At 38.9% G+C, this 110,460-nt stretch overlaps 1 protein-coding gene across 1 annotated transcript; it reads left to right on the top strand.

The window, feature by feature from the left end:
* The first annotated feature begins 11,314 nt into the window (after positions 1 to 11,314).
* Positions 11,315 to 69,199, top strand: GABRA2 (gamma-aminobutyric acid type A receptor subunit alpha2). The gene is made up of 10 exons (XM_075091569.1): positions 11,315 to 11,332; positions 12,000 to 12,088; positions 14,616 to 14,731; positions 38,752 to 38,819; positions 49,340 to 49,560; positions 51,471 to 51,553; positions 54,510 to 54,653; positions 55,456 to 55,608; positions 63,621 to 63,823; positions 67,375 to 69,199. Exons 2-10 carry the CDS (start codon positions 12,018 to 12,020, stop codon positions 67,681 to 67,683), a joined length of 1,368 nt encoding a protein of 455 aa, XP_074947670.1. The 5' UTR covers positions 11,315 to 11,332; positions 12,000 to 12,017; the 3' UTR covers positions 67,684 to 69,199.
* The last annotated feature ends 41,261 nt before the right edge of the window (positions 69,200 to 110,460 follow it).

A 110,460-nucleotide genomic window follows, 5' to 3' on the forward strand; every position in this document is an offset into this window, starting at 1 on the left:
GCTTTGTCAGATGGTCGCATTGTAGGAAAACTGTAAATGTTAAATCCAGCTTTAATATAGCAAAGCAACAGTACCCAGCCCATCTAGTAAAGAAGCTTTTACAATGGATTAATTAATTCTGTCCCTCTTCCACCTCTGTAAAACTGATTTCAGCTAAAAAGCATTTGTGTTCTACATTTTCTTCTTTCAATGACATACAGTTCTATGTCCAGGTATCTCCGAACCTCCGGTTTCTACTTTTAGCCTTAGATATCAAAGTTCCTAATTGAATTTGTGAGATAATTTTCTTTCCTTATTATGGTCTTCCATTAACCTTTCTAATTTCTCTGAGATTTATTATCTATTCTTTGCTTGCCAGTGGCTGGAATATATTTGCCATTTGCACTTGAAAGATCTGGGTACAGTAAGAGGGGTATGGATTTTAATCACATTAATTCTTAAATGACTTTGCTAACCTTTTTCATTAATTTTTCACTTTCTTGACCCCTTTTGGGATGGAGATGAACAATGCATATCTGCTTAATCAAAATCAGGCCTAATCAATCACAGTTTTGTAGAGTGTGTATATATATAAATATATATATAAATCATGTCTCATTGATGGAAAAAGAATAAATTTGAGGGAGTAGCATTTAAAATAAATTACAGTGATGTTGTAGGACCAGTAATTCTTACTATACAGTAAAATTATAGTTAGATGCTATATTATTAAAAATATTGTTTTAAAAATACTTTGGCACTTCCATAAAAATCTCCATACTTGATCTTCACCCATGCATACATTTTTATGAAACTTGAGAAACCCCACTTACTTCTGATTTATGTAAGTACTTATTTTACCCTTCTGAGGCATTCAGAATGTATACTTTTAGAAAACATACAACTGTGATAAATCCATATTCAGCATTAAGGGGAAAATCCTAAGCTTATTAAACAAGGGAATGTGCTGTACTCTGTTCCCTGTGTCTTCTGGAAGAAGGTAGAGCTTGTCTCCACCAGCTAACAAATCTTAAAAAAAAAAAATCACTCTACATTTACAAGCTCTAGAGTAGATATGGTAAACTTTTAGCATAATAAAAATGCTTACCCAACATATGTTAATATTATATCTTTTCCTTAACCATAACCAGCTGGCAAAGTGAAGTTGCTTGGAAAAGGGCAGGTTTCATGTGTATGTATGAGATGGTATCAATACACATTATTTGTTCTACCAAATGACAATTGTCTGCAAAGACAGTTCTGTCCAAGAACTGGACAGAGGTGCAGAGGTGGTATTTAAATACTTGTGCAATAGAAATTATCAGTGTTGGCAGACTGACATTCATCAAAACTGTCTGTATCTTATGATAAAATGTGCTCCTCAGTTTTGTTCTGTGTTTATTATAATCTAATAGCTATCATTAATTAGCATTTATTTTTCTTTTACCACTAAGCAATAGTGCTGAAACATGCAAGATGTATAGAGGGAAAGCACTTTATTCTGTTGCTGCCTAAAGCTTTCCCAGTCAATGCTCTCTTTCAGTAGACGATATTGTTGGAGATGATGAAAGAGGGATTTCCAGTCAATACTTTCAAAGTTTAAATGAAGAATGAGAAACATGTCCTAAAATAGCACACACCCAGGAAAGGGAGATCTCTGTTCAAACTGCTGCTTCATTCCCTTCTGTGTACCAACTGTTGTGTTTGTCCCTCTCACAGCCTCCTCTTGCAGCTGTTCCTCTTTGCTACAAACCCTCTAATTTCTTGGCTACATCTACTCAGGATCTGTGGCTACCCACTCCTTTTGTCCTTCAGTGGCAATATATATTTTCCATATTGGCCTTTTGAGACACTTTAACACAGCTTCATTTCTCTCTTTGCCCCGCTTTCTTCAGCCGTCATTATAGTAGGCACAACAAGACAAGTCTCTACTTCCTTCTGCAATGCAAGTAGCCCCACCGTTTCAATGGCCCTTTTGGATACATGTTCCAAGTTTTAATTCCTCCTTCCCAAACACCAGTTTAAAAACTGATTCTTATTATTCCCAGCAGTCACCCAAGCATATTATACAGACGTACCAAAGCTTTATTTCTCCTGCAAGAAACTTCCTGCTGTGTCCTAGGCTCACATTCACTTTAAGGTGCCACTTTACTTCAGTGATTCAGAACCATCTTTCTTCTCTGATTAATGAACACCTAATTCAGCAACACTATAAAAGGAGCTACTACAGACATGGGACACGGTGTACACTGAAGACCCAGCCACAGTGGAGCAGCCATCGGGCACACCACCTAAGGGGAACTCGGCATGCCTGGGCCCCTGCACACGTTCCTTTGACAATCTTACTGCATCCATGGCCCTATTCATAGTGCAGTACTAGTGGTCGCCGTTTCCTGAGTAGACTTTGAGGAGCTTAAGGAATCTTGCCCTTCTACAAATACAAGAGCTCTTTCTTTCTCTTTCCTATCACTTTGCACATACAGATTTATTCCTGTTCCTCTTGCCTTTGATGTTTCATGCCTTCTGAAAAGAATATAGTCATTCACAAGGTCTTAACTACTCAAGGCCATAAATGCTGCATTTTAAACTGTTACCCTTGAAGTCTTTGAACTACCTCCAATTCAACATTCATTTTCCTGGGTTACTTGCCTTGAGTTAATTAGTTCTCTGTACTGTCTGCCCACATCTTTGATTTGTTTTAGAGGTTTCCTTACTTGCACAGAAAAAGATTTCTTCTTTCTGCATGTGAGTGAAGTGAAATAATGGTCTTCAGTATTCTGCAAGATTATTAATTCAGGAAGTTGAAAATCATATTGTCATTCTCTATGGGGAAACCTATTATTATATCACCATTAAATACTGATTAAATATACATTGTCCTTGTATAAATATATTATGCTAATAGTCCTTCCATGATCTTATAATACTTCAGGATTATTCCAAAACCAATAGATGTAGAAAATCCCATTTTTTTAAATTGATAGTGTAGTAATTTTCCTCTACACAGTCCATCAGATAACAGGTATAGGAGAGAGATTGTGGAGCGTAGGCCAAACTTTGGATTCACAGTACATTTCATAAAAACTGTATGAGCATCATAAAGTTTTTAGGAGGACTCATCTTGATACAGCTAGTATAATCTGCAGACAAACCTGAATTAATAGCACTTAAAACCATGGCAAGCTGAAGTTGCCTCCCATCATGTGTTCACACTCACCCTGCCATCTCAAAAGTGCCAATTTTATTGAGCAACTTTTGTAACACATACTGCCAAATTCTACACTGTTAACAGAATCTGAGCTACTTTAAAACTTCCTCACATTTCTCTGTATCCCCCAAATAACTGCAGTACAGGGATGCTCTCACTCAAGCATAACTTTATTCAAATATGGCACGGGTATTTGGAATAATGTGATAGTCCCTGCCACGCTTCTGTGAAAGATAGCCGAAGCACTCACCTTCAAATCAGCCTCTGAGGTGATAAGATTCTTGGAAAGAATTATGGGCCCTGTAGAAGTCAAGAGCATTGATTTCCATGTGACTGGGATTTTCACACCACAGCTGGGTTTGCCGGATGACTGGAATGCAGTGATACATAAGAATTTGAGGACATGTAGTTAACAATGTGCAACTGGATGCATGTGATTAATATTTTAAAAAGAGACATTGGGCATTTATGAGAGAGTTGAAGTACAAAACATATAAAACCATGAAAATTGCTAGCAAGCAGAGATTATTTAAAGAATGTGTGGGAATAGTATCCAGGATCACCTTACATTTACTCTTTCATATTCAGCCAAATAAAAGCATATTGTGTCATTTGAGGAGAGTTACACGGCCTTACAAGTACTGTTCATGCATGTTGAGACATATGTTTTCAGCACTGTTGGTGTATTAGTGAAATACAAAATTCTTCATTGCAAGAATATTTTTTGCAGTTTCTTTTAAGTGATGGAACATCGAAGACTCATTTTCCATTTAAAATAATGTGCACAAAATGAAATTAAAAGTGTTGAATAACATTTAACTTTGCAATATTCATTTTTCCAAAATATTCTTGATGTAACAGAGGAGCAACTTGAAGCCTGTGATTCCTTTCTTAAGATGGAACAGGCTGGTAGAAAATGCAGGAAGCAGAGAAGAAAATCACCCTAAAGAAGGAAGACAGTTGGGTAAGAGAGACATATTTAAAGAAAACATTTTTTATGGTCTGTTTGGATAGCTCAATCCACTTGAGTGTTAGGGGTTTGTTTTGTTTGTTTGGGTGTGGGGTTTTTTTCGTACAGCATAAGAATGAATTTGTGGAAACACTGTGTTTATACGTGAATTAAAGACAGACTTGCTGCTGTGCAGAAAAAATGCATTTAATATCCCACATTTCCTGAAGGTGCTCGTGAGGGCCTGGATTAAGTGACACAAAACCAGGGAAACAAGCTGTTCTCTGCAATCCAAACTACTCCAGTGAAAATATGTAAAAGCTACAAGTGTGCCAAATTGGGCTGCAGGTACATCTCTAACAGAGTTGTATAAACAGTGCAGAGACTACTTTACATATTTTCTTCAGTTTTTTGCATGTAGGCTGTTCATGTTTTTTGGCAGACTGATCTCTTAGTTGAATACTTATTATAATGCAGTCTTTAGGCTCAGAGCAATAGAAAGGTACTTATGCAAACAGAGATCCCTGCTAGTCCTTTAAAATTTCAAAAATTAAATAAAACTCCATTCAGCTACAATTTTTTTCCTTGAAGAGGAACTGTATTTGGGAATTGTAACAGCCATATACACTTCTCTGTGGAAGTAATCCTGCTGGGCAAATACATAATTCAAAAACCCCACAAATAGTCAAGGATATGATGACATAGGGTTCCTGTTAAACCATTGCCTGTAATAAATGGGAAGCAAATGAGCGAGTGGGAATTCTGTGAAGAGTATGGAGTTGGAAGCTAGAGTTATGTCACTTGACAAATTAGATTAAAAAAGACTTTTTTTCTGTGTCTCTCCAGTCTCTTGCATCCCAGATCACCGCCCCTCTGCCTCTGGTGTTTGTGAGAACAGGTTCAGGCTTTTAGGGAGAGCTAGCACTGGGAAGGATCTTGCTCTGGCTAATGGGTATGTTTGTGACTTCTGGCCATGCTCATGCCTGCTTTTTGATACAGCAGCAATTTGGGTTTAGCTAAAAGCTTCCTTCATGAGATGCAGTACTGCATTCCCCAGGAAGGGGGGAAGGAGCTGCTGGAGCCTTCACTGTGCCCCACAGCATCTCTCAGGGCTTTGCAGCAAGAAAAGGGGACTTGCAATGCAAGAGATCAGGCCTCTGATGCCAGATGATGCAGTAAGAAAACTGCATGGAGTGCCACCAGGGAAGAGGGGAGAGCCTGTTGCCATGTTCCCAAAATGTGGCATGCAACTTTGTCCACCCATGCCAGGGACTGGCCAGGCTGAGGTGAGGACCTGTCCTGGTTCTTAGACAGCAGGGACCATTAGCAGGAGCTCAGAGCACAAAGCCAGGTACCGCAGAATCAATTAGAAAGGACATAACAAGTTCACTCTTCTCAAATTATCTTGGTGGTGTTTAATAACCTCTTGCTCTGGGCACCCCTTTTTGTGTGGCAGATTTGTATAGCACTGTCCAGAGCTTTTGGGTAACACAGCTCTTACTTTGTAGACAGCAGCATAATATTTCGCTAGCAGCTGCTCAGTTGCTCTCTCGTGTCAAGCAGTTGCTACCCAGATGCTCGCAAGTACAATACTGTGTTGACACAAACTATCTGCCATGTGAACTATTTATATATTCTCACTATGTTAGTGAGATATGAGGACAGCTCTGTTTTTCCTTAAAAATCCCTTTGCACTTACAGGCAGTTTTGACTCAGTGTTGTGGAAATGAATATTAAAATGCAGCCTAGTTTTCTCCGCCTTTACAGCATGGAGGGCTACTGCAGACTCGCATGTGAAAGAGAAAGCATGCTTTGGATTCACTTAGTGAGTCACCTTTATTTCACTGGTGATTCATTGCTTGAAAGGAGAGGAAAGCAAAACATGCCTGTTTACACCAACTGTCCTCCCTTTATCTGGTTATTTATTTATTTTAGCCTAGGGCATCCTCAAAGCAATGGAATGTGGCTGGACTGACAGCTGCTGAAGTCTGACGCTTTTTCTTGGGCCCTGGGCTGTGCCTGGCACCTGCATATGTAAAGATGAAATGGAGAACCTTCAGTCACATAGAGATGTCTTGCGGTGATGCATGGAAGAGTGGGGGAAGGATTCATACTGCCAGGTGCGTGCTAGGAGCATTCTGGATTTGTGCATCCTTGGTTACTTCAGCCTCCTCCAGCAGGGCTGGCTGAGAATCCATCTAACCAGCTTCTTGGGAGCTGGGGTGGTTCTCACCTGCCCAGCTAGGGAGCTTCCTGATCTCTCCATCTGTTGGCGCAGCAAGGGGCAATTTAGGAAACTGCAATACACGGAGCAGGTACTGAAATCTAGAAGTTTGTTTATGCAAACAGCTTTACTATGATTTAATTGTCATCCTGCATTATGTGTCATCTGCAATGTGCAGAAAAGCTAAATTCTTCTTTTAAATGTATAAAAATACTATAATGGCAATTACTTAACCCAGATATGTTTATAAATAGCCCAGTGTTTTTGCAAATGTGAGCAAACTGTCACAGGCTATGGCTACATCCATAAGCAATTATGTGGTTTATGTTTTTTTCTAACAAACATGGGACATAGCACAACCCTCTTCCTCCTAAATCTTACTACCTAGTCTCCATCGACAAAGAAGCTACATTTGTGTCGACTCTGTAGGGAGCAACGTGATTTTTTTGTTGTTCTTGTTGAATCTAGGCAAGACATTTCTTGTTAGAACTGTCTTTGGATTATTTGTTGTTAGTGATAGAAGAACACCTTTGCATGTGTTTTAGCTAACATTAGTCACAGACAGGAGGAAACTCTTTGAAGTCCCAGGAGGCAGAATCATTTTTAAAATGCAGATTTTTTGCCACCCAAGATAAGGTAATCTTGGATCAACAGCAAAAGCTTTCCTGACTTGGAGCAGTTATTGGACAGACTGCTAAATGAATTCTGGCCATTCTTTTAAGCAGCACTGAAATTAGGGCAAGGGCTGAAATTTTTTACCAGGACTTCAGAAAAGCATCCTTTTTCTTTTCAAGTTCAAAATTTCAATGCCCTCTTAGCAGGAATAATAATTAAAAAAAAAAAGCCTGTGATTTTTTCTGCTTAAAACCTGTCACTGCCAAAACTGCCAATTCCAGCAGTTTTCAGGCAATCTGAAGGTCTGTATTGTGCTTTTTGTTCCAGAGTACTTGTGCTTGTTCACAAAAGACAGTGCCTTTTAAACCAGTTTGTCTAGAAAATTCATCCCCCGGTAACCCCTTTGTCTGTCGTGCTACCTTCCATTTAACTTTCCACTTGTTATTACTCTTTTATGCTACTGACTCTCCAAAAGCAGAATTTAGCTAATTAATTAAATATTTTAGACATACAAATATCACTGCTCAGCTGTATCATCTGCCTACAGACTGCATTATGGTGGTGGAAAAAGACACGCAGGAGCACATCCTCTCAGAAGTCGTCTGAGGCCTTGAGGCTTAGGCAAGTCCATTGGTCACTGATAAATCTGTGTGTACTGAACATCATTCAGGATGGTCAATATTAGCTAGTGAAGAGGGGAAATGAGGCCTCTGCAGACTCCATTGACGAATGATTCCTGGTATTTCCAGACTGCAAAGTCACCACATGGCAATTTTGTGGGCAACACAAGGTGGCAGAAGTCTAGCGTCTCTCCTTTCTTTGTATTCCTGGGAAAAAGGCTGATCATAACTGGCCCCTATGTCTGTAAAATTTCCTCTGAAAATCACTCTCATTGTAGCAATAGAAGAGCATTTGTCTGTGAACTTCAAAATATATTCAAACAAAATGAACCTCAAAGTGGTTCCATGTTGTCATGTTGATTTTTAGAAATGCTGAATATTTCTATCCCTCTAATAAACAAACTCTACTTGCCCCAAGCTGGACACCTGGAACACGAAGCACCACAAATCTGTGTTGCTTTACATGAAAAACAGCTTCAGAGTCCAAGCAATACTTGAATGAACAGCTGAAAGATAAAATAGACTGTATTTGTACAAGTAACACAAGTTGTAAAGACATTTATGGAATTATTTAACTTATATTTGCATTTCCTGCATCCTGCCTTGTCTACACAGAGCAAAGGTCTTGTTTTGCTGTAAACTTACTTTTAGCCTGCTGCGATATGTGAGCTCCCCATAGATATGAAAACAGGAATTTGCAGCTGAAGAGAACTATAGTTCTTTATAAAAAAGATCTCCCCATTCCTCTCACTCAAACCAAGAGCTATGAGCCAGTTCTGTTTATCTGAGCTTCCCTGTCCCAGCCGGTGCGTGTGTTGCATTGTCCGCTGCTGCTTGCCTTACGTTTGACCCATTCAGACCAATGGCATGGCTACCCACCTCCTCGGGCACTTGCATCAGGACTCAGGAGAGTCTCACAAACCCAGGTGATATGTTGGATGCTGCACGTGACTCAGAGCTGGCTGAAATTCAATAACGAATGACAGCATTCAGAAACACTCTGCAAATAATAACGCAGAAGGGAAGAGAGAGTTCCCTATTGAGTATGCAGCTGAGGGGGCTCAAGTGTGCTGTTTCTAACCAACAAGAGCTAACACACTTAGCGCTTGTGAGCCATGCATGCACGTAGCACAACAAAACAATCAAACCCCAGCTATACCACACTTGCCTCCTCAAGTGCCTTCCAGTTCATCAGCAGCGTTGGTTATAAGGGTGTGGGACTATCACAGAGAAGGTTCTCTCTGATAGTAATTATGTTGCCTCTGGTCTCTCACACCCTGCCTCAGTAATACGTACCCAGCTTCCCTTGGGATGCCCCATCAGGCTGTCCGACTTGTCTGAGAATGGGAATGAGGAGGTATTTTCAAGTTTCTGATACTTTTAAGGTATGTAGTTTATCTGAAGTGTGACTTCAATGCATGAAGCTATGGTAAAGCTCAGAGAACATCACAGCTAATAATTGTGATTAGAGCCTAAAACTCAGCACATTTTTCTGGGGAAAGGCTTTGAGCACAAGCTCATTATAAATACGTACCTACCCCATGTGGCTTTTGAAGAATGACAATATGCTATCACAGCAACAAGGAGCCACTGTGACTGCTTTCCTTAACAAATGTGTTTTTCTATGTTTTGATGCAACTTGCATACAAAGATTAGATTCTAGTTTAGGCATTATGGTTACTTGAAGTGTTTTTTTGGGAAGGAATGCTGTGAGTACCTGTGGAAAAAAAATTATTCTGCTTCTATTATGTAATGAATTTCACATAAGAATAAATCACGAAGGCTCTTCACTTTTAATTATTTTTTTCCTGCATATTGATATTTGTGAAGTTGCCTTTTCTTAGGGACGAGTAGATAAAACTAGTTTTCTTTACTGTGAAGGTTGATCCTGCCTTTAGTATGAGTTATTAATTCCTAGTACTTGGGGACTTACAGGCCAATCCAAAGAAGACTTTAGACTGACCATAGACGCTTGACTGATCAGACAAAGAAGAATTGTGAGCAGAGCCCATTTCACATCTGGACAGGGAAAGATGAGGGCCTTGTACCTTAGACAGGGGCAGACGGCTGCTGAATGAGCGTTCTTCGTGTTTCAGTTTTTGCACTTGAGTTCTTATCTGTATAATTTCTGACAGTTTGGGCTGTCATTCTGTAAAATGGCATTTAAATGTTATTTAAAAACAAAGAAATCCAGCTTGTTCCCTCTTTCTTCCCAGTCTTACTGCAAGTTATGAAATATCTCAAAGTTGGAAGTAACAGATTGTCTTGACAGCCCAAGCACTTTGCATCCTTTTGTCTCTCATGCTCTGCTGTGGAGTCATTAAGCCACTGGAGGAGAAGGAAAACAAGGGGACCTCCAGTTGCAAGCAGCAACACTTAGGGAGCAGCCTGACAAAGGAAAAACAGCAGAAAGGAAAGTAGGTAAAAGAATCCTCCAATTTTCGTAGTTAATTCTTTAGTTAACTGAATAATTTCCCCCCCCCCCCCCCCATGTCTGTGCGTGCAACTTCACATGTTCATTTTGGAACCAGTATGATTCAGAAGCAAACTTCAACAAAACAACTTCATGCAAAAAGCAATAAGCAGGTAGGCCAGTGATGTTAAGAGAATAACTGAGACCTGTGTTTTCTGCAATTAACGGATTGAAAGGAAGGGAGTTGGATGGAGATTCGTTAAGGGAAAAAAAAAAAAAAGCTGCAGTGTTACGGCTGGTGTTATTTAATTATTTCCGAGGTAACAATGCGAAATGAGGGTACACTAAATATAAACCCTTAATTGTCAAGCCTGTCCTGATCTACTTGTGCTGGACAACCTAAAATCAATGGGAATGAATCCTAGCAGCGGTCCAGTTACTACCAAGGAAGGACTGGGCATAAGAAAGGAGGGCAACGTGCTTGAGAAGACAATGCAACAGAAAGTAACGCAATCCGAGCAAAAACCGGAAGGTTTGTTTTCTTGGCTGCCTGCATCCCGAGCTCACTTTAAATGCCAGACTTTTCTTCTCTCTGCATTTCAATTAGACTGTGCCAATGGGCAAGTGGGGAAAGGAATATTAATGAGACAGCCTCAGAGCGAGGGTGGGACGCGGGTGCTGGCGATTATTCCCCCAGCCGACCGAAAAGGGCGCAGGGTGGCTGTTTGGGTCATGACCTATCAAACACGTACTTAACGAGAGGTGATTAAAAGGTCGGGAAGGGCCGCGGAAAACGCGGTGTATCGCTCTGGGGACTGCTTTTCCCCCTGGCGTATCGCCCGCGCACCGGCGAAGTTGCCGCGCCCGCCCGCCCCGCGCAGGCTGTAAGGCCCGGGAGCCCCGCCGGCGGGAGCCGCCGTTGCGCCGGGGTGACTTGCATCTTCCCCGCGCCGCCCCGGGAGGGGTCACACCGGGGGGTAGGGGAGAGACACCCTCGCCGTGACAGACGGGCCCCCCCCCGCCTCCGCGCCGCGCCTCGCCTCGCCTCGCCTCGCCCGGCGGGGCAGCCCCGCGCTCGCGCTGCCCGCCGCACCCCGCCCGCCTCCGCGCACCGGCACGCGCCCGCGCTGCCCGCCGCCCCCCGCGCGCCCAGGCACGCGCGCGCGCCCGCCCGCCGCTCGGCAGCCGCTCCGTCCCGGCCGCGCTCGCCGCCGCCGCCGCCTCCTGCCCCGCTGGCCGCCGGCGCCCGCCCTTCCCCTCCCCCACCCCACACACCCCCCCCCCCCCCCCCCCCCCGCCCCGGCCGCCCGCCCGCTGCTCCCAGGTAGGGTCCCCGGGGGTCCCCGCCCGCCGCCCCGCAAGCGAGCGCCGGCCGGCGGCGTGGCCCCTAGCGGCCGCGGCGCGTCCCCCCACGGCCGCGGGCAGCGCCGGCCCGGGGCAGGGCTCTGCCGCGGTCCGCAACTTGTCGCCCTGCGGGGGGCTGCCCCCCCCCGCCCCGCGCGGCGGCGGCGGCTGTCAAACGTGCTGGGCGCTCGGCGGCGGCTGGGGGCGGCTCGCCCGCGGTCCCCGCACCGAGCCCCTGCGAATGGCATGACTCCCCCCCCCCCCCCCTCCCCGCCGCCCGCCCCCCCCCGGCTGCGGTGTGCCGTAGTGAGGCGAGGAATGGTTAAACCCCGATCTTTTTATACGTACGGCTTTTATTTTTTTGTTCCTTTTCGTCTTGGGGCTTTCAGCTTACGGAAGGGGAAAGCATCTGATGCGTCTGCTCACATGCCACTTTTGATCATACGTTGCCTCTTCGCACAGAGCAGGATCGTTGAGAAAGATGGAGATACAATAAGTTGCTAGTAGTGAAAAGTGCTGCAGAAATCCGGTGGTTTCCTTTCTCCACTGAAGTGACATATTTTTTTTCCTCGGGTTAAGTTGAAAGCACTGCTTGGCGGAGACTGACTGTAGCTGAGAGTGGGTTTGTGTTTTTCTTGCACGGTTAGGTTTTGCAAGGAGCAGCGATGAAGAGGAAGCTGGCACTCTCCGAGATGCAGTTGGTTCTTCTCGTTTTATTGGTGTGGCTACCAACAAGGTGAGAGGATGTTTAATTTTCTTGTTCAGCACAGACATGTATGTTATGATCTGCTAAGGGTAAGCTTGCGTGAGAGGTTTTCAAAGTGTAGTATGTAGTAATGTAATAAAAAAAAATAATCTTAGCTGTTTGAATGCAGTATTACATAGTTTCCACAGCAAACGCAGTAGAAGGTAGTCTAGGGACCAGATAAACCTAATCTCTTGTCCTTAAACAGTTTGTGAATTGATGCTTTATTGCACCATTGAAAAAAAAATCCTTTAAATGTCTTAAAGATTTATTGGAGTTACTGTACCACTGTGATGGTTACTGTACCGAACCATACAGAGCAGTTAAGATGGAGAAATAGATTATCATGAAGTCAAATAGCAAATCACGGTCTCTAAAATAATGCTCACATATTTTTTAACACGGGCATACCTCTTTTGGGTTTTTTTTTGGTCAACATAACAGAATTCAAAATGATACTTAAGCTTTAAACCTCTAGGTGGAGATAGCATACAACTTCACAATCACATATAATAAAACAATAGCCTCATTTATTAATCAACTTTTCTTATGTTGTTTAAAGTTCTCCATTTCCAAAGTGATAACATAAGAGGAAGTAATTTTAATCATGTAATAGTTTTGCGTTGCCCACAGTCCCTAAACATGCAGTTAATTGTAGTTTGTAACTTCAGTTTACTTGCTCTGGTTCTGACTGCAGTAGGTCTTGTCTTAATGTGGTGAGGGTCGTAAGCCAAACAATGCAAGTTTCCTGTGATTTAAAAAGTCTGCGTTTATTTTTGTCTATTTCCCAGTGAACAAAATATTTCCTGAAACTATGTTTCTTATTTCACTTCATGCCTAACTACGGTGCAGTATTAGTTGAGTCACAGTGGGCCAGATCCTGCAAACCCTACTCGAGTGAGTAATCTCACTGACGTCAGAGAGACTACATGCATAATTACGGAGTTTATGCCTGAGTAAAGTTTGCAGGATATGACCTTAATTTGATATAATTGTATGATCTAATTTATAGTGGTATCTTGAGTTCAAAAAACTGTTCTGTCTCGAAGCTTAAAAAATAGCAGAGACTTAGAGTACAGAAATACATTTTTAACATAAAAAATGAGCCATCCAGTCATTAAGATTAAGAAAAAACGCACATCAGTAAAATCACACATGATATTTTGGTATGTTCTTTATAAGTTACCCAATTTAGGTTGGGTCTATGGTGTATGTGATAGAAAGCAGACTGCAATGATTTACATTTAAATACTTCCTCCATGCTGTTGAATTGGGGACCAACATAAGGCCCTGTCTTTAATCATTTTATAGCTTGCTTTAGAGAAAATGTCACCCAAACCTACTTTTGGTTTGAAGGAGGAAGAGAACACGCTTATTTTTGTGGCATTCAGAATGCCTTGCACAGTTCATTTAGAGATGATAAATGCTCAAACATACCGGGTTAAAAATTTAGATGGGTGAAAAAGGTATAAATGATAAGGTGTGTAGCTTGCAATGCTTTACTTCCTTGATACTAATATGCTGGTATTAAGTAGGTAGACTGATGAGCTCATGCATTTCACATGCATGGTGCTTAAAATTGTTGGCACAGTAACATTTGCATGTGTAAGGCTTTCTGCATGGGAGCATGACCCTAGTACACAAACCCTTTGGTCTGGGTGTCGAGGTCCGGGAGGGCTGTCAGCACCACAGCTGGCTGGGCAGCAGATTCATGTTCCAGCCCCTGGTGTTTTCCACAGAGATATGACCCATAAAGACTGTAACATCTCTATCGGGGAAGTTTGAAACAATCGACGATCTATAGATTCTTCTTGACACTTCATTTATGATTTTTTCCTATCCAACTTTTATAAGGTTCGCCTGTGCCTAGTGGAACGTGAAATAGTGCTTTTTATAACAAAACATCATTTTAGAAACATGAAGGCTATCCACAGCTATCCTGCATCTTGCTAGTCAGCATGGTTGTTCCCACCCACCAAATACTGACATCAGAGGACTCCCTGAGCATGATCACTGGAGTTTTCCCTCATGTTAGTTCTTCTGGTCATGTACGTTACATGACCATTGGGTGGAAGCATATCCACAGGATTTATCCAGAGATAGAGTGTACTTAGATGAGGACAGATAGGACAGAGCTGGAAAGAGGCAATTTTGTGTGTGGGAACCCAGGTTATCAGTCCGGGAGTGACATGCCTGAGGCCTGGGAAGCTCTTTTAGGCTTTTGCACCTGCATAGCCAAATGCGTTAGTGGAGCTTGAAGTAGCACTCACGGTGATGCAACGTGGACTAGAGGTAGAGGCTACTGGAAAATGACTTCCTGGAAATTTTAAATAGTATACCATTGACTGTTATGTTTCTGAACACGTTCTATATAAATTGTGTATTCATATACTCCCAACTACACCCTTCCTGTTAGAGGGCAGCAAGTTAAATATTCAAGGCCAGCCTGCAAAAACTGCATGTTGAGTGTACATTAAAACATATCTAGCACTTTCTAAAATGTAAAATGTCCATTTAGATCAGTGCTGGCTGACTCCCTGGAAGATGAAGCTAAGAATAACATCACCATCTTTACAAGAATTCTAGACAGACTTCTGGATGGTTATGATAATCGTCTCAGACCTGGATTAGGAGGTAATAAAAACAATTAAAGATTGATTTTAAAAAATCAGTTTTAATGTTCAGATTTTATGCAGTGATATTCTTCCTTCAGGGTTTTTCTTTTTCCTAACAACTGGTATGTATCTTGATAAATTATTTATAACTCCATATTCACCCAGCTGAATCATTTGAAGTTTGAGGAAGATAACATCTATGAATGGAAAGGAGGCACTTTCACACATTTATCTTAAGTAAAAAGAAAAAGAAATCTGGTGATTTAACATAGTAAAACAGAATGAGAACAAAAATAACATCTAAAGCTGTTATTCCAGTTGGGGAATTTTAGTCGAGCAAGGAATGCAGGCTTGATTCCCTGCAATGCGATGAGTGTATGTTTTCAGAAATCTGCACAAGTGTTTTGTGTGGTGTGTGTAAAATCCATGGTTTAGATTCATTCCTTGTCCCAGTAAATTCAATGGGAATGTTGCATTTTTAATTTCCTTGGAATTAGGGTTTCATTAGTAATTAGCATTTTATTTCTGGGTACCTTGCCTGTATTTGGGCATTTAAAAAAAAGAAAAAAAGAAAAAAGGGAATATTGGAGGACACTGCACTCTTGTGCCATGACTGTCAGTATTTTTTCCAAATGTCAGTCCACATTTTCATTTTAAAGCTGTATGCCAGCTCATGTAAGTATATAAGCAAGAAATTAAAATAATTCGCTTGGTGTGGGAAGTGTTACAGTTCAAAAAAAGTCTCTGTGGTACGGGGAGGGGCAGAATATCTTGGTTTTGATAATATTTTATCTAATCTTATTGTTCATCTGCTATTTATACTATCCAACAAATATTTATGTATTGGACATAACACTGTTAGTATTATTATTATTCTTCATAACAGGTTTGGTAATTGTAATTTTCAACCTGGGGACTGTTTCAGCTTGGCAAAACTAATTCTAGTGCCAAATCCCTGGGAGCCATTCTTGTTCCTGTTGATTTTAGTCAGATCAGGCCCAAAGCTAGAGACCTGCTCTAACTTCCATGGAAATTACTCTAACAACTCCATTTGATCAAACTAGGAATTAAAGCTCTCAGTTTTTAGCCAACACTCTTCCATCCTGACCTGTGGCTCTGCTGCTGTTCTGGTCCTGGAGAATCCTGGCTTGCATATGACACAGCATAAAGTGGGAGCTGGCGCTGGCTGGAAACAGCTCTCTCATTATACATTAACCTTAACTTAGGATATCTTTTCATTTCCATTTCTGTCCTCTGTACAGGGGAGACTTGTGAAATATTTTATATTTAAGGACTTTTTAGTTTAGGTGAACCATAAAATGAGACATACAGCGCTGTTGATGTGAGAATGTATATAGTGATGTTTTACATGGAGATTTGATTTCTTTGCAAAATACTCAGATCTAAGAATGTAGGCATAGTATAGACACACAGTGCCTTGCAGGTGACTTGCAGAAAGATTTCATATTGCAAAGCTCGTGTTTAATTGGCAGGGGTTTTAAAATCATATTTTTCTTAGAAAAATAATGGAAAATTCTTTTCCTGTTTACAAAAAGGAATGTGTCATTTAATGAGAGCAGTCTGCAGTTCCTATGCATAATCATGTATTCTTTTTAATTTTAAAATTCATATTGTTGAAAACATGAATTTTAAATATTATTTTTCTAATGGATTTTTATTTTAGACTTTCTGTTAAATCTGCTTCAAAATACCTCCCTCTTTTTCTTTGTCAAGCCTCCTAGGTAATTAAAATATACTTTGGGAGCATAAAAATTAAAGAATTAACATCTTTTTGATATTGGCATACATGGCAATCAAACCATGCAGAACATGTGTGAAATGAAACTGTGTCATGCATATTAAACCATGATGATTCATGATACATTAATCTTAATCTGCAAGAATACTTTTCTTGTGGATGGACAGATTCCTGTAGTTTAAACGAGTGCTTGTAAAAGGCAGTTGTGATAAGCCATGATAGGAAATATACCAAACAATGCTTTTGTACATAATGCTTAGTAATTATGGAGTTTCATATTTCAGGGATTTTGTAGCACTTTATTCCTTTTTCTCTATTAACCTGTATTCTGAAAATAAAAATGGAATCATTCATCTTTTTTTCAAACACTGTGTGCCTAGTGAGTCCTGATAGTTTCTAAAAGTGTTTTTGCATAGATTACTGCATTTTGACCATGCCACGTGTCATTAATTTAATATACTTAGTCTCAGTTCTGTTCCACTTACATTTATATGAATCTGAAATAATTCGGTTGAAACCAGTAGAGCATTTACTTTTGCATAGCAGCTTGCGTTATCCTGCTATACTACTATGACTGAGATCACAATCTGGCCGAACACGTGCTACAACAGAAATAGTCCAGGGTCTGAGATGGATTCTTTTAAAGTCTTCTGAAAGCTAGAGTTGTTCACCAGCCCTCCTTCACCTGTTGTGAAAGACATTTTCAGAGATGTCTTACCGCAAAAATTCAGCTCATTGTAAAGATTATTAGTCGCAAAAATGTTTTTAGTAATGAAAAACATCAGCTTAACACTGGCATTTTAGCTAGTTATTGACCAACAAAATGGAAACATACAGGCTCCTTCAAAGACTGTATATAAATTCAGCTAAGTAATTGCCTGTTTGGGAATTCATTCTTGAATTTAGGGATAGATTTATAATTAATTTTACTGGGAGACTTGGTGTGAGTACTTACAGTATGTGACTTGATGCTTTACTGATACATCAATACACTTCAGAACTGAGTACTATTTTCTATAGGCTGTTAAGGCAGCTTTAAGTTTTACTGGTGATGCAGCTCTGTTGTAATAAGAGGTTTTGGCTGTTGGCTATTGGCTGCCCTAGCAGCTGGGATCCTTGAATAGTGAGTGTATGAACACTACAGTGATGAAATAGCCTGCAAAACGGGTGTGGGCAGGGAAAAGAAGACACTGCACTGTCCCCTGAAGCCAGAGACATCTCATGACTTAGATAATACCCTGACCTGCTGTGTTGATATGGGTAGGCATGAGGGTATTCAAGGGGAGATAATTTTTTCTCTGAACTCATTTTATGCTAAGCACAAGATTGCAGCCGAAACACTCTTGACTGCACTTTCAGTTCTGACATGAACTATTTTACCCAGACATTCCATGCTATTTCTGTTTAGACATCAACTTAAATGACAAGTTTGGTTTCAAAAAAATTCCCTGTCATTAGCACTAATTCGTATGAAATACAGCCATGCAAATGACAAGTGATAAAAAGTTTTAGGATTTTCTTCAGAATCACGAAGGTATTTTCTTCTGTTTATTTGCTGTAATGTTTGCAAGACACTTAGGGTAGCACTTTTCCATAAATCCTTTGATTTATATATGATGAGCATATAGAAGAAGAAATCCACAAAAAAATGGACACTAAAACTAAGCAAGGGACCAAAAGAGAATTTAGATCTTCGAATAATGATACTGTTGAAGCTGAGACACAGCTGCATTCAAATCTAGAAGTGACTGAATTATGTCTGCTCTGTCTGCCTTCCTCTGCCCCATGGACAGACGTAATTAAAGAAAAAAGGGACATAGATTAAGGCAATCCCCTCTTGTAATATGTTGATGTTCTTGTGTATTAGGTGTATCAGCAAAAACCTATTTTTAAAATGGTAGCTTCTTTTAAAAATGAAAAAGAGAATGGAAGGGAGGAGGAATGGAGATGGTGCTGGGATTTTGATATCATGTTGGATACTGCAGTAGTCATACCATCTCCATAAGTTACTCAGCCTGCTTTGCTTTCTCACGTTGGAAGTTGGTGATTTCCAGCAGCTATAGAACTTCTGTCAGTTCTACTTCCCAAAATTTATAAAATTGAACTTATATAATTGAACACAAGACTTAGAAAATATAACTTTTAAATCTTAAATAAAACTGCAAAGGGAAGTTGGAAGGACAGAGGACTGGACTTCATAGCCTGAAGACCAGATTTTCAACTGCCATATTGACATCAAAAAGAGCTATGCAAATTTATACAGTTTGAGGATCTTTTCACAAATTGTAGTCAGTCTCACCAGCTTCAGGAGTGGCGTTCTCATTGTAAAGCGAGAGGTGAATGTTGGTTATTAAAAAAACTGAGGAAGATCAGACTGTAGGTAGGTGAAAACTAAATGCCACTGTGGTTCCATTTTGAAGGATCCATCTCTGCTGCAAGACTTTCAGATGTTTTGATTGCTGTAAACAAGAATCTCCATTGCATTTCATTTGTAGATGTACCAAAACCGTTTTTTTGTCACAACATTTTGTAAATAAATTGAGCAGGAAGACCAAAGAGAACTGAGGATTATTGCTGATTATTGCTATGAGGGAGATGGTGAGCAGCGAGCAGTTGTGGGGTATGATCATTCATCTTTGCAGCACTGGATGTATCGTTGCATAGAACTAGTGTAGTACCACAGAGTATCAGACTCTGTGATTAAAACTTGTATGATGTGCTCACCAATATGAGCTGAAAGGGAAAAAACATTTTTTCACAAGAAACTCTCTTTCGTCCCTCCCAGATCAGGAGAGATATATATGTATATATGTATACGTATATATGTATATGTACGTGTGTGTGTGTTCATCAAATAGTTTCATGTCTTCAGTTGCCAGGAAACAAAGCCATGCTCATATCGTGATAATCTGGAATATGTTACACTTAGGGCAGTATATTTATATAGCTCTGTGATTCAGAATTTTTAATCAGCTTTAGAAGAGTTTGTAGCTGTAGCAGTCCTCTGGCTGGGCATTCAAAATTTAGCAGTGTTTGTCTGCCTCATCATGCTTAATGCACATTCAGAGTATCCTAAAAGAAGATCCTTCAACTATTTTTGCTGCAGAACACTACAGGAAAACATTCACTACTGATTTTAAAGGAAAAAGTAGAGTTCCCCATCTCACTTCTGGTTGTGTCCTTAGTCCTTATTTGCTCCAGTTTCATCTTTTGGAAATGCCAGTGCTGCTGCAGAGCAATTCAGAGCATCACTTGCATTTTCTGAAAGCCCGCTATCAATGTAGTTATGCCAGGATACAAAGGCATAAGCTACTCTATGCTCTTTCTTGGGCATACCTGGAAGGGTCACATGGAATCTGGCCATAATAGTGCTTCCCGAGGAGTCAGTGAGAAACTCAGATTAATTTTTATTGGCAAGAAGCATTCCTTGTAAAAAATGGAAAAGCAATAGAGAGGAGGATATGAAAATCTCGTTTAACTAGTTATCCAGGGCATGCAGATGGTGCTAAAATCCAAGAACAGAACTAACTCAGTAGCTATAAGCATTCTAGAGAATGAATCATTAGCAAAGTAGAAGGATAAAAACCCTCAGAAACTGTTATGATATTGAAGAACAAACCAGCAAAAATGATGTAGGATAGCGGCTGAGGAGCTAAACAAAGCTTATTTATTTATTTATTTGTTTATTCAAAGTGTGTGGATAAACCAACACACTGTTAATGTTACAACTGTGCAGAGCATTGCCATCGGGGCAAGTGTTGCACTGTGCAAAGTGGGAAAACGCTGTGCTTCAGAACAGTTAACAAAAATCTAGGTACTTTACAGTAAAATTTATATGCCTATAAAGGAGCTCATCTGAGAGGATCTCCCAGTTCACTGAACATGTATATTCACTACTTTTTTTTTTTTGTTTTTCTGGCAAAACATCAGCATTTGCTTCTAATGCTAGAAATACTGCTGATGACACCAAGGCTGAATTAAGACTTTGCTTACTTTTATCTCAGCTACAAGGAAGACATGAAAGCAGATACTGCAGATTTCTGTGGAGCTCATTGGAGCTCATTGTAAATCAGACTGACGGGATGGTTTAATTTTTCAGCCAGATTTGATGGGCTAAGACAAACATCGCCTTTTTTCAGCAATACATTTTTTTCTGGGTTATTTAGAAACTGGCTGAAAAGCAGTGGCCTTGCTGATATCCAAGGTATTATACTGTTGACTGCTTCCCACTAAGGCCTCTTATCATGTTACATAAATCTTTCAAGGAGTTTGCTATCTGTAATATAGAGCTGCTTCTCACTCAGGCTGACTACTTTTAATAGCCAAGTACCAAAGGATCGCAGTGTTACAATTCCAAAATTTTTATTACCCATATGAAATGATATGATTTGTGTAATGCCACCTGAATTGGAAATATAATTATTATTTAAATAATCTAACTCTGAAACGTTTTCAGAAATATTTAAGTGCATTAGAAATTCATGCAGGATATCTTTGGGGGATTTTAATGGATTTCATGGATTTTTTAGTAGTGGATTTTAACAAAGGAAAAGGAGAATTTAAAATGTAGACATCAAGGGCTCTGTTGCTTACAATGAAAAAAGGTTAGTCATTCTGTAGCAACAAGGACACATTTTGTAATACAAAATTAATAGTATTCTGGGTTACAATAAAAGACGTACCTATAAACAGTATCAGGGAAATCCTTTAATGCTTACTGCTATGATGTAGCCATGGAGTACTCAGTTTCATATATTCTTTGTATAGCAGACACACAGAAAGTTATGTTTCAAATATTTTCTTTAATAAGGTACACCAAAAAAGGAGTGCTAAGTAAAGAATGTAAGAAGGAAGCTATAGAGAGCTCTTATTCAATTGCATAATCACCTGAAGGTATTAAGACAGTTTTGGTGAAGAACTATTAAACCAGCAGTGAATAAAAGCATTGACACTCTGAATTTTTGGGTTTAGATATATAGGACACAGACAATATTTGGAAGACACTGCCCTTCACAGAGCTGGAAAAATGGACCTCAGGAGTATGTTTGATTTAAGGAAAAATGATAGTTACATCATACTGTGATATGAGTAGGCATCATTGTTTTAGTGATGTTGATTTCTGCTCATGTGACAGCGACCAATATTTAAGCAAATAGACATGCATAACTTTTTTTCAAGACAATTTTTTGGCAAGTTTTGACAATTTATTTTCAATGGAAACTAAAAACTTGGGATTAAATGGACATGCAGAACTCCTTCAGCCTCTTTGTGTAGACAAGGTTGTGTTTTTTTAACCTTAGTTCTTCCGGCCTCTAACGGCAAATATATATTTAAGTATATTTCTTTTATTTTAGCACCCCATAAATGAAAACTGCCATGAGACACACCTCTTACTGTGTATTTATATTCTGCACAGCACAACAGGCTTCTACTCCATTCAAGGACTGATTGTGGTGAAGGTGATGTAAGAATACTATCTTTATTTGTGAGACATAATTTTAAATTATTTAAAAAATGAAGAAATACTACTTTTTTTCCCTCTCCTTATCTTTACTTGGCAAGCTCATAACTATTAGGCCAATGATGGTGATTTTCAACAGAGTCGCAGTGGTAATGGTTGCTCAGAGAAGTGGTGAAGTCTCCATCTTTGTGGAGACACTCAAAATTTGACAGAATATAACCTGGACAACCTGATCTGTCTTCAGAGTTCGTTCTGCTTTGGATCTTCCAAAAGTGCTTTTTAAATGGAATTATTCTAAGATTCTGTGACTTACAACCAGCAAGACATTGAAATAATGGCTGAAGTTTTCTTAACTGGAAACTGTGAAATAATTAAATTTAGAGTGTCAGTTCTGAAAGATATAGCTGAATAAAAATACCTTTGTAGATCAAAGTTTTAGACTGCCTATGGATGGTAGAGTGCACAGTGTTGTACAACTCTTGATCTTATTATTAATAAACAATCCACTGAGATGAATAGAAGATTTGGGGTAGACGGGAGAGGTCTGGGAAAATGGACATATCCTTTTCTGTGTTCTTTGCCTTGGATTTTCTAACATTCAGCAGAAGCTGAGACTTGACTAATAGACTAAAAGTGAGTCTAGCCACTTTTTTCCCACGATCGTCATAACCTGGAGCCTTGAAAAGGGTTAAATACGGGAAAAGACAGTATTTTAAAGGAGAGACATTGTATTTCATTGAATCAGTTTACTTTGTCATGATTAGATGGGCAGCGTACAGGGAACTGAAAAGCTGTAGAACACTACATATCCTAGAGCTCAACACCTCCTCAGGAAGCACCCAGGAACCTCTAAACCCTGCCCTTCTGAAGTGTCCTGACAGAGATCTTCTTTTTTCCTTCTGGTTTCATAGTTGCCTTTTCCCTTTCATACATTCTTCTAGAAAATGCCCGGCTCTATTCTTTGACCAAAATTCCATTAATTTATTTCACTCCATCTAAATACAGCTGTTGCCAAGTCCAGCCCAGACATGCCATGTAGATGCAGCTGTGTAATTTTGCTTTTTTTTTGTTTTTGGTGATATGAAACCCAGACTTGCCTTACCCTCCTCCCAGGTAGACTGGCTTACATCCAGCTGCCTGAAAGATTTCATATCTAAGGAAAATGGATTGGGGAGGTTGAAATGATGCGAAGGCAGACTCCTGGGTCGGTAGAAAACAAAGATTCTTCTCTGCCTGCATATTGTATAGCCTTCTTTTTGTGCAGTACAATTTTCTTGGTGGTGTTGAGTGGTCTGAGATAGACCTGTTGCTTCTGGTAATATTCCTGACTACATATTCCTGCTTCTCTTTTCTTGGAGTGCCACCATTTCTTGACCATTTTTAACAATAACCTTTTCAATGCACAATCTAGTGCATCCAATTTTTAGAATTAGTAGTGTGTAGGGAGAAAGGTATTTCATCAACAAGGATCATGCAGAAGGACATTGTAATTGCCTCTGCATCTGCTTTGTTTTTTACAGTATTTGGTCTGTATTAATTGTTGGTATTAGTAGTGGCTCCTATCAGTATCTAACAGTAGCTTCTAAAGACTCCAAGAAAAAGATAAGTAGGACATAATACTGTTTTTCAGCAACGTAGCAGTAGGGTAGTTCAAGCCAAGGTGAAAACACACTATAAGCAAGGAACAGGGGAAAGGGCAGGAGAGCAGGGCAAAAGAGAAGAAAGTGAAGGAGGGAGATAAAATGGTGATACTAAACATTGGCCAGTTCTAAACATCTGCCACATTAAGACAGCTGAATGATAGTTTTTTCAAATACCCTTTGGAAACTTGAAAGTAGAATAACGTAAACAGTTTTATCATTATGGTGTATGCATGTATTTAAATTTCTGACATTAATGTTTTTCAACAATGAGTCATCTGTCTCAAAAAGTAGCTATAGACAATATATCAGATAACGTTTTGTGTTGCTGTACAATTCACCAGCCTGCTAAATTAAAACATCAGCAGATTTTGAATTAACGCCGTCAAAATTCTAATAAATTTTAATGATAAGAATCAAAGCACTTTAGTATGCCAAGATTAATCTTTAAACACATTTTTATGTCTGTTTTTTCAGATTAATGCTCAAATTAAATTAATCACAAGCTAAAGGGATTTTTGTTTACCACTGTCATCCTAATAATAGTTTGCTTTATAATGCAGATTATGTCAGCACTAGTTTTCTGAAATTGTCTGTACATCAGGAAGGTATGATTCTGCTAACCTTCTGGAAGTGGTGTTGCTATTTGGGAACCATTTGTGCGATTACTTTGTAGCACATGGCTTTGATTTACGTTCCATAATTTCTTGCCATATGTTGAGGGCTATTTAATAATTAGAGCAGTTAACTCTGTGAAAGCAGTGTAAATCAATTTCCCTCTTACCTGGGATTATTGTGCACGTCAGAGGACGTGAAACATTTTAGTAAAGTTGTGTAGCTGTAGTCAGAGATTGGATTTAGTTGCATCTGACCAAATTACATTTATTTTTTTATGTCCATACATACATATTTAGTCCTGCACATGCTTTTTTTTTTTTGGTTGAACCAGTACAGATGATGCATCCTATTGTGCAGTTTGTTTGGGAAAAACATGGCTGCCCCATGTTCTGTCTGCTTAATCTGTGTTTTTTACAAACTGTAAGTTAAGTATCTTGTAATCTTGTAGTGTTATGACTAACAGAGTTGATTGCAATCCAGATTTGGTGCCATGGACCATTGGCCTGCACTGTGTTCTGACACATGTAGTTCAATAAGAATCAGTGAAAAACTGATGTACGCTGTAAAGCCTACAGGTCCGTTACATGTATTTGGTGGCTTTTCTCACAGCAGTGACACTGCAGATATATCAGAGAACTCTGACTACTTTGCAAAAGGGCTGACTTTTATATCTGAGTAAATACAAAAGGTACATGAGGGTGAAGAAACTGGGAGGTATGATCCACCATTGGTAATGGAACAGATCCATGTCTTCAAGCCACAGAACGGTGCTCTGTTTTACAGGTCACATAACTTCTGACACAGATTTGACCGGAATGGAGAGGTTTGTACAGAAGATATATTCCACCTGGAAAGATGACTTCTAAATAAGCTGGTTTTTGAAGCTGCTATTTTTTTTCTTGAAGTGTTTCTAGACTCCTTGCATTTGTGATCGTTCATGGGACTGTAGTTTTCTGGAGTTACCTATCTGCCTTTAACACCTTCTTCTGATTTAATTTTAAAAATTGCATCCTCTTGATCCCTTAAATACCTGAATGTCAGTAAAGTAATATATCTTCTGACAGAAAGATTGCCCTTTCGTTAGGAGTTCTTCTCTTTGTTGGTCTCCGTTGCTTGGTGCCAATTCTCTCATCCAAGAGAGGTACTTGTGTTCCAACAAATTCCTTGCGTTTTCTTTCTTGTGTTCATTCTCAGTTGTCCTAAGACAGTAGGTTCTTCAGACCACTTCTGTCAGGAGCTGGGAGTTATTAGGGACATCCTTTTCCATTCCCGCAAGTGTATGAGCCTTTCAGCACATCACCAGAGAGCAGAAAGGGAATGGAGGGCGAAGGAGAGTCTGTATTTATCTTTAAGAATTTAGAGGTGGGTTGAAGGGACAATTCCTGCCCTGAATACACCAGCCTAATGTTCTTGATATTTCCTTCTGACTGACAGTCTAAAGGCTGCTGTAGCTGCCTTTTTATTCTCATTATTCGAAGTAATTTATATTTTTCACAATTTATAGGCTCACTGAATGAGGAATGAATTCCCTCTGGATGAGAAGAGGCTGAGGAGCGGTTGTAGTGTATAGTGTAGTGGAGTATATAAATGAGGAGAAACAGAAGTTCGAGCCTTAGATTCGGTACTGTGTTGATAAAACCCCTCTGCCATCCTGAGGGCAGGCCTTGGCATTTCACAGACTGTCCTTATCAGTGTCAATAGTGTTAATTTTACCAAACAGTGAACTTCTTTCTCCTGGATCTTTAAATGTGAGCTTGGTACTGCGTTGCCTCATGCAGTTTCTAAACAAAAGGGGAGATATTTCCTCCTGGAAAAATAAATAAGTAAATGCAGATGAGAAGGGAGAAATATAAATGCCTGTTGTTTGAGATAAGGGAATGGTCACATCCTTAATAATCCCTTTCCATCTGCTGGGTGCTAAAATCTGTCTGAGATTTCCTTATTTTTTTACCAGGCATTTTGTCTTTAGTTGACCATAAAAAAACCTGAACATATACTCTTGTTTGCTACCGCACAATATGCAATTTTTAAAATAACCAATTGTTTTAAAATAATAATAATCTGTAGTAGACGCTGTCTGCATTTTTACAAAGCCATAGTATCTGCTTAGAAGGATATTCACTTTAAGAAACTGGATTCTAATTAGACTTGTATTAGGCATTGTTTCAAAGAAAAAAAACACTTGTATTTTCTGCCTGTAAAAAAAACACTGTTAATTTAATTTTAAAGGCAGATTCTTGTCCCAAATATATAGCCTTTCCACATATAGAAGCCTGATGGGTTCTGAAAGTCCCAAGGACAGTCAGAGGGGAATTCTCTTGTCAACAAGCAACCTTAAAGGACAAATTTGAGGCTGCTTAATCCAAGCTCTGGGAGTATCCTGGGGATATGTTTTGGAGGAGATTCTGGGAAACACTGCTATCTGTAAATTACCTTGGAGACATTCAAGTGAGTCAGCCGTGGGACTTTAGAGTGCTACAGCACAGTTCTTGTAGGCACATTAACACGGCCTTAATTTAAGACCTTTTTTTTTTGTTGTTATTAACTAGATAACAGAAGACTAACTGACAACTCTGTAACATGTTAAAATGGGATTTAAAAAAAGATTGTCCCATTGTTGTCCATGTTATTATTTTATACTCATTTGTAGGGGTAATTGTTTGGTTTAAGTATTAATGTGATCTTCTGTTGGGTCAAGCCACTAACTTTTTTGTCAGGACTCCTGTTTAGCAAGAAGCTTATATCCATGACCATTCCACGAGTTGTCCTGCCGAACACACACGAAAAATGTTAAGAAAAAAAAGAGGCAGCTTGGTAGCCAGACTGTTTTGTGCTGTGTCTCAAAACCCATACCTCGATTTCTCCTTCCCCTGCATTTCAGGAACCATGGGGATCAGGGAAGTGTAAAGAAAAGGTGTGCCTACCTATTCTTATGGACCCTGGGTATTTAGGGTGTTAACATACACACAACCTCCAGCTGATTTTAGTAAGTCCATGCTAGCTTTTTTGAGAATATTAGAGTAGTCTGGATAAACATTAATTTCCTATACTTCATAGTTATTTCACCTGGCTTAAAATAGGAACTGCTGGCTTGTTGATAGAAGGATTAGAATGCTGTCTAGTTTTTTTGACAGTGTGTCACATTCTTATGAAATGCTATTACAGCATTCTGTACAGCATTACCTATTAAAAATATATTCTAGGCTTCTGCTGCAAAAAATGCATTAAGAGTGCCCACTAATACACAGCTGTATTAAATAAAGGCACTACCTTTTACTACCATTGATTCTTGTCATGCCTGAATGCAAAGTACAAGGCTAGCAAAAGAGAAAAAATAAACAAAGCTCAATTTTTAATGTCTCTACAATCCAGGGCTACAGTAATCAGGCACTATACACAGACAGTAAAATTGATCTGTCTGAAAGGATCATCATTTTCAATACTTAAGTCTGTTGATCTCTAGAGGAGCTCCATCAGCCTTTGGGACTTTGGAACATGTGAATTTCATACTTTGCTGTGTTAGCAGCGAGCCTTGGGAAGATGCGAACTCTGGTGACAATGAGTGCCACAATAAAAGCAAGACTGTTCTTCCCAGAGCTTCATCCTGGTTTCTCTCAGCTCCAGGGTGCCAACCTGCTTCTTGGCATGGCTGACCACAGAGACAGGCATTCTCCTAAGGCTTCCTCTGAAGTTGGCCATCACCAGGGGAAGGCTTTTTCACTGTCTTCAGTGGGCTCTGGCATGCTACCCAAATCTTCATTAAATAATTAACAAGGGTAATGAGCACTGTGACAGTGTCTGTTTTAGCTTAGAAAAAGTAGGGTGTAGCCAAAGGGTGAGATACTGTATGTGTTACTTATGCGTTATCACAGTCCCTTGGTCACTCCAGTGTGAGTTCTGCAGCCATTTCACACATCCTTGATGCAGAATGACTTCGACCTCTGATGTTCTTTCAGAGAATTATGAGAATTTGGGGGTTTTTTAATGTTTGGAATGTGGGAAGTACTGAAGGAGAGCTGCCTTTCATAACCTGTACTTTCAATGGCAAGTTAACATGCTACCAACTTAAGCCAAAGTAGCTCCTGAAATGTAACCTGGAGAAAATCTAGGCTGAGTAATCTTGGTTAGAAAAGCACCTGGGCCTGTATAAGAGGAGGTGAACAAGCAAATAAGGTAGCAACTAAAATCAAGTGAGTCAGGAAACACTGTGCAATAAGGGCATATCTTAAGAAGCCCAGACTCAGCCACTTCATGACTGTAAAGAGAAACTTGAAACTGCTGCTCTTTTAAAATGATCCTGCTGTTATGGGGAGATGTGTTTTGGAGTACAGGAGGGTCTGGCAGAGTAAGTGTATCAAATGGGATGATTTATAAAATGCTGTGACTTGGAATAAAGCACAGAGATTAAACCTGAAATTAGCCTAGAAGGGTAATGCAGCAGAATTTGATAGGGTGTTCCATGACTCTAAGTACGGAGGTCATAAAAATAATAAAAAAAAAAAAGAGGGAGAAAGACTTCTGAATATAAGTTTCTAAAATCTGAAATAATTTTGGGAATTGTTCTGCCTTACCTGCATGTTATGGTTTCCTTTCTAATAGCACAAGCCTCTAAGCAGAGTAGATGGAAATACGGTTGCATGGGAATAATAACTTTGCCATCCCTACTTGTGTGATGACACCGATTCAGGTTGGTCCAAATAATTACTGCTCTGCTTTATCAAAGTCTGCTCCCTTCCATTTCCAGACTTGGTTGAGTGGTCTTGTTCTCTTTGTCTTCCTCTGTCTCATTCTTTAGACAGTGTTGGGGGAGTCTGGTTCATTTTAGCTTTGTCATGCTCATCCAGTTGATCTAAACAATGCAGTAGTTGCATTTGTTACTCAGCCTGGTAATTATATACTTTGCATCTTGATGGAGTCTGTAGTGTCTAAAGGGATAAGGTTTAGTGCTGATGTTTTAGTTTTCATTTGAATGCCATGTAGTTTTGGTTTGCTGCCAAATGTGTTGTGTGTTAGCTAAGTTCATTTTACTTCAACCTTTTAAGTAACCCATCTCAGTAAGATCACATTTCTTCCAGCCAAACTCAACTATGTTTTCACTTTCATGTTTCTGTTGAACATTTTGTGCAACTTTAACTAAAAATGACTCACATTTGTTGTTTATTTTAGTCCTGAATGCTTTTTAAATTATTTTCCCTTTCTTCTTGGTGTGTGAGGATGTAATGAAAAGGGAACGAAGAGATTCGGTGGATTTCATGGTAGTCTGGCCTTATGGGAACAGATTTCATATTACCTATGTGTTTAGATTGCCCTTCCCAATTACTTCATTCACTCCTCCTTGTTCCTATTTTCAACACTTTGTTTATCCTTTTGTTAATTGTACCATAGCAAGACTACTATTTATAATTACTTGGTTGTCTCAAGCATCCATGTTGTATTAATGTCTTTACAACGAACCTGTAAATCGGAGGAATACTTTGTTTAAAAGGGAGGAAAAAAATCGAGAAGATGTCTAGATCTTTAGTTGCTGTCTTAAATCACTTGGCAGTTGATACCTCTGAGATTGTCAAAATGTTGCTCAAGGTGCCAAAAGTCTATGAAGTCCAACAGTAATGACCAAGAGTATCTACATTTCTTCTTTTCCCCGTGCAAAGAACCAATTAAGTTGTGCACTTCTGGCTTGCTTCGGACTCTCTTTCACGTTTAAGTACTGACAGGATTCAAGCTAAACACTGGTTGGTTGGTTGGCCTGATGTGATATGGGCTGCACCAGTTTGTACAGTAGCCTTCTCATCAGGGGTGAAGCACATTCCAGCTTAAACATCTTATTTATTCTCTACCTGATTTGGAAAAAGGATCTGTATCCATGCCTCCCACTTCCCATCTCTGTTACCTAGACACAGGGCTTTTGATAGTTCTGGGAGAGTGGTTTCTTCCACTGGAGATGTTTTACTTCGTATAAAATATCCACGTATGTGTCACAACATGGACTGAGACCTGTGTTTTGTACTGCTGGACTGTGGAGCCATTCACAGTCTTTGGCCAGCCAGCCCCATACAGACTGAGGGCTTCGGTTGAGCAGTGCCTACATCTCCTGGACCCCATGTATAGTGGAATTCATTGCTTCAAACAGCAAGGTCTCCTTTGGGGAACACGGGGAAAGCTAGGCATGTTGGCACACCTCAGAAATGGTGTGGGCATAGCTTTAACTGTCTGCAAAAGCAGTTGATAAAGTCAATAAACTGAGTGGGTTCTGTCAAGCTAACTAATTACAAGATGATGAAGAGAGGCATGCAGCTTAAGCCTTTTCTTACCAACACAGGTGAAACATCCAAGTGGGTGGGAAAACATTACCAGTCTCCATCTGTTCACAGTGGTGTGCCCCCTCTAGAGCTCCTGCCATTCCTCCTTTCCTGGAAAGAGCCATGAGAGTAGCTGACAGCCCCACATGGAAACTTGTGTGAGAGAGAGAGCACCTCTTGTCAAGTGCATGCTTGGATTTAAAGCAGGGACATGAACTCATGTTACTGTGTTTCAGGGTCTGTCTTGACCACAAAGGTGAATTTTCTAAAATGCTTCCTCAGTCTTTGGAAGGAATTGTTCTACTTTGTATAAATAATTAGATATTGAGCAGAGACTTCAACTTATGTCTGCTACATCCCATGAGTACTGCTAGGCTGTGGAATCACTCTTGCTTGTTTTCTTGCTTTCTCTCTCAAAGTCTTTCTGGCCCAGTAAATTTGTAATTATTTATAGTTTGAAGAACTCGTTGGGACTTGGTTGAGAGCCAGTTCTTTAAGCTGTTTGGCAGCATCAGGATATTTTTGCCTTAAGGTAGAAATATAAGCAGCCAGGGAATTTTAGGTACTGACAATGTTAGACAGGAATTTGGGACTAAAGGGGATTCAGACAAATATAAGTGCAAAATTTAGTCATTATGATCTGGACCACAGAGACATTCAGATTAACTTTTATTGATTTAAGTGGAAACTTGGAGCTTAAATCACTTTGTGGAGCTCGTCCAATATACTTAAAGAGATAATTGGGCACCAAAAACAATCTTTAGCCCTACCCTTGAGTGACTTTCTCAAACTAGTAGAGGAAGCCTACATTAAGGTTAAAACTGCACCTCAAATGTCACTGTGTCCAAGGCTCTTCATTCATAGGATCCTTTGGAAATGTGTTTAATTTTTTTACCTGAAGTAACCAGGTTTGCAAATTAAAGGTCTCTTGGTAGAGAGAGAGCAAAGAAAAAGTAGTAAAGGTAATGTTTGTGTATGTGATCTGCACTCTCTTCTTCTTTTTGAGTGAGAATTAAACCCCAAATTATCTTAGTAACATGTAAATGTATCACTGAATAATAATATAATAGTATATGTAATAATTCACTTTTAAATTTTCTGTCTGCTAGCTGGAAACAGTGCTCTTACAATTTGCACGAATCTTTTTTACATACAGGACAAATCTGAGTAATTACCCAAATGCGGAGATATATCACACTATTTGAGTTGCGGATATACCTACATTTCATTCTGTGCACATTTTGTGGGTAACCTACACCTAAAAAAGACATTAGCTGGGCTAAAATCATATCTGAAAATGTTTTCTCAAGTCATATTTTTTGCTACAGAGGAAAAGGATGTTGACAGTTAAGCTAAACATTTTTTTCCAGGTTAATGTGTGGTTTTTTTAATGGTCAATAAGTCTCACTCATCTCTAAAGATACACCTACTTTTAACTGAAGTTTTGTATTACAGTAAATTCTCCCTCAAGTTCATATTTTCCTGCTATTTCAGACCAGCTATATTCCATTTCAGAATAATAAATACTACTTTTCCGAAATAAAAAAATCCAGTTCAAGAATGGGCTTACACACAGGACCAGGTATTCAGTTAGTCTAAATGACATAATGCTATTTATTTCAAGAGTACAGTATTGCTTTTCAGGGTTGCCCAACTTTGTGAGTTCTGTGTATGCCTTTGGAGGGTCTCTGATAGTCTATTTAGTATATGATATAATGTCTTAATAGATACAAGCTCTTTAGAGGGAAATCAGTTGGGGTCTGTTAGCCTACTGGCTTTCAGTTCCTGTATCTTTCCCCAGAATATTTTCTCCAGAATATATTCTTGTTTCAGTCAACATCATGAGAAATCAAGTACACACCCGATTCATGTCTCATTTACACCAAAGTGAATCAGGAGAGCAACTGTTGACAGTAACAGTTACAGGTATTACTAGATCTTACCGGTAAGCTTACTCTACACTCTACATATGCTTCATTAAAGATGGAGATTTGAAAGAGAAGTTTATTTATTGCTCATGTTTAGAAATTGTCTTGCTGATAGATCGAGGATAGAGTGAGGCTATTGGAAGTGAAGCACTGATGACAAGGAGGGAAGTGAATTTGTTTCTTCTCACAGTTGGCTTCAGTTTACAAATTGGAAGTGTATTTATGTAGGCACATGTGGTTTTGAAACTGTTGTAATTTAACAGTGGGTAATGAATGAAGATGATGAGTAGCTAGATAGATAAAATTGTCACATAAAGCACCAAAACCAAATATAAAGAAGAACTGGTAGTACAGTATTTTGAAATATCTGCATTCCTATGGATTTTGAGGCTCTTGTGGCTCCAGGTTGCATGACCTCTTCTGACCCCCATTCACTGCCAGCCAGAGAGTGTCTTGAGCTGTCAACAGACACGCTAAGGAGCTTGTCAGATAAGGGCAGCATGTTGAGTGGGAACAGTGTTTGATGGATTAAGACCCTGGCTGTTTCACCTGTGCAATCCCTGACTTGTATTGTGAATGACAATTTCAAAGCCTTTGGGCAACATTGCCAAGCATGCCCTTGGAGACCATATTACAATGTCAGAACAATGTCAATTCCACTTAAATAATTTTTATAGCAAAATAATTAAAGTAACATCAAGTTTTTGACAGCATTTCCACAAAAACTCAGAAATCCTCAGTTAAGGATCCCACAGCACTACAACTTGACCTCTTTTTATATTTTTTGTTGACATAATTAAAGAGCAGTATTTTATTTTCACATTTTTTTGCATGCTGTGGCTGCCCTTCACTTACAGCCTTGCAGTGTTCTCCTGGGAACTATTTACTCTACATTTAGAATAATGTTTGTAAGAAATTATTTCAGCCTATGCATTAGAACTGTGTATGTATATTTTAAAAGCTCTGTCCCACCAAGAATGCTTTGGTTTTGGACTACCTCAAACAGACTGGCTTTTATTTTAGCTGCCCAAACCCTGGATTTACAATATTCTTGAGTGAAAATTCAAATAATTAAAAAAAAAAAAAGTCCAACCCAATGTACTAGTGTATTTTCTTGTGAAGATAGCCTTGACACATTGATGGATAATATAGCCAGCTTCATGCAGATTAACACCTGGAACCTTGCTGATGGTCCACTCTGAAGACTTTGCAATGATCCTTTCTTCTCTTCTTTCAAACATACCTAGAACGAGCCATGCATGTTTTGTCCCTATTCCCTGAAAGAAAGGATTGTAGGTTATTTTGGTGAGAGGAGAGAAGGAATAAGCAAAACACAGATCCTTCTCAAGTTTGAGAAATATTCGTAACATTTATTTCAAGAAAGATAATTCTGCCTCAGAGTTCTCCAGGAAAGGGAGAGCTCTCAGGTGTGCCCAACCCTGCATGTCTAGCTACCCCACGTCACAGACGCTGGAACCCCATGTACCCCTTCAGAGATGCAGGCAGCTGAGAAGGGACATTTGAAAGAAAGCAGAGAAGTTTTGAAAACTGCCTGGCAGGCAGCAGTCCAAAGGAACTCATTCAAAATTGAATTGCCTCTGTGAAAATTTCCAATTTTGACAAACTGGTAAATGCTGATGAGGAACCTTTTCATCTGACTTTTCTGACCATCTCCATTACTCAACCTGTGATTGATTTAGACTTCAGCCACTGCAAATTTTCTGCCAAGCAGCCTACTTCAGCTGAGCCAGCTCTTCTACTGGGGAACAAGTCAGCAAGACTTCAGACCATCAGAAACGGTATCCCAGCAGCAGAAGAGCTGGCATAAGGGAATGGACAAAGGCACTGGTACCAACTCTAACTAAGCTCTGAACTCCTTTTCTAATTTTTGATGATTCAATGATGTTGACATTTTCCAGTGTGGATACTTACTGTTGGACAGCTGAAGACAGATTTGTAAACACCTGTACGTACGCTTCATTTAATCCTTCTGCCTCATCTTCCCAAGTGCAGAAAAAAGAAGATAATAAAATTATTCTCTCCAGAGAGAAGTTATTATAGTTAATGTTTGTAAAATCCTAAATGTAGTTAAAGCACACAGAAAACCTTCCAGCTAAGGGTAGATAAGGCTCTGTAAAACTTCTGCAGTTTGGTATATTTATTGCTTTTTCTTACTTTTTCTATTTTTGTAGTATTGATATCATGACAGTTCAAGTAAGGAAAGGGAATCAGAAGAAATCAGTGCTTGAGAACCATTTGAAATATGATCGTAATAGTTGTTGCTTTTACTGCTTCCATAGGATGTGTTTTCCTTCCTGTCTTTATTCTTAACTTTCTTGACTCTTTTTGTTGTCAGTTTTCCTTTGGCTTCCATCTGCTAAGCTAAGTCAGATAAGGCTTCTCTATTAACATTTATGACCAAGGCAAGTTAGAAACAATGTTATAATAGCATTTGCTGAATTTCAGAGCACTTCATGTGATGATGGCATCTACATGTCATATTCTTTGCCCAAAATTTCTTTCCTCTAAAAGAAGCATCAGAAATAGAAACTATATCCTTACTCTTTCCTGTTCCTGTTTCTTTGTATAACTTTCAAAGGCAGTGATTCAGAATAACTTAAGAGTTCACAAGTATAAATGAGTCAGCCACCCCTTCTTCCAACAGAGGGTTCTTTAAAAACTAGACACTTTTTCAGAAGCGCTAGGTCTCCATTGATTTAAGCACTTTTGAAAATCAGGGCTTTTAGTTATGTGTTTACATATCAATTGAAGAAAAAGATTTTATAATTCTAGCAGAAAAAACTTGTCCTTAATTTTTCTTTTGACACTCTAGATTTGTACACGAACACATGTTGCATTGAACATTTTTTAGCTGAGTACATTCTTTTGGCTTTTCCACAAGCACTGATGATCCAGAACTGTTTAAATCTCCAGTGGGCTAAGTGTCATGACTTGTGCTGTTCTTGACAGAACGTGAGTTATAAAAAGCCTGTAACTGAGGTGCCTGCTGGATGAATTCTGGTTAGAGAGTCTGTCTGAAACTGTTGTTTGTGCCTCTGGACTGTTTTCAGTAAGTTACTAGCAGGGCAAAGTGGTATGTTTTAAGACAGACTTTATTTGATGAACATGTATTTTTTCAAAGCAATAACTACAATATTTACTGTAAAAAATGAGGATTCATTTTTTTCTTTTCATAGACACTGATTCTGAAACCCTGTGTTCAAATTTGTAATTCAGAGGAATCTTTATTGTAACATTAGCAGACACAAGGCTCAGGCTGCTAACAGTAACAGATGGTAACAGGAATAATTCAAGACATTACGTTTCAGCTTCTTTTGTCTTTAAGGACCAGCTTCCTTGTATGCAGGGTATGAACAGAAACTTATAAAATACACAGAATTTTGAGAGACAATAGGAGGCAGAAATAAAAATCTGCCAGTTCCTCTTTTATGTGCTTTCCTCTTTCTTTTTTCCTGTCTTCCTTTGTTCTGTTTTCTTATCCTTCCTTTTCCCTCAGCCTTCTCATCTGTAACTTTTCAGCTTCCCTTGCCCCTTTCATACCGTGTTTCAAGACATTCTACCTACTCCCTTCACTGTCTGCCGTGGCGCAGCTCTCACCCAAGGAGGAGCCTGGTGGACTGCCTGCCATCAGGATGAACCCTCACTTCGGGGGAGAGCAGCTGGTTCTGTTGAAACTCACTGCTGTCACCGTTGCCTGGAGCTATGCTGGTTTAAGGCAGTTTTGCCAAAAAAGAAATAAAGTTGCACAATTAAGTTGCATCCATTCCCATTCCTGAGGCTATCAGGGATGAATTTGCCCCAGGACTTTTTACATACATTGAAGTGCTTACCTTAATGATGACAACCTGAAATGAAGCTCTTGCAGCTGAGGATCTGTGGATAGTAAGTCTCTTCTTCCTCCCATCCATTCCCCATCCACTCCCCGAGTTTTGATCCTTCACTCCCAGGATCTGAAATGATTTGAAGTGAGTAATGCACATCAACAAGGGGAATCTACAGACTGTTGTAATAGCATTCTATGACATGTTGTGGTCAATTTGTTTGTTCTCAGCTCTGTCTTCTCTGTTCATGTCTGATAGGAGGATGGATCCAGAAGTATATAGAAATAATATGATAGAATATGAGACTTTTTTAATTAATATGCAGGCAAGCCTGAAGATTCCATGTCCTGTAGTTTACTATACGCAAATTGTTAAGTCATTCCCATCTGTCAGGTAATATATCAGATGCAAACGACTGGTAGCAATAGGGTGACGTTACAGGAGGACCATGCTTCCAACCATTTGGTGGGGGATGTGTGTGCAGGTTAAGATTTGCCAAATGACTTTGTTGCCTGTAATTGGGTTCCTTCAGATTATACCAGTATAATTGATAGTAGCCTTGGTTTTCTGCTGTCGGGATACCTGATTGTCAGTCATATTTTTATAACATTAGTGTTTTTAATAGAATTGTAATTAAGACTTTGTGTTGTCATTATAGTACAGGCCAAATTTCACAATACAGGCCAAATTTCACTTAGTCCCTGCAGCACTATTTTACCCCCTGAAGGGTGGCTCTCTTGTCACTTTTCCGTTTTGTCTCAGTCTGTGCCAGATAACCATTTGGAGAGTATAATCTTTTTTTCTGGAAAGTCTCCCACAGGCAACATGCAGTCACTAGCCTTCTGAACTGTACCTGTGGTTTCTGTATGATATTTCAGCCAGACCCATACTTTATCCTTGTTGAATGCTAAGAACAGTGCAGACTCATCACCTCTTGTTGTCCACTGACTTAAAATCAGTTTGTAAGAAGTTTGGAGTAGAAATCAACTCAGCTTGTGTACAGATGCTGCATATGGGATTAGAGAAGTCTCTGTCACACAGATAGACATCTCTCAGGACGTGCAGAGGAAGTGTGCTTTTGAGCTTTCAGAGTGAATCATAATGAGAGTCAGCCTTTATTTATTTGCTTAAAAAGCAGAGACGATCCTGGAAAGAGAATTCCTTTGGGTAGGAAAGGCTTTACAAAGTCCTGTATTCTAATAAGCACATGTCTAGTATTCAGCTGGAAAAGGAAATTCAAGTTTCCTTAAAGATGAGAGTGCAGAAATGTGCCTCCCCCGTGCTCCAGAAGTTTTCTGGAAGTACTGTATCACCACATATCTGCATTGGGTGCAGCTACATCCCTTTGAAAATACACTGCTGCCTATGCAGCCGCTCACAGAAGAGTCTTGCCTTTGCCTGATGGCTGGTATGGTACCTGCAGTCATGGGTGAGCACTGTTCATTTCTCCCAATAGAGGGCAGTGATTATACTGTTGACCTCGCAATTAAAAGTAAAAACTGCCTATGCCACATATTTGTCAAAAGGTAGCTTTTAGGAATACAGAAACAATTGACTATCCATATTAAATGGTGATTAAATATAGAAATCATAATATAACAGCAGGATCACTCATGTAGCAGGCAGCTGTATTATTTTTAGGAATGGGAAATTCTGGGGTGGGCCAAATTGCAGCTAGCTGTATTCAAATTTTTCTTTTCCGGCCAGCAACTGGCTTTAAGGCAGAGTGTTGACTGCCTTGAATGCAGACAGTAGTTGGCAACTGCTGTAAGACATTTCCTCCAAGTGTGTACTATCCCTCTTAGTGAATATTGTTCCATTTTGAGGCTAATTGAAAACTATAGATAGAAAACTCAGCTATTATTTTTCCCTGCAGTACAATATTTAATATTCTGATTTCATGGCTGTCTGACTACAATGATTAAGAAGAACATTTTCTTATAGTATTTACAGTGCCACAACTATGTATCAGGAGCATTGTGTATCAAGGGAAGGAACTATTATATTAAAATATGTGCCACTTAAAACCATACCCAATTAAAAAGTAGAATGCTGTTGAGTGTTACATTTGGTGTAGTCAATAATTGCTTTGTAAGCTTTTTCTTGCCTTTGGCTTTGAAAAAGTTGTTCAGGGTGAAGAAAACAGCCTTGAACTAGAAAGGCTTTAATAGGAATGATCTGCAACAACAGAGATAACACCTCTGCAACAAAGGCATTTTATGTTTAGAACTGTACTACCATGTTAAGTCCAAGACAGTGTGGTTATTTTTGCTATTGGAGAAATGAAAAACACGTGTGTAGTTGCTGATGGTTGTATAGTCCTTTAACTGAAACAAACTACTCAGTGGGACAAACTCTCGTCTGATAACCTGTGTTAAGTGGGGTAGAGACCCCCAGTTTCTACAACAGGACGCTGGTTAGGAGAAGTAAATAAGGACAGAAAGAGGTACTATAAATTTAAAATGTTTGCTTGTTTTTTCTTTTTATATCAGATAGTATTACCGAAGTCTTCACTAACATCTACGTGACCAGTTTTGGACCTGTTTCAGATACTGATATGGTGAGTTTCTGAATCTTTTGCATATATGGTAAATGATGTAAGATATATACTATTAATTTCCTTTAAACATGTATTCTGCTTCTACTTATCGTGGACAAATTGGGAATACTGTCACTGAAGTCAGGAAGTGCCAAATCCCAGTAGCTTGGAAGTTGGGCCATCAGCGCTGATGTGTTTTTCCACAGATCTGTCCTTCATAATTCGCACTATTTGGTAACCATTTAAAGGAAGTCAGTGACATTAAAAAGAAAGAAACTGTCATAATATTGCTCTAGATTACAGTTTTTCATGAAAACAGCAATGGAAAAGACTGAGGCAAGGGCTCCTTTGTAGGCCTATTACAGATCATGCATAGATTAGGCAGAATGTGTGACACTGGGGAGAAAGATCTTCATGGATATAACATCTTTAAAAGGAAAGAAGGGAAAAACAATCTGAAAGTTACTTTAGATGCCCTTGCCATTCCTGCTAGAAATTATTTCCTGCATGAAATTATTTTTGAAGTGTTTTGAACATTCATGATTATATATGAGACATATAAAATGCTACCTATGTATATCTACAGGTGTTAAAAATTGACTATTTTTAAAAACAGGCAATATTAACTTTTTCTCTGAGAAGTTTCAGGTTATGCATCATACAAAACAGGAAGCATCTTGATGTTACAAGCCAGGCTGCAACAAAACTAAATATTTCATGGTATGGTGTACATTTTAAAAGTTATTTTCTCACTGACTAATAGGTAGTCGTAGCTTTGGAGAATATATACTGTTTTTGGGGGGTTTGTTTCTTGTGATAGTTTCAGTTTTCAAGCTTTGTTTCAGTCATGATTAATACATTACTGAGGCTTCACAGGAAAAGTAATTTCAGAGGAAAACTAGACATTTATTTCCTTTTTGTCACTGTAAATGTTACTGATTTTCTTGAGGTGTTTTTCCTAATGATGTTAAGTTTCTGAAATGATTCTTATTTTATTACTAATTATAAAGAACAAGTATCCACAGCTATACGCAAAGTTAATATGAACATCTTGACCTTGTTAGTCTAGTATCTCATGACTTCACAGTGTTTGCATTTACAGTATTCCTGTGAAATGGGCAGATGATATTAACCCAATTTTAAAGATGTGGTACTGAGGCACAAGGAGACTTATCAAGGCTGTGCAAGTCATCTGTACTTAAATGCAAATTTAATGAAAAGCTTCTTGAATCTAATCCCTATCTGCTTCAGGAAACTCTTTTGACATCAGTGTGTAAATGTGTGGTGAACTCTGGGTGTCCATTTGTACAGTGAGATATGACGGCACAGTAAGGGGTCAGGTCATTCGATGCTGCAGCTCTGTGCAGAGGTGTTAATCCAGTCAGAACAGCAGCTGTTACTGTAATGGGTAGGTCTATCTGCAGATAAGTAGATGGGTAAGTAAGAGCAGTTTCATACTTACTACTTCAAGTTTCAGGGTTAATTTAGCTTGTTCAGTTGGTAATTATAAAATAATTTTGAAACGTATGAGCAGTCAATTAGAAAATTTCAACATGTGAGTTTTGAAATAATAGCTTCTGAAGTATCACATAGTCTGTTGAACATGAAGGTGACATTAGAGTTTTTACCATGACTACTCTTTCATTTAGGTATTGCATTACTGAATTGATAATGTAAACTACTATACAGAGGGTTTACTGATATTTTTTTCTGTAAATGTTGGAAGCTCTGGAAAATTCTCATTTTATAAGCTTCCTCCGTAAAAGACTTCATTGGAAGAATAAGTTTGACACTTGCCCATATCCTCCTAAAACTCCAGTCGATCCCAAACTGAATCTCAGATCTTTTCAGGAAGGTTGGGTCCCAGCCCCTGACGTCCTCTGCTTTCACAGTGTGAGTGGTGAGGCCCCTCAGTCACATCAGGTTTTTAGGCTGGACACTGCTATTGCCAAAACTCTCATAGTCATTGCTGCCAGCAGGATTCCTTCCCCTGGGATTTTTCATAGCACCAAAAGTCAGCAGATATATGACTACACCTCTTTGCGTTATCTGTTTGCCAGTTTGGGTTTTTTTCCCTTGATTAGCATCTTGTGAAGAATAACAGTGTTTAGCAGAAAAGCCTGTTGAAAATGGAAAGGGGACTCGCTGCCATGGGAGATGATTAATATGTGTTTATAGTATGGGAGAGGGAGGTGGCACACTGAAGATGATGGGTGGATCAGAGCTAAGGACACAGTGTTGATTAACAAAGTTGACGAAATGTCGTTCTAACCTTCGTTGTTGTGGAATTGATAGCAATTTGTGAGGTTTCTGTTTTCCTAAGTATAGGAGTTCCCATTAATGATAATATTGTGTGCAATCTGTGACAGTATGATTGCTAGAATGTAGGTTTTTATTCATATTTCCTGTATTTTTCCAGTGTCACAATTTTGCCAAAACATAATTAAGTCCAGGGGAATTTGATCTTTGACTGATTTTAGGCTAGCTGAAGTTGTCATTGATAAATTTAGGAGGTAAAAGCTGAGGCTGAGATTTTTCTCCAAGTGTGTAAAGAGTCAAAAACTTTTGATCCTTGTTGTGGATTAACATTTTGTCTAAGTTAAAAAGATGCTACTCTCTGTTCTGCCCAAAAGTGTCAGCTACAAAATCTGTTGACTCTTGGTGAGAATTCTTGCAAACTGTGCTTCACAGGAACCATTGTGACTAAAATATTGGTGTATCTACATAAGCTGTGTCATAAAAATGCTATTGTATGTCAACCACAGTATTTAATGTCGAAGGAAATGCCGATATGCAACAGGAATTTTCAACTTCATTTTGCAAACTAATGAGAACCAAAGAAGGCAAACCAAAACATGGGACTGAACAGATTTTACTTTCACTGTTCTGTCTTTTTAAGCTGTTATTTCTCTGAAATATTTAAGTTCAGTACTATGCCTTACAGGCTTCCAACCAGATCGGTGATACAAATTTATTTTGACATTAGCCTGAGAGAAGAAAAGCTGCATTGTTTAGAAAAACAAAGAAACCAAAAATTGAACAGAACAATTGAAAAACAAAGCATATGTGAATTTTCTAAAGAGTTACAAGGCTAAATTATGATTAAAGAGGCTAATTAAAACATTTGTAATTTGATTAAAATATTTAATATTTGAAAATTCTGAGGAGAAAGATAATTTTGGTTGAATTACGATTTGTAGGATAACAAAATGGAAATAATTTAATTTAAACATTAAAACTGATTATCTGTTTTTTCAAAATTAATTATTTGAAGTCTGGTAGATTGATGTATCTTTTTAAATATATATGCTGCTAACTCTGATTTTAGCACTGCAGGCAAGGTACTTTTACAGCTTTCTCAGACTTACTTTCTTTCCAGGCTCTTCTGACACTTTGGCTTCTAAAATTTTGCAGATTGCCATAAGTGCTGATGTCTTTGGTAGAAAAAAAAAAAAAAAGAGAAACGTATTTACTCCTCAAGCAATAGTTATTGTATGTAAGAGCATATAGGCACTGAGAGCCTTTATATGAGGTCTGCTGTGAAGAAAGCTTTGCCAGGATTTTGGCAAATTTTGCCTCAGAGCAGTATTTCTAATTGTCACTGGGAACAGTCTTTCGTGCTTTCCTACAACACACAGTTAAAAGATGGTGGGACCTGAATCCGTTTTGCTTTAATATTAAAACCAACAAACTTTCTGGAAGTTCTGTGTTTCATCTTTCAACCTTAGCTTTTCATTGTCTTTGGGGAGTTTTGTTTACTGTGGTTACATTTTTGTTTTTCCATATTTATTGGTACACAGCACTTTTTCCTAGTTTCTTGATGATAAAGCTCTATTTTTTCACACTAGAATCAAAAAACATGAACATTTCTCTGTAGAGATGGTCATACTCAGCTAGTTCATCAATACACACACTTCCATCATGTCAGTTTTCAATTAAACATTCAAGAAGTGTTTCTGATTTTTCAAAAATAGCCAGAACAGAAATTTTTAATGAAGGCTGAAGGTCAAATCCAGAAATGACTGAAAGGATTGTTAGAGCATCTCTTACTACAACTGAGGATGGTTCTTTAGAGAGAGTGGCTGAACTAGGAATTGCATTTTTTCTTTTTTTTGTCCAATTTTTGTATTTCCTCATTCCATTTTTTTTTTTCCAGATTTTGCTTTTTTCTATGAAACTTACTTTTTAAATGTTTGAAAGACTAATTATTAGCTATGGTTCCTTAACTGGAGACAAGCTTTGCAGGGGTTGTATGATATGTAAGTCAGGACAGAATAAGGGAATGCACCAAGATGATTTTTTTCACAAAGAATAAAAAAAAACACTGCAATTATTTTACTGGAACTTTTATTTTAACTCAGTATCAGAAGACTAAAGAGTAAAAGGCAAACGGAAATGATAAATACACTTTGCTTTCTTGGGTGTTGGGGAGCATCTAGGTTGTCTCTTTATCATTGATATGTTTCTGAAAAGTCAATAAATTGGTTGCTCTATTCCCTTTTATTATAGGCTCAGGCCATTGCCTTTGCAGGGTACATCCGTAGGCTGAAATTTTAAGGAGGCTATCTCACATGATTTCTTGCAGAATTCCTGTCCTTTTATTCTGTTGGGAAGGCTTGTTCCCCTGTGCAGCATCCTGCCAAGTGGATCAATATTGGAGATTGATTTGTCAGAGGCTGTGTCCAAGCCTTTCCCTGACATTAGCTCTCAGTGTTCCTCTTGCCTGGATTCCTGTCCCTGACATCAGGCATCCATTGTGTTTCAGGGTTGCTCTTTCTCCATGACTGAATAAAAAAGGGTAATGAGAAGTGTTTGTATTTTCAGTGACAGCAGTGTGAATAATATCCTTTAGTCTCTTTTCTAAGTAATCCCTTATTCGTATCTTTCACATTTCTCTTTTATCCCTCCTCAGTGCTTATTTTAGACTCAGCGCTCATTCTACATCAGGTCTATGGAAAGAAAGAGAGAGAAAATAATTCAGAGAAGGTCCTTTTCATAAATGGATATGAATAGGAAGACAGTCTCTTGCCTAGACACTATCATTCAAGCTGGTTAAACACATTTTTTCCAGATTTTTTTCAAATACTTCATGTTTAGATTAAATGCTTAGACAAAAATGACTGAAGTTGGCAGATGAAGCAGAAATAAAAGGCTTGAAATGGGTTCTTCAAATAAAGGAAAATCATGCTACAGTTCCCTAGAAATATACCACATATTCTTTATAGTGTTAAAGGTCATATATATCTGGTAGACATTACTTCTGTATTTAAAAATGAATATATGTTCCTTTGAAATGAAGCGATGGGTTAGTGCTTAAGTGTTTAACAGGATTGTTAAGGGTTTTGATAAAAAATAACCAACAGTGCGGTTTCAAACCACAACCCTCCTTCATAAGGGAGTTTATTCAGAATATTTTCAAGCATTCTGTTCACCAGTGTATGAGATCTGCACCTCCCAAAGACCTGAAAGGAATTTCTGGCTGTCTGCTATTTCCTTCTGTGTTCCGTGTTTTGTACACATCAGAAGGTGTTTTGGAAAAGGACAAGTGGACTCAGTTTATACATCTCTGCAGTGAGATTTGATGTTGGATACACAGCTAGTGAAGTACTTTTACAGAGCCTGAGTAGTCAGTGTTTGTGATTGAGGGGTTTTGGGAGAGGAGAATTGCATCCTGAACTCTTTCAGTCCTGATATTGTTATACAGTTGTTTGGGGTTTTTTTTTTGGAGAAGAGGTAAGTAGAAAGTGAGATGGAGATGGCTGAAACATTGGTTGTCCAACCTGGTAGACAGGCCTAGGTAAAGCCAAGCCATAGAACGGTGTACTGAACTTTGAGGCTTTGCAGACTGTTATAGTGTGTTAGCCCTGGTGTATGCCATTTGCACCGTGCCTAAGTCTATCCCACAGAGAATTAAATGACCTAGACAATGAACTAATAATCCAATCCTCCCACTGTAAAGCTCATTTCAGCATTCACTCAAATGCTGAAGTTTGGTAAATTAATTTGCGGAAGTTCCATTACAAACTTGCACTCTTCAATCCCACAAATATCAGATTATAGCAAGAATGCATATACTGGGCAGATTACTTTGCTTTGAGTAATTGCATTTTTTTGAGTCTGCTGTCTAAAACTCTTTCTTGGTTTTCTTGGAAGTGGTTTTGATACTTAGTTGCATACTAGCCATGTTAGTATTCAACAGTACTAGTTGCATACTAATATTGTTAATGTTTTTAAGCTAAACTGAAAGAAAAATTACACATTGCCTTAAGGTAGATATGACACAAAGAATGTGCTTTTTAAGAACTAAAATTAAGAAATTATACTAATGTAAAAAGAAATACCAATATGAAGTCACTATATTAGCTAGGTGAGATTTACGTCCATGAATCTTATGTGTTTATCTTGTCAATCTATCAACCACAGTATTTCTGACTGTCTGTAAGGAATCAATAAAAAGATGTGTGTGCCATTTTCCCTTTCCTTATTTTTAATTTTTTTGTGTTTGCCTTTTTAAAGTTTATATTTTAGAATATTGAAAATTTGCTTTCATAGTTATATATGTGTGTCAGTTAACGGCTTTAACAATGGTCAAGAAAAAGCCAAACTTTCTTTAGAGAATTGACTGAGAAAAATTTTTACAAGTAGGGAAGGAGCAACTCTGGCCTGAACTATTCACTAAACAAAATGCTGTGTTCCAGAGGGTGATTAATAAAATGTTCAGTCTGCTCCACAACAATACCGCTTGCTAATGGACACTCACAATTTTTGAGATGTTTGGAACACTTCCATCTTTACTCCAGATGCAAAGACTGCCAAAATCTGCCAACCATTAGCTGAGAGGATGAGAGTACATTTTTTTGTTGTTTGAACTTTCCCCATACAAATCTGGTATTAGCAAAAAAGACGACTGTCATGTAGGGAGGAGGGATTGCTTATACTCAGGTCAGTTAAAGCTTCTCCCAGAAATACTAATGTCTTTTTTTACTGTGCATACTGTTATACACAACTTCATATTAAAAGAATGAAATTCCTTCACCATTTTATTTTTCTGACCATTGAACTGGCAGAGGCTCAAGTGCTTCTTAACGCTATAGAATCTCATCATCTGTACCTAAAATTTCATGTAAGCTGGTATAATACATATTTGAAAGATTATGTTTAATTGTACAATGTTAGGGTCCAGCTGTGAAAGCACCATTTCATAGACAAATCAGTAGGAAGCATTTGCTTGTCTAGAAATGATCACAGGAGTCCTTTGTAGTCCCAGAAGTACGCTCTTGCGATTTTGTGGAGATTCTGCACTATATACTGGAGAGTGGTTTGGTAATGTCCAGAGACAGCACAGCTTTTTTCATATAGGAGAATACCTGCAGATTGTATGAAATAAGTATCAGGTATTAATTTGAATCTTTTTTTCTAGATCCCAGATTTGCATTTCTAACAGAATGTTAGTCCTGCTTGGAAAGTAAACAGCATTTACCAAAGTGGTACTTACATAGAATAGGAAATAGTTACAAAATCTTTATGTAGCATCTTTGATAAATGCTGCCTTTTTATCACATTAAATATATTCAACATACTTTAATAGTTTCCTGTTTTTTCATTTGTTTTGTATGGTAATCATCATAGGGATATTCATGATCATAAGTAGAATAAATTTGGCTCAGGAGGGAACATGGGATCAGCGGATATAGTACTCAGATGCAAAAGGCATGGGTTGTATTTTGCTTTTCATGATCACTCTGTAAATATGCTTGGACAAGCTAATTTCATCTCTGTGCCTTGGTTTCCCTTCATACAAAATTGAGATCCCAATACTTCTTTTAAAAAATTCACTGAGGTCTATAGAAAGATAAGTTATTTAAGAACTATGTGAGATTTTATTGCTATTGTGGTAAATGGAAGGAGGTGTTCATGATCATTCACACCAAACCTTGGTTTGTTCCATGTTTCCATCTTCTAAATGGGATGTTCTACAAATAAAGATTTCCAGCGTGGATTAGAGGGAGAGGTTAGAATTACCTGTGGATCAGTCAGAGATTTATCAGTGGGATCTTTCAAGGCTGCAGCTCAGATTCCCTCCTGCTTATTTTGCTTCCTAAGCAGTTGCCATGCATCAGATGTGGATTTTTGAAATGTTGTTGTTTTGATTTAGTGGCATTTCATGTCTGCTTTTTCTTCTATTTTATATCTCTTGTAATTCCTTTTATATATGTTGGAAGACAGTGAAGAAGCAGGACCTTTGCAATTCTTTATTGATGGAAACATTACAAAAACTTAAGATTTATATTCTAATCATTTATGTGGAGGGATATTTGTCAAAGGAACCTGTAGGACTTACCACTCCCATTGAATTTTAGTGGGATTTCAAAGTCTTACTCCCTCAGGCTCTTCTTTCCGCTTCTTTATACCTCAAACATCAATCTTATCATACATAGCAATGATTTATTAGCAAAGCCCCTCAGACAGAAACCACAAGGAGGCTTTTAGGGCAATTGTTTTCCTTGAACTACCTGGTATTTCTAGCTAGATTTTATATATTCCCCCTGCTTCTATCACAATATTCCTGCTGCTGCTGATCCTCCATGATTTTATGTGTTTTGTGACTTCTTCTGGTCAACAACTGAGCGGACAGATAACTTGGAATTTGTAAATGGGATTTTAAGTCACAGAATATTTAGCAAATAAAACAGCATATAAATCAGCAAATAAGACAGGACAATTGAGTGTGATCTATCATAGAGAAATGGGCAAATTACTTGTCATGAGGCCATGTCTCTGGCAGTGTGAGAGACAGTAAAAGATCAAGTATAATGTCAAAGAAATACATGTTTTAGAGTGCATAATTTTGTATTTCACATATATTTTTACTAAAATATTATTAGAGATAACAGCAGCTGGCATTAAAGAAACCCAAGCAAATTAATTTTCAGTGTACTGTAGTGTTAGTTTTATTTAATATTTGTTTGAATAACTATGATTTTAATTAGAAAAATGACAAAATTGTATTGTAGTAATGTAAGACCTCCTGATAATGCTAAAAACTGCAGTTGTGGTTTTTGTCAGGTTAGTTTATAAATACCTTGTTACATCGTTCCAAAAAGATCTCCCCAGGCACCTTTCACAGTTCCTAATGACAACTGCTTTCTCTCCTGCCCCTGCCATACTCCTTCAGGTAACAGAATTCTCTTTCCTTTATTCCACATGATCATCTTAGCCTTTGGCCCTGACTTGGAAAAGGTCCTCACAGCTCCTTGGCTCACAGACCAAAGGAGCTGAAAAGGGCTGTTGCTTCTTGCTGTCTACTCAGCACTCCTTTTTTACCACTGTATGACTGACTGAGAAAAAACTTAAGCCTTGTTAATCCACACACAAGGGAGCCAGCAGAAAGTGATGGGGGCTGATAAGTTCCTTGAAATCACTTTCATATTGAAATCATTTGAATATTTTATATTAGTTGAATTTTATCAGGACTTGTCCATTCAAAGATAATTTACTCGAAATTGGTTTACGTTAACTATAGCATTTGCAGAGCAATTGCAATAGTACAGACTGTTGTAACATAATAATATTTTGAAATCATGGGTCCATTTCGCACCTGTTCAACAAAACTGAAATTGCACCAAGGTAGCATTTGCCAATACACAGAATACAATTTGCTTCCAACAAAGTTTTTAAGCTCTTCCATTTCCAATTCATATGCTGCGCTCACAGCAGCAAACCACTAAATCTATTTACAGATCCAATTTGAAGTTAGTGATGAATTTACATTATGAATGTTTAATCAGTGTCTTCTTTGTTTGTTTGTTTAGAACAGCAACAAAACCCAGCAGATGGGATACCCAGCACTGGGTGACACAGGCATCTGGTGTAGGCCATCGGTGTTTTCACTTGCGTCTTTTTCTCCAGACTGTACTTCCTTCCCAAGATTAGGTATCAGACTAAAGTTCAGCAGACAGGGTCTGTCACCTGTTAATCGTCAGCTATTGTTCCCTACCTATGTACTTTTGTTAATAAAATCCATGCCACTACAGAGCCTCACTTTCCCCTTTGGAAGGATCTGCCTTATATCAGTCTGCCTGGATATACTGTACCCTTCCTGGGTAGCCTTGTTTCCTTCCTTCCAGTCCCAGCCATTCTCTGTGCTCCCGAAATGCTGGGTTACTATCCTTCAGGTGCCTCTGCTGGAGGAAGTATTGAATATCCTCTATGTATTTTTTTCTTACTTCTTAATGTAAAATAGCTGTGTTTATTGAAATTATCCTTGTAACGCATACTATGTGTATCAGGTACAGAAATCTAAATATAGGAAGGGTTTGATAACAAACAACAGGTAGCAATCATGAAGGAGAATGTCATACTCTTAATAAATTGATTTCCTGTTTATTATTATCAGTATTTTACAATTCTGTGCAATGATTGTTCTCCCTTGACAATTTTACCGAGGGAATTTTTACAACCAGAGCTTTCCTAGTTTGGCCCTCAAAAAGCAGATCAATGTTTCATTGTGTCACAAAAAGCGTATCTTTATTCCATTGCAGGAATACACAATAGATGTTTTCTTCCGTCAGCGGTGGAAGGATGAGAGATTAAAGTTTAAGGGCCCAATGAACATTCTTCGATTGAACAACTTAATGGCCAGCAAAATCTGGACCCCAGATACATTTTTTCACAATGGGAAGAAGTCAGTGGCTCATAACATGACAATGCCAAACAAGCTTCTACGAATCCAAGATGATGGGACTCTCTTATACACCATGAGGTAAGTCTTGTCATCTGTTCTCTACTCAAGCTATTTCTCAATGTGACTTTTCCAGATAAGGTTCCAGGAGGACTATCCTTTGTTTCATTCTGTCCCAGCAGAAAGAAAGCTAGGAAAACATATGTTTTGTTTCCAGCTCTGTTACAAGTCTGTTGGCTGATTATGAGTTAGATCGGTTTTCCTACATGTTCCTCAGTTTTCATACCTCTGTAATGTATTAAAAGACACTGACCACCTGCATAAAGCGCTTTAAGATCTTCAGATGGTAATCACTGTGTAAGAATTATTAAGAATACTCAGTGTTTACCTGCTCCATCTTAGAACGATTAAAATAGTATATGACTTTTGCCTGTTACTGCACCTATTCTACTGATCGTGTGAGCCCTTAAGCAAATTTATTATTAAGATCAGCAGCAATAAAAAAATAAAGAGGAAGAAGAAAGGGTTAATAAGGCCTCAAATTCTTTCCGGCAAGAACTACAGGGAAAATATGTCTTATTCTATAATAACAGTTTCTTTATATCTAATTACAATATTTTGCTTAGATTTTTAATTTTTCCATCCTGTGGATGATTAGCAGCTAAGATAAACATTTAGCTGGTAAATGTATTAAATTTGCTTAGAAAATAATATTTTTGCTTAGGCTCAAATCAATATTTAAGCTTGTATCTGTATAAACTGACTGGAATTGTCTCCCTCCAGAAGGTGTTATAATCATGTGCTATAAATAATAAGAAATACTATTTGAAACCATTCTGAAGAATTTTTTCTTAAAAACATAAGATGGGCCATGTCAGATAGAATTAACTAGAGCATTTGCATGACTTGTAAGTATGTTGCTTCTGAGGGTATGAGGTTAATGTGTAAACTTTTCATTGTCTAGATTTTAAACAACCATTTTTATCTGTGTCTATTTAAAATGATAGTGTGATTTATATCAGAGGCTCATGCAGTTCTTTCCTTTGCTGTCAGCTGTTTGCTGATTTTTCTCTCTCTCTGCCCCTTGACCTCAGAAAAACTTCCCTCAGGAGTGGGGGAATAGAAATATGGAATATTTTTTGGGGGGGGTGGGAGAACATAGTGGGGAATACAATGACTACGACCCACTGGGAGTACAGGAGGAGGTAGCTGGTGTTTTTAGGCTCAATGAAGAGGAACGAAGACATCCAGAAAAAAATCTCTACCCCGAGGTGACTTACTGGATAGGAAGGAGAAACAGATTTATTGTTTTTTAAGTTAAAAATAATGGGAAAGAAAAGTCTGTCTAAAATTTTCTTCAAACTGGTTTAAATTATTTTGTATTGTATTAATCCCCATCTTTGATACTGGGATAGCTGGCTTTTTTTTTTTCCCCACAAAAACAGTAAAAGTAAATGTATTGTTAAAATACTGTCATGCTTATACATAAATAAAAATAATAATCACAAGTAACATGGAGAATAAGTGGCGGCAGTCTTCTGAAAGAACACAAATGGGATTTTTCTACATCGTCCATTAAAACTGTAAAATAAGAAAATTCAGAAAACACAGTCCTTTGGCAAATTAACTGTATTTTATGTGCTTTTGTAATGAGTCTTTGAGAGCTGTATAATCACACATGTACCTCAGAATATTATGAGAAGAAAATGACTGTTCTTAACAACCTGCAGTTACATAATTTATATTTTCATTTAAATGGCCTTTCCTCATAGTTTCGAGGTCAGCTCTTTCAGGTTTTTGATGTGATAAGTCAGTGCCTTCCAAAGGAACACATAAAAGGAAAGAAGCAAGAGCTGATTTAAATTTTAATTAGTTTAATATAACATTTCAGTTTCACCTCCTAAATCAGCATGAACTCTGTTCATTTCTGTGGAACTGATTTTCTTGTCCTGCTAACTGACTTAAATGCACAGCGGTCTTTTGCCTTTTAGGCTTACAGTCCAAGCTGAATGTCCAATGCACTTGGAGGACTTCCCTATGGATGCTCACTCATGCCCGCTGAAATTTGGCAGCTGTAAGTATATAATGAGAAGTCTAGCCTTTGATTTGATTAGTGAATATCTAACATTGCTCTGCATCGCTTTGTTTCAGTAAGTTGTTACATGAGAGGTTTAAAACACAAGATGGTACTTTTAAAAATATTTGTAACCTGACACACTGAAATCTCATTTCTCTATTCAGTGTTGTGTCCTCTAATGTATTTTAAAGCTTTCTTGACTCCGGTTAACAATAAACACTATGCACCTAATTCAGCACTGCACTCATCTACTTTTACTCCAGCGTGCAAACTGTACCAATGAATGCAGACCTGGGAGCACGTAGCCTGTGTAGTATTAATGAAGATTAGATTTAAAACTTCAAAGAATGTTTGTTTTCATTTATTGAAATATTTATTTTCTCTTTATTGTTAGTGATACTTGTTTTTACATTCATAGTCAATGGAGGCAACAACAAATGGCTTCTTGTGATAAAAAATTTTACTCATTGGTGTATCTGCATGTTATAGACAGGTGGACGTTGATCTCACTAGTATTAACAGCAGCATAACTTCATTTACCTATATTACAGCCTTTCTTATTCTTCTTTCCGAATTAGGTTCACATTATATACATTTCCTGCATTTTGTACACTAGAACGTTTTATTATCCTGCAGCCTGATCTCTGTGAGACCCAGGAAAGGGGATTTTTTCTTTAAGAAACTGGTTAATACCTTTAAATTCTGGCTAGTTTTACACTAATTGCAGCCACCACAAGTCACAAAACAGGTGATATGCTGCCACTAAGGACATCATTAATCAGATGAACATTGTCATAGCACTGTGAACACTCTCCATAACCCTGACATACCCCTTTTCCTTGGAGTTTGGAGTAAATTAAACCAAGCCTGTGTTTCTGATGATGTTTCCACACTACAGGGAAATCTTAGCTATGGAGATAAAAGCTCATTAGAATTAATCATATTTGTATCATAGAGCCTTTTTTGCCCCCAAAATATTACATTTGTAATACATAATACAGCTTAACTAACTAACACCAGAGGTGTTAGCCAAAATCGGCTACTGACTAATAATATTTACATATACGTGTGCAGCAAGGTGTGCTTGATTTGTAAGGTGTGGGAGGAAAAAAGACTCATATGTAGCCTCAAAACATCTTAAAAAGCCCTGTAATAATGAAACTGATACTCAGGCCAAGAGGGTACTTCATAGTATGACTTCATTTGCATTCCTAAATTGGAAACCCTTCTGACTAAGTATATTAGACTTTGTGTAAACCGTTTCTTATTTTTTCTTTTTTCCTCTTGATTGTTTGGTCGGGGTCTTTTGTTTAATTTCTTTGTTCTCTGTCCATGGTGTCTGGTTTTCTAGTAAACAGGAGAATTCAATGTGCGTTTAGAAAATGTGATTTTAGAAAAGCTGTCTTTCATTTCCCCTGTAGTCACCTGTAGTCCAGCCTGTTGGCACATCCAGGGAACTCTTATTTCTGTTCGTTTTGAATGGCTTCACACTCATTTTATTTCTTTACCTAGAATTTATTTCTAGATTATGGTGCATTTTTCAGCTTATTTTCTGGGATAGAATTTGAATGATGAATAGTGATTAAAATAATCAGGAACCCTGAGGATTTTGGTTGAGCTGAGGCAAGTCTGCCAGTGGTATATATTTGTCACAGCACTTCGTATGCTGCTAATCTTACATTACTATGAGGATCATTGGCCTGTATTAATGTCTCAGGGTCTTTTTCTATATATACGAGAAAAGCCAAACAATGCATTGAAGAATCTGTAGCTTAATAGATTGCCTCTCTTCATCCTTATCAAAAAGTTGAGCCAACAGTGGCAAGGATGGGGACAAATCAGCAGTTGGCAATACTGCTGGTTTTCATTAAAGCAGAGGCCTTCTTATGGAAAGCTGGAAAGATGAAAGGGAAGTATCAAAAATCTCTACATGCTGCCCACATGCTAGACCTTTTTAGTTGTGCAGTTTATGGCTAGTTGCATGAAGAAGCTTCTTTCTGGGCCTCCAAAGATTTCTCAAGTGAAAAAGTTTGCAGCCCAACAGAAATGTTGCTTTTATTTTTCATTTCACTATGGTTATAGTGTAAGACTTAAAACGTACTCGTCTCAATCAGTCAAAATGAACACACAATTTCCTCCATCAGTGGCTTACCCCTTTCCTTTCATACTCCATTTGTTGGTAGAGTATTAGCCTGGAAAAACTTGCAGGACATACACTCAATTTTTTTTTTGTTTGTTTCTTACTTACTGGAGAGGCATTAATGCTATTTAAAATGCAGTGTTGATTTGCTTTCAGTCTAGTTTATTTTGACAGACCCTAGGCTAAATGTATGTTCAATCATGAATGCGCTGAGAACGCAGCCTGCTTAATGTCAGTGCGTCCCACAAAAAATGCCCAGGAGTAAAATTTAAGAGGGTAGGCAGGGCAAGGCACAGAGCTACTACAGGTTTGTTAAGGGCATTGTCACTGAACCTGGCTTCCCATATTTGGGTATGAATTTCAGCTAATAATGAAATGCTTGTGATGCACTCCCAAAGTGGAGAGTGGGGACAAGAAAATCAGAGAAATTTAAGAATGAATTTTCAAAAATGCGTGTCCTGAATTTTCCAAATTGTTGTTCTTTTATTCTGGTTTACCATGAGGTTTAGGATATATTTAATATCTAATCTCTGACAAGTTTTTTAACAGGGTAGAAGTGATGTCGTTTGTAATTTAATAGCAATAAATTGTGATTAATAAGATCACAAATGAATGCCCGGTTCCAATGCTGCAATAGGCATTTACCCTATAGTAAAGCTATTTTAAATGGCCAAACCTATTTTTTACCATATGACTTTGTTTTTGGGGTGGGGTGTTTTTTTGAAAAATAAGTAGCTCTTCTAATTCTGTGAGTTTTGATGGCAGATGTTTAATTTAAATTGCTGACAAAATATTTTATCTTATTTCCCACAGATGCATACACAACTTCAGAAGTGACATACATTTGGACTTACAATGCTTCAGATTCAGTGCAGGTGGCACCAGATGGCTCAAGACTGAATCAGTATGATCTTTTAGGCCAAACAATTGGAAAAGAGACAGTTAAATCAAGTACAGGTTAGTAAAAGATATTTTAAAGAAAAAGGAGCTGACTCTGCTGTGAAGAACATAGCAGTGCTGGTGGTGTTAGAAGGCTGCTGAAAAAACCTGTTGCAAAATGTGGGATATTAGGCATAGTCTATTAATACATGGTGCAAGTAACACATAGCAGCACTCTACTGGCTCTTTCAAGTTAATAAGTAACTGGTGATAGCAGAGGTGAACTGGTCCCCAGTGACTGTATTTTAATGCTTTCTGGAGCTCAGTCTTGAATCCTAAAGTTTGTAATGCAAGACTGGGGTAATTGTTTAATTTCATATGATAAATGACAGTTTTTGTCTCCTAAATGGTGAAGCATGCAGGTTTCAGCCATTTTTTCTTCCATCATGTGTTTTGGCACTAAGCGTTGGGTTCTTCTGCCAGACTCTAGGCTGTGTTCCTACGTGTGCCAGGCTGTGATGGACCCCATGATTGCCTTCTGACTGTAGATTAAATTCTCAGGGTGCCTTTGTGTGACGGCGCACAGTGGCTTATGTGCAGAAGCCTGCAGGACTGAAGTTCTTGTTAGGCCATACAAGAGTTCCTCTAAGTTCCTGAATACTGGTCTTTCCTGGAGCTCAGTGGGAATAAGATGTAATTATACTCAAAAACTTTCTTACATTCTGTAGGATGCTTTCTACAACAAAATACATTCTGTGCAATTTAACCGTAGCACATTTGGTTCACATAAATGTACCAAACTTTCTTTTATCAGAGAAGTGGACTTTCTTAAGATGATAACCTTTTGTTTCATTGTATTTTGTTTGTTTGTGGCACCCAGGTGAATACACAGTAATGACAGCTCATTTTCATTTGAAGAGAAAAATTGGTTATTTTGTCATCCAGACTTACCTTCCCTGTATCATGACTGTCATTCTCTCTCAAGTGTCATTCTGGCTGAACAGAGAATCTGTGCCTGCCAGGACAGTCTTTGGTGAGTATGTTGTATAGCATTAGCTTTGTTTGCAACAGCTGAAGCTGTTAGGAAGAATTTCTGAAGTCTGCTTGGTAAAGGCCTTTTTCATGCAAGTTTGTATGTTTGTAGAATGTGATACTATTTCTAGTCCAAACAGCTTTCAACTGCAGGTTACAGATATCCTGAGAATCCCAAAGTTTTTGGAAATTAGCACGTTCAGGAGAACTGTCCATATATCCTTGACTCTTTTAAAAGGAAAAAGTTTTCACAGAATGGAAAAAGTTTATATTGTTTCTATTTAAAAAGTAAATTTAGATTATTTTCTGAAATGTCTTACCTACCTTAATATTATCCAAATATATTGGTACTTGGTAGATAAGCACATTTCTAAATATATTTGTAAATCAAGCAAATTAAATTTGAGTTTGCTGAATTATTTGAATGTGTTAAACTTTGCAAGCAGCAGTTCTTTAAAAGAAACCCTATTCTAGGGGCCTGGGCAAAACTTTCTCACTAATTCAAATTGGAGTGTACTATTAGGCAGCGAACAGCTTCAGCAGTGCAAAATAATGGTGTTTCTCTTACAATAAGGTTTTGCTCTCTTATTAAGGCAAAGTAACAAATGTCTTTCTTATTTGCATAACTTAAAGTTCTTTTGATTTGTTTGCTTTTAAAGAAATAGAGACTAGCACAACAAAAAGAAAGCACTGTCTGTGTGGAATCAGCCATCAGAAATGCTGCATAAAATTGTATGATTAGTCATCAGTAAACACCATGCACTCTTCAGAAAAATAGGCCAAACTCAAATGCATATTAAGTATGATGCACAGCAAAGCACTTACTGTCTCTCCTTGTAGAAAAAATGCCACACAAAGGATCATGAAGATTGCAGGTTTGAATATGAGCCTTACTGAAATCAGATGAAAAGGGTCAGTGGTTTTAGTGGGACCTGAAATCTACCATGTTTTCCCAGGCAGTTATCAGGCAGATTTTTTTTGTTCTTTCTTCAAAATCTTCTGTGAATTTGTTAATTTCTGCTTATCAAAATGCACATTCCTGTTTTCCAGCCTTGCAAATACACTGTCAACTCTTTCTATATCTCTGTCTTTGCCCTTTTCTGTACCCCCTCTTATATATTTAGGACAGTGTAACTGGTTTATCCAAAAAAAAGTCTCACACCCTTTCTTCCTAAAATGCACTTACTGTGTCATTGGTAACAAGGCACTACATCAGTAACCAGGCACGAGGATAATTTTCCTGGAGTGTTGTCCTTTCCTGCATACCTCTTTCTTGTTCTTGATTTATGTTTTGTTTCATTTATGTTTGTGGTTTTTTTTAAAATAAGTAATATCTGCATGGCAACCTGCTGCTTTACTCTCCTGAGGGTTTAGCATAATATGGATAATGAACAGTGTCCTGTTTCAAAATGCCTTGAGGGAACTGGGTAGGATGGCTGCAAGAACAGAACCACACCATCCAGTGACAAAATCTAAAATCTGTTTACTAAGCACAATGGGTATATCAAGGAGATAGCAATTTCTATGCTAGTATTTTATTTCTACCCCACAGACATGCACCTTACGCACCAGTCAGGGCTCTGTTCCCTCCAGGCCAGCTTAGAGTGGCACCCTGAACCCAGAGGAACAAGACATGTCCAGGCTCTGTCTGATGGAGCAGCCTAGCCCCTGCATGCAGCCTTTGTGTCTCAGGCTTAGCCTTCTGCATTGGGTTGGCTGTACCTTGAGGAGCTATTTCTTAACATTCTTTTACACTCTAGATGAGATTGTCAGCATAAGCTGCCGATAGTCTCTCTAATCGTGTAGCCCCACGTGAATCTCCCTGTCTTTATACCTCCTGGCAGCAGTTGTCACTGGGATTTCTGATACCCTCTGCCTAAATGTGTTACAAAAATGTGAAGTTAGCCACAGCTTCTTAATAATGTTCAGCTTCTTGCTGTTTTCTGCTCATACTGAATTAATCTTGACAGTTAGAGCTGGGCAGGTACACTCAAGGTCTCATTTGGGTGGTACTTTCAGGTAGACTCCACCCAGTGACACATGAAGCCTAGCTACTTCCGGCAGGGAATATAAAAATTGCAGGAGATTTTCCATTTTTATTGATCATACTTAATTTTCAGTTTTTATATGGAGTAGTCACTTGCTAGATACCCAGCTTTGCATGGTATAATAAATGTATCAATATTAAAATTATTAAGTAGAAAGTATTCGTTTTGATAAAGTGTTTTTCAGAATCAATGAGAAATTTATTTCAAGTACCTTCTTGAGAGCTACCAAATCCTAGAAAGGACGAACTACTGGAATACTGTTCCTTTCAAAGAAACATAACTCCCAGTTATTCAAAGCAGTACTTCGCACTTACTACTTCATGTTTGAAAGTTACTGTTCTTTCCTCTATCTATTCTCTCACAATGCAGTTTCAACTTCTAGGTTAACATTAAGGACTTGGTATAATAAGGCTTCCTTTATAGTTGAGCTCTTTAATCCCTTTCCTTTATGGCATCTATTTAACATTGTTGACCTAAGCTATCCCAAATGAATTATGGCCTAATGTTATATTGTTTCAACTTTGCTTTAAATTATTGGAAGAGGAAAATTTTATCATCATTAATTAAATAAGTCTTGAATGTGTTTTCTCTTGCAGATAAATTTGAAAAGCATTTGATTGCATTTTTAACGAAAGGGAATAAGCCTGGTTCATAATGCCTTCATTTAGTGCAAGATTACAATCTGTTTCATTTAGTAATGTGTTTATTGTTACGCATTTAGTGTCAACAATATTAGCAAAACTAATCTTGTGCAGCTTATTGAATTCTAGCTTCATTTTTAATGGGTCATAGCATTTAGAAACATCATGTATTTGAGTAGCAGCATTAGATGCAGGTGACAGAAAAATCAGAAATTAGTGATACACTTACCTATGTGTTTTAACTCACACAGTGTAGCAATGAGAATGTTAAAATGAATGTAGTTAGATATATATTCTTTGATACCCAAAGTAGGCAAGAACAAAAATTAATAGTCGTATTATTTTTTAATACATTGTCCAAGATGCAGAATTTTAAATTCACATAGTTATGCTCTCTTGTCAGGACTCTGGTCTCTCTAATAATTTTATTCTTATGCTGCATTCCTATCCATGTGTTTTGTTTGTTCTTGGTTTATCTTTTCTGAACCTATATTAATTCATGTACACTTTGAAGCAAAAAGCCATTTAGACCTGAAATAGACTTTTAAAGTCTTTCCTTACAGAAAGGGGAACCTAAGAGAAGTTCAGCTTTGTCCTCTGGTTATATTTACATGGGAATTGAATAATGTAGACCCTTCCTTTTGAACAATTCTGTATCTACAAAGTACCTTTGCCCATTTTGTTAAAAAAAAATCTCAACTGGCTCTATTTACTTCTCCTTTCACATGCCGCAGATTATCTTTTGTGCCTTTAGAGATGTCCCACCACTCAGAACTTTCAGTTTATAACTTCTTAATTGGGAATTTCTGCTACTTGTAGACATAACACTCTAGTGGTAGGCGGTGGGAAAGCATACCTGGACAACTGTAGTCCTTAGAGACTGATCTGGCTGCAAAAGAACTAATATGGCTTCTCAGCTCAGTGGTGTGCCAAACCACCAGCTCATGGGCCAACAGTGGCATAAAGACATGCGACTTTTACTGGAGCTGGGGTAAATAGCACTTGCCGTTCAGCTTTGGGCATTAGCTTAGCTGTTGATTGATGGAGAGCTCTGTTCCATTGCTCAGTGTTGGTACAGTGAAGCAACATGAGCACCGACTTCACAATATGTATATGTAGCTTGACCAGCTGACCGAATGCAACTTTTCTGGAAATAGATTATGTTATGGTCCTTGGCGTACCATGCCATTTAAAAAGGGTTCTGGCTTTTTGTGTTGTTCTTTTAGTGAAAAGGGTATACAGAACACTTGAGCTATTTTCTAAAATCTTTCTCTCAATGGTTCAGACTTATTTCCTGGTGTCTAAGCAGAATCAATGTACACTCCTTCCTTATGGTATTGTTAAGTAATACATATACATTTCATAAGTAAGAGAGAAACAGTATGGTGTGTAGCCAAATGTTATGCTATAATACTTTAAAATTTCACTATCTCCAGAATTTTTAAAACTTTTGTTTAGACCTCCAACCATTTACTCTTGGAGTGATAAAATGAAGTAGCAATCTTTATTCTGTAAAAGGGACAACACTCTGTTCTTTCTGCTATGTTATTTGTGTTTATAAATCTATTCAGGTTTTGGACCAGGTTGAGTAATCTAATTACCTAACAACATTTGCTATTACTGTTAAGAAAGAGAGAGTGAAATACAAGAGCAATGGAATCCAATTCCTAATTAAAAAATAAAAGTAAATTATCAATCCTTTTGCGATATGTTCTTTAAATGCTATGTGTGTCTTTCCAAAGTGCTGTGATGAAAAAATAAAATTCTGAGAGGAGTAGCATGACATTGTAAGAAATAGAACACCTTTTAAGCATTTTGTACGAATTATTTGCAAAGCTGAAGTACCTCTTTTATTACAGAAATGTCCTTTGGTAACTCATTATTTAGGCCTTTTACTTGCATTTTCAAAGGAGATGTCCACATTCTAACATGAGAAGGCTAGAACATGATTTAGTTGATTAAAATCTATTCAAATTAGAAAAATCAGGTGATACACAAGAGGTGAAATTAAGCGTCCAAAAGAACTTGTCCCTGTCAAGGAGTAGCCTGACTTTTGCACACAAATACGGGCATAAACTAGTCATCATGACAGATTTTAACTTTAATATTTATGTGCTAGCTCCTCCAGTTTCCACCATATGTTTTTAGTTAGGCATTTCTAGTTTTTCAGTTTACCTCTTCTGCTCTTGTGTGGCAGTGCCCAATACTGTCGAGTGACAGAAATTGTTTGCCCAAAGGTGGCTGTCTAACTTTAAGCACATCTTGGATGGTATCCATCTGTCCTGGAATCCAAAATATGACAGAGCTGTTATTTTCCTCATATATAAGTTTAGTGCCAATGAAAAGTGTTGAATTTACAGCCCTGGAGATAGATATCCTCTCTCCAGTGAGCAGATACCATTTCAAAAGCAGCACCATAAAAAGAAATCCCAAGCAATCAAATAGCTCCAGTCTTGGCCTGAATGGATAAACCTGTAGTGATAGAAGATATTTAGCTTTTATAGGCATGCACTGCTGAGAACAAAAGTTGTAATGATGTTGGGGTATATCTACTGTCAAGTATTAAATACTTGGTCCTCTTCAGAGAAATGTCAACAGTTTATTTTCTGGATCCTTTTTAAAGACAAACTGATGACTGCTCATGGTCTCTCACAAGGTGATACCTGTCCATGTCCCTCTGGTACTCATTCAGTGTCACATCTGCTGGGTGCTTGGCTATAGGAGATCTTGACCTGTATATAAACTGTGGTCCTTCTACATCATACTGAGATATTATGCAGTCTTTACATAGCCTGTTAAATTAATTACGCTGTTCAGAGTAGTATATGATTTAGGGGAGAGGGTTGTTTTCCTCTATGTTTTGTCTACCTCGTTGTAGGGCAACAATCTACTCACTGTTTCTAATACCAGTTTTAGTTCACTAGTGTTATAAATTAGATAATGAGGAATGTTTTTGATCTGGTCAGTGTATGGGTTTTATGGGGTTTTAGCTTAAATCTTTGAGAAATTGTGTTTTGTTTTACAAGTTGACCATATTCCTCCACGTTAATAATTTTTCAGTCCTCCCAGGTTTAGCAGCAACAGGGAGGCAGGTTATTTCCATTCAGTTCTTTTTCATAAAGAAGACTTGACAATACTGATTTTTCAAATTAACTATAACGTGCAAAATCATCTGTCTTTTGACTGAAGAAGAATAGCAAGTATAAAAATATTAGAGGCTCCTAAACTGACAGCTATCGCAAATAAAAAAAAAAAATTTAAATTTTTCTGTCCGATTTTTTCCCACTCAATTCAGGTTAAATGACTATGGTAGCTTGAACATCACTGAATTTATAGAGTGAAGGAATAAATGAAAGTGCATTGGCAATTGTCTGACAATGTGCTCTTTGATTAGCATTTGGGTCACAAAGTGGTGTGGCTTGCTGAACTTTTTAGAGAAATTGTCAACTCGTAGCAAGATACAAGATGTAAATTCATGGCGTTTTAATTGAGACTAGAAAAGGTCAGCAGTTAATCTTAAATTAGATTTCTGAAGAAGCCAATGGGGCTTCCAGAGGATTAGTTTATTCTAAAAGGTAGGACTTGAACAGAACAGTACCTTAGCAACTGTATATATTTACATGTGGATAAGGTCACCTTATCTGAGAAACAATCACTTTACTGATACTTCTGTATAATTAAAATTATTTATCTGTGGCTCAGGACTGGTGTTAAAATTTGCATATGATAACTTTAAATGTAAGATAGACGGCCTTTTCCCTGAGGTGCTGAAAATAATTAAGCCATATGTTGTATGGGTGTTAGGAGAGAATATGTTCTTAACAAAATATATTGTCTACACATTTTCACACAATGTATTATGATAGCTGCTTCTTTTTCGTCGTATACACTAGTAGATCCCAACAGTGTCACAGCTAATTCCAGACCAAATCCACTTCTTTAATTTATGGAGGCTGAAAAACAGCAATTAGAGAATTATGTTTGCTAAGGTGTCTGCATAGTGTGTGACTCAGCAGGATGTTTCTGTGCCTTGTTTTCCCTGCTGCACAGACCTTTGGAAGCATAGCAAGGGAGAGGAGTGCTGAGGCTGAGTCTACTTAGCACCCTCAGAGAGGGAGATTCTTTACAGGAGGGATGGAAATTGCAAAGCCTAAAGGTGTCTGAGTAGGTATATAAATGCTGCCTTTCTTCCCTCTCACACGGTGGTTGAAAATGCTTCTCCTGTAGCAGATGGAAAATTTGAGCTAGGTCGATCCTGCAGAACCCAGGTGGCAGATTGCTGACAGTGGAGGACCTGCCCTAGGGAGAATGACTACTTTCTCTTGGGAATCCTCTTACAATAATTTTATGAGTGCGTAGTTGTTGAAGCTGTGATGTGCTGTTACTAATATTTCTGCCATGGATCATCTTTGCCTGTCATAATGGGGTATAGGTTTGCAGATCTGTGCTAAGTATATCACTTTGTGTTGCTTTTCACTCTGGAGACGTATTTAATGGTGTGACACAAAGGGTATAGTTTAGTTTGTCTAAGTGTGATTCAGCCTGAGGTGGGAGAACTGATTTACTGAAGGAATGGAGGTTGTGTTTGAGGCTGTGGGTTTCTGCTTGCTAAAACTGATTCAGAAAAATGTTCTTCTCTTCCTTTCCTACCATGTATCTTTTTTCTGATTTTTTTGGAGTATAATTCCTAGCTTCCTACTGGGTCTTCATTATGCACAGAGTACTGTAAAGTGCTTTTAACAACTGCCACAGTGAAAGAAGAATCTTCCTGGATCATCAAGTCTTGTTTTCTGCCACATAATACACAGTTATAATAATCTGGCATTCCAAGTCAATATGCTGTTCTAGACAAAATCCATGTTACCTGAATGAAAACTTAACCTGTTTGTGTTCAACTGTGTCACCAGATGGTTAGTGAGACAGCTATTGGAAAAAAAATTCATTATTTCTAATAACAAAGGTCAGTGTGGTACTGTCAATAAAGATCGGTGCCAGATATGCAGCCACTGCGGTAAAGCCAACCAACATTAACGTATTAATCATTATTACTCTAATGCTGCAAAATATTATGATTCCATTAAGGAGTACTTAATTTTGTCCCTCACCAGTCCTGATAGCTAAAAAATCCACCAAAACCCCAAAATTATCTATCTCCTGTAAGTAAAATCTTCAGCTGAATAAAAAAAGGGAAGTTTAGACAACAAAATAAGCAAATTTTCCATAGTGTGCCACAAACACACCATAATAATTTTTGGTTTGTGTTTTTGTTAACATTCAAAATCCAAGTAAAATTGTTGATGTTCTGTTGTTTTGTCCCCTTGCAGGAGTAACAACTGTGTTGACAATGACAACACTGAGCATCAGTGCTCGAAATTCACTCCCCAAAGTAGCATATGCAACAGCTATGGATTGGTTTATTGCTGTTTGTTACGCATTTGTATTCTCTGCATTAATTGAATTTGCAACTGTAAATTATTTCACAAAACGAGGATGGGCCTGGGATGGAAAAAGTGTGGTGAATGATAAGGTAAGTCCTAAGGAAATAACGCTATTTCCAGTCAATTCCACTAAAACAGCTGTAATATATTGTTTTGATATAATTGGCTATATATATATAAAAAGGTGATGCTTTAAATCAAAACAATGTAGATGTATTTTTGTCCTGAACAAAAATATATATGCCCTGATGTAGCTAATTTCGCTTGGTCTCAATAATCCAGATTTAATTATCAAGCACATTTTTTTTTAATGTTGGGAACTGTCTAATTTGTTTCTTGACCCTCAGATACAACTGTTTAACTAGTTACTCAGAAAATTTAATCCAGATTTTATTGGTTGATCGCTTTTTTATTATTTAATCCAATTGAGTTGGAAATAAGAAAAATATTTCAGAAAGATATGTGTATATTAATTTTCCTGGTGACTAAGGATCAGAAAAACACTGAATGCCCGTATATGTAAAAAATATTAGTAACAAAATCTAGAAGTTTTGAACATTTTCAGTATTCTGGAACTTACCCCTAATGATATATAGACATTAATTTTTAAACTAATTTAAATAGCAGTTGCACGAAATTCTGAGTACTTCTTCACCTATGATGTACTGATGCTCTGAGAGCACAGAAACACAGTGAAGCCTTAGTTTTCTGGTACTGAGAGTAGTGTAGGTGTGGTAGCATGAAGAAATTTTAACCTGATAGAATTTATTTTGTGAACAGAATGAACTGGTGCTACGCCTAAATTTGTGTCAAGCTTTGCAGTTTATAATTATAATAACACAGGATAAATGTTAAAGCTGACTTGTTGTTTTGACTTAGTATACTATAGGATTTTGTCTTACCCAAGTCGCTGATTCTGTCAATGGAAAAAGATTTCTCCTGACAAATAATACTCTGATTTCTGTGGTTCTCCTTAAAATAGGATAGAATATTATTTACTTCCTAGATGATAATAGTAGACATGAAGCAAAGTTCAATTAACTGATGGTTTCTCAGCACGTTGATTGCATAAAGCACAATGCATAAAGAAGCAAAAGGTCAGTTAATGGTGAAGGAGAATTAGAGGAATTGAATACACTGTTTATAATTCCCTGTGGCTTCTGGAAGGGCATGAACTATCCATAGCTTCAGGATCTGTTCCCTCATGCTAGAAGTAGATACCGAATTACTACAAGTTTATCAACATGTCATGAGTGAAGCTTTTCAGACTGGCATGTTGCCCTGGCATTGTAATAATGGAGGGAGCCCTTATAAACTCTCTGATCATCCTTTGGCTGTTCTTTTAAATTAATATAACCGTGTTGTCTCATGATCTTAGGAGTGGCAGCTGTTTAACAGCTGGGTAGTATTCCTTCCCTAGGAATGACAAAATTAGCTATTCCATTTTAAGATTTATATACCATTCACATGTCCAGTCCTCTATTTAATTCAAACTGACTTAAGAAAAAGCTAAACTTCTAACATATTCATTGTTGCTCACACAAAAATATCATTCATCTTTATGCTGCAGGTCTCATTAATGGTATTATGGATACCTTTTAAAACACACTAAGTGTGTCTGAAAGGAAAGAATTATAGATCAATTAAAGTGTTCCTTTCATTATTTGATTTGGTAATTTGCTCTTATTTTTGCTGAGTGCGTCTGTGCACCTAAAGCCAGGCTTACTCTTCTCCAAATAATGAGAAATACATTTCCTCAGCGACAGTCATCTGCGTTCACATTTTATGGAAATTCCCATCTAAGTGCTGCCAACGTGGACTTTGTCTCATAGGAAAGAAGGTGCAGGGACAAGCAACATATTTGATCAGCCCTTTTTCACACTCCAGTCAATAAGGAACAATGCTGATTCCTACCTGATTCCAGTTTTTCTTTTTATGTGACACCATCTCCTGAGACAAAGTATTTGGGGCACAACATCTAACTATGAAAATCTTACCAAGATGTGTAGATGGCCATGGTAAATATCAAATTGGTCCTAATTTAAAACCAGAATTGGAAATTGCATAGATGCCTCCCAGTGGAAGCAAAAACTTGGAATGCACCTGTATGAGAAATGTCAGAATTCCCTCACTTGTGCCACTTCCATTAGATCAAATTTAACTCCCCTGCTCCAAGCAGGGTCAGCTGGGGATGGTTGCTCAGGGTCACGTCCAGACGGTTTTTTAATATCTCCGAGGACAGAGACTCCACAACCACTCTGGACAATCTGTTGCAGTGCTCAGTCACGCTCACAGTATAACAGGTTTTTTTGTATGTTTAAGTGGAATATTCTGTATTTCAATTTGTGCCCATTGCCTCTTGTTTTTCCATTGGATATCACTGAGAGGAGTCTGGTCTGGTTGTCTTTACTGTCTCCCACCAGATATTTATGTACATTGATAAGACTTCCTCCTGAGCCTTCTATTCTCCAGGCTTAACAGCCCCAGTTCTCTCAGCCTTTCATATCTCACATGCTTCAGGCCTTAAATAATCTTGGTGGTCCTTTGCTGGGCTTGCTCTATTATATCCATGTCTCTCTTGAACTGGGGAGCCCAGAACTGGATGTGTCTCGCTAGGGCTGAATCAAAGGGAACGATCACCTCTCTGTCTGCCTGCTGGCCGTGCTCTTTGTAATGCAGACCAGGAGGCTGTTGGCCTTTGTTGCTGTGAGGACACATTGCTGGCTTGTGTTGAGCTTGGGGCACCAGGATCCCCTGGCCTTTTTCTGCAAAGCTGCTTTCCAGCCCATTAGCCCCAACCTGTACTGGTGCATGGAGTTATTCCTACCCAGGTGCAGGATTTGAATTTCCCTTTGCTGAACTTCATTAAATTCTTGTCATTCTATACCACTTATCTTCTGCTATTTTTTTTAGGTTCTAATTCCCACTTTCATCACTGTTATGCATTCTTTAAACAAGAATTTCTGAAAGACAGAAATAATCCTTGGGCTAGTTCTCAGCTTACTTCTGCAACTACCAGGCTGGAATCCTTCTTTCTCTTAATTGCCATCTCTTTCTGACTTCTGTGTGTATGTATATGTAAACAAAACAATAAACATTTCTCCAGAATCTCTTAAAAATGTAGACCATTTCTGAAATTCCTTTATTTATCGGTGGTATGTTATGAGATGTTCAAATAATAGTGATGCTAGATTTATGTGCGAAAGATGACCTGATTTTCATTTTATTACAATGCCGGGTAATCTTTTTTTCCCAGTCCACCCATTCACTCCTTCTAGTTGTCTTAACAGACAACTAGTAAAAAGCCAGATACAAAGCAGCTAAAGACCAAATCTTTTCCAGTTATCCTTACAATTGCAGTAACAGACCCTTCCTCGTATAACTTCAGTAGGGCATTTGATGGTGCGAGAGTCCATGTTTTTAGAGCATTCTTATGTTACCTGTACCTTCTTTTCGGATAGACTAGAAGTGTCCAACCTGTGATTCTGTGATATTTGAGTTTATCAGTATGTATTCCTGGTATTTATTTTAACATACTCACGCATACTTGTTTGTTTCTTTTACATTTGAAATTATGTTTTGTTAAGTCTATTCTGGAAAATACACATTAAATATTTAACTTCATGCTGTCTTCCAATAGAAAAAAGAAAAAGCGTCTGTCATTAAGAAAAACAATGCCTATGCAGTGGCTGTTGCCAACTATGCTCCAAATATTACCAAGGACTCAGTGCTACCAACCATCTCCAAGAGCGCTACAACTGCAGAACCCAACAAGGCAAAACCAGAAGCGAAGCCACAGGAAGCAAAGAAGACATTCAACAGTGTTAGCAAAATTGACAGAATGTCTAGAATAGTGTTTCCCGTCTTATTTGGTACTTTTAATTTAGTGTATTGGGCTACATATTTAAACAGGGAGCCTGTCTTACTTGGCTTTGCGCCATCAACCTAAAAGCTGAAATGCACTGAGGACTTAAAGCATCATTCTAATCAGATAGGTTGTTCGCTATGTACAGTACGACTAATAACTGCTAATCTGTGAACCATTATGTACAGAGTGTATATAGATGTCTTATCTGTGTATCTCCAAAGGAGGGACACAGTGTTAATTCATGGGTCTGTAAACAGATAGCACCCATGGCAAACATAGCCAGCTCTTTAAAAGTTATACCCAGGGGAGTTCTGTTAAACTAGGATTCAAATATACAGAATTATATTCTCTCCATACAATAAAATAAAGATATGATCCTACATAATTATTTAGGAACAGTATTTTTTTAATTTAAAGTTAAAATATTTTTCTATAAAGTAACTAATTCTACTTTAATGAAAGAAACTGTCATTTAAAAAAGTGATTTTTTTAAAAAGGTGTAATTGTTTCATAAAATAGCAGTACCCATGTACATAACAGAGTATGGAGGTCGTACAGTTCTACTGTTCACATTCTGGATACTAGGTAGGCTGAAGAGGTAGTAAAGGCTACTATATGGCAAAACCCCTGAGTTTCTTACTTCTGTCCTGTTTGAAGTTGTTAATAAACTCTTTTAATTGATTTCAGAGAAAAGCAAGTGTTAATCAAATTTCCGGTATCAACCAACTTCCACTAGTGAACTACTGAAGTGAAATTCTTTTCACTGTTTTATTTATTTGATGTTGCTAAGACAGATTCTCTGGATTTTTTTTCTTTTTTATTTTGGTCTTAATTGGATTATTAGATTAGATTCATGAAAGCACTCAGAAATTTTTCAGGGTTAAGTATATCAGTAATGTAATACACTCTTTTTCCTTGCTTAATGTTTTCCTAAAACCTGCCATTAAAATATTTACCTGTGTTTGTCCCAGAAAGCATGGTTTTCATGGGAAACAAGAACCATTTAAGTTCAGGAAATTGTCCATATAATAAAAATTACTGCTGCTTTTGTAAATTGCAAGTTTACATTTCGCTGACATAACTTTACAACAACTTTGTATACTAGAAATGGTTTTGCTAAGATTTGAATGTTATTTTTTTAATAAAAGGTCATGCATCATCAGTAGGTATCAACTGTATTTCATATACACAAATATAACTAAATTGGAGCTGCCATTTGCAATTTTATATGAACATTTAATACTGATCAGGAAAACTGTTTTTCATCTGAGCCTTTGCAAAGATTCTTTATGCCCCTAAAGGCCTGGTAAGTCATGACATAAGTAATAATTGTGTACTGTATTTAGATTTTAGTATACTTGGCCAATCAAAAATATTTTGATTCACACATACATTAGCAGTTATTAGTTGACCTTTAAAAAAAGATACACCTTTATGATGATGTCTTCGAGTAGAGACATATGTAGTCGTATAGTGTCATTTATTGCAGTTTTGTACAGTACTTGAGTATAGTGCATAAAATAGATATGTTCAGAGTTTAACAAAGTTGTACAAATATTTCTAAAATCAAATAAAAGAGTATCTTAAGACATGGAAATGTGCTAAAAACAACAAAGAGAAACACTGCTTTCATTTGCTGTTTTATTTTCTTGCTTTTTCTTTGCTTTTAATGTGATTCTGTTTTGTACTTTATGTGACAGTATAGATGCCAAGGTCACAAATGCATATTATGAATAGAATTAATAGTTAAGACAGAGTTGACATCAGTAAAATAAAGATGTTTCGTAAGTTATAAATGAAAGGGAGAAGCATGGACAAGGTGTGTATCCCTTGAAGTCCCTCTAATTAAGCCGTCAGATTAAACCTTTCTCATCAACAGTAGTTAAAAAATGAGCACTTTACTTAGAACATTAAAATAAAAATATCCTTATTTTTCATATATATTTATATATAAATTATAGATCTTCCATGTAACATGGAGATGTGTGCAATAGTGTGATTATGAGCATAAGGCTGGAAGGCAAGCAATAACAAAAAGGTTTTTTCATGGTATAATTATACATTTTTAAAATGTTTCATTTGTAAATTATAAATTATCCCTTTAACGTCACATTGTCCAGGTATGAATAAATATATAAATATGTGCATATGTACAAATAATTGTAAATATTAGAACTGTAGAAAAATCCCTTCACTTTTAACTCTGTTTTTGGCAAAGGGCTCTGACTGTATAGTTTAATGGAGGCCCATGCTAAACTGCTCTTGAACTTGAGCAGCTTGATTATGTTTTCTGTAGTGGAGGTCTCCTTCCTGTGACCTAGAGGGAGTTCTTACCTTCTGTTCGTATCAGCAAGACCTAGGGACTCTCCAAACCTCACTGGACTGGGCGATGAGAAACAGAGGTTTGTGCTTCACCCTTGGCCATATCCCAGGTACTCCAGACCCTTCACAATGTTTAAACAATGTTGGGTATTGCTTCATGCATGACACTGTGTAGTCAGACCCCTCCCCACTACAAACATGCGTGTGCTCAAAGGCATGTTGGATTAACTGATAAGGAAGGATTTTTGCATCCTTACCCAAGAATGGGACCCCTCAAAGGTTTTTAACAGTACGAGTCTTCTCCAACAAGACTTCTTCTCTGGAAGATAACGTGTGTAATGCAGAGCTGCACACAAAAAGGGTATCTTCAGTTTGCACATGAAGCCTGATGCTGTCTCGTGTTAGTCAGCTCTGCTGCTACTGCTTATATTGGGTACAATTATTTTTTCATTCACTGACCATTTTCTCTACACTTGTGTTACGCTTAGTCAGACAAAAAACCAGGTGTTTATCACATGCTAAAGATACATTTATAACATGCTAATATAGAAAAATAGGCATACTCTATAAATTCACTCATTGAAAAATAATCCATTTTAAATATCCACATGCAGTGGATTATTTTGGCATCCAGCTTTCAGCTGGTTCCTGGCAAATGAATGTCTGGCGTGTGACATTTTACCAGAATGAATCTGGCAAATTCAGCTTTTGGCAATCAGTAAATCAGGAATACTGTGGGCGTCAGCAAGGCTTTTGAGTGCGTACACCCCAGAGAAGTTTCACTTTTACATTTAGTTCAGTTGGTCTGTGTTACAGCAAACTCTTTCTGTGGGAGGAAGGAGTCTGCTTTATTGTTTCACTGCTGAAACATTTATAGTGAGTAAACTGACTGCACATAAGTTGCAAATTTGTAAGACTAACAACTAGATACGTGAATTTGAATGTAAAGATTTAAGTGAACGTGAGCATTGTGCAAGGAGCACCGGAATACAAGACTTAGGTTTTCTTTCCATTTAGCAGCATAGAATCTGTATCTGGGATTTTAAAGCTGGTCTCATAAATTTATGTGCCAAACACCTAGAAGTTTCATTTATTTTGAGTAAAACTTGCTGGTCTTAAAGTGGGGGGAGAGAGCATGAGTGAACAAACACAAGTCAAAGACTTGCACGTGGAATCTACCAGTGAAATTTTTGGTTGACATGCTAATCTAATTTGTTTTTTCCTTTCTTCTTGGGTCAGGGTGTTATGTTTTATTTGGCTTAAACAATGAATACAATAAATACAATGATAGAACACTGTGGTAAACTTGGATAATTATGAACCATTGTATATGAAATAGGTTTCCAGTGTAGTACTGGGGCACACACTTCTGGATGCATGTGGTCAGTAATTTAACAGTAATTTATAAATCAGCATGAAGAATATAGAGATCAGCAGGGTTTATCAGCCAGAATTGTCTGCTGGAGACTTCTTAACGGATTGCTTTTAAAAGAGTGGCTTCCAAACTTCTCAAGTACATTGTAGCCAATTAAATTACCTTCACCTTCCATATCTGGGTTAATTCAACTTGTAACTGCTGCATTGTTGAGCATCTTTAAAAACAAATACTACGGTCGATGTACTGAGATATGATCTTTAGCTTGGGACACTACTCATACCACTGAACATTATGCTAAACTAAGGCGCTAGTCTGCCTGTACAGTCACAGGAGAGAGCATGAAAGAGCTTCACTAGACACCAAACAGGAGCCTTAATGAATCACCATCCCTTCCCGGTGATTACAGATAATACATGGGGGGGTGAGACTTTTCAGATGTGGGGTGACCATAAACTGTCTGCATGAAAGCAAGCAGAAGCACTGGGAGGAGGTAGGGATGTATGGGTGAGGAAAGGGGGAAAGAAAAGCAGCAAATGGGTCTGTTACTCTGTTGGTGGATTGTGAGATGACTGAGGAAGAGGCCGTTGAGGGAGGTAATGTGTATTTTTGTTTCAGCCTAAGTTCTGAGGTTTCATTACCAAATGTGAGTTGTGGGAGAGTAACTTTCAGAGCATATGAAATTGAAATACTTGTATAATTCTGCTGAACTTGAGGGACATTAGTTGTGCCTTTGAAACAGAGAGGCTTCTGCCTACTGCTTTGTGAAAACCATGCAATGTTCTGTGCTTCCTGCTGTATGGGGCATCTAGGGCAGAGGGGCAAAAGAAGCTTCAGGAAAAGTAGAACTTTGTTAATTCTAAGGTTGTTTTTTTTTCTTAGGAGGTGTGACTTTCACTTGAGCACAAATAGTCAGCATCCATCCTCCATACCTCTCATTCCTATTCTGAAAGCTTAGTGGTGCACAAATTTTTGCCTTGGCCTTTCACAAAATAGATCAAGGCTATGCTCCTGAACATCTCCATTCCTAAAAATTTGCATGAAAGATGATTTCAGTATGGATATGAAGCTATCATCAGTCTATGCCCGATTATGTGTAGACACATAATGCTAAAATTTAGACTGCAATGCAATGGGTTTTAAAGCAGAGGAAGAAAACATTTTAAAATGAGCCCAGAAAGTTAAGTACCCTCATTTAAAGAACAGAGAGCATGATAAATGTACAAATGTCTGAACACATCTAAATAGAATCTCTGTGTGGTATAATTTGATGTCATATAAAGTTTTTGTCTTAAAGACTTTGAATCATTACAGTAATTAAGTGAATTTATGTGAAAGTCAGCTCACACTTCAGCCTCCAGTAAAGGGAGTGGTTCTTCAGAAAGCAGAGTTTTAGGATTCCTTCCACCTCTTCCCAGCAACAGTGTACCTTCTGCTAGAATGCTGTCAGTTTGCAATATAACTTTAAGTTATATCCCTTTAATATTACCATCTCTTGATTTTGTTTTTTTAGTCAAGGAGACCTCCACCTCATTTCTGTAGATAACACAAACTCCCTAAAAACCAGGATTTTAATTCTATTCTGAATCTAATTGTTAATTCCAGCCACCTGAGAATCAGTGAGGGACTTCATCGCTTTAGACCTTTAGTAGTAGAAGCTAAAGGCTTAAAAGTTTGTTTCGATGAATGACAGATGTTAATCACGTAAAAAGTTTGTTTACCTCTACTTCAAACCATTTAATTTTCTAGATTCAGATCTCTCCAGGTGAATCCTTGAGCATATAATTTGGAGTCTGTGATTACATCTTACTGGAAGAGGCTAAACTTTGAGGGCTTGACATCTCTGACTGAGATCAGGGCAAAACTTGCACTGAATTTAAAATAAAACTGATTAACATCCTCAGGATATTTGTCTGCATCCCTGAAGTCAGTAAGGATTTTTTACAGAAGGGGAGTACACCTCAGCGCACACTTGGGCTCTCCTATGGGTGGAGGTGCTTAGTTCTTTAACCCATGAAAATAAGCCCTTAAAGAAGGGTCAACCATACTGAAATACAGGACTTGATGTCTGTTTCATTCCTGCTATATATTAATGCCTTTTAAGAATGTTGTGAAAGTGCTGTGAGTTAGGAGTAAGTGATAACACTCCCAAAAAGGAATTTGGAGGATGTTTTAAAATATGCAAGATGTTGTATACTCTTCCTCTAGTGTTGGTGTCTACATAAATATATATGAATATATTTTTATTGTTGGATGATTTAAAGGTTATATTTTGGTTTCAAATTTTAGTTCCTTACATAATGTTGTGAATACCTCACTCAGTCAGGTGGCCTGGAGCGTGTCTTTATGCATTCAACATTTTTAATGATTGCACTGAGTACTTTCATTCGTCTGATATTCGAAGAGGTGAGCTTCAACAGGTTGACGTGTTACATTTGTTTTCCAGTACTTCATCCATCTATCTACGCTGTTGAGGATGGATGGAAATAGAGAATGGAACAAGATATTGCTTTGATCAACTGCTTTTGATATTCTTTATTAGATGTTCATTTTGGCTGACTTTATCAGTTTATAGGCTACTGTAGCTTAGCATTAGCACGGAATGCAATGTAGTACTTTACATCTATTAGAATACATATGTACAATATGCACCGTATCTATAAACTGTTAAAAAATCAGTTCCTAAACGGCACCCCTTCACCCTCTGCCCTCCATATAGTCACTTTATTAGGAAACATTTGAAGGCACTTTAATGGAGGTGATTACACTAAATCTTGTTATACTTGATTTTAAAAAAATAGTAAAAATAACATGGAGTCTGATTCAGACATTGTTACCAATTTCTCGGCTGAGCTGGAGTCAGAGAGCATTTATACATTATATGACAAATCTACTTTAGTGAGTCACTTAGGCGTGAAAATGTGTAAGAGTTTGAAAATAGACGCTTCCAGTATATTAACAAGAAATAAGGAAACAGGAAGAAGGGAACCAATAATTTTAAAGAAAATTAAACACCAATCAAATATGCACAGTAAGAAACTGCATGATAAATGTAAGTATACTTAACCTTGAACATTGACATCATATAAAATCTTCTGGGTGACAGTTCACTTATTTAGTAGGTTTCATAGTTATAAATAATTAAAGAGGATGATAACATTCTGTAATTTGTGACCTTGTTTTAACTGGAAAAAGTTGTTACTTTTCTAAAATGTAAAAGAAATAACTGGATTTATGTTTGAATGTGTCACTGCTTGCTGTTGAAGAATATTTATTAACCACATGCAAAATATTGCTTAACATTATCTTTTTGTACTTCTTATTAAAGTTAATTTAAATATAGCACATTTTGTATTTTTGTTTTTAATGCTTTGACAGCACAAATGTTTAATTCCCCTCATAGCTTTTCTCTCAGGATTTGTGTGTGAGGCTTTGTTTGTTTGTTTTTGTTCGCTCGTTTTTAAGTAACCCATTACCGCCTCTATGAAGGTGCTTTTTTTATTAAGGATAGAATTTCCCAAAGGAAACAAACAGTATATTGGAAATAAAATATTCCTTAGCTTGGTGAGAGTTTAATAGGGTTTTCTATTTATACAATGAGAATGTCCTCATGTTTTTTATTACTCATGGCAATGTTTCATGTTTCCAGAAGGTTATAAAACATATTGCTGCAGGGTATAGGTAACCACGAGTTGATGTGGAACGCAAGAAGCCTCCTACTAGACAGCTTGGTTCATCAATGGGAGTATATTGGGTAACAAAGCTTACTTGGAACCAACCCCAAATATATATACTGTTAGTAGGGTGTGGGTTTGTTTTTGGTTTTTTGTTTATTTTAAAATAAGTGTTCTGAGTTCCAAGTCTTTTGGTGGAAAGGCTATAAATACTTCAGGGATGGACCTTTATTTTCCTGTATAGCTGCAGCTTCTCATGACAAACACATAAATGTTCTTCATGGAAGATGGAAGTAATTTTGCTTATTGGAAGGGATCTGGGGCTCCTTGTATCTGGGCTGGGGCTATATAATGCTCTCCTGGAATACCTGGGGATGCCAGGACAGAGTGTGAGCAACCTATGTTGCAGATAGATAAATATAGTAGAGTTGTAATAAATTACATTGGTAAGGATCTCTGGAGGTCATCCTGTCAAATCCCCTGCTCAGTGTACAGCCACATTACATGAAGTTGTGTGAGGCCTTGTCCAGTCAAGTACTGAGCACCTCCAAGGATGGAGATCGCACAGCCTCCCTGGGTCCCTGTTCCTCTGTCACCACACTCATGGCATAGAAACATTTCTTTGTATTTGATTGTAACTTCTCATGTTGCAAATTGTGCCTATTGCTACTTGCTCTATTTCTTTGGACTTCTGAGACGAGTGTCCCAATGTGTATAGTCCAAGCTATAGCCATAAGTGGTTTGGCTTTATTGCTAGTTTATGTTGAAAAAGCTAACGTGGGCTCAGGCTTCACCACAAGGCTGGCTTTCCCAAGGTTTTCCTTGGAAGATGACTGCTTAGATCTTACTTACTTGTACCCCAAAAGAGATATTTGGGCTGGTGGATAACAAACTCTACCTGCCTCTGTGAATCAGGGCAATATCCTTTGCATGTGTACGATGACATCTGTCAATTAACAAGATGCAGTAGAAGAATATTGTTATCACATATATATACGGGTGATTTTGCACTTGCTTTCCCACAGTAAATTTTCAGTTACTGAGGTGGTACAAACTACATATTATATCAGGTGAGGAAAACCCTCCCTAACCTGTAAATGCAGGGCTGGGTAATTGCAGTTGTAGTCCCAAGGTGACGTACCACAGCTCCTGCATGTGCTTTGTATTCTGGCAACTGCTACACCAGTTAGGTGCCCTGTGTATGCACAGCCACAGCCTTCCATTTAGAAACAAATCCTTAAAACCTATTGCTCATTGTGGTTCTTGGCTGGGGCCTCTTTATGAGCTCTGTGGCATACTTCGCAGAGTTCAAGATATTGCGTTGCTGTAGTTCAAATTACTTTAGATGATTCATCTTGGATTTCAAGCTTGTAAACTCTGATTTGTAAGTGTTAAAGGTACCAGCAAATACCAACAAATATATTACTTGATGTTGGAATATTTGTCAGAGAATACAGCCTCCTTCTAACTGTTGTTGCTGTCTCCTGGATTTGAAGGGAAAATCAAAATGTGAGGAGTAAAAAAAAGGTCAGAGAAAGTTGACTTACGTTCTTCAGGTCAAATTACTATTTACATCATGTCCCTAACTGTGTCCTGCATTGGGATCATTGGGATATACACTTCATCTGCAGATTGGCGCAGGCTGGGTGAGGGAGTTGCCTTTCTGTTAATGGAGTAGCTTTTTTCTGGATTGCTTTGTGATAGTTCAAAACTGTCATGGTTTGTTTTTTTTTTGATAGCACACCTTACACAATTAATCTAGTCTTCATCCTGAAGTCCCAGAGAGCCTGTTTGATTGTGTTAGAGACTGATATTGAAGTACAACACTCTCAGTGAACTCCAGTCCTACTACAACACTGTCACCAACACTGTTCCCAAGGAAAAGCCTACGAACAGCACACACACTGCATATTGAGCAAGATACTGGGTAATGTGTAAGCCCGATTCTTATTGCCACTTCGTAATTTGCCATTTCTTTGCCACTGGTCCATAAAAACCAGCCCTCCCTTGAAGTGGGGTGAGAGTTTGGCCAATCCATGAAACATGGGATTCACACTGGGATGACGCCGGCAAGAGGCTGGACATGGTTGTTCAAACGCACTGATAGGTATGTACTTGGGTTATTTGGGCATTGCTCCCTGCTTTTCTCTAGAGCTGTAAATGAGTAGCTTTTGAGCGTGTACTGATAGGACCCAATCTCAGTTATATGACCCAGTACTTTTCTTATGTACCTATTCCGGGTGTTTGCTTATTAAGAGATTTACTGATTTATTAGGACACTGTAAATAACACCTCCTGGAGCCACTGGATGAATTTTACTTCCTTTTCATTTCTTCCCCTTCAGAGGGAATGTTGTAATATAAAGCAAGGCAATATCCTAATGCCAGGATAAAAATAAGGATGAAGTTATTGGTGAAGAAGCAGTCTGTTCTGCTTGTCTCTCTCTATGTTTCCTTTTTCATGGATGCAAAAATGTATGCAGACAAAATATGCTAGGAGGGCAAAATATGCTTGTAGTGCTTTCTTACTAGCAATTGTCTGAAGATAGCTATTGTTCTATTGGGAAGTGTTATGCTTTAGTCAGAATATTTTTTTCTGAATATTTCACCAGTATCAAAGAGTATTTTTATGCCCTTATGGAATGCTGGGGGATTAACAGCAATGTAGAAAATGGTCTATAACATAGTATATTTTTTCAGGAAACTTTTAATCCAAAAATCAGATTGTAATGAATGAGGATTTCTCTTCAACAATATGCTTTAGGTAGACGTATGAAGTAAACAGGGGGCCTGACTAATATTTACAGAGCTGATAAATCATGCGGGAGAAGAAAAGCATTTAACTAGATCCAGCATTAACTACATTAAACATTTTGAACAGTTGTCCTTTGCATTTGTGGTGGATGGAAGCCACAGTAAAAGTGAAAGATTAATATTCATAACATTTTAAATCTTGAAAAGCAACTCTGCTTTCAGTTTCTTTGCAGATCTTTTGAGACCCTTGTATAAATTATTAAAGAGGAAGGAACTTAATGTCTCTTCCACTTTCCAAAGACTGGCATCATTTTTTGCTAATACTGGACATGAGTGGCAAGAGCAAAGAATGTGACGGAGTTTTATGAAGATTACTGTTTTGTGCAGAGCAACTTATTTAACTGCTGCACTCCTCCTCCCCCCTCCCCTTCCACCCCTCCTCATGCCCAAGTCAATTTTTAAAATTTTGAGATAGTCAGAACTGGCAATGAAAATTCCCCTAAGCTGTAGCTTGGCATATTGCTATTAAACCTTTCTGATGGAACACATTTTCCTTTGAAATTCCTTTCTGTTCTTCCTTTCTATCAAAGCCACCGAACACCAAACAGGTTAGTTTTTGCAGAAACAACAGTGATGGGAGTCAAACCATGCCTCATGCTGCATTATAGGTGGAGTTCAACTGCTTTTACTGTGGGCTGTGCATGGTGGTCAATGTCTCTATTTTTAAAAAAATAAGTCTGACAGCATTAATTCACTAGAACAAGCGTCCAGTAATGAGCCATTGTCCAGATGGTACTGAGAAAGAGTAGATCCATCTGGTCACCCTGCCATTTACCAAAGGTGAGGCTACCTTCACACCTCACACTAAGAGACAGTGTAAAAAGACGACATCCAAAGCAGTACAGGAGGCTTCTGAAGTTCATTGACAACAACTTCCTAGCCCAGGTAATGGAAGAGCCAATGAGGGGAGATACAGTGCTGTACACTGTAGCCTACACTTACAAACAAGGATGGACTGGTTGGGAATGTGCAAGCCTTGGGTGCATTGACCATGAGATGGTGGTGTGCAGGATCCTGAGGGGGGAAACAATTCAAGAAGCAGGATTTCAGCCCTGTACTTCAAGAGACCAGACTTCCTCTGACTCTGATCTTCACACAGTGCTAACTCCATACTCAGCCCCATGCTTCTGTGGGATATGCTCAAGCAGTTCTCTGTCCTTCTTGAACTGGGGACCCCAAAACTGGACACAGTACTCCAGATGTGGCCTCACTAGGGCAGAGTAGAGGGGGAGGATAACCTCCCTCGACCTGCTGGCCACACTCCTTTTAATGCACCCCAGGATACCCTTGGCCTTCTTGGCCACAAGGGCACATTGCTGGCTCAGGGTCAGCTTGCTGTCCACCAGCACTCCCAGGTCCTTCTCCACAAAGCTGCCTTCCAGTACATCAGCCCCCCACCTGTACTGGTGCATGACCCTCTGAGCTCTGTTGTTCAGCCAGTTCTCTATCCACCTCACTGTCCACTCACCTAAATCAAGCCAAGGCAGCAGGAGGCCTGCATGGATGAACAAGTTGGTCTAGGCTAAACTCAAATATAAGAAGGAAGCAGGGCCAGGTGACCTGGAAGGAATATAGAGACACTCTCTGAGTACGCAGACCCAGTCATGAGAAAACAGAAGTCCACCTGGAGCCAAATATAATGATGGACATGAAAGGCAAAATGAAGGACTTCTATAGGTATCTCAGCAGCAAAGGGAAAACTAGGGAAAACATGGGTCCACTGTTTAATGGGGCTGGGACCCTGGTGACTTGGAAAAGGCTGAGGAACTCAACGCCTTCTTTGCCTTGGTCTCTGTTGGTAAGACCTACCTACCTTCAGGAATCCCAGGCTTCCAAGTCCAGTGGGAAAGTTGAGCAAGGAAGACTTAGCCTTGATGGAAGAAGATCAGGATAGGGAACATTTAAATAAACAGGACATACCCAAGTCCATGGATTCTGATGAGATGCACCCAGAAGTGCTGAGGGAGCTGCCTGGTGTCACTGTGAGACAACTCTCAATTACCTTTGGAAAAAATCACAGTGATTTGAAGTAGTTCCTGAGGACTGGAAGAAAGCGTATATTACTCCTACCTTTAAAAAAGGCAAGAAGGAGGGTCTGGTGAACTACCAGCCAGTCATCTTTACCTTGATTCTTGGGAAGGTAATGGAGCAAATAATCCTGGAAAACATTTTCAAACATCCTAAGGACAAGATAGTGATTGGGAGTGGTGAGCATTGATTTATGAAGGGGAAATCATGCCTGACCAACCTGATACTCTTGTATTATTAGATGACTAGTTTTATGAACAAGGGGAGAGCATTGGATATTGTTTATCAGACTTCAGTCTATTAGACAAACTGATGAAGTAGAGGTGAGGTAGGCTGAAAAGTGGCTGTACTGCCAGGCTCGGGAGATTGTGATCTGTAGCTCAAAGTTCACCTGGAAGCCAATCATTAGTTTATTTACCCATGGGTTGATACTGGGGCCAATACTATTTAAAATCTTGGATAATGACCTGGGTGATGTGACGGAGTGCACCCTCAGCAAGTTCACAGACAATACAAAATGGGGAGGAGTGGCTGATACACCACAGAACTGTATTGCCATTCAAAAGAATCTCGACAGGTTGGAGAAATGCGTAGAGAAGAACCTCATGAGATTCAACAAAGGGAAATGCAAAATCCTCTATCATAGGAAGAATAAGTCCATGTACCAGTACAGGCTGGAAAGCAGCTCTGCACAGAAGTACCCTGGCATCCTGGTAGACAAGAAAACAAACCAGCAATGTGCTCTTGTGGCAAAGGCATCCAATTGCTGCCTGGATTGCAATAGGAAAAGCATTGCCAGCAGGTCAAGCTGCTACTCTGCTTTGGTGAGACCATGTCTGGAGTACTGTGTCCAGTGCTGGGTACAAGAGAGACATGAACATACTAGGGCAAGTCCTGTGAAGTGCCACAAAGATGACTAAGGGCCTGGACATTTTGAAATATGAGGAAAGGCTGAGAGAGGTAGGACTGTTCAGTCTGCAAAAAAGAGAAAGCTCAGGGGGCAACCAATCCACATACTTCAATATCTAGGGGAGTAAAGAAAACCACATGAGACTTTTCTCAGTGATATCTACTGAAAGGACAAGAGGCAAAGGACACAAATTGATATACAGAATATTCCATTTAAACACACAAAAACCCTGTCTTGCTCTGAGGGTGACTGAACACTGGACAGGTTGCCCAGAGATGCTGTGGAGTCTTCATCGTTGGAGATATTCAAAAGCTGTCTGGACATGATCCTGAGGAACCTGCTGCAGGTGACCTGCTTGGAGCAGGGATTTTAGACTAGATGATCTCGAGAGGTTCCTGCTAACCTCAGTGATCCTGTGACTCTGTGCAAAAACTGACAAAGCTGGTGTTGGAAGGAAGAATGAACTTGCTGGTATTAAATTTCTTTCTAAGGATCCAAGCAGATCACTGTCACTCATAGTACAAAATTAAACAAGCTCTAGTTTAAATCTTATTTCCCCTTCTGTGAATGTGTTCTTGGCTTTCTGCCTTGGAATTTATCAACTCCAAGTTCTGTGTTTAATCCAAACTGTACAGGTCCCTATGATGGGCCATTTCCAGCTCCGAAGACCTCTGCTTGTGGTCGGTGGAGATCATTTTGCCCTCTTGGATTATGCAGCTCCAGCAAAGACTCTTTGTTGGGGTGAACTGTGGGGCAACTTGATACCAACAATGGCATTCCCTGTAACACATGGCTGCAAATTAATGTGCTCTTCTGCTCTTCACTTTCATCTGTATGAATAGCAGCCAGGTTTTCTTCAGATGCCACTACCAACACAGGCTATATAAAGAAAGTGTGAATAAGTTAGAAGTCACTGTGATAGCCCTTTAACTTTAGAAATAGATTAACTTGTATATAAATCTATTACAAAACTAAATGAATGCCTACCTTTTTAGAAAGGAGTCTATAGGTACATTGAGAACTTTTAATGTACCAAACTCCCAAAGATATACCCAGCCCTACAACGGAGTCAGAGGCAGTATGTGACTGATCTTGCTTTCTGTTTCCCTCCAAGTGATCTAGATAATCAGAAGGCAGGAAGGCTCTGTGGGTATATATAAATGAAAGTGTGCATGCATATATTTCAGTCTTCAAATTCTAAAACACTGAAAGAAACGGTTGTAGCCAACAGAAGGAAAATAGTCCATTTCTGTATGGAACAAACACAGATCATTATAGTCCAGCCAGTGATTTGCTTTCTCCTTTAGAAAATGAAGAGCGTGATATGAGGGAAGCATTGAGTATGACCAAAGACAAAGGACTCAGCACATCTTGAATTAATACACACACCTTGGTGTTTTGCCAAATCTGACCAAATTGCTAGCCTTCAATAGCCTTTGGTTATTACTTGCTTTCTGATCACACATCACACTGCAAATGAGGCATATGCAATGTCAATTGGCTCAGAAAACAGAATTTAATATTCTCTGCTACAGCTGTAATTCAGTGTAGATCCATGTGCATTTCACTAGAAGCAACAGTCATACTTTATAAATACGATACATCCTGGATTTTGTTATGCAAGTTTGTGCTTTTATGCAAGTCATGAGTATAATATCATGGTAAAATGTATTCCAACAAAAAACCTGATGCATGCTGAACAGGGGATATGAGTTATACCTGATATTAATGAACCATGCATTATTAGAGAGATGTTCTGCATAAGCTATGGGCATAAGCCACGGCTTTATGGCAATTATATTTGTGTTGTAATTTGTGAATGACTAAAAGCTGTTTCTTGGATCACATTTTAAAACACCTAGAGCAGAACAGCTAACGCCTCTTGAACCAAACTGTTGCATCAGTGAGGATGTTTCCTAATCTGGATAGACATAGCAGTATAAAATGTTGAAACGCTACTACTGATATTGATGTTAAATGCTGATTTTCTTTACTTATTTATTTTTGGCCAGACATATTAGCTCCATAATTCAACCAGTTGAGCTTAAACAGAAAGCAAGTGCTAGCCAAAAGGAAGGAATGGGAATGAGCATCCAGAGGTGAGGGAAGTGCTTAGAATAGCTATGAACCCACATCTTTCACCTTTCCTGCTCTGTTGTGGTTTGAATCCTTGGGTGAAATCCTGGCCTGATTCTTACAAGTTGTGAAGATCCTTTTGGCTCCAGGGTTTGTCCCTGACCTTGGTACCAGCATATACTTTTGCTTGTAATTTAGCCTTTTGGTAAATGTCAAACTTGTATGATATTTTTCATAGGAGGCACCCTTGCTATCAGAAGCTTCTTTATCAACTGATTTCTCTTTATATTCAGTGGCATGCTCCCATAACCTGCTTGGTTAGCCAGCCAGAAAAGCAGAGTTGGCTGTCTATACTCCATGGCCCATATCCTGCTAGAGAGAGGAATAACCTCACTTAATGCTAACAGATCTGCTGGTCTCCAGGTTCACACAATTTGTGTGGGTGACATTACACATCAAAGTGCGGCATTAAGGACTGCATCTTCTCCAGCATTAGCTACATGCAGTAGAATGTTCCTGTAGGTGTGATAGGATTTTTGCTAATTCAGCAGATATTTTTTTCCTACATTAAGGGAATTTTGGAAAAATTAGCTGGATGTCTTGAATTCCCACAACAGTCAAGACAGTAGGCAACCCATCTCTCTTGCCCTGTTTCTTACCTTGTATGCTGATGTCTCATTTTTCCTTAGAACAAGAGCTTCTGTTCCCTGCAGTTGCAAAGAAAGCCTCTGAGTTGTACACTCAACATCAAAAGTTACAGCACTCCCTGAATCTACAGACAATCTGACTCAATAGATCACTTCTGAGAAGTGTCATTTTAGTGTGTGGTGGACTAATCGGTTAATAATTTAATTGGTACTTCAGTGAAGATAGTTTAAGTAATTTGAGCAAGAAATAGGTTTGTTTCCTCTGCCAGGCTACAATTACATACTTTTAACTGTCTTATAGTGCTTTGGAGATGGGAAAGAGAAAATCATAAAAGAAGAGCAAACAGTTTTATGCAGTGCTACACTATTATCTGTCTCCCATAACATCATCATGGACAAGCTAAAGAAGTGAGGGTTAGATGAGTGGACAGTGAAGTGGATAGAGAACTGGCTGAACAGCAGAGCTCAGACGGTCATGATCAACAGGGCAGACTCTGTTTGGAGGCCTGTCACTAGTGGTGTTCCCCAGGGGTCTGTGCTGCGTCCGGTCCTGTTCAACATATTCATCAATGACCTGGACGAAGGGACAGAGTGTAACCTCAGCAAGTTTGCTGATGATACAAAACTGTGAGGAGAGGCTGATACACCAGAAGGCCGTGCTGCCATCCAGCGAATCCTGGACAGGCTGGAGAGCTGGGCCAAGGGGAACTAGATGAAATTCAACAAGAGCAAGTGCAAGGTCCTGCACCTGGGGAGGAACAACCCCATGCACCAGTGCAGGTGGGTGTTGACCCACTGGAAGGCAGCTTTGTGGAGAAGGACCTAGGAGTGCTGGTGGACAACAAGCTGACCATGAGCCAGCAATGTGCCCTTGTGGCCAAGAAGGCCAACGGTGTCCTGGGCTGCGTTAAAAGGAGTGTGGCCAGCAGGTTGAGGGAGGTTATCCTCCCCCTCTACTCTGCACTAGTGAGGCCACATCTGGAGTACTGTGTCCAGTTTTGGGCTCCCCAGTTCAAGAAGGACAGGGAACAGCTTGAGCAAGTCCGGCGGAGAGCTACCAAGATGATCAGGGGACTGGAGCATCTCCCTTATGAGGAAAGGCTGAGAGACGTGGGTTTGTTTAGCCCGGAGAAGAGAAGATTGAGGTGGGATCTCATCAATACTTAAAAATATCTGAAGGGTGGGTGTCAAGAGGATGGGGCCAAACTCTTTTCAGTGGTGCCCAATGACAGGCCAAGGGGCAATGGGCACAAGATGGAACACAGGAAGTTCCACCTCGATATGAGAAAAAACTTCTCTCCTGTGAGGGTGCCAGAGCAGTGGCACAGGCTGCCCAGGGAGGGTGTGGAATCTCCTTCTTTGGAGACATTCAAAACCCACCTGGATGTGTTCCTGTGCACCCTGATTTATTTGTTCCTGCTCAAGCAGGGGGGTTGGACAAGGTGATCTCCAGAGGTCCCTTCCAACCCCTACCATTCTGTGATTCTGTGATTATGAATTAAACAAAACTAAGTATTGCAGGTTGTAAGCCAAGGAAGAACTTATAAGTACCTACAAAAGTTATTAGAAAGCTATAGGTCTTACTAACAATACAAACACTTGCCCTCTAATAAGGACCATTTCCCTTGGTGGGACATACACTTGAATTGCAGCTACACCTTATTTTGGTGGTGGTAGGGAGAATTCTTTTATTCACCACAGAAAAGCCAGTGTCTGAGAAGGCTTTGCACATGTTTCAATTTGTCAACAGTTTCTTCTTTACTGCATGACTAGATCTCTTATTACACTTTTATATCATATGTTTATTAGTCTACAGTTTCATGAATTAATCCCTCTATGTTAAGATCCTGCAACTGAATCAATACTTTGCCTGCTATTCATTCTCCATTTTCACAATGAAAATTTCTAAATTGTCCATTCACTCTTGTAGAGCATTAATGAAAATCAGATTATTTCCATTTATTCTGAGCTTATCAAAATGTCATAATGAACTACTTGAAATTATTGCCTTTCTCACTACTCACACATTACATTTATTGCTAAAACCTAAGTATTTACGCCTGAAGTATAGTTGCTTTGTTGTGAAGTTATAGTAATGGCAACACATTAACCTTCAAAGCCAGTAAGTATGATGCACATATGTGTATTGTTTTAATGATGTCACTGTTGAAATAGTGATCATTAATGCTAAAGGAATAATCACAAGTAAATAAGAATTTGCTATGAACAATATTTTCTTAATTTGAGCAGTGTATTTGGGTTATGACAAGAAGTAGGTCTCAGCTATTACTCCCCCCACTAACTCCCATTGGAGATCATGATCTTTTCTGTTCAGAGTTTCTACCTGTTTTTATTAACTGGCTTTTGTTTTATAAATATGGATAAACTATTCCCTTTCCCTGTATGAGTATTACTCCTGACATTTATTTTTTTATGGATGTTGGCATTTGATTTCTCATGGTAGTAATTACACCTGAATCCCTTACACCTGCTCAAGCACCAATTGACTAGTATATCCTTGCTGCCAATTACATTGTCCAGTAACAATTAATTTATATTTTTTCATTGTGGTATGCGCTGCAATCACAGATTGAATATTGCTGTTCAGAACATTTATAAGCCTCCTTCATCAGAATTTATTTTGATTTTGGTGAAGGAATCTTACGAGTTTTTAATCTCTAATTAATATATGAAACATATTATTCACATTTGATTAATGGCTTAATTTGCAAGTTCACTTATTGATTACAATTTCTAAAATGTAAACCACATATAAAATCTGAAACAGAAGGCTTAGTCCACCTAAAGATTTCTTCAGTGGTGTAAGGGGTCACTGCATATCAGAATTACATACCTGTATTAGAAGAAATTGCCATTCAGATGATAAAGTCTGCCTCATATGTATACCTTGACGAAAACCATAACATTTGATTTTGGAATTAAGGACATCATTATACTGCAAACAACCAAGGAAGCACAGACAAATAAGCAGTTTTGACCTGGTGAGCACTTCATGATCTATGTGATGTTCTCATATGTAATTGCCTACATGTTAAATTTCATTTAAGGAAAAGATCAAATAAAACATTATTAAGTACCGGTTCTTTATCTTGTGTTTTACCAGCTCAGACTTCTGCTTGAATTACAGAGCAAGCCCTCCTAGGTCACAGCTGAAGAAGGCTGGTGTGGGTCACTCGTAGTGACCAAAATGCAGAGCAGGGTTCTGTTGAGGCAAAACCCTTTGGTGCTCATTTCAGGTCTGACTTGCTCACTTGCTCATACGGTGGTTACTTTCCTCAAGTAATCCCATTTAAATTAATGGAGCTCCTCACAAAGCACCTTCCTGCCTACATGGGCTGCAAGGTCATGTCTGGTCTATGTGACTTTGCTTTTCACCTCCAGGTTCTCCAGTTCCCTTCAACAACAACAGTCACCTTGCAGGACCACAGTAGGACACCAAAGCTTAACGGCTCTCTGACCTACATCTTGTGAGGTCCTGGTGATCTGTGACAGTTTATTTGGTTTGGTACGTAGTAAGTGAGCCACTGAAAACTGACTGAGGAAGATAAGCGCCAATCACCCTCTCATGGTGCAGGAAGGGAAGGTCCATGGCTGTCTCTCTACTATCTGACCTGCTCATTTGTAAGCTTAATTGTAGTCCCAAAGGAAGCAGGATGGCATGCAGACAGGGTGGGACCTTTGATATGTCCTCCCATTGCAGTGGTCCATAACATGGTCTTGTCGCAGGAAAGACAATGACTTTTCTCATAGGAATTGTACTGAGAATCGTCTTCAATCTACCTAATCCAGGAACGACACTAACAGTTAAGCTTGAAGGCATTATCTAGCCTTCAGGGACCATTATTGTTCATATTTTGCCATTTTGGATAAAAGCTTTAAAATATAATGCAATGTTGAGGCTGTAAAATAACCTGGATGTCTGTTTAGCATCCAACTCAAATAATACGTCTGTGAATTCCGACAAAAAGAAAGGAAAATAGTTTAAATGAAAGAGCAAAAATCTATGGAAATAACATCTGTTGTATGGTACAGTACCATGGGGAATCAAAGAAAAGGAAAATATGCAAAGTGGCTAAGAAAATAATTACTTTAATTGGGAAATAATTGGAAGGGGGGGAATCATCCAAGAAGAATACTTCAGAACATGACTCACACTATTTCATGCTAACCCCCCCAAAATAAAGCACAGCCCCCCAAAAAGCACAAAATAGGTCATCGCAATTCCTGCTTGGCCTTCCTCCAAGCTCTGCAGCCTGAAAAGCCGCTGTTGTAAGCCTCAACCACAGGAACCTCATAACAGACCTCCCCTCCCCTTACACCCCCCCCAGCCCGAACCTCATTTTATTAAAGTATTTTTATAACCCTATGTATTATTGTACATTCATTTATATTCCACATTATACGTCATATGAGGTTCTAGAGATCCATCTAATGCATGCTCTTCACACATCAGGATTTACCTAGGTATAGATTGTTCTCTCCTCTGACATATTTGTCCACAGGATAATGTAATGTTTAGCAGATAAGCTCTTCTAGGCTTGTAAGTTACAAAGAAATTGCTTAGAAATTTGGTATATTATTTGTATGTTTAAATATTTGGAATGGATTTGAAAGATAAAATCTTAGAAAATGTTCTTATTTCTAATCCGGACTGCCTCCCAGCACGACCTATCTTTAAAGAACTGATTTTCTTTTGCACTTCAGAAAATCTGACTACATAAAGGGACATGATTTATTGATACATTTGTTTCAAAAAGTAGTTCATTAAAAGGCACAAGAGACATTTTTCTTGCCAAGCCAGAAATAGGCCCATTTCAGTAAAGTGTTAAATTAGGGTTAAAATGGAGATTGCACAAACCACATTGTACACACAAGCAGGAAAGCAAAGTTTCTCATTCATAGGAAGGACCTATAACCGAAATAAGTCAGAAAAGTGTTCTATGAGAGAGATCACTGATGCTTTAAGGATTATTTTGAAAGTAATCATCACTGATGTTTAGAAAAACTAAAAAAAAAAACCTGTATAACTTTTCCATGCTCCCTGCTCATGCAACCGTGTAATACTCTTTAAAGCATAAAAATATTTAACAGGCACCTGAATTTCAGTAAATTTAATGTGGGATGAGAGTTTTATTTTCATTTCATGGTATATTTCCCTCATTGTGAATCAGAAACTCAGTCTAGGGAATTGTCATTAGTTAGATAATTAGGGAGGAACTCAAAGTTACCGCACACCCAATGCAGCAGAATATGAATACCAGTACCTGTATTACTTGTGAATAATTTAAAATAAGTATTTAAATGTTTAGGAAAATGTGTTGCTAACTTCTATGGCAACTCACATCCCGTTGAAATGCCTGAATAAATGGACCCTTGATTTAATTTCTTCCCCCAGGCAGATGACAGTACAAAGGTTTAACTCTCACCTGGGCATGTTTCTCTCAGATACAGGCATGCAGGAGGAAAGAGATATGCAGATTCTTTGGAATTCATGCAAAAACAGTTTTTGCGGGTTGCTGTTTCTTCTTGTATACCTTCTTTTTCCCCAAAAGATTAACACTTAGATGTGCTTTTTGTTCAGAAGCCATGCCACTGAGATTTTGGAAGAGACGGCTGTACAGAATTGGACTTTATACTTAACAGTGAACTCCTCTTGCAGTTGACTTTTAGAAAACCTTCCTTTACTTAAAGCGCCTCCCTTTCTGTTCTTGCAGCCTTCTATCAGGTTACAAGAGGCTATATAACAAAGGGGAGGTTATGTAAAAATGTACCACTTCAACTAAAATGTATTTCATATTCATTCTTCAGTACTATATATCCCTTTCATAGCCATACTTGATAGTCACCATAAATAAATTCAGGGTTAGATTGTACCTCTCAAGGTGGCTTGTGCAGGATAAAGGCAGTTGTTATTGTGTTTCAGCCCTTTGTAATGCAGGTAGAAGGCAAGGAGGTTTTTATCAAAAGAAAAATTTCAGTTTTGTGCTCTTTTTTTCATAGCAGAAAGGCAGACAAATAGAAAACTATTGAACTTGCACTTTCTCAAAGAAAACTTGCTGAGCAATTGAGGGGGAATAGCTTTTTCCAAAAATCAGTTTGTTTAAATTCCATGGTTTGGTTAATGGCTTTTTGTTTGGATTTGTTTTTTCCTAGCACATTTAATCCTAGTGAATTTTTCCTTAGATTAGTGAAAAGAATTCTTCCTTAGCACCAGCCTTTTCCTGATCTTTTCCAATCTTTTACAGCTTCAAGCTTTTCCAAAGGTGATTTTTTAAAATTCTGTTTGTTTGGGGTTTTTTTTTTTTTGTTTGGGTTTTGGTTGCTTTCCTAACATGTTTCATTCTAGTGAATTCCTTCTTAGCTTAGTGAAATGAATTTTTCCTTGGCTTCAATGCTTAACATCATATTTCTTTCTATAAAAGTGTGAGAGCTTACAAGAGCATTTCCAAGTCCCATATCTCCCCCCAAACACAAGCAAGATTAGATTCAATGTACCTCTTACTTCTGAGGCACAGAACTCTGAGGAAGGAACACTATTTTCATAAACTTCTGCATGCACACCTCAAGTACATCACATCCTTTGCAGTTAGTTTGCAGGTATGAAGGCATAAGCATTTATAACGTATGTAAAGCCATAATCCTTTCTTTAGCTTTTTCTGAATCATCTGAGAAATTCTGCCTGGTTGCCCTATGCTGGCTCAGCCGCTGGTTCAGGGAGGGGATAAAGCAGGGGCTTTTGGAGCTGCAGGTGGGTGCAAGATGTGCGGTGAGGCCCCTGCTCCTGCAGGGCAGTAAGGTCAGGCGGGGGACCGCCACTGCTTCTGCTATGCCTGAGCAGGCTGTTTGCTGTCCCTTTTTTCTCCTTTGCAAACTGACCTCAAACTGTGCAAGACAGGGTGCAGGTTAGTGTGTCCCACCCTTTAAGATCAGAAGAGGAGGCTTGAATAAGATGAAACAGCAGTAATGAAAGTTATTCCAAAAGTCTGTGGTGGAGAATTGCAGACAGTTTCCTGGAGAGAGTGGGAGAACTTACCAAGACATAAAAGAGAACATGCATTTAAGCCAATTAGAGCATCCATATCATTAGGTGTTTTTTTCTACAAGATTTGCCCAGAAAGGGCTTAGAGATGATTCAAACCCTTATTAATTCCCAGCAAATCCCATGCTAGTACTCTATAATAAAAATGATTGAGTACATTTGTTCTGATAGCAAGATAGTAGGTGCCTTAGAAGTGCCTTTGAGAATAAAATTCCCTCTACGTGTATCAGATGTTAGCAATCATTTTGCCTGATGTATTCTGGCAAAATACCTTGCTATATTTTTCCCATTTAGAAGCAACTGTGATTGCTTAAGTATTGAAATAATGTGGGAGACAATTAGAAATTGTAACAAGTATTAAATAGCCCTAAAGGAGCTTCTTGGCTCATAAAACCCACAATGTTCTGACAAAGGATATTTAACTTCAGTTTATTTAAAGTATTTTCTACCTCCCTCAACTTGCCTGGTGTCTCAAATTATTTCTGAAATGTAGAGTGAAAGAGTATATTAATTCTTGCATTTGAATGCCTCGGACTGATCTCCAGGGAATTCTCTTAAAGCAGATCACACTGTAGCTTTTGATAAAATACAGCTCAGACTTTTACAGTTCCCTTTCCTTCAACATTTCCACTCCCAATTCAGTTAGTCTGAATTGCACGAAAAATAATTTTTTTTTTGCTTGTCCTTTAACTTGCCTCACAATAATTCTTCTCACCTACTTTGCATACACAAAGCACCCACCTGTACTTCCTTTTTTTGCCTGGGCAGGAAGAGGGAAACGGCTCCGTCATTTCCTTCTCTAGAAATAATAACAGAAAAGGTTATCTTCAAAACCTTGTTCTTTCAGGTATCTCTTCTTAAGTTTGATTCTGAGGTTTATGATGCTTTTGCTAATCCATGAGACTCTTCCCTCTGACACTATAAAGCTCCTGGGAGTCTGCCCACTGGCAGCACCCTGCCACTTGCACGTCAGCCCTGGAAAAAATGGTGGTTGGGGTAACGCGTTACAAAATGTCATTTCTGAGTTCTGTTACTAGTAAATTTAGCTACACAACTTGCTTGCATTTTAACTGTGTTTTCATTGGCATGAGCATTTCATGTTTATTGGCATAAGAACATTTATTACTCATTGTCTGTAAACATACAGAGTTTTGTCAGGATGTTAGAGCCACTACGCAATATCCAGTCGCCACAGCATTTTCAAGGTGCTGTGTTTAAAGTTCAGCTGGTAACTTTGCAATGAATTTTAAGTGGGAATGGTTTATTTTCCATTAGAGCAGCCTTTACACAGTAACAGGTACAGCTGGGAGATGACTAAGCAGTAGCCAAGTTCAACGCTGTGTAGGGTAAACGATGAGGGAGCACAAGCAGCTTTTTCTTATCCCAGGCACTTCCGTGTAGAGTGCATGAAAAATTACTTGAGACATATATTAATACCCAGGTAGTGACCGTGCTCTGTAAGAGTTGTATTTTTAAAAACTTGTTTGTCTACTATAGTATCCAAAAGTTATTTTTTTTTATTTTTTCCTAAAATGAGTTTCCATGCTTAGATATCATTTCAGTCTTGAAGAACTACTACTTTAATCTGCTGAATGCTGGATGGTCTCTAAGGGACTTTAGGACACCACTTAAAGTCAGCTTTTATAGCTCTTTTATGCTTTATGACTAACACAGCTATTCTGAAGTGGAAAGAATGCCTACAAAGTAGATACAGGGGGGGAAAAATTATGATTAGGCAATTCAGAAAAGGGAAAGGAACAAGCAAACACATTAATAATTTGCTATATTTAATCACAAGCTACCGTATTACTCCCTTAAAGGGAAATTTCCTGTAGATATTATCCTTAAAGATTATTGACTTATGTAAAGACAATGGATTATTTAAGAACTACTGTGAACTGAAGGAATCAGACATATCAGGGAGGTAAAGAGACACCAATTCCCTGGAAAGGACTTTTGGGGTGTTTAGGTATTTAGGGGGCTGCTATTTTAAAAAATATATTATAAAGACTGTGCTGTGGTATACAAAGTGATTTGTTGTTCTTCAGTAACTGTATTTTGGTCTGACTGGCTGTGGTTTTTATCAAGGATTCCAGCAGCTCATTTCGTAAGCATTTACCACTATTTTATAAACATTTGTTTTCCCCAAACTGCCTCTACCAGTGAGAAACTATAACTATCACCAAATAAATATCAAAGATATAAGGAAATTCTTTGTGTGATTTTCTCACTTAAGTCTCAGAAATGTTATAATTTTAGATAGAAGGCTTCTGCACTCAGGAGGAAGTAGGGCTTTCTGTACAAAGGGAGGAGTCCAACCTCCTCAAGTGCTCCGTGGGCGCATCAGAGGAGGAACGGTGTCTGGACAAGGCTTAGACAAGCAAACCCTCCAGCAGCCTGCATCAAGATGGGATTACCTGGCCATCTGCAATTGCAGCAACAAGAGCATGTAGGTGTTTCAGAAATGGCCAGGAGGTCAAATGGTGTCTGTATGGATGAACTGAGGGCACAGTTAACTTGTTCGTGTGTGACATGGGGCTCCTTATTTGTGTGATTTAGGAAGCACTGCTCAGTGACTGCAGCTACCTAATGCTGTGAAGGCTTCTGGTTTTAGCTATTGCTATCCCTGCTTGTTTCCAGAGCATCAGGGGCTAGGGGTAAGCCAAGACAGTCTTTTCACCAAATTGCCACTACTCACATTTTGATTGTCATGGCATAAAAAGTGATGAAACACACCTACTCACTAGACCCTCATATATGCACAGCACTTGACTAGAAGAAAAGCTATCCTATTAATCTGTCTACAGTTACATTGGTTGTATGTGTTAAGAAGCAAAAGAATAAAAGATGCCTGAAACATGCTACATATCTTTAAGGAGAAATGCATCCAAATTACAAACATGCCTTAGGGTGGGGTACCAGACCAAATGCTCTGTGCCGTGTATGTGGGCTAAAGAAACACATATTATCCAAAGTGAATAATTCATTGTTAGTCCAATTAAAGTATTAGAAATCTAATAAAAGACTTATTACTAATCTAGATCCAATGACGCTAACACATACAGTCAAATTTATCTAGTCACAGCTATTTCCATTTATAATACAACTGTTGAACACAGACTGCCTAGTATCTTTCCTTGCCTCTTTTATGCTCACCTTTTTGTTCTGGATCAGTAGATTGATGGTGTTACTGTTCCTTAAGAAGAATATAATAAAGGAGCAGAGTTATACTGAGGATCCAGCATCTCAGGTACTTGACTGGCAGGAACATGGTGGTTATAGTAGGACTTCTTCCTCCTTATTTCTGGTTTCACTTCGGATTATTTTATATGCTTACTGACAAACGTATTTGCTCTTTCTTCAATGGTTGGCAAATTCCTTGTTATCATTGGGTTTTAGAATATATAGTGTGTTTTTCATCTTTTGGATACTCGTCTTTTGCTGTCTTTGCTATCCCTAAATCCAGTACTACCCTGTTTTTTCTTCAAAAGCTTTGGATGTTCTTTCCCAATAATGCAATTAATGTTATATTAGCACAACCTAGTCAAGCATACATCCTCGTTCAAGGGTTATTCAAGAGTTCACTCCACAAAAAGAATGCTCCTCAGGCACATCTATTTGTATATGGATATGTTTTGGTAACTACTTGTTATTAATACTTATAGTTATGGCAGCATCACTGTTATCAAAATTGCTTTACAACATGAGGAATTTCAGTCACTAGAATTGGAGTAGCTATTTTAAAAAGTTTATAGGGTGTTACTTTTGATGACCATCCTAATGTATCTTTATAACTCGTCAGTGTGAGTTAGTGGCTTCTAAAGCTCAGAGTAGATTTGAACAGTTGAACTCAGATCCTTAGTGTATTTTGTAAATTTTCAAAAGCTGTATAGGATTAATGGTGGAATAATTCTGTTTGACTGCACTGCGTATGCAAAATTTTTTGGTAGGTAGCACTGTGACGTGATTCCTAACTCATTGATTCCAGCTCATTGTTATTACAAATATGACTTAATTCTGGTCGCAAACTTAACTGTTGTTTAAAATCCATTTATGTTTTGCACATGTAATGACGCCACCTTAAGCAGGTTGGTAACACAGAACAGGGGCAGCCCAATATGCCTATTACCAAGTCCTCTCCCATTCAAGATCAGATATTTTGACAGTTAAATATTCCAAATGTGATTTGCAATTCCTTACCGAAAACCATGGACTGGCTCCATTAGGAGAAAGAACTGTAAAAATAAAACATCCCAGCTACCAGGAAAAATTCTGGGAAGAAGTAAAACTTGTTGCAAAGAAGGAGAACTTGGAAGCAAACTCCTAAGAGCTGTATTAATGGAAGCTCTTCAGGGGACAAGAGTTTGGGCTGATTTTTGAAAAGAATATTTGAATAAATTCAGCAAGGAGTTGAAGAAGATTTAGTGAAAGACTTAAAGGCATTAAAACATACTGAAACTTTCAGCATTTGATGGAAAAAATAGTGTCTGAAGACCTGGTGGCAGAACATTCCCCTGGTGTTTTGAAAATTCTAGTCAAAAAAGTCAACCCTTCTTCAGACCTTCAGGCACCAAACATCAATTCTCTAAGTCCAGCAACCAAACATTCAGAGAGCTACTTAAACCTAAAATTCTGATTCAGCGCCACATTGTAAATGGGTCATTAAATCAATCTATCTACCTTGTCTCCTACCCCCTGTAGTTCTTTGCTGAACAGGTTCTAAGTGCTCTTTGCTTTCAACTTGTCTGTTTGATGAATACAACTATGTTAAATCCAAAGCAACTGTGCCTAATCTCTGCTTTTATTGGAATTTTTCACAATTTTTTTCAGACCTGGTTAAGACATCATGTACTTGCAAACTTGTATGCTTTCTCCAGCTATTTCAGCTGCTCTACTACACTATCTTACAATTGTTTCCCTCAGAAAAGACAAAAATCATCGCAACAGATGTGTTTCTCGTATCCTGGGTGGTTGAGCAACATGGGGACAAGATTCGACCATCTGCATGCAACATCAGATTCCACGCCTGCAAACCAGAGCAATATTATGAACTTCCACACAAAAGCAGGAATAAGATCTGAAATCTAAAACAAGGTTAGAATGTATTGGAAAGTCACCATTATTTAGCAGGATGAGGGTTATAAACACTTCTATAGCCAAGGATGAAGGACTAAAACTGGAAATGGCAGAAGGCAACATATCTGTGTTACTTAGCTTATACATACCTATCTCTGCCCTAGGAAACAGAGAGGCTGTGATCTACGAGATCATAGATCTTGTTTCTGACAAGAAAGAGGAAAGGCATCCTGCAATGGGTGAAGAAGCATTCAGCCCAGTGAAAGCAAAGAACTAGATAGGCACTTCACAATGAGGAAAGAAAGCCTTCTGTAGACACAGCCTGGAAACATCTTCCAGTCACATAGACCTAAGGATGTCACATAAAAGGGTAGAAGCTTCTTAGTTTAATATTTAGGTTTCATTTATCTGTCTAAGATGATGATAAACATTGAGAGGTACCGTGCGGTCTGTTACTAAGGTTATTCTTGTAGCTAGCAGGGTGATTTTATGTGTTGCTCTGAAGAAGAAAAGCAGCCACAGGCATGTGTATGATAGAAGTGGGAAAAGCCTACCCACCTTCAGAGAAGTGATAGGTAGTTAGTTGTTAGACTAGAAGATTTTCAGAGAAGTGAATCAGAAAAGTGTGGGGTTTCTTTTGGTTGCCTCTAGATGAAAAATTCTTAATGATTACCATAGCTCACATTAGCAGCATGAGATATGCAAGACCCTGATAATAATGGGGTTTCTTTTTTCGCTTTTACAACCTCAAAACTTCAAACAGCTGCGCTGTGGAGGGAAGAGTGCAAGAGGCTCTGTGGTGGGGCATAAGGCAGAAGGGAAACTCTGGTCATATTGAGCTTCCAGGAATTGAATGCACTCTGCTTATTTGTCAGAAACAGTAACTGCCAGTTGCATCTACAGTGAAAAACACCTGAAGGAATGGGAGAGAGGGACTAGTCACACAGCTAAACTGTATGTTCTCTGCAGCTGCGAAACTGAATCATCTAAAAGATAATTATCTCCCTCCCCATGGACTACATAGGGATCCTGGGAAATACATCTCTTAACCTAAGAACTTCAGAACAACATCAAAGTCAATTGTATGTCACATTTATCTAGTCACTTGCTAAACTGGCATTTTAGTTGCTCACTTCATAGAATCATAGAATCATAGAATGGATTAGGTTGGAAGGGACCTTTAGAGGTCATCTAGTCCAACCCCCCTGCAATGAGCAGGGACATCTTCAGCTAGAACAGGTTGCTCGGAGTCCCGTCCAACCTAGCCTTTAATGACTCCAGGGATGGGGCATCTACTACCTCTCTGGGCAACCTGTTCTAGTGTTTCACCACCCTCATAGTAAATTGTTTTCCTTATATCCCATCTAAATCTACCCTCCTTTAGTTTAAAACCGTTACCCCTTGTCCTGTCACAACAGGACAACTTCCCAAGCATTTAACTGTTGAAATAGCTATAATAATATAAATATCTCTTCTTTCATGGACACAAATAGAGAAAAAAAAAGAGAAATATTTTTATATTAGGTGGACCAATGCAGAATTGCAAATCAGAGAGCTTGATGTAGTTATACAACACGGAGCTTTTTAACCATGGTCACCTACTTAGTTGCTGGCAGAATAAGAGTAACAAGACGTCATTTCTGCTGGTGTGAGATGGTAGTTCTTCAGTATGAAGAATGACTCATAGTTAATGTTAGTTGATATATTTATCATATTCAGAGACAGCATAAATGTCTAGACCAAAGGAATGAACTGGGCTGTCACATCCCATAGGTAGGAAGATACTGTGCAACAGGATTACATGTGCTGCACCTATTTTGCAGGTAAACAGGAGTGCACAGGGCTGTCAGTTCAGGTGCTACCATGATCTGTATGTCTGCACCAAAACGAAATATATTGGATCTATGTCTACAGCAGCATACTCATTGTTCCTTGCCTTTTCTTTCTTTCTTAAAACCTCTACAAAGGTAAACAAAAAAGCCACTAGATTAACGAGTTAATCAGTATAAAATAGCAGGTATAAAATAGCAGGAGGTTCAGCAGCATTCTTTTCTATTACTATGGGAGGAAAATTACTATTAAAAGCCACGATCACAATTTACAATGCAAGAGTAGTGTTTGTCTGTATAATAGTTTCCTTTTTCTGAGCTGTTTATCCCAGAAGCACTACAGCATTGCAGTCATAATGCCATACTGACAGTTGAGAGGACAGGACCACTGCAGTACAGTACTCCTAAGGCAGATGTGCTAATAAAGAAATGTGGTAGCTTAAATAATTTAGGCTAGTAAATCAGTTTAGTTTAGCTCAGCACTTGGCTAGTGACATAATTTTGCCTATTCTTAGGAGACATTTGTAGGCACCGATATTAAAGAGGTCAAGTTGTGCTTTCCTGAAGATAAGGTATAACTTGGACTTAATCACCTTGCTTTCCAAACACATACTAGAAAACCATAAAGATCATACAGGTGACTTTTAAAAACTTTTTTTTTTTTAAAATGGATAGCTAAAAGAAGTAAGATTGTCTCAGCATAGTGATTTTTTTTTACCTAGACTACTTCTCCAAACAAAATTTGATAATATTTCAGGGACTTACAGGCTAAAAGCTTCGCCTGCTATCTTGAAATGCCTCTAAACAAGAACAAAAAGCAATCATAACAACATATATTAGGTAAGATTACATTAGGTACATCTATTAAGATGTCCCACAACTTTACATTATCAAACTCCATGGTGCAATTTAGTCTATGGATTTATTTTCAATACATTCATAATCATCAAGGGCTTGCATAGGATTAATGAACTCATCTGTCCTCAACAGATGCAGTGTGTAAGAAAGATCACTAGGGTGTCACAAGTCTCAAAGATATATGCTTGTGGATAGGCAGCTTACTCTGAGTCTAAATAAGAAATGGGTGCTACTGGCTAGGACACTCACATAAGCAAGAATACTTGCTGCTAGCAAGAATCTCCATCATCCCAAGAAGGCAAGCAGCTTTACTTTTTAAAGACAGTTTTTAGTTTTTACTCATCATGACAAAAATGTTCTGCGATATCTATTTGGCAGGGGACTACTCCACTGCTATTCAAAAGCATTTTGCAATTGCAGTAGGCTGCCACAATCCCTGGTATTTGTGCAGCTATGATTCACTTTATCTGGGGCTTACACAGGGACTGCTGCTTGGCACAATGTGGCAGTGACTTAAGGCCAAGAGACAGCATGAATGTGTCTTTTCCATTGGTGTTACCTGTCACAAATGCAGGTTTGTGGATATGGTCGACTGCACCAAATTGTCACAAATACAACCTTGTGTATCCTGCCGACTACACCAAATTGTCAGGAATATGATTTGGTACACAGGTTTCATTAGCAATTTAAGTTTTATTAATACTTTTGAGATAGATGACAGTGTTAGGTTGAACAATTCTTAACAGCATTAGCCAATTTAAAACAGCAATTTGATGGAATTTTTTACAATCAACATAGCAACTTAGTTAAAGATTCGAGAATGTCAAGGTTCATTCTATTACTTACATAGAAGTGCACAAAGGAAAATTGAAGTATACTTGAGTCAGAATGATTCAGAGGGATTGTGGATGCAGGGGATAGGGAGGACCCTCCCGTTGAGTCACAAGGTCCAGAACAGACCCCCTTGCTTTCTAAACTTCTTTCAGAGAGAAGTCTAGGTGCGGCTAGGTCCGATCTTAGTCTCAGACTTGGTCAACGATTTATGTGAATAGGGATAATATATATATATGTATAGTCAAATTGCACACACGCACCCCCACACCCCAAGGTAAACCTGTGAATAAAATTTCCCTTTTTGTGAGTTTCATAAATTACTCACCTTTATGTGCTGGCATTCATCAGTGACAGATGGCAAACCTCGCAAAATCAGGCCTTTGAGTGCTCGCAAAATCATCAGCAGAATATCCTTCAGTCCTCATGAAATCTACCCTGATAGGTGTCCCAGCCCTGGGGGAGATACAGGGTCACACAGCCCGCTGCGGTCCCGGAGAGCTCAAAGGGTCTTCCTCTTGGATTGTTGTTTATAGGATCGGGATGATTGGCTTTGGTCAGTATTTTACATTCTGGCCACAATTCGGGTACACAAGTCAGGCAGCAGATAGCCCAGGTGTGGACATAGACTGCCTGATGCCCAAGTCGTTATGACTAAGATACCAACACAAGAGGGCTTGTGCTGGGATCCCAGAGTGGCCTGGGGGGCTGCACCAGCACTCTACCTTCCAGGGGGCAGATCTCATTCTGTTATGGACCCAGTCTATGGAGATACAACAAAGTCTGGGACTGGCTAAAAACAAAGTCTCTCATTCTTGCCATGATTCACCTAGAGAGTGCAGCTGACCTCCAGGTAATGCTCACAATCCAGGCTGTAAATGACAAAACCTGGAAGTAGGAAGATGACATAAAAATTTACTGGAAGAAATTTGTAGAATGAGCAAAGACAAGCAAGGTTCATAATGAACAGGAGGCTCTGCAGAAAGACAACGCTGAAAAGAGTGTCTGCCTTTAGACCTATCTTTTTTGTCTTTCCGTAAGGTTTCCACTCAAGCCCTACACTTTTGACTAAGTGGAATGTGTGCAACAACCACTGAAATTTAACGAGGTAGTTTAAGAAATTGTACAAAGTCACTAATATTATAGTAGACACTTTGAAGAAATTCTGGGGTAACAAAGATACAAGTTGGAAAAATGGAAGTGTGGGTGTGGTCGGTTTAAAATAACCTTTTCTTAGCAGAAACAGTGTGATCCAGGAGGAGCTGCAAACTCTCTTGCAAATAGACACCCAGGTCCTGGCACTGATCTGGAAGGAAGTTGGGGCTATGATAAAGAGCTGTGGAAGATGGATGGTGGAAATTCCTCAGCTATGGTACACGCTGCCAAATTCTGCACAAATGGCAGCTTCTACTTGACACCTGCCATAAGCCTGTGACACACTGAGACTGGCAGCTATTAACATATTGCAGCCTTTGCAATACTTCCTACAGAGGAAGGCTAGCCTCTGGGTGGACAACATTTTGCCAGGAGCTAATGAGTATTTAATGGTGAAAAAGGATTAATAGTTTAGAAGAAATATTTTAAAGCAAAGGAACTATGAAACAAAATAGATTAGAAAATTAATTTAAAATTACATTTTATTTTATTAAATCAGATTAAACTATAATGACATTTTTCAGACTAAATAAAGAATCCATTTTACATGGCTAATACAGCATGGTAACTGAGGTGAAGCTTCACAAAAAACATGCAATGCTTTTGAGAGCTACTAGGGAAATAATACACTCTAACATCCAGAATATAATTTGCAACACAGCTGAAGCAGAAGATAATATGAGTATCACCAATCTTGTCAGTAGAATTGTTTTAGGAGGTATTTTCAAGAGAATGGTTGAATCACCCCAGGGGAGGATCATACTCAAGAATAACAGTCATCAAAGATACAAAGTGAAGCAGCTGTTCCATTAGTGTCCAATCAAACGGGTGAATTTGTATCGATAATCATAACTGATAATGACCTTCCTGATAGCATATGTGTTGTGGTACGGAATATCCCTTGGGTCAGTTGGGGTCAGCTGTCCCAGCTGTGTCCCCTCCCAGCTTCTTGTGCGCCTCCAGCCTGCTCGCTGGCAGAGCAGTATGAGAAGCTGAAAAGTGCTTGGCTTAGTATAAGCACTGCTTAGCAACAATTAAAACATCAGTGTGTTATCAGAATTATTCTCACCCTAAATCCAAAACACAGCACTATGCCCGGTACTAAGAAGACAATTAACTCTATCCCAGCTGAAACCAGGATGATTTGATAAACCATAAGATAATTCTTCTACTTTTAAAAATAGCTGATTTCTATGTCATTCACTAGAATTATCTCTGCACAGCAACAATTTTTTGTCATGCTAGAGTGATGAATTTTTATCATATGCAGATGCTAGAATATGCAAGTCAGTGATTAAAGACAGCTGCAGAAGCAAGAGTGTGTCTAGGAGCAAAAGACCTAAGAGTAAGGGTCTTCTAGTTCTACTTTCTGGTACTGTCTAAGAGAGAGAAAAATATGCTTCTCTGGCACATGCTAAAAAATAAATTAAAAGCATTTTTATATTGATGATGCAATGAAGTAGTTTTGAAAACACACCATGAAATATATCTTTAAAATATCAACAGAATTCTGCATTTTGACACAGTGGAATATGAATTTATTGTTTAAACTCCATGCTATCTCAATGCTGCTTAATGTTGACATGTTTGATATCATCAGCAAAAGATTACTGGTAATTAACAGCATTTTCTATGCAAAATCTAGTGAGGACCTGTCATGACACACTACTTAGGAAGGTTGGGGTTTTTTTTCTTTTTCTCAATAATTAAGCTTGGAAACAATGCTGGTTTTACATGATGTATTATGACCTATTCCTGCCACTGCAAATAAATCTATTGACCTGACAGCTGAGTTTACACCAAGCTATATTGTAGGACAGTTCTGTTTGATTATGTGGTGAATACTCAATAATAATTAAAATAATTTGAAACTCAGCCAGATGTCTGCTTTTCTCCCTAGTAAGCACAGGAGATACTGATGATTGTGATATATTCAAAATGGAAATTAAACATTTGTTTTTTAAAGTATCCTATAGTGACCAATAATGGGAAGATGGGAAAAGAACCTTGAGAAGAAAGATGGAGTTGCAAAGAAAAGGGGAAAATTAGTGCAACTAATGTATACCCTCTATAAAAGGCAGCAAAATATAATCTAATACACCAAGAAGCAATTTCTAAATATCTCAGGCTTTTGTTCCATTTGAGAGGTCTAGAGGTCAATTAATAAAAATTATAGAAGTTCAGCAAGTAACATAATATATTGCAGAGTGTGTTAATGTTCTGGACAGCAATTATATTACCCTTCATTTAGATTTGCTATGGGATTCTGTTACCAAGAGTTTTAAACTGGCATTCTGGAGAGAATGTTTTCAATTATCAGACAGACCAGTCTTATGAAGAGACCTTTTTATGTCTTGTGCTTTGCAGATTAAAAAACTTCTTATACTCTAAGGAGGATTGGTCAGGCTAGGGTATACTGAAAAGCCACTTTAAACTTTCAACAAAGGCTGAGCCAAGTGTCAACGGAATCTTTTTGAAACTGGAAGAAAGTACAGACCTCAGACTTTTGCCTGCCCCATTATTTTTCATTTTCACATGTCTTTGTCCTCCTGATCTGGCTGGAACAGTAAGTGCCCACAGTAGTCAGGTAGAACAGCTACCCTGTTATCCTCTAACAAAATAAGACCAGACAGATAATCAAATATTAGTCTCCTGAGAGCATCCTATAAGCCGTGAAACCATTCTTATTCTTACCATTTGCAGGGAATTTCCATCCTACCTGGAGACAAGAGGAATCAGCAAAAAGAAAAGAGTTCTTTGCTATATCATTTCAAATTACGGGAGGCAGGCTGATTTGCCACGATTTATGCCAGGGTCCTAGTCCTCTAATAATTCACTGTGGCTTTGGTTACCTTGGCAAATACTGTGGTGAAATAAAAGCAGGTCTTTACAGAGAGAATCAGTTGGTGTTGAGAACCCAACACCCACGGTAAATGTGTTGGGGGGGAGGGGGGTTTACTTTAGACTAGCACTAATCTAGTCCCAGCTCTCCTGGAAAACACCTCCAGGAAGATGCTGCAAGCATCTTCATGTACTCCAGGACCTCTCTGTTATGCCACCTAAAGCTAAGTAGGTGGACATGTTTGGGAGGCTCACTTTGAAAGTGCGCTCCTCATTCAGACTGAAGTGCCAATGTATATAGTGTACTCCGTGTGCATTTGCAGCGCTGATGTTCACTGGGTTGAACTATGTCTCTTCCATGCCAGGGAAAATAGAGCATAGACTGGAGAAGAGTTTCAACCAGAGCTCACCTCCTGCACATGACACTGAATTAGTCCAAGTTGAACTTAACTTCCTAAATGAACCAGAGTGCATCTTGGTTCCCCAGTCCCCTCTACGGCTCCTTGCCTTGTCTGCAGCATACATGCACCTTGCACTTGCAAGTATCCCTCTTCTCGTCAGTCACTATGTTCCCTAGCAAAGTCTGCTGTCTTCAAAGATGTGTCTTGGCAGATGGGAAATCCAGGCTCCTGGGAAATCCAGGGTCCTGGCCTTCATTTTTGTCTGCAAGGTGAGGGAGAGGCAAAGATAAAATTGTGCTCTTAGGGAGAAGAGGAGGGAGGGATTGTGGATTTATGCCCTGTAAAACAAGGAGGAACATAATGTATTTACTTGCTGTTTTCTGACTCATGTTGAGAATACTTGGAGGTCTAGTGAAAGGCAGGAATAATAGTCACAGACCAAGGGAATACCTGTGCTTTGAAGTTATCTTTCCGTACCTAAGCACTTCAGCCTAGTCACCATAGATCTGCCTACACTCAGTTTGTTTTGTATGTCATCATAGCTTAAATGGAGAAGAAGGGTAATACGCCAAATGTAAAGAAATGTCATCTTATATGCTTTAACCGTTCTGCTTTCCCTTGGATGCAAAGATGGGTGCAGTCTTTTCCTTTCCTACATCCATCGTTCCCTGCTTGAGATTACTTCTCTCATTTAATTTTTAAGTGCTGCTAAAGTTGTACTGTTAGTAATCATTTTAATGAATAACATAAGTGAGTGAGCAGTTAAATCAATGTATCAGAGATGAAATCTTAATTAAAATGATATTTAGCTATGGGAAGTGAGAGTTTTATAATTTATTTTCTATTAAGATGTTGACTGTTTCACTGAGCACAATTATTTTGTGGTTTTAATCACAATATGAAAGCTGCACTGAAGTTAGGTTTCTGCACCCTTCTGTTCTTCCTCCATGGATATCCACCATCCTCATATTTAACGGTCCAGTTTAAAAGACCACTTCCAAAACGTTTGCATTCATTTTCTTTGTTCGTGGATGTTTTTTACATCTATTGCAGCAGTAAGCTACTGTGCTGTTTAGGATACCTTTCCTGAATTTCATTAAAGAATAAATATTCAGGCAGGGATTAAGCATGATTATGCATATTTAAAACCACTTTTTTGGAATTGCCCTAAGAATGGAACTGTTTTCTTTTGGGCTGAAGCTTTAAAATACTGTGCATGTGACTGTGCACTTACATCGGTGCTTACTCAAATGCAAGCACATAAATCACACGTGCATACTTTTTGAAGATGTCCCTGATCATTGCAGGGGGGTTGGACTAGATGACCTTTAAAGGTCCTTTCCAACCCAAAATATTCCATGATTCTAGGAATCTAGGGGGTGAGGCACACACAGGAAATTGCTTTGTGCATCCACAGTTAATGTCTACATATATAACTCCACCAAAAATGTATTATGTGAATTTGAATCTACCCTTTTGAAGACACGGCTGCAACGGTACTTGAGCTCTTGCTATTTTATATGCTTTTTTTTGGTGGAGGACAAAACACCATAACAATTTTCTCTTCCCTTGCAACACACTGCATAACTTTGCTCTCAGCAGAATAAGTGCTCCTTACAGAACTACGTGAGTGAGGACCATCAACTTCCCTCAAGCACAGTGAATGAAGATGGGCAACCCATTAGGGCTGGATTTTCAAAGCTCTTTATGCACTCAAAGCGCTATGCAGGCACACTAACTTGCTATCACGTTTCACATGTTCCTGTCAGGAAAGTAGTTATGTCCGAGAGAAATACAGCAGATGGTGTGATGTCAACTATGGAATATTACATATGAGTGTTTGTAGGTTCCTCTGTGGTCTTGAACAATTAAATTTTGAGGAATCAAAATGCTTTTCAATACTAGGCATGAAGGCTTCCAGGTGAAAAACACAGCGACATTAGCTAGTTTTGGGGCTGTTTTCTTTTCCTCCCCCTTCTATTTGCACTTCAGCTTTAAGCATGAAAATTCTTTCTCATGACATTTTAGATGCTTTACAGATTGTAGGTACCTTGAAGTTGAACAGGTGGCTTCCAGACTGGAAATCACAAGCTTGCTCTAAGTGCCTTTGCTCCTTTTACAGTGCCTGAGAGTTAGGTGCGTTTGTATGGGATCCAAAACAACTCTTACACTTTAAAGAAGTTAGGAGTGATCTACCCTGGCTGTGTTTTAGAAGACTTTTACATTGCATTTGATTATGTCTTCTCTTGCACTCCTCAAACCTGGAGGGTAGAGGAAGATTTCAGATGAACTTGGGCAGAATTTAGGTGCTGAGCTGCTCAAACTAGTGCTCTCTGGGTGTTTGTATGGGTGCTGCTCTACGGTCCTGGAGAAATTTCACGGTTAAATATAAATGCTTTTTCTGGATCTTCCACTATTAGGTAGCAGCAGAGCTGAGATGTGATTTTACATTTAGCTACTTAAAATCTTTACCACATTCCACCCTTAAATTATTTTTCTTTTTTTCTGTTTGCCAACATACCACCACTTCCCATTTTATAATTAATTTTCTATACTCTGATGAATTAATCAGTATTCTCTATTTTTTCTCTATAGACTTAACCAAACTGAAACCTTCACCTGTAAATTTTTCTATTTCTTGTCTTTAAAACCATTACTTCACTGAGGTATCAGTTAAAGAACATATTCTCAAGAGCAGATTCATAAGGAGTCATGATTTATCTTTTTAATGTGGAAAGTTAACCACTCTGACAGTAGTCTCAAGCAGTTTCTGAAAGATGGCATTACTGTCCTACTCACCCTATAACTATGCAGCTCCTTTAACAAATAACTGATAGATTGAAAAAGGTTTTGAAAGACAGTGAATTATGGAGCTCTGTTCTATTCACGGACTCATTAAATATGACTGAAGAAGTTAGAGACAGTGGTTTTGCTCTGCAGAAGCCATTCTGGTTTGTGCCTCTTTAATAATAATAGTGATTTGAATCCTGCAGTTTTGCTTGTCCTTAACATTGTTCAATTTCTGAAATGATGCCTAGCAGGTCTAAAATGCCGCTGTTAACCTCTTCCTTTACCTCCATGCTTTTTCTTAAAGTCATCCTCCTACTCTTATCAGGAGAAGATGATTTTAGCCGAGAATTTAAATACAGTTGTTAGGTCAGCTGCTCCAGTACCAGGTGGCCTTGGTACTGTCCTTTAGTTTATTGTCCCGCATCAGCATCTCCTTCTTTTGACACTAATCTAGGTAATTTCCCCAGCTTTTCTTCAATATCCTCTTTTCCATTTTGCATTTTTCCTCTATTTCTCTTTTTTGTTCCTTAGGAATACATCAATCTGAGAATATATCTTTTCCTTCAAGTTTTCTTCTGATACTTAAGGGTTTTTTATTTTTCTTTCCTGTTTGCTTTTCAAAATTTTTATATGTATTTTTCATCTAATGGAAATTTCTAATGGAATAATTTCTTCTCTAGTTTTGATTGGGATGGATTTCTATTGTTTACATTAAAGTACAAGGAAAATTCAGATTTGGGACTATATGAAACCAGCTTGTCCTAATATCATCCTTAGTCTTGTGTCATTTGAGAAATCTCATTGGTGCTGATTTTATTTTAAGTCATTTTAATGGCTTTTTTAAGTGCCTTAGCATTCTAAATCCAGAAATGAAATGAAAAATTTTATTTTCTCACTATTCATGCTACATGTTATTTTAGCCATAACCCTCCACCTCTTCCAGTGCTAACAAGCTGCTGGACCTACACAGGGGTGAAATTAAATGGTTTTAAATAGATGCTCAAAACCGCTCATGTAGAAAGAAGATGCCTTGTAACCCTGTAAGTACCCTTAAACTTCTTACGTCAAACTTTCTCCGTAGTCACATTAATTACATAATATCTTTTAGTGACAGGACAAAATTTTATAGACCAGTAAAGAGTTTTAATGGCTCCATAAACATCAGAATGCAAAGGCATAAGAAGAATTCATTACATACTTTGCAAAATGCAGTCAATTTGACAGATCAATCCATAACAAACCTAAGGGCCACGGCTATTTTCAGGGCAAAAGGACTTCCCAGAGAGAAAGGGACTTGGGGACGGGCTGTGCTTATTTTCCTGCTGAGGAGGACAGCAATCCTGCTCCTTGGAGCCAGTGCCACCAGCTGCAGGAGGGGACCTGCTTCTGCACTTACTCTGTAATAAATGCATATTCTCTCTTCTGAGCTCATGCCTCTGCCATCACGCTAGGACGCTGCCTGCTGTGTTAATCCACCAATAACAAGACCTCAGGTCATACGATAATATGTGCCTTTACCTTCTGCCAGTACCCTCAGGACTGGCTATTAATTTTCGAGTCATTGAATTTTCACTTAATGTACTGCAGCTCTCTGAAGCGTGGTGAGCTTCTTTAACCATTAAAGCAGCTGTAAACTGTATATATAAAATAATACCCAGATGACGACGTGTAAAGAAGCAGGAGAACCCAAAACAAAACACTGCCCTTCCATGGGAATAACCACCGAATGGGGGATTATTTACATTTCTGTGCAGTTACATTTTGACTCACAGGATGATGATGACTATAAAACGGTTTGCTCCTTACGCTGAGAATCACGCAGCGCAGGTTACTCCAGAAGTGCCCCATAGAGAGCTGCAAGCGGGGGCATCTGCGGGGCCAGGGGACTGGGCTGGGGAGAGCTTCAGGGGCCATCCGACCCCGAAGCCGTGCAAAGAAACACGCTTTCTTTAAGCGCTGGTCCTGCCGGGACGTAACCGCCTGTCCCCAGCGCCGGGGGAGAGGCTGCAGGCGCGGAACCTCCGGCGCGTCTCCGCCCCCGCGGCTGCTTTTCCTGCCTCGGGTTTGGGGTTGGGGGGGGGGGCGGGGGGCGGGTTATAGCAGGGCTTTCTTCTTTCGTGCGTGGGTTTGTTTGTTTGTTTTTCATCTACTTTCTTCCGTAGGTCTCCCGAGAGAGGCAGGAGGAGGGAGCAGCAGAGGGGAGACAAGGCGGGGGGAGGAAAAAATAAAAAGCGTTTTGCATGTTGTAGCAAGCCCCGGCGCATTTTATAGCGCAGCACCGCGCATCGCCCGCTTTCCCCCCCCTTCCCCCCCGGGGGCGCTCCGCGGCCGCGCAGAGCCGCCTGCAGCCTCCGGGCTTGCGCGACTCTCCTTTCTCGGGATCGCGGAATTCCCGCGGCTGCACCTGCGCGCCGAGCACGCCGCCTGCCTCCAGCACGGCTTTAGGAGGGGTGGGCCCCCTCTCCTGGGGGCGGACGAGAGACTGGAGGGCACCCCCTTCCCCGCGGTGGTACGGGGTGCCGCCCTCCCCAAAAGCGCGCTCGTGCCGGACGCGGGGCCGCGCAGTCCCCGCGGGTGTCCGCGCATATGCCCCGGCGCTTCTCCTCCCGGCTGCGCTTGGGAGGGCCGAGGGGCTGCGTCTCAGGTTGCAAACCGCCCTCTGAGTAGCTCTAAAAAATAAATAAGAAGATGTAAATATATATATATATATATGTGGCTTTAACTATATACTTAACATTTTATATATTATGTATATTTATATATACATATAAGATCAAATTTATATGTTATGTGTGTATATATATATAAAAGATGTATTTTATTTCCCTCTTTGGAGAAAATAGCAAATCAATGCCACCCTTTCTCCCAAGCATGTTTCCCTTCTAGTAAAGGAGGCTCCACCTCTGCTAGGGATTGATTCGCCCAGCAGTTTTTAGGATAATTTATGGAGCAACCTGATGAGCCTATTGGGCGAGTTGCTCGGTCCGTGTAGAGTGGGTTCCTACCTGTTTGGGTGTTTTATTTTATTCCCCCCCCCCCCTTCCCTTCCCCTCCCCTCCCTCTGCCTGCCGTGCGCCGGGGGGGGACACGGTGGGTTTGGCAGGGTCGCTATTCCCCAGCCTCTCCGGTGAAAACTCGGGGAAGGGAGAGCGCCTTCACGCCCATGGATGCGTGGGGGGGCCCCGCGCCCCGCTGGAGCCGCCGCCGCGGGGCCCGGCTGCTGCTGCTGCTGCTGACCGTGCGGCTGGGGAGCGGGTGAGTACGGCGGGGACCCCCGCGCCGGCCCCGGCCCCCCGCACGCTCCCGCCGGCTCTGGGCTGCCCGCGCATCGCGCCCCGGGCCGAGCTCGGGGTGCGCCGGACGGGCCTGGGCAGGGGGAAGGGGGAGGAAGGGGGCGTGCTACGCGCCGCGAAACTTAAAATCAAAAAATCAAAAAATAAAAAAAAAAAGGTCCCGGAGCTCCGGCGGCGGGTCCCGCGGGCGGCTGCGGGGGAAGCCGGCACCGGCAAAGTAAAACTTCTGCCGCATTCCGCTTGTCCGCTGAGCCAGTTGGTGGGAGCTCGGTGCTGGGGAAGCGCGTCCCCCCGCGCAGGGGCGCGGGGGCGCAGGGGGCGGCCGGCGGAGCCCCGCGGCCCCGCGGGGGCGGCGGTGCGGGCTGCGGCCCGGCGGAACGGGCTCCCGCAGCGCCGGCGCCTCCCCGCCCCGGTGCCTGCCCGGCCCCGCTCGGCCGCCGGTTGGTGCCGGGAGGGGAGGCTGGAGTTCCGCCGGCGGAGCGGCTGCGGCGCCGATGGCTCCTTCGGAAGAGCGCGGTCCGGCCGCCGGTGGTACCGCGGGGGCACTCCCGTGGTGCCGGTGCTTTTTCACCGTGCTGCTCCCGCAGCGGGGCATCCTACACGGCACCGGCTTGTGCCTCTGCAGCCCTCGGGAGTGGGACGGGGCCCACGCGTGGGATGGTGCCGGGCAGCGGCTCCGGTCCCAAAAGTTGAAAACGTGCGTTTTAAGACAGAGTTACAAAACTGATTTGAAGGGCTCCGAACAAACAACAGTTTGGTGCTGCTGTGTAAATGTGTTATTAGTACCCATAACAACAAAAAGCAATCTGATCATTCAACTCCATTAATAATTCAGAGCTAACGTGAATCGTTCCACAGGTTATGCTCTCATAAAAATCA

The sequence above is a fragment of the Phalacrocorax aristotelis genome, chromosome 4 (genome assembly GCF_949628215.1).
Source record: "Phalacrocorax aristotelis chromosome 4, bGulAri2.1, whole genome shotgun sequence".
In the NCBI taxonomy this organism is placed as follows: domain Eukaryota; kingdom Metazoa; phylum Chordata; class Aves; order Suliformes; family Phalacrocoracidae; genus Phalacrocorax; species Phalacrocorax aristotelis.

What these genes read in the sequence shown, in the direction of transcription:
- GABRA2 (XM_075091569.1), top strand. Translation starts at nt 12,018, where the DNA reads ATGAAGAGGAAGCTGGCACTCTCCGAGATGCAGTTGGTTCTTCTCGTT. An exon ending in TCTCAGACCTGGATTAGGAG is followed by an intron (nt 14,732 to 38,751) that starts GTAATAAAAACA and finishes TTTTTATATCAG; the next exon opens with ATAGTATTACCGAAGTCTTC. An exon ending in CTGTTTCAGATACTGATATG is followed by an intron (nt 38,820 to 49,339) that starts GTGAGTTTCTGA and finishes ATTCCATTGCAG; the next exon opens with GAATACACAATAGATGTTTT.